Here is a 144,179-nt window from a genome sequence, read left to right on the forward strand (position 1 = left end):
ACATGAGTGTAGAATAAAAGTTCTCGAAATATGCTTAGAGCAAAGTGAGTGACATAAATTAGTTAAATTCCCGTGAACAAGTTTTCATGAGACAGTTATTTCTTATGAGCAAAGTATAAATGGTTTTAATACGTATATATACATTTAAGGCGTCTTTTGATCCCTTATTTTCATATCATATTTTTATGGGTAGTATCAGTTTTGTTCCTCTTTTGAAATATTACTTGCAAATATCTATGATAATTTTAAGGGAGTCTCCCAGACGGTATAGTGGTTAGAGATTACGGTGCCGAAAAGCCTGGGTTTGAATCCCGGTGAATACATGAATGTTTGTAAATATATAGTGTCGGTGCGGCATGGCGGCACTCTAAGCATACGTCCAACCAAAAGTCTTCTCGTGTGGACTAGTGAAAGGGGAGAAGGGTGGGAGATCCCTGATCCCCCCGGGTAACTCTTCCCCAAAATTGGGGATGGAAAATAGAAGTCCAACCTCTCTTCGAAATAGGCTCTGACAGCCATTGTTCCATGTAATATGGAAAAGGCAACAACTTTTAAGGGAAATCTAGTGATGGGAACTAGTGTTCAAGTATTAATTTAGTATTCATTTCTTAAATATGTACATAAAAATTTTACCTGAAAATTTCATACTTGATTTTACAAATAACTACTTCATACTCGATTTTATGACCTTTGTAAAAGTCATAAAAGAAGTCTTCATTGTTTAAGTAACTCAAAAGTGTAGCGAATATATTCTGTTATATTCAGAACTATAAAAATATTCGTGAACGTATTTATTCGGAGGCATGGAAATAATTTAATTCTGTGTACCCGATTTACTTGGTTGAGTGCATTAAGAGGTTAACAGTCGGTTGAAAAAGCGGCTGCGTGAAGATTTTATGATCTTCTTCAAATGCAACGTAAACATGGGCCAGTTTACCTTAAAAAAACTTCAAGGAAAAGTCTCTTTTGATTAGTAGATAAACTTAGTGTGTTTCATTTCAAGCAAATAATCTAAATAAATCCAGAACTTTCACTAGTTGTAAAGATTTATATATTAAGTTGTCTTAGTAAATAGATTTACTTATTTTGCTGTAAAATACATTTATTTGAAGGAAATTCTTAATTTGCTTGCTTTTATATATTTCAAACTTCCTAAGTAGCTATTCTTTTTAATGCTCTAAATGCTGATTTTTACTCTAAAATTTTACTTAACTGTTTAAATCAACTGAGTTCCACTTAAAAATTACATAATATAAATGTTATGAAATTTAATTTAATAATTAAAATCTGATATTTAAAAATAACGCTTTAGTGGTGCCATCTAAAAAGTAAATAACTAACTAAAAATGGTAGACCGCATACTACATCAGGACATTCATATTTTATTAAAAATTATTAAATGCTATGGAAAGTTATTACACGTTATAACAGCATGTGACTTAATATAGTAAACATTTTACATGTTTACACTCATTTCTTTCACCTGATACGTTTCACACTTCTTTTTGTTCATTGTGATGACTTATCTTTTACTCTTCCAGCGCGGTGTATTTCGTGCTCATTTCTTTTTATTAAGTTTATTTAAGATTTAATAAAGTTTTAATTCCGCTTCAGATGAACACTGCGCAAAAAAGGGGTAGTTCTATACAGTGTCTCACAAAAGTGATGGGACACTTGTGCTTTACAAAAGGAAACTGCAATAAAATAAATTTATAAAACATGTAAAATTTTTTGTGGGTGTGTTTCATACTTAAACTTAGTAACAATTATTACATAACATACATTTTCTCAAAATATTAAAATATTAATTTAATAAAAATACAATTCTTCAGAACGAAGCAAAAAATGACCCACATAAGTGATGGGACACTTACTTTTCCATCAAATATTTATCCAAAAATTTTACTTTTTAAAAGGTTTTAATATTTTGTTGGATTTCCTTTTACTTTTAAAACACGATTTAATCTTCTTGGGATGGGTTCGACAAATTTTTTTGTGATTTCTGGAGTGATTTTACACCATTCTTCTTGAAGCATCGATTTTAATTGTTGTTTTGAAGAAATGGTGTATTTGCGAATTCTTGATTCCAATTCTTGCCAAATATTCTCTATGGGATTTAAGTCTGGAGATTGTTGTGTTTTCATTATTTCAGGACAGTTATACAGCAGCCAGAGTCTAACGTTCAAAGCAGTGTGCTTGGGGTCATTGTCCTGGTAGAATTTAAAATCGTTATGAAGGTTCAATTTTCGTGCTGAAGATTTCAAATTTTGATTTAAAATTTCAATATACTTGTACTGATCCATTATACTGTCAATAAAAACAAGATTACCAACTCCAGCGGACAACATACACCACCATACCATAACTCCTCCTCCACCATGTTTTACTGTTGGCACCAAGTTCTGTTTACGAAATTCTTCCCTGGGTTTTCTCCACACCACGATTCTACCGTCAGAACCAAATATATTAAATTTACTCTCATCAGTAAATATAACTTCAATCCAGTAATCAGAATTCTTATTTTTATGTTGGATTTTGCGAAAGCCAATCTGTTTTCTATTTTCACTTACGAAGAATTTTTTCCTGGCTGCTCTACCGTGATATCCAGTAGATCGAATTACTCTTCTTATAGTCTCAGAATTAACAATTACTTCATATAATGCTTTTAAATCAGCAGCAACTTTAGGAGCACTCATTCTTGGATTTTTTTAAAATATTTCGAACGATAATTAGCTTTATTCCATTGAATAGCTTTGATGGTCGGCCACGTCTTCTTTTATCCTGAACCATATGATTCTTTTTATATCGTTTAATGATATTGAAAACTGTTGAATGACTGAAGTTAACTGTTTCAGTAGTTTCTCTAATAGATTTTCCACGTTCAATATGCAAATTAATAACTAATTTTCGAATTCCAGGCAAAGTTTCTTTTCGTTTAGCATTCATGGCTGCACAGAGCTAAAAAACACAAAAATTCCAAAACAAACTGGAGAGAAATACTGCAGACGATTTTATACATTATTGCCAATTGCTTTTGAGTAAAAATAAATACCCCAAAAGATATTTTTATTGCTTACTTCAGATGATTTTTGTTGCATAGTACGTAGTGTCCCATCACTTAAGTGAGCCATTCTCTGCTCTGTTCTAAACAATTTTATTTTTATTAAATTAATATTTTAATATTTTGAGAAAATGTATGTTATGTAATAATTGTTACTAAATTTAAGTATGAAACACACCCACAAAAAATTTTACATGTTTTTTAAATTTATTTTATTGCAGTTTCCTTTTGTAAAGCACAAGTGTCCCATCACTTTTTTGAGACACTGTATGTATTAGATTTATATATAGCATTGTTCCAATATAGGTATTTTGACACAAAATCGGACTTTTTTTTTGAAATGATATGCTTATTTTCTTCAATATTTTGATTCTACATCTCAAATTATGCCAAACTACCAAGTTTTTAAAAATTGCACGAGTAGCTTTTTGAAAACTTAGTTCTCAAAATTTCAGCTCTTTAATGTTAATTGAATTTGATAGATATTTATTAATATCTCTTTTTTATTAAACTTACTTGATTCCTTCTTCCAGAATTCGAAATTTAGTCTTAATTCAAATATAATTTGCACATTTTTTATGATTTATTTTTAAAAATTTGTATTTTTTAATATTTTTTATAAATTTCTCGAAACCTTTTTGTGTTATAAAATTTTTAACATCTTAAAGTATATCTATTTCTAGGGACACCTGCAAAAAATTAGAATTTTTTATTCAAAATTTTCTAAGATACACCTGAATTTACATAGCCGAGCGCTTTAAAATTTGGCCACTAGAATATGAAAATGAGAGGAGTTTTAAAAATAGGAGTAAACATTTAAGTTTAAGAGTGTAAGGTTTCGCAATTCCACTCAGCCATAAAGACACACTTCATATTTCTACCAGCTGCTAATTTTTTTTCGCTTTGAATATTAAATAATGACTCTTGAAATTAACCGAACCAGATGCTAGGATATAACTTAATTGCTTTAATTTAAAACAACTGAACTTTGTGTTGTCTATTATCTCCACGAAGTAGAAGTAAAAAATCTGATTTCTACACCACGTGACTTCCTTATACAGAATATTAAATTATACGCATTTTTTCCTGCATTTCATTTAAACTTATTTCCTCTAATTTCATTAGAGATATATTTCTCATTCAATTAATTAAGTTCTCATTCAAGGCAAAAATACATAAAAACTCAAAATATCTTCATTAAAAATTGAAAGATATAGAAAAGCATAAAACACCATATACAATTAAAACAATTAAAAAAACAATTTTACAATTAATTACAGTTTCTATTCAAAAACAAGCAATTCGGCCAGCAGGCAGGAAGGCAGATTTTTCGGTGCACAAAACTAAAAGTTTCATTTTGCTCCCACTTGGCAAAAAGACACTGAAAGTGCAGAAAGACTTAATTCACTATTATGCTAAGTTGTAATATGGCTGTAATGTAACAAATATGGCTGCTATGGTAAAACAAAATCTGTTGTGTACACCACATGACTTCCTTGTACGGAATGATAAAGCATTTTTCTTGTATTTCATTCAAACTTATTGGATTGAATTAAATCTGCTTCGTTGATAGCGTAAACCATAATAGAATAAATGCACTCTTTAAAATTTACTATATTTGTTTACCATAGCGACTTTCTGGCGCGCTAGGTTCACTTAACAGCGTTACATCTAATTCATAACTCAAAATGCACAAAATTTATATCATCTGAAGAGTTATCTAATCGTTGCCACATGCTCTATTCAAATACTAAAATAAATCTAAAACGATGTATAGAAGAAATTAAACAAATAAAAAATAAACAGTTTTTTACAGACGATTCAGCGCTGCTTACCTAATACTCATGCTCTACTCGTAACATTCTTCTCTGTCCGAAACAGACTGGCAACTGTATTTTCTGCTATTATGAAACACTTATTTACTCGAATTTTCTGCTATTATGAAACACACGCAAAAACAAGTAATTCGGCCAGCAGGCAAGATCGCAGATTTTTCGGTGCACAAAACTGAAAGTTTACTTTGGATCTCACTCGGCAAAAAGACACTGAAGGCGTAGAAACTGATTTAATTTTTTGTGGACGCTGACAATAAAGTAAATGCATTCTTTAAAATTCACTCTATTTGTTTACCATAGCGACACTCTGGCGCTAGGTTCACTTAACAGTACTATATTTCGTTCATATTATAACTCAGAATGCACGAAATTTATATCATTTAAAGAATTATCTAATCGTTGCCACATGCTCTATTCAAATACTATAATAAATCTAAAACAATGTATAAAAGAAACTTAAAAAAAAAAAAAAAAAAAAAAAAAAAAAGACAGTTTTTTTTCACAGGCGATTTAGTAGTTCACATTCAATTTATTCAGTTCTCACTTCGCGACAAAGCAAAAATACATAAGAACACAAAACTTAAACACTTATTCCCTCGAATAAACTCCACAGTGTATTAAGCATGATTTAATTCGCAATAATAAAAGAAGGCGTTATCTTTGTGGTTCCGAAGCTCATTTTCTCTGGATTAGCAACAAATCCATTATTAAGTTTCAAATGTAAACAAACATGGCTGCTTTGGTAAAAATAATTAGGCTTAGTCGCACTTAAACAACTTTTAAATTGATGGTAATTCTATAAATATTGCATGCAGATTTACTAAAGGCATAAAAACCTTAACCGGAAGATAAGGAAAACATAATTCAATCACTTCTAAAGCAAAAAAAAAATGCACAATTTACAAGGACATAAGAACAAAGACAAAGAAAGTGAGATCATTGAGCTGAGTAACAGAGTGGATATATATATATACTTTTGGCGCAGCCGATTGCAACAAAAATAGGAGGTGCACATCTACATGTTAAAGCGGTCCTATATACAAAATTGAAACGTTCTGAGACTACTCGTTTTTGAGTTATGCGAGCTACATACATACATACATACGTGCGCACAGACGCCACGAAAAATTCTCATCAGAATTTCTTTTTAAATCAGTTTTATAATTTTTTTTGGGGGGGGACTAAAAAGAGTTTTTTATTCTGTCCTTACTTACAAATGTCACACAAAAGCATTGTTAAATTGTATTCGATAGCGGTCAAAAAGGATATTTTTCTTGAAATATGATACCTGAAATTTTTTGCGATAACAATACTTCCTTTTTACTTCGTACAAGGAAATAAAAGTCGGATTGATCGGTCTGACCTGCACAAAGACTTAAAACTAGAGGTGAAATCTAGTTGCAATGAGGTGCCTCTGTTAATTTGGCTGCAGCCTCGAAGGTCGGACAAAGAGCAGAGTCGTAGCTAGGGTTTTCAGCGCCCAGGGACAACTGAAGATTTCGCGCCCCCTACTGGTTGCCAAGGATGGAAAACATTTAATTCTAAAATGTCGTAACATCAGTTTGGCGCCCCTTGGATTCTGCGCCCGGGGACAGATGCCCCCCTTGCCCCTCTCTAGCTACGCCCCTGACAAAGAGATAAAAGAAGTCTTTTCACATCAGAATCAGGCGATGGACACCTTTGTTATGTACGAGTGAAGGAATCTCGCCCCCACCCCGGAAGTAACGACAGGGCAAGTTGGCCCTCTAGAACTATCACTCTTCGTCTATTATGTTAGAGCCTATAGCGCATTCTTCCTGTTAACAAATATCTGAAATTACGGGACTGAATGTATCAAAGTCCCACATTTTCATGAAGTGCGAATGTTAATGTTTTTATCTTATTAAAATCCATGTTATTGTTGGAACTTGAGTTAGAAGTTCATTTGAACCTTGTATCACAACCGGGGTTTTGTGTAGCGGTTTCGACCATTATACCACAGTCAATTATTCTGTAGAAAAGAATAACTCTTTGATGCTGTAAATATGCCGTTAGAAACATCTTTCGTTTACTTTAGTAACGCTGAAAACGTCCATATGTATTCTTCTCCTTTTTCAATGGCCAGACAGCCCAGGATCGGCCCTTGCCTTCCTCAGAATCGAATTCCAAGCTCATCTATCCTTGGCCTTGGACATCCAGTTAGTTATTTTTAAAATTCTTAATTCTGTTTCCAAACAGTTGAGCCACCTAAGTTTAGGTCTGCCTCTTTTTCGGATGCCGAATGGTCTGGCCGAGAAGATCTTTTTAGTTACACGATTTTCGTCCATTCTGCACAGGTGTCCTGCCCATTTATTTCTCTGATTCCTTATGTATTTTACTATATACTGATAAAAAATTTGAATCCTGTAAAGAATATATTAAAAATAGCCGTCTTATGTAAAAAATCCCATATATGTTAAAAGTCTGCTTTGTATAGAATTTATTTGTAAATCAGCCACGCTATATGGCAATGTAAAAACTTTTGAATTATTAATAAATACTAGATAAGGGCGGACGTGGGCAGAACCGATTAACCGTAATGGTAGAGGTATGGGGCCCACGTCCTCCGTTACTACTACTACTACTACTATATCTAGTTCTTTAAAAGATTTATAGAGTTAGTTGTTCTTCTCCAGATACTGTTACATTTTATGCCACGAAAAATACTTCTCAAAATTTTTCTTTCAAAGACAGAAATGATAGTCCATATGTATTATTCAGACATATTAAAATTCAGTATATTTACATTTTATAAGTATCTAGAATATTAAGAAATGAAACAAATATTTAAATTAGTAAAAAATGCGAACATTGCGTTCAATAACTCGGTTCAATACCACTATAATTTGAATGATCAATTTCAGAACTTAGTCACATCGAATGACAGTACTCTTTCAATTATATGTTCGATAGTCGCGTGGAAACGAATTTGAAAAACTTATGTCTCGAACAATGGTAACACTTAATCAGGCTGCCTAGATCTCAGTAAAACCTAATGTACTAAACGTAACGAACGTAATACGAGTTAGCATGACATAAAGATAACTGAAAGTAACGAGAATAATACAAGTGAACAAATGAAAGACTCAACTGCAGAGATTTCAAATATCAAATATTTTGGTCATTATGCCTTTATGATGTAGCAGAATGTAACCGAAGTTTGGTATTTGTCCAAACTACATATGAAATGTTTTCGATGAAACAAACAGATATGTCATAGAGAATAGAAGTGCTCCTTATTTATTTTTTATTTTTCCCCAGCTTTGTCAGTTTTATGCACACATCCATCACAGCAGTTGATAATTTAGAAGCAAAACTAAAATCCCACCTGCTTCCATGCACCAAAATGCCAGCATTCACTTTTCCGCAAACATAGTAAATACTTTGCTTATTAACATCTCTCATTCTGCAATAAATCATCAGATATGACAATCATTAGAAATTTTCGCATGCTTTTTATCTTAGTTTTTGGGAAAATGCTCTGATGTCAGTTTTATTTATATCTATTCAAATCTGATCTCAAATGAGACAGCCTTGAGTAACAGCTCATTATATTCTACCGAAAGTGAATTGCAGCTGCAACATTAAAAAAAAGCTCAGCCGCGGTTTGAAAGCAGTGAGCACAAATATTGGCTTCAATGCAGCGTGTTAAAAGGTTAGGAAACGTTTAGCTAAACAAATCGTGTTTCGAATTTGATGCCGAATTATTACTTCATCCTTCTAATAATTAATTATATTGCAAACATCCCAAACAAATAACTGAGTTCGAATGTAATAGCTGCTCGTAGTCCCAATATACATTTTGCTCTTGCAAAATAGCTTTCATTTACTAGTTTCATTTTAACACCTATCGAACGCCTTCATAGCTTAAAAAATATTAAAACACGAAATTCATAGGAAGAAGCCTTAGGATATCAACATATGTCAAATAATGATAATGAGATCTCCAAAGGAACGTACAGTTTTTCAAAATCTACGAGCCAAAACTCTTTTATTATTTGAAGCCCCCCAAATAAGCCAAATTATCGTCTTGGTGTCATTAAACTACTCAATGAAGAATAAGACACCCATTCGATTTATAGGTATTCAAAATTAAACGAGTATTAGTTCATGCCATATCTTGAGCATTTCTACAAAGAAGCAGCTAATTTAAAGTAACCACACGTCCCGATTTTGGAGGGACAATCCCGCTTTTTGGAGGACTGTCCCGCGACCCGCCAATTTTTTAAAATGTCCCGCTTTTTAGAAAACATCCGCATTTGTTATTTTAAATGTACTGTAAAAATATATTCCCTATTATTTGCTAATTATTATAGTGAATATAAAGAAATAAAAAATACTGGTTTTCGATCATTGTCGTTACGTCTCGCCAAGGAATATGCATTGTTAACGGAGGTTTGGTTTGGTTTGGCTTATTGAGATTACCGCAAAGCACACTAGGGCTATCTGCCTAAGGAGAGGGATGCCTTCGTAGAGGACTTTCTAAGGAAAGCTAGCTCGTATACACGTTACACATTGGGAAAACCACGAAAACACCCATGCAGCCAGCCCGTTCGCGGGATTCGATTGTTAACGGAGGAACAGCTAGCATTAGCCGAAGGGCTATTTGCTTTCCACACCATAAACCACAATCAAAGTTTCAGATCAATGGATTGTATGCCGCCAATGATCAAAACATCGTACGACAAAAAATATTCATGTGCAAGGACAAAAATCGAAGCAATTATTTGTAATGTTTTTTCACCATATTCGTTTTTACAATTGAAGAAAGAATTAGATTAAATACACATTTATATCCATATATTATGATGCTTTCAACCACAAAGATTTAAAATTATTTCCCATAATTGTTAGACTTTTTGATCCAGAAACAGGAATTAAAATTGGAATATTAGATTTTGTTTCATTGCCGGGTGAAACTTCACGAATAATTTTTGATTCAATAAGTACTATTTTAAAAAATAATAATTTGGAAAAATAAAATTATTGCCTATTGTGAATATAACACGAACGTAAATTTTGGTGGTAAAGCTAAAAGAGGCATCAATAACGTTTTTGCGAAACTTAACGAACATTTGAATCAAAAAATTATCGAAGTAGGTTGTGCAGCGCACATTTTACACAATACTATTCAAACAGCATCTGACTTACTTCCAGTGGATGTTGAAAATATTATTGCAAAAATTGATTCGTATTTTTATATATACTGTGCGTGTTGAAAGTTCGAAGGATTTTTGTGAAAGCGTAGAAATCGAATATTAAAGAATTATTGGTTGCTGGAAAACACGATGGCTAGCTCTTTTACCAGCTGTAGAAAATATTTTTAAAATATACGAACCATTAAAATCATACTTTTCATCACAAGATAAATGTCCAAGAATATTGCAGCTGTTTTTTTGAAAATGACACATCACAAATTTGGCTTCAGTTCATCCACAACCAAGCTACATTATTTCATAATGCTGTGAAAATTATTGAAGGGGACAAAATTTCAATTACGGAAGTGTCAAATGAAAACAATAATTTGAAAAAAAAATTGCGAGAAAGAATTGATGATGATTAATTAAACGATTAAACGAGGTGTAATTAAACGACCTGATTTTCTGAAAGAAGTCAGAAATTTTATAACAACTGCTTGGAATATCTTGAAGAACGGACAGCTCAATTCGAGGATATTAAAAATTATCATTGAGTGACATTAGAAAAGGAGATTTTATGAGAATATGTGGAAAAATCTTTTTAATATATTAGTAACCATTTTCCGTAAAATAACATTTGAAAATGATCTTTGTGATGAGGTGTCAGTGTTAAAAAGATACGTTACTGATGAAAAAAATTAAATGTTGTCTGCAAATGTGGAAACAGACAAAAATGGACGGAGTTATTCCTTCATTTTAAACAGAATAATATTCCTTATGAAAATATTTTGAAAACTGCAGAACATGCGCTCTCCCTTCCCGAAACAAATATAGCAACAGAACGTGTTTTTTCTAGTGTCTATGACATATGGACAATTGAAAAAACGCAGTTGAACATTAAAACTTTAAAATCTGTATTAAGCGTAAAATATAATTTGACCAATTCATGTGAGAACTTACACGACATTTTAATAAATGATCTGAATCTATTACTATGATTCTATCTATTAATTATAATTTAATAAATGATCTGAATCACTCGGATATAAAATATGACCGTGAAAGAAAGAAAATCATATTTTTTAATAAAACTTTAAATTAATTAAAAAACATAATATTCAAATTATTATTTTTAAAAATACTTTTATAGTTACCAATAGTTAATAATAAATATATTTTTGTATATTTATAGACAAGTATATGAATGTATATAATAAAATATATTTTTCTGAATTATTGGCCTGCTTTCATAACTAAATTACAATTTCATTTCATTCCATTTGTCCCGCTTTGTCTCAATGAAAATGTGGTCACTTTAAACTAATTTCTTCTTTTTTTTTTCAATGCAACGATTTTATGCTCTTCCAAAACTCCACTAAGCAGACAAATCTTTCCGTCTCATTCTTTCCAACATCGGTATCCACTCATTTAAGGAAATATATTACCAACAAATGATTACTACTATTCTCATTCTGAGCACCTACATCGTGACTCCGTATAGCTCTTTGACCTAAAACTGAGTTTATTTCCAAATATAATCAGATTTTCCCGTTCTTTTCCTTTGCTTTAAACACAAAGTACATGTGATTAATGGATAATTGCTTCGAAATTATCGTATGTTTAACAAAACTCGAACTGTATGTACCAACACATTTAACACACGTTTCTAAGATGCGATTCAGAATTTCAAAACTCAAAAACAAAGCTCAGAAATTGTTGTGATATCTAGATAATGAATTACTGAAGGTGACACTATAATGCTCTTAAAAATGTGCTAGTAAAATAATTTCTGGCCCTATGTCTGCGAAATATCTGAAAACAATCGTGCCAAACATAGTTTAATATCTCAAAAAATTAATCAGAATGAATTTCTACCTAAATAACCCAAAATATATGAAATTGGATCATAACAATCACATACTATCGATAATGGTATCTTGAGACCTATTGTACTCTGTACTTAAAATACAGAATAATGTTCGAAACTTTAAAAGCGAATGATCTCTTGTAGTATTAAGTCAGTATATCTCTAGAGTCATTAGGTTTTCCTGAAGCAGCAGACGTGAACGATATGCAGTGCCCTCGCCAGGACTCGAATCCGGGATCTATCGAATACGCGTAGAGTATGCTTCCAGTTGCACCAGGAAGGCATGCGGATATACTCCCCCCTTTCAAAGGGTGGCTGGGGATGAGGAAACGTAATTGCTAAATTCTGGAAGTGACGAATTATCGTTCTCCACCTTTAGTTCGGGGGTCATTTGTGGAATCATTAGATTTTTTTGAAGCAGGAGACGTAAAAAATGTGCAGTGCCATTGCCGGGACTCAAACCCTGGATCTTTCAAATATGCTTCTAATTACACCGCAAAGACTTGCGGAAAGGAGGGAGAAAATACCTTATACAACAAAGAAATAAATATTTTCTTTTAAATGTCCCTCATCACTAAACAAAAATGGAGCGGAAATGATATTCAAGACACCAGTACATCAATAAAAACCAATTTGGGCACTGGTAAAGCTAAATAAATGTAAAACAAATTTTAAAAGCCGTAAAAATATTTACAAGCTTTTATAAGAGTTTACAAAAAAAGGTTTGTGAAATGAACACCTGAAGCTTTTCAAAAGATCTAGCGATTACCTTTTATGGTACATCGTGCAATCCCACTGAAAACCCAGCATCCAGTATTTATAAAAAATAATGATTTAGGATATAAAGAGATTACAATATAGTTCCAATACAATTTGGAAGTTATAAATTAAATTGAAGATCTGCTTTAGAGTAACAAAAATAACACATAAAGGTTACAAGTAATAGATAAACATAATGAAACAAATATAATAATAAGTAATGGGAACACCAAGTTATAATGCACTGTAGTAACAATTGTAATGACGTAAAGACCACCATGCGATACATGCCGTCATAATTGTTTATGTTCCTTTATTGCGGAGAGGACTTGCCAACAGAAGGATTATTTGGCGACTTTGGCGTTATGTATGGTAACCCGAAGATCAGCAGGGAATTCAAAAACATATATAAAGAAGTGCAGCCACACATAAGGCAGCTTGCTATGTGCAAGCTTAACACGGCAATAGCGAGAAAGAGGAAAGGAAAGGATTCTAACTTTAAACTTCCGAAACTCCTTTTAATTAATACCAGCTGAATGTGATACTTCCTTTACTTCGAGCCGTAAGTTAAATTTTATTAATAAAAATCGTCACTGCTGCTTAAAATCTGTTAAATTTTCCATTGTAGAAAAACAGATGACTTTCTTAAAGATTTTTAGTAAAAGAAGTAATTATGATTTTAAGACTTCCCCGCTACTTCCTAACAAGAGAAATTCTATTCAAATGAGCACTTTCTGTTATACTCGAATATTTTTAAAAATATAGCGGAAAGTAACTTGGAGTTTAGAGTAGTTTCACAAAATTAACAGGAAATTCATGCAATTTAAAAATATTAAATACTAATGAATAAATAAGCGATACATGCATCACGAAAATATGAAATCTATTAAGTATTATTCTTTGTAATATTTTATGACTTAACAATAAATAAAGTCTTCTGAAACAACACTATTTTTCGTAGGCGGATACCCTAGCATGTTATTAATGAGTGCTATAATCAATAAGTCCGCATAATGACAAATTTATGAAAGAAACATTTGACAGTTTATTCCGAGTTTAAACCTATCATGAATTTGTGTTAATGTTTATTATCAGCATTCCCGAAGCTCCCTCCAGAAGTACACAAATTAAACGAGTATATAAGAAGACATTCGAAATTAGAAAAACTTGCACCCACGTCTTCCTTCAACTCTTATTTCTGCAACTGTTTGACTTTCTCCGGTACTAGAACCCTGGTATCGTAGTCGGCTCCCCTAACCACTATACCGTCTGGGCGGCTTCTAATAATACTTAAGGCACTGAAAAGAAACATAAATTGTTTATAAATATATATTATGGTATTAATTTAGATTTTATAAATGTTCTCAAAGGGGCAAAGTTTGGTAATCTCATAGCATTGTCTCTGAGCTAGATTTACAGAAGCAAATTTAAAAAAAAATATTTTTAAAGCTTATCGTATAAATCTGAACTTTAGGCTTATGATCTTGGCATTTTCCCCGTAATTAAGTCAAAGTGATTACATATGTTATGATGAAACACCGAAATCTGGAAAATATCGACTTTCACCGGTGAATGTCAACATTCACATAGTCGCTTGGTGTATGTCCGAAATATTTTCCGAATACTCTTATTTCTGACTTACACCTGTAAATCTCAACATTCACCATGTACTAATAGCGAATGTTGAACATATAAGAATATTATATTTTCTTTTCCGTAATTCAGTTGCGAAAAAACGCACTTGAGACTTAAACTAAGAACTTAAGAACTTAAAACACACAGTACATTCAAAATGGGAAAGGAAAATAATAGAAGTTAAAAACTTAGTACGTTCTAAATGAGAAAATAAAATAGTAGTAATAAAAAACTTACTAAATTATGTGATTCAAATCTTATTTATTGCAATAACTTAAACTATTATGACACTTTATGACCTCTTTTTTCGACCTACACCACAGCATATCTGTGACTGTCGACATACACCGGTGAGGGTTCGAATGTACAAGAATGTAATGGAATATTCGATCTTTCACCGACTTATTTGGTGAATGTTGACATTCTCCGGTGAAAGTTGACATTCTCCAATTTCGGTCTTTTACGGTAACATATACATATACTAATTAATATTCAGTAACCCAGATGGCTAGGTCTACTCGTATTTCTGCTTTTCTGCAATGATACTAAATACTCCGCAGAGAAACTTTAATATAGTATTGCGAGTAGATAGCTTTAGCAATCTCTTTGCTTTAAGATATTATTTCAGAACAATCCTCTCCAAAATTTATTCTTCTTGGTGAAATTACTTCTTGAACTGATGGACTCTGTTTTTAAATTCCCAGTATGTTAATAGTTTTGATCAATTTTGCTATATGGAAAACACTTTTCTAATCAAAATGTTTTAATTAAGAGTCTCGTCTAAACTTAAATTTAGCAAAATTTTTATGAAAAACTACCTGGGACCAAACATATAATACTATGGCCTCATATATATCACGGCCTTTTTCATATATCTTATTTTTTAAATCGAAATCATGGCTCAAAATACAATGAAAATTGCTCTCATATATATCACGAAAAAAAAAAAAAAAAAAACTAAACGGCAAGCTAGTTCATTAGTATTTCAGCATGATGAAATAGAAACAAAGAAAATCTCCGGCATTTCGTGTGGTCATGAAGGTGATTCAACAAACGATTATCTCCTTTATCATAAACGAAATTTCCTACATATCATTCCCGGTTTGGCAGAAATGCGCATTCCACAAACAAGACAGTATTTTTAATGCGATACTTGTACTACTGATTTCTTAACCCCAAAATTCTCTCAAATTTGCTAAACAATCTATACTTTGAAAGTGACATAGGAACCTATATTTAGTGATAACACATTTGTTTTAGTATAAATATGCAATTAAGAAGCGTTATTTACATTTTTATTTTCCTGATTTTATTCTGTTCATTTATATAAAAATATTTGAGAAAGGCATCCTTCTTTCATTAGGATGCTGTTTGTGGCTGCATTTATTAATATTAGATTTCATAGTTGTTAGAAGAAATCTCTCTGTATAACTAAGATTGTACTTAATGTGTAAGATTATTTTCTCTCTTCTATCCGCATATCGAAGTTCAAATCCCTGCGAGGGCACTGCGGATTTCTTCGTTTCCTCACATTGAAAAATTCTAAAATGACTCTACACTGGCACCCGAATTAAAAAGGCCAAAGACAATAATGCGTCACCCTACTTTGTCACCTACTACGTCACCCCCAGGATTTGTCGATTGGATCCCCTAATCTCCAGTTTCCTTTAAAAGAGGGAGAATATAAGGTATTTTCTCCCTGTTTTCTACATGCCTTTGTGGTGTAATCGGAAGCATACTCGAATCGTATTCAAGAGGTCCAGGGTTCGAGTCTTGACAAGGGAAGTGAACGTTTTCTACGTCTCCTGCTTCAAAAAAGCCTAATGAACCTACAAGTGGTGCACAAACTGAAAGGTGGTGGAAGATAATTCATCACCGCCAGGATTTGGCGAATGGAGTCTCTGAACTCGAGTCGCCCTTTAGAAGGGAGAGTATATAAGTTATTTTCTTCATTTTTTCTGCGTACCTCCTTGATGTAACTCGAGGTGTAGTATTCGAGAGATCTAGGGTTCGAGTCCTGGCGAGGGTATCTCATATTTTTTTACGTCTTCTGTTTGAAAAAATCTCTAATGTCTCTACAAGAGCTTGTACCTGCTTAAAACCAATCTAATTTTTATTTAAATTAAGTTATGCTTAATGATTGAGATTAATAGCAAATAACTTATTTTTAATAGATCTCAAGCTAATTAAGAAATGACTATTCAAAACTACCAAAATTATAAGAATATAGTCTAAATTTTATTTTTATCCAAAACATATTAATTATAACTGGTCAGAAAAGGTCTAGATATTTTTGAACATTTGAAAATCTGAAGTATAATTCAAATGATTTAGTTTTGGGTTTTCATCAGAATGGAATTTGAAATTAGGAATTCATTGAATAAAAATTTGAAGAAAAATTAATTTGTCGAAGCTAGAGCAGAATTTTCAGCATATTTAAGATAAATAGTGATATCTTGTAGAATCATTACGGTATTTTTGATGCTGTAGATATAAAAAAACGTGTTATGCACTCGCCGAAACTCGAACCTGAACCTCTCGAATGCGCCCCGAGTGTGCTACCGTTACACCACGAAGGCATGCGGAAAGGAGGGAGAAAATACCTTATATATTCCCCCCTTCTAAATGGTGAATGGGGATTAGGTAGCCCTAATCCATATCCTGGTGGTGAAGAATCATCATCCCTCACCTTTTAGTTCGGGCGCCACTGTAAAGTCATCAGGTTTTTTTTTTTTTTTTTTTTTTTATGCTGAAGAAGTGAAAAATGTGCAGTGCCCTCGCTGGGACTCGAACCTGGACCTCTCGAATACACACTGAGTATCTTACCGTTACACCATGAAGGCATGCTGAAAGAAGGGAGAATATAGCTTATAATTTTAAGGGCATATTTATTTTCTGTTTAATAAGAGAGAGAGAGATGTTTTAAAAATCATTTTTCCTTTTCCCCAAAATGGTGCAAGATGAGACTGGCTTTCAAATTACTAGACTTTCCAAATTAGGATGCGATTAGCTGTTAAAAACTGAGAAATGAATTTGAAGTTATATTCTCTGGTGACATTTTAGTAGTTATCATCTATAAGTTTTAATAAATGCTTGAGCAATCTTTTGTACATGTACTTAATTGAGAGCAAATACTATCGTATGATAATTTTGCAATTTTTTTCAAGTTAAATAATAATGAAATGTTTACATACAAAATGCTTTACACAATTTGGTTTCAATCCGAAAGAGATATTCCACCAAGGCAATGTAAACCAAGGGAGTTATTCGAATCTGGTTATTGCCATCAGTTAATTCATTAGTCATGTATCTTTTCTGCAGATGACGAAGATTGAAGTGCGAAAGCCAGCTGATTTCGTTGAATTTGCACACATCAAACAAACATTTTCTCTTAGACTTGAACAAAATTATTCTTTTCTTTCAACCAGCTGATTCTGGCAACGTGTTTCATGCATGCGGGATTTTAATAGATGATTTATTATCTTAAAACAGGCGGAGACTATCTGTCTTAAAAAGTGTGTCTAGAAAGTATGTCTTAAAAAGTGTGTCTAGAAATTCGTACAAATAGAAAATTGAAAACAGCATTTTTCCTTTATTTCTTTCATTATACTATCCTTTTATATCTATAGAACTATAAACAACTAATTCCATTTAATTGCTTAATTTCTTCGCAGAATTCATCTCTTTAAGGGCTCTTTAAGTCTCTGATGACAGTCGTTTAAATCTCTCTAGTGCTCTTGAAGTGGTTGACCTTTGAACTGAGACTTTATTGTAGAGAAGAAAATGTAGTCTGAACATATCAATTTTAGTGAATAATCCTGTGTACCCACTATGTGGAAAAAAGCCATTATTATCCCTATTTTGAAAAAGGATAAACCTGCAGATAATCTTAAAAGCTATCGACCTATTGCATTGACTAGTGTTTTGTCGAAGATTATGGAAAAGATGATAGTCTGTAAACTAACTTGGTTTTTAGTCAGTAACAGTCTTTTGTCTACTAAACAAGTTGGATTCAGACAATATCATTCCACTGTTCAACAGGTATCATTTCACTGTCCAACAGGTAGTCAAGCCATTAAATATTTTTTAGATAATCGCTTGTCTTTCCTAGCAGCATTTATAGATTTTGAATCAGCTTATAATAAAGTACGGAGACCACGTACTACTCAGAAATTACAGAACTTGGGAATGGAACTTGGGCAGGATGTTTTTATGGATTCAGAATTTCTTATCACAGCGTTTTTCTGCTGTTAGATATGACTGTGACATTTCTAGATTTAATCAGACTAAACTGGCCTCCCACAGGGAACAGTCATCAGCCCATTCTTTTTAATGTTTTTATTAACGATTTACCGAACACTATGGCACCGTAGGTGGATTCTGCCCTTTTTGACGACGATTTGGTTATCTGGAGTAGTGCGTCTAAAAAGAATCAAGATAATTTAAATGTGTAATCTTAATAGTGCTCTTAAAGATCTGGAATATTGGCGTCTAAAAAATAGTATGAGAGTAAATCAGGATAAGAGCATGTGCCAGTTCTTCACCCTGAACAGATAGCCTTTTACTCCCAAAGTTGAAGTATAAGGGTTTAGACGTTCAACAAGATTATTCGACAAAGTATTTGGGTTGCATCTTCGATCCACTCTTAAACTGGAGGAAACATGCGGACACATTTGGAAAAAAAAGCCGTGAGAAGACTCTCTCTCTCTCTTAAAACGTCTGGCTGGCTCAAGGTGGGGTGTGACAGAGAGACACTGACAACTACTTACAAATTATACATTCAACTAATTATTGCTCATTGTAGCGATTTCCTCATTACGGCTTCAGAGAATGTAGTTCAGATCCTCGACGTCTTCCAGAACCAGGCGTTACGCATAATTACAGAGACAGTGATATCTACTCCTATTCTTACCATGAAGCTTTTAACCGGTCTGAAACCTGTTCATGATTGTATTATGAGAAAAGCGATCCTATTATACCAGAAGTTGATATATTTGCCCAACAACCTTTCGCAGGAACTATAATAATGAAATTTCTAGAAATCTTAAAACTCAAAATTGGCTTTATTCAGACTACTTAAAGAGAATCTGATGCTTTGGAATTGAGCCGAGATTACCTAATTTTACCTCCCTCCCATTATCCCTTGGGCTTTTTGATTTGAGTATAAATCTTAATCTTATCCAAAGAGTTCTTAAAAATGAAATGAGAGATTCACAATTAAGATCTATTGCAATGGAAACTATTGAATCCTCAAAATGAGCGGTTGCGTGTCTACACTGATGGGTCTATGTTACAAAAAACCCGCGGTGCCGGAGTAGGTATCCATAGCGAACATTTTAGCTTCTACTTACCAATTGACCCTCTTACTACTGCCTTTGATGAGTAAATCTAAGCTAGTGTTGTGGCTATTCAACAACTGTCAATTCGTAGCCAATCTTTCGTAAAGGCAGTCATATTGTTAGATTCCAAAAGTGCACTTCAAGCTCTTCTGAATAATGAAAATAGTTCCCAAAGAATTTTAGACTCTAGGCCTTTGCTTAAAGCAATTGGCAGACAGAATTTCTTTCAAATGGATTCAATTCGACTGTGGAATAATGGGAAATGAAAAAGCTGATACATTCGCTAAGAAAGGAATTTCGATAATGCAACTCATTAACCGACCGCTTTCTTTTCATACAACTAAATTGTTTGTTAACCTGACTCTTAAGAAAATTCTTAAGCAACGTCTGACTCAAGGTGCTATGGATAAAAGTTGGAGGATGCTGGGAAAGGAGACAACTTTCATTCCCAGTTTTCCAAGAAAGACAGCGTAGCTCCATTTAGACGTCCGACCGGACATGACTGTTTGCGAGATCATCTCTATAAAATTGGAGTGGTGGATTCCCCAAACTGTATTTTGTGTAACTCCAATCCGCCTATGATTTTTGAACATTTAAATAATTGTATTACACGTTCTAGGTATGAGGGCATTGTTAAAAAATACTGGAGAGCCCGTGAACTAATGGCTTAAGCGCTAATGTTTGGCATTTGTGAAATAAATAAATAAATAAAAGTGTATAATACGGGTATGAAGAGGTATTGTAAGAATTTTCTTTTCTAGAAGTAGCTGGAAAATTATGGAATTTCGTGACGGTGCGTTGTCGTGCAGTTACACGATTGAACTTTTTCTGGTCTAAAATGCTGAATTCTTTTCAAACGTTTACCCATTAAGTCTCTTATAAAGTATGCGTTTCACCATTTTGTGCCTTGGGTACACTTTCCTTAAGAAACCTCTCTGTCTGAAAGCATGGTACATATTTAGAATTTATTTTTGTTCGAACGCATGGTATAAATCTTGAGCAGTTAGTTACACTAAATCTCAAATGTATAAATGAAGTCTGACTGATGTGGGACTTAGCCTTTTACAGGGCCTCTTGTGAACACAATTGAGTAACTGTTAATGATCCCTGAGAACGAATTTTTGCTTATTAACCTTCCAGCACGCGCGCTATGCGCAAAATTTACGACAAATTTGGTTTTTAATGCACACTTTTCGCATATCGCAGCTGAGACATCTGAATGTCATTTCTATTCCTCCTTTCAGTCCTTCCCCACATCATGGAATGTTCCAAATTTATAACATATGTGCCAAATTTATGTCACATGACATTTTTGGTTTTTTTACTGAGCTTTTGCGCTACGTGGCAGCTTCTTCGTAAAAGTTAGGACACGCGCGTGGTCGTGCGGGAAAATTCGGAAAATACATTTTCTCAAATATTTTGTAATTTTGTGTTATTAATTGAAGCGTATTATTTTAATTTGTATAAATTCGAGTCTATAACTTTTAAATCGGTTTTCATGGTAAAACAATATGTGCAACCAGCTGGTTTTGCTCGCATTCTTCAAGAATTGTCTGAAGAAGAAAAAGAAGACAAGGAAACTTTTTGATGTCAGAATAATAGCACTGTTACCTGAGTGGAAATAGCACTGTTACCTGAGTGGCCTAATTTGGATTGTTATACATGATAGGAATAAAAAAAGGACACCATGTAAATGCAAAAGAATTGTTCTCAAGTGTTGGCACTGGAATTAAAATAACAAGAGATTTTTATTTCTGATAAGTTATCCTCGATTCGATGATAAATCAATAGGGTAGGACAGATGAATATTAAAACTAGCTTGGATTTTAAGATATAGTTATTAAATAATAAATTTTTATAATGAAATATATCATTGCTTTTCCACCTGACTGATTTAAACGTTTAAAAATAATTTACTATCATTTAAATGTGACATCATTTGTATTTTGCAGTAATAAAGTTAATATTTTATGTTTTAACAAATTTATTATCAATATTTACTCATTTCTGTCAGTTTTTGCGCCATAAACGGTAAAATAACAGATGTCGTAAAAAATACGACGCGCGCGTGCTCATGTAAAATTCCCAAACGCACGTGCTGGAAGGTTAATATAAAGAATTTTGTAGGAATTCCCTTTTGTACCAACATAATTGACTCCGTACAGTTCTGCAATGCCAAAAAACACTCTCTAATGTCTTTTTGTATAATTTGTTAAAGGAATTTTCAACACATTCCCTCAATTTGTCAGCTGCATATGACGAAACTTTGTATCGAAAAATGGAACTGAAAAGGCCAATATCCAAAAACGTTTAAATTGGGACTGTTCAGCGGTTGTAATTTAAATGGAATACACCAGCCGTCTTTAGAACTATTAAGTCTTTATCATTATTTCAAGCATGAAGTTTTGTATTATCCTGTTCTACATATATCGATTTTTGCTCTGCGTTAAGAAAAATTTAGTCTTCATTGCCGGTTAGGTTATCAAGAATAATGTTTCTATATTCATCAGAATTGACGGACTTCGCATATTTTGACTTCGCATAGCTTCCTTTAGGTGTATTTCTCGCGTTTCGTTTATTCGATTCTTCATAAGCATGTATAGACTATTAGGTTTGTTAAGGCACGAAACGTGAAAATTTTTCAATGCCCTCCCTGAGACTCGAATTGTCGAACTTCCAATTACACTACAGTGGCACGTGGTAACGAGGAAGGAAAACATTTCAAACAAAGTCCATATTTCAATTTTTTACATGGAATTGCTCCATGGTAGGTCATGCATTAGAACTTTACAATCACACCACGTAACTTTGTTGACGATTTTGATGCACATAAAATTAAAAACCAGCAAACTTTCGATCAGTTATTTCACTAGCATAGGTATTTACCATAAACATATTTAATTATGATTCTTTACTTATATCTAATTAATCATTAAAACTTTTTCAACTATGTGCCATATTTTCAAACTGACGGAAATATGTTTTCAGTTTAAAAAAAAGAATTACTAACGTAATCTTAACTTGAATTTCTGAAGCCAAAGTTCTCGTGGCTGCTGTTCAATTTCCTACGTTCCATACTTTCTATAATCCGAGCAGAAGACTGCCTTTTTTGTCTCATTATATGCAAAGAAAGCATCAAGCATCATCTTCAGTTGCAGATTCTTTGAGCACCGTTGCTGTTTCGCTTTAAACTTTTACTGATTTTCTTTACATTCCTTTTCCGAATCTATGGCAAGAGTTGCTAATTGTATTAAAGCAAACGATTAGCTACACAGTAAGTTCTGTTTGTGAGCAGAGTATAATTTATGAAAAGCAAATTTAGGTATCATAATAACAAATGTTATAAATTATCAGAGGGTAGGTTTCTTATAATTTGGTAAGAAAATTTGTTTTAAAAATTTTGAAGACGCCATGAAGAGTTTTACTTCCTTAGAAGTCTAAACTAGACCCAAACTTTCAACATATGTAGAGCGAATTATCGTAGTGTCTGAAAAATAACTACAAAGTCTCCGAAATGATTTAAAACACTCCTTTTATTTAAATAGGAACCTTGAAAAAAATGCACTTCTTGTGCTTATAAAACCAACTGCCACTTGAAGCTATGAAATAAGTAAACAGTCAAATTCAAATTAAAGCTTAGGCTAGTAGTCAGAGACTACACAATTAAATTTAAAACGAAATTGGCTCAAAACTTTAAACAGCATACAATTCACAAGGAGTAACGCAAAGCTGAATAATTATAAATAATTACAAACTTATCAGGGATGGTAGAATGGATAGTAGTAAGGAGAAATATAAATTCACTCTGTCTTACAGTCCAAAATCCTCAGCTTAAATACTGTTTAACTGCTTTGCATTCTGCTGAGGAACAGTGTTGGCAGAAATTTTTCAACTAAAGTAGCAAAAGGAGACTAAAACATTCGAAAAAAGTCGCAAATGACGTCAGAGATCACGTGATATTTTGTGACGTGATAGTTACTTCGATCCTTAGTCGTTTTAATTACGTATCTTAACTTTAACGAAAATTTTAAAACTATATTGCTCATTTTCAATTGTTTAAATATCCATTCCTTTTGTAATTAAGTCTCATTTAATTTAGATTTCTATTTTTAAATTAATTTGTAAGATATGCCTCACGTTTAAATTGTTAGCGCTTTTGTATACGTTATTACCATGGAACTAAAGGGGGAGCGCACTACCTAAAAAACAAAATTTGTAGAGCACTAAAACCATGAATATTAGTATTAAGGTACATAATTCTGTGTTCAAAGCATTTTACGATATATTTAAAAAAAGTCTTTGAAGTCGCAAAAAGTACCATAAGGAAATTATGGAGGTCGCAAAAATTTCGCAGAATCCCAAATACTAAAATTTTAGTAGCACACGTTTGTCAAAAATCACAGTGTAGGGTTTATATTTATTTTAACTAACATTTATTTTAAGTTTAAACTATCTTTCCTGTCAAGCCTTACTTTCCCCTGGAACTGCCAATGCCAGAATATGTAAATTTGAGTAGAACGCGCAAGCATTCAAATTATCAGCGGAAGTAGTATGGTTTAAATAGAAGGAAACGAGTTCGGTGAGAGTTATTCTTACTTAGCGAGCGCGGAGGTAGAAATCGAGAATTGAAGAACCCCGCGTTGCGGCCTATGTGCTTGGCGGGAAGTAGTTGCAATTGTTCCAGTGAGCTTCAAGTCTGCTGAATTAGCTGCGGTATTTGTAAAACGCGGTGAGTTAGTTATTTTAGAGAGCCTCGTAGTTAGAATATTGTCTTTACTTTCTTTTCAGGTTTTTATTTTTATTTGACTGCCTAGTGGGCACAGTCTGTAAGCGTCAAGAGGACGCCATTGTAATTTATTACGTTGAATAAAAAGGGACTTAAACCCTTTATAAGACTCTGTGGTTTATACAAGCTTTCACAGTCACCTCTTGGTTGCGTGCAAGTTAGAGGCGCGCAACGTTATATTGGCGCCCGAACACTTATCGAACTGAAATGGCCGAAAACTGGATGGAAGCCGCTGGACAACACAAAGAAATGACAAGTCAGTTAGAAGGATTTGGATACCTGGTCCAGACTTTGAGAGCATCAATCAAGCCAAACGTCTATTTCGACGGAAAAAATTCGGTGTCCGTATTTTTAGAAGGTATAGAAAACCACTTTCAGCTCTATCCTGTGCCTGAAAGACAAAAAGTTGCTATTGCCACATCAGCACTAAGAGGACAGGCCGCGCTATGGTGGAAAAATATAGGCAAATTTCTTCTAGGTGAATTTGGAAGCCCGACGTATACATTTGAAAATTTCAAAAAATCGTTAGTAAAGGCCTTCCCCATAGTGAAAGATCGCGCACGGCTGGAAGCCGAGCTATATAGTTTCTATCAACGGGATACAGCACAATTGACGGACTTTATTTTACGATAGCAAGCTAACGGATATGCTGTATGGCAAGAAACCCGATGCGGAGATTATTGAAGTAATATTACCAAGATTGTTACCCGCTGTTCAAGACTACTTTGAAATTAGAAACCCAACCACATTGCAGGAACTTTTCGAATTGGCGGTGAAATTTCAAAATCGCAGAATAGCGGAAAGAGCGAGAGGGGAAACATATTCTCAAAGTACCAGAAGGAAGGAGGAAACCAGAAATGGAAATCGCTCGTATGGGGGAAAGAACTATCAAGCTAACGCATCGAAACTCGAAGGTCAAGGCCCAAAAAGAAAATTTGAAAATAAGCATCCGCGTACCCAGAAGACACAGATTGAAAGGAAAGCTTTAAACGACTAGAGGGGCCTGTGAAAGGGAGGGTCGAGACCCCGGAAGTTTTAGAAAAACCCTCAAATAGACATCTAAATACAGTCATCGTAAAAAACTCACATCTACCAATTATACAAGTCCTGGTTGGCGATGTACCAGTAGAAGCCCTCATCGATACAGGGGCAGAAGGAAATTTCATGAGTGAAAAGTTCTTCAAAAAGAATTTTTTTAGGATACGACTCTTTAAAACCAGAAATACGGAAATTATAGCGGCGCAAGGAAAAACATGTCACTGCATCGGGAAAGTATCATTAAACTTACAGATAAAAGAGGAAAATTTCAAAGTATTAATTTTTGTGGTGAAAGACCTCCAACACTCTCTTATTTTAGGTATGGACTTTTTAAGGGCCGCGAGGGCCAAATTAAATTTTCAAGATAGTTCCGTGGTGCTGGAGATGGACCAGAGGGTGGTGGAACCGGTGGAGACACCTGAATTGGACCTTAGCCATTTGAATGACCAGGAAAGTAAAGCAATACAGCAAGTGGTGAGTAATTTTTCTCATTTGTTTTCAGAAAAACCGGGAAACTGTCAGATCGTGACTCACAAGATTCAATTAAATGCCGAAAAACCTTGTAGGACTAAACCGTATCGCTATGATAAACAAAAAGACTTAATCATCGAAGAACATATTCAGGAGATGTTAAAGAATAAAATAATAACGCCCATAAATAGTGAGTACGCGAGTCCAGTAGTACTATGTAGGAAAAAGAACGAGTTTCCTCCTTCGGATAAAAGGGCTTGGAGGTTTGCTATCGATTATAGAAAACTAAATAGCATAACTAAATTTCCAGTTTACCCTTTGCCGGTTATAGACGAGATCATTAGACAGATCAAATCGACGAGATATATGTCTACTTTGGACTTAACGTCTGGCTACTATCAAATAGCTATGAGACCCGAAGATATACATAAAACCGCGTTTATAACAAAATTGGGCACTTATGCATTTTTACGCATGCCTTTTGGGTTGTGTGGGGCCCCATCAACTTTCCAGAGAGCTATGGACATTGTTCTAAAGCCTGTCCTAGGAAAATCAACTTTAATTTATCTAGATGATATAATTATAACGAGTAGTACGTTGGAACAACACGTTAATGACCTCGAACAAGTTTTTAAATTATTAAAAGAGGCCGGTCTTACAATTAACGCCTCAAAATGCAAGTTCGCAACTAAAGAACTTAAATATCTCGGTTATAAAATTTCGCAAAAGGGTATAGAAACGCAAGATTCAAAAATAAAAGCTATTAAGAATTTCCCACCGCCCAACACCGCCAAGAAACTTTCGTCTTTCCTTGGACTATGTTCTTACTATCGATCTTTCATAAAAGATTTCGCTAATATTGTTGAACCACTCTTAGTAATCAAAAGAAAAAAGAGTAAATTTACGTGGACAGCTGAAGCTAACACAGCTTTTGAAAGATTAAAAGAAGCGCTTATTAATGCCCCTGTTTTAAAATTCCCTGAGGGGGACGAAAACCTGGAAATTGCGGCAGATGCATCAGACTATGCGGTGGGTGCGGTTCTTATGCAAAATAACCATCCGCTGGCATTTTTTAGTAAAACATTGAATCAAACACAAAGGAATTATACAGCTACAGAAAGAGAAACATTAGCCGTATTAATGGCTGTACACAAATTTCGAGTTTACTTCGGCAAATCGCCAGTAACAGTCTTTTCGGATCATGCGGCTGTTGGTAGACTTTACTCGGGAAAAAACCTAACGCCCAGGTTAATAAGATGGGCTTTAAAACTCCAAGAATATAATATCACAATAAAATATAAACCGGGTAAGGAAAACAATGTAGCTGACGCACTTTCTCGTATAAAACTGGACGATGAAGGTAATGAACTTAAATGCGCTGTGTTGACTTCAAAAATTTTAGATTCTAGAGATACGGTTATTACTGAACTGAAAGCTGATCCTGAATTTGGAAATATCTATGCTTATTTGAAAGACCCCGAAAGCTTTGAGCACACAGATATCGATGCGATAAGAAATAGAGCAAAAAACTATGAAATAATAGATAATTTATTATTCTATACGAAAACAACAAACGAAAATCTTGAGTATAAGCCAGTCATCCCAGCCTCGCTTCGATTAAGCATTTTGAAGGAGTTGCACGAAAAAAAAACAGCGGGCCACCTCGGGGTCAGAAAGACTATAAAAAGGGTACGCGAGGCGGTATATTTCCCGCAATTATACAAAATAGTAACGGCGTATGTCAGGTCCTGCAATCAATGTCAGTTAATAAATGATATTAATTACAGCCCGGCCGGGTACTTAAATAGCATTCGCGCTACATTTCCGAATGTAATTTTAGGCATAGGTCTCCTTGGTCCCTTCCCCCAGAGCAAGTTAAATAAAAATCGTTTTCTTTTAGTAATAGTAGATCATTTTTCAAAATGGATAGAAATTGTTCCACTTAAACGCGCGTTAGCCAAAACAGTCGCAGATGCATTCTTACACAGATACATTTTAAAATACGGTGCACCGATAAAAGTCATTAGCGATAACGGAAAACAATTCATTAGTCAAATATTTGAAAACATATGCAATGGACTTGATATACGCCATATCAAAATGGTTCCGTATAGACCACAGGCTAACATAGCAGAAAGAGTTAATAAAAACATTGTAAAAATAATTCGCAGTTACGTTAGCACACATCACAAGCGCTGGGATGGCTACATAAATGAATTAGCTTATGCTTTAAGAACGGCACATCATGATACTACGGGAAAAACTCCAGCAGAATTATTTTTAGGCAGAAAGTTAATTACGCCTTTAGATAAATTATTCTTTGTGCAACAAAGAGAGCAGGGATTTAGACAAAAGGACGTGCAAAAGCTAATTGATCAGGCACTTAAAACCTCGGATACGGCAAGAAATAGACAGAAAATTTATTATGATAGAAAACGCCGTGAAGCAGATTTTAAAGTTGGGGATAAAGTATTGAAACGGAAATTTTCTTTATCAAGTGCCCCAGACAATTTTATGGCAAAGCTAGCTCCAAAGTTTGAAGGCCCCTATGTAATTCAGGAAATCAAAGGAGTAGTCTTATATCTTAAAAACGAGAGAGGGGAAATCTGTAAAGCAAGTCCCGACCAGGTGAAAAAATACTATAATCCAAATGATTTTGAAATCCTTAAAAGTTTCTTGCAGGACTCAAGTCTAAACGAAATAGAAGGGCCAGAGACTGCAACAACTATTCCACCACCCAAGAAACGGAAAACTGAAGAGAGACCTAGCACTTCTACAACCCGGACGTCGGTATCAAAAAGAAAAAAGGATTTTCAAACTCCGGCGTTTAAGAAAAACAAAAATACAGATGAACCGGGTAAAGAAACCGTGGTAAAGACGAAAACACCACCTACAAAAGATGGCAGGAGAAATTACACATCAAGGAGAACGCGCACACGGCCACAGAGTCAGGTGCCAGCAAGGCCGCCGTTCCGGAAACTGAAACGCCAACAGGAGGCACAAAAATACGACGAACAGAAGAAATTCAAGAAGGACTCCAGACCGGAGGACGTCAACACCAGCCGTCCCAGGCAGAAACGCAAAGGCCAACAACCAGACGATTACTCCGTCAAGAGGCCAGCATGTAGAGGACGCAAAAGAAAGAGCAACGGGGACGACACTCGGCGATCAATAAGGAGAAGATTGACATCCATGACACCTCTAACTTGGGATCAATTTTGTCAAAAACGGATGACGGAGTTTCAAGCATCGAAAACTCAAAGATAAGTTAAAACCTTCTATAATTTTTTTTTCTCTTTTGTTCCGAAATGTTATGCATAAGTACGAAGTTCTATGTTTTGACGAAAGTCAATATGTCTCGGTTGAGACTTAGTTTTGTTTTACTTTATTTAGCTAAGGCAAAAGTATTATTTTCTTTAAGTGTAAAAGCTAAAAACAAGCATTTTCTGTTGGTCGAAAGACTAATTCTGTTATGTTAAAGCCAAAATTTGGCCGGAGATAAAAATAACTTCGTATTCTTGTACTAATAAGAATTTTAGTTTCAGTACCGCCAGCTTGGCGAAGAATGAGTAAAGTAAAAATTTATTTTCTCTTATTCATTTTTATGGTAAATTGTAAAAAGCATATGTATTAAACTTTTGTAAATGTATGTAAATACTTGCATGTTATGTAAAAGTAGAATTTAGTCTAGAAGCATAAAATTGTAGATGCTAAAAGTGAATGCTTAAAAGCAATGAAGTCAAAATTTAAGTATTAAACTGTAAAGTCATGCTTTAGAGAGAAAGCCTGCATGTTTAAAGACGAATGAGGGGGAAGCTAGAATGAATGTGTTTTGTAGGGTTCTCCACCTACATTTGAATTTTTAAGAATATTAAAGTAGCTCATTGAGTTGTAGAATGTCGAGTAAGGTGTGTCTATTTGGTTGTTGAATTCTAACAAATCATGGTGGTTAGGGGAAGTGTTGTAAGACTAAAACACGAATATTCCCGTTTGACACCACACACGGTGGAGAGCCAGGGTAAAGTTAAATTAATGCTTGAAAAATTGAATGAATGTGAAGTAAGCAATAACTAAGAAAAACGAATCGTTAAAAACAAAAATTTATTGTGTCAAGAAAGTGTAAATTATAATGTATGTAGAAAGATACTGATACTTATTCCTTCCAGATGCTGGAAGGAAAGACCAAGATTGATTGATGAAGTCCAGGAAGAGTGGCTGTAAGAAGAAAGCTTTGTAACGAATAACAGAATTTTAATATATAATTGTTACATAAGATTTTTTTTGTGTAAACGAGGCTTTCGCCAGTTAGTTCAGAATTAGATAAACTTACAACAGGTCGTTTGTAGGACCTGCTTCCAAGTTTTCCAAATTCTGGCAGCGGCAAATGTAGGGTTTATATTTATTTTAACTAACATTTATTTTAAGTTTAAACTATCTTTCCTGTCAAGCCTTACTTTCCCCTGGAACTGCCAATGCCAGAATATGTAAATTTGAGTAGAACGCGCAAGCATTCAAATTATCAGCGGAAGTAGTATGGTTTAAATAGAAGGAAACGAGTTCGGTGAGAGTTATTCTTACTTAGCGAGCGCGGAGGTAGTTAGCGAGAATTGAAGAACCCCGCGTTGCGGCCTATGTGCTTGGCGGGAAGTAGTTGCAATTGTTCCAGAGAGCTTCAAGTCTGCTGAATTAGCTGCGGTATTTGTAAAACGCGGTGAGTTAGTTATTTTAGAGAGCCTCGTAGTTAGAATATTGTCTTTACTTTCTTTTCAGGTTTTTATTTTTATTTGACTGCCTAGTGGCCACAGTCTGTAAGCGTCAAGAGGACGCCATTGTAATTTATTACGTTGAATAAAAAGGGACTTAAACCCTTTATAAGACTCTGTGGTTTATACAAGCTTTCACAGTCACCTCTTGGTTGCGTGCAAGTTAGAGGCGCGCAACGTTATAACAGATTTGCGAAAAATCGCACAATCTGGCAACACTGTTGAGGAAACGGAAAGGCGAAGTTATAGCAAAGGCTAAAATTATAAAAACTGGTAAATGGTAATAACACTAAAGTTATAACTTTGTGAAGGATGTATTGTTTTATTCGATTATAGTAAATTCTAATTATGCCTATTTCTGTACACGGAAGGATGTTTTTATGCATATGCTTCTAATCAAATGATACATATTAATAACAGCTCTTTCAGTTACTAAAAATAGAATCCATCAGGCTCTCAAAGTATTTCGCAGCCTTAAACACAAGGTCGCTCACCGGCGACGTGTTTAATGAGGGAAGTTATTGCATATTCGCATTACGTACAAGGTAAAATACTACAAATAATGCAGCGAAGCAAGATGAGGCATTAAAAGCCAACGTGTTCATTTTTAGACACGTTTTGAGAGATGCAGTGTAATAATGCCTCAGAAATCGTTACTTTAGTCCAATACAGCAAACAACTTTGGAATCTCAAAAATTAAATGTTTGTAATGGGCCTAATTTATTTGTATTTGCTGTATATGTTACCGTGAAAGACAGAAATTGGAGAATGTCGACTTTCACCGGAGAATGTTAACATTCACCAAATACGTTGGTGAAAGATCGAATATTGCACTACATTCTTGTATATTCGGACCCTCACCGGTGCATGTCGACAATCACAGATATGCTCTGGTGTAAGTTGAAAAGAGAGGTCATAAAGTGCCATAATAGTTTAAGTTGTTGCAATAAATAAGATTTAAATCACATAATTTAATAAGTTTTTTATTACCGTTATTTTATTTTCTCATTTAGAACGTACTGTATACTAATTAAGTAAGTTTTTAACTTCTATTATTTTCCTTTCTCATGTATTGTGTGTTTTAGGTTCTCATGTTCTTAAGTTCTTATTTCAAGTCTCAAGTACGTTTATTCGCGACTGAATTATGGAGAAGAAAATCATTAGTACATGGTGAATGTCGACATTGACCGGTGTAAGTCAGAAATAAGAGTATTTCGAAAATATTTCGGACATACACCAAGAGACTATGTGAATGTTGACATTCACCGGTGAAAGTCGACATTCTCCAGATTTCGGTGATTCACCGTAACATATATACAATTCCAATGAATACTAAAATTATTCGAGAATGTTTTTAGAAATTTTAAATTTCGGTATATTAACAAGTAAATCTTATGAAATATTCAGCTCAAAATTTTAAAGATCATAAACAGCAAACATTGTTTAAGGGGTTTCCTATTTTAATATATTTCACATATCATACTGTTTGCATACAAATTGCTTTTAACGTTAAATGAAAACAATGCAAAAGAAATTCCGCAGTTTGCTAATACTTTCATTCAATGATAAAAACGCTAACTGGCTAAGATTAAATATGTCAAGTCAATATTAAACATGAAATTCTAAACTGTGACGAATTTTCGGTAAAATTACGAAACAATGTTTGATACAATTTTGAATCATTGTAAAATTACAGCTGAATTTTGTATCCACACGCATAGTTCTACCATTTAGTATGTGATATATAAAGTTCTTAAAACATTATAACTTCCACGATGCGAGATAATTTACAGCTTGACCTTAACACTTGAGGGCTAAATACAAGATTTCTTGTCCTTGGTATTACTAAACTATTAATACAAAATGCAATCCAAAATGTAAAAGTATTAACAGAACTTTAGGTGCCACTCTTGGTAAGTGTTAACAAAATTAAAATGTTAATAAACTGTAGACAGTTTCTATACAGTTGCTTCAGGTGATTCTCACAGGTAAGGCGGCAGAATTATGGTGAAAGCTCCATAAGACAAACATTTAAGCTCTGGCATTTTGACTGACACTTCCCATACAGTAACTTCTAGTCTGAGAAAGAATCCCGAAGATCCAAGGAAAATAAGAATAGAAATTAACCTCAAACTATCTGTTTATGAAATTTAAATCATAAATCTCGTAACGCATCAGATCAAGACATGACAAATTATTAGCTTCTTTTTACATATTTTTTAGCTTTCTATTCTAGTTATTATGTTAAAATTATGAGTTATCGTTAGAATTCTCAGCATTGTTTTGTACGATCGACCAGTAACTAATAATCATTATCAGTGAAGCTTTTAAAAAACATTTATGTGAATTTTTAAACTCAGAGTACAAATTTCGAAATGAAGGAAACCTAACAGTAGATTTTTTTCCCTTTACAGTTTTGCATTCCCCAAAACCATAATGAAGCAAATGACGCTAGCTGTGATTCTCCTCGCTACTTCAGCCGTTGCACTTTCACGTACGTATTGCATTTTCACGAAAATGATTGTTTCCTCTTTTTGATTGTTTTATATACTTTTACTAATTTTTATTTATTTTTAAGTTATTTGAATGCATATAAAATAGTAAATATTTGCTCTTCCTTTTTTTTTTTTCAAATAGAAAAAAGGAAATTTTAGGAAACTATAATTATTAAATATGGTATTGATTATATATAGAAAAAAATAATTTAGTTACTGATATGAAACTCGGTAAATGTCCTGCGACGACTTTTATGACAATACATTACGTTCCACTATAATGTTGGTCGTATTATATTTATATCATGTTTCCAACTTCTGTTATCATTTACATCTTCAGTTTTTGTTCATGCTTCATTTATAAAATAAACACATTTCATCTACAAGGAAAGGTTTGCTCCTTCTTCTGTTCTGTGCTTTTTTCTTTAAAATGTATCAAGTATCGCCGAAGAACAGTCTGGTAAAAGTTTTCATTGCGATCACCTCACTTAGACGATTACTTCTGTTAGAGCACAAATAAAGATCGGTGCTTAACATCACTGCTGTAAAGTAATAGCCTGAAGTGTACTCAAAAATCACGTGAAACGTGAGAAGTCATCTTAAGGAAGTTTGCGTGCGTTTCGTTAGCGAAGTCACTGCTAAGAATTTAGAAATATATATTAGCATAGGAGTTTTTAATCATAAGATGGAAAGAAAATAATCTTAATACAGTTTTAAGTTTTAAAGATTAATTTAAGGTTTCTTTCGTAAAGCTACCCAGCAAGTGTAGTGGTTAGGGAGCCTGACTGCTGTAGCGATGGGCCCGGGTTCGAATCCCAGAGAAGGCATGGTTTTAACTGTTCGTCCTTTCATACGAGACAACGGTGGCCACCTACGGGGTATATCAGTACAACGGTGACAAACGTTCAGGAGAGACAGAGCACACCTATATATTCCTATGTGAGTAAATGAGTACATAGCGGTGCACTTACAGGAATGCATGGTCGGAGACGCTTTCCTGGCGCGGTAGTGACGACTCAAAAGTTAAGAAGCAAAGAAGACGAACAGTGTGAAAAAAGATATTTATTATTCGGAGTGCAACCCAAACAATGAAAAAAATAACACAGAGAGATAATGATCATCATCAAAGAAGGTGTTCGAAATTACGACCTCGGACCGTCATGCATCTTCCATGCGATCTTCGATTCGTGATGTAGATCTTCCATGCAACCAGAAAAGTGAGGCCTGCATCATGGTCCCGAGTCGTAATTTCAGACACCTTCTTTAATGACTATCGTTGTTTGTTTTTGTTTTCATTTGTAGATTTCTGCTGTACTAAACATAATAAAATATGTTTTGTCTCACTATTTGTGTCCCTTTTTTGCGTTTTGTGTCATCACTACAGCACCAGAAAAGCGTTTCCGACCCTGCATTGCTATGTGATTTCCCATCGTTTAGGTGTACTTTGTCTCTTCTGAAAGTTTGTCACCGCTCTACTGATACATCCTGTATAATGAAATGGCCACCGTTTCCAGCCCTTTTAGTGGCGTAAGGCTAATGGCTATTAAATAAAGCGCCCGGCCATTTAAAAAAGAAGTTTCTTCATCAAAATGTATTACTAGTAATAGCAGATGTTTTCTCAGAATCACTCTCATGCCCATTAAAATATTTTTAAAAAAAGGAGAATAAAAGATGCAAGAGCTATAAAATTCTTACAAGCATTTTGTCATTCTTGATCATACACGAAAGGAAGATAGCAAGCAATAATTAAGTAATTTAAATTAAAAGAAAATTGAATACACGTACAAGATCAGACATCAGAGGCGTAGCAAGGAATTTTTCGTGGGAGGCTTCTCCTACTTCAACTAATATTTCAAATTTTACTGTTTATTTTCAAGGTGAAAAGAATGTTTTTGTGGAGTATAGTATTTCGAATATTATTTTTTTCTGAAAACGAAGTAAAAGTGTTTTATGGATATTAATGAAAACAAATCACATTTTAATACAAAACATTTTAATGCACTTACAAACAAACTGCCAAACGTCTTTTCTTCTTAATAAGAAGAGTCAAAATATCTTCGGCATCAACAGAAATATCACGATATATATATAACATATCAGGTGAACTTACTTGATCTTGGCTTATCAGGTTCTGTGTTCCTCCTTACTTGCTTTGGAAACATTAACTGTCCTGACTCGGAACAGGGAGCTTACTAAAGCTATGTTCAATAAATTTGGGAAGTAGACAATACACACAGGAAGGGTATACGAAACCCTTTATTTTTCTCTCTTTACAATGATTTCCGGAACTTCGGAATACAGAGACCAACCACTTGTGGTCTGAACGTAAGAATATAAAAAATATTAACTAAAAATCTAACTAAACTAACTTTGGATTAATAAAGAAGTGCCTAACTCCAAGATTGGCCGTATATTAACAAAAAGCCGTATGTAGTACAGAGAACTGCTAACACTACGATACGTTTAAAATTATCACGAGGATTAAACCTCTGGCCTTGAAGGCAACCAGCAACCGAATAAAACTACTATGGCAAGCGGCCTGCTTCTAATAACTCCTTCCTCTCTCTTGCTTGGCAAAAAGCCACAACTTAAGTACTTGGCGTTCGCAAGACAAATTTGCATAAATAAGTTAAAGCTTTTAATTCTGGCCGGAAGTAGAAAATAAGAAGTGATAGTAAAGATTTAAAATAAAATAAACGTTAGTAAAACTTAGGATCCTTACAGGCTCATTCTTTTTCTCAAATAGGACTTTAGTAATCGAAGAGAATAAAACGTTCTTTCATTCGAAGCAGTAGATACTGAAAGGATTACTTTTTAGTAGTTTTGTTACTGCTGAAAATTGTTCAGTATTACACACATGAGGAGCTTCCACACCAGATTTCGGTGATTTTTCCAAACTGGCTACTTGTCTGTATCTTCCTGGTATTTTTATATTAAATACTGCATCTGTTCATGCTGCTTAACATTCTTAAGATAAGTTACCATCTGGAAGTGTATTGTGTTTCAGCAGTCGTTTATTAATTTTTTACATAAAATAGTCAAGGAATGTCAAAAACACAGCAATTCGAAAGTATTCTTCTGTATTGATGACTTTTACATTGCATCTCTGACTCTGTCTTTTGGTTATTTTAGGTAAAGTTATTTCAACATCCAGATCACCCCCAAAGCCTTAGCTGTAATATAAACACATGTCTGAATGTCTCCATATCATTACTTCTCATCTCGTTCAGAAAAGAACTGAAAACGTGTTCAGTACATTGCATTGCTGTATCTTCTTTCTGCACAACTTTATTCAAAGTCAGGCTGACTTAAAATGTCCTGACCAGAACATGTAAGGTTACAATAAACCCGGATCTTCTAATAGCACATCCCAGATGACTAACTATAATAGCGGTTTCTCTTTCTTTTCAACGAGCGAGATTATTCGACGTTTCTACCGTTCATGTAACAAGATCCATAATAACAATGAATGCATCGCGTCTCTCAACACAAAGAACTGGATTCATCTGTTTTTTAGACGTTTTCTTATTTGAACTACGGAACGTTTCATTGAGTTTTGCTGTCAAAGTAGCTTCTCTTTTGGGTGTATTAAGAAAATCATATACTTCAGTTATTATGCCAACACAAATCTGAATCACTATGCATGTAATGCAAGTGAATACTGCTTAGAAATACAGGCCTGTACCTCTTTATAGTAGAACCTCATATTTCTTGCCCCATCAGAGTTTGCTCTCTTATATAATCCAAGTTTATTCTTATACTTTTCAGGCTATCTAGGATATGAGCAGCTATATTTTCTCCCGTGCAGTCACGGATGGGGACGAAACCAGGAAATTCTTAACGAATAGGACTGGTCAGAATACCTTGCACAGATAGAAAGCTGCTCTATGCCTGCAGTATCTGCTGTTTCATCTGATAAAACCGAAAAATACTAGAGAAGCTAATCTTTATCACTACCTGGACCTTTATATGACCAGCACAGTACTCCATAATTTCATTTTGAACTTCAGGTCTAATATATCTATAATTTTGTGAATAATTTTCTCAATGTTCAGTCGAATGTTTCACACTATCTCTGCCTCTATATCTCAGGAGAGGTTTAAAGTTTCCTTCGTTAGTTTCAGATTCTGATTATACTGATATATCCAGTGGCCCACAATCTTTACGGCGCGAAGAGAAAATACTTGCTTGTCGCACAAAGCCAAAGTCTCGGTTATTGGCTTCATTTTCAATAATTTTCTTGGATTCACTTTACGTAGCAGTGTCTAATTAATAATTTATCGAGTCAATATTTTCTCTATCAACTTCCAATAAATGGCCTATAATGGAAGTTTTAGATTCAATGTAGCCTCATGTCCACAGAATATTCAAAAACATTTTTATAATTATTGAAATAATATTTCGCAAGTTGTTTCAATTTCTGATGCCCAGTACCAGCTCTATCACGTGCAAATAAAACGCAAACTTTAAACATGCTCTATCTTGTGAACGACTGTAAGCCAGCCACTTTCAACGGCGCAGCCATTTGCCCTGAAGTCTTAAATTACGTTTACTTTGAGGTGCAAATGTTTCAACTGTACTTGACACTCAGACGTTTTGTGAACCCAATATCGTTAGGTTCTGAAAGAATGGTCTTTTCTCCAAGCATTACATTCTCAAAGAACTTGATGCTGACAAAGCAAGCTAATTTTGGGAAAGGAAAAATGTCTTATAGTCTGTATTTCTCTCGGTATGCTTTCTTGAAACTTCATTCTGGAATTCTGCCTTGCTTGGAACTTTTGTAAAAAATGGTTAGTTTCTTTTATCTCTTTTTATCAATCGTTATCCTTTGAAAACACGTACGACTTTGTCTCATATGAATTCAAGGCAATTAATAAATTTAAATCAAGGATCAAATCACACAAATAATGCATACGGCTTTCTGCTAATAAATAAATACCTCCTGGCAAGAGGTATTTACAAAATATGTCTCTTCAGTTTCGACATTGAATACTATCTTATAAAAAATAAATTTGATTAAAATAAGAAACAAATCTACATTTGAATTTGATCTGAATCTATACATTCGCTAAGCAGTAACCAATCAGGATTATGAGATGAAGTACCAACAACACTCGTAATTTCGTTGCAGATATATCATTTCTGACGACTGTTTCATGAGGGGTATAGTACAGAGATATGCACCTTTTCTGTAAAACCTTTGAATCTATCAATTAAATCGTTTCTTAATGACTCAAATCTTTATTCTGCAATTATGTGATTATCAAAAAATGAAATTTACTCACATTCCAAAGCAATTTTATTTCATAACAGGAGTTTGCGAATTTAATAATCTCCTCAAACCTCTCAAATTTAGGTTTTGATCGTCAACAAATCTTTTTCTTTTAAATTATCAGTTATTCCTGAAATCCAATATCTTTTTTCAAATACCTTTTTTATGCCATAGCGTCTCTACATCTGCTTTATCTAATCTTACATAGTTTACATTGCTTTCTCTCTCCAAGAATGAGAATTATCTACATCTTGCAAAGTCTTGCAAAGACATTAAAAGTATAATAACGAAATACGTATTCTTATACTTTTCTACACATTACAGCCCGTGATCCATGCAAGCTCCCACGAGTGAAGGGTAAATGCAGAGATTCCCTCAAGAGATATTACTTCCATTACAAAAAATCCAAATGCGTAAAGTTCTTTTACAGTGGATGTGGTGGTAATGCCAACAACTTTCGAACGAAACAAGAGTGCAAGAAAACGTGTTATCTAGGAAGTAAGTATTACTAAAATATGATTTGGTATGTAGGGTTTATATTTATTTTAACTAACATTTATTTTAAGTTTAAACTATCTTTCCTGTCAAGCCTTACTTCTCCCTGGAACTGCCAATGCCAGAATATGTAAATTTGAGTAGAACGCGCAAGGATTCAAATTATCAGCGGAAGTATTCTGATTTAAATAGAAGGAAACGAGTTCGGTGTGATATTCTTACTTAGCGAGCGCGGAGGTAGTTAGCGAGAATTGAAGAACCCCGCGTTGCGGCCTATGTGCTTGGCGGGAAGTAGTGGTAATTGTTCCAGTGAGCTCCAAGTCTGCTGAATTAGCAGCGGTATTGTAAAACGCGGTGAGTTAGTTATTTTAGAGAGCCTCGTAGTTAGAATCTTGTCTTTACTTTCTTTTCAGGTTATTATTTTTATTTGACTGCCAAGTTGGCACAGTCTGTAAGCGTCAAGAGGACGCAATTGTAATTTATTACGTTGAATAAAAAGGGACTTAAACACTTCACAAGGCTCTATCTTTTATACAAGTTTTCACAGTCACCTCTTGGTTGCGTGCAAGTTGGAGGCGCGCAACGTTATAGGTAAATTATGAATTTCGTTTTATTTGTTATAAATAATTATAGAAGGAAATTTGTTGTACATGCATGATTCTTTAAAGACTGAAATATCTTTGTAATGTCTTTATATAAATACAGTTAAAAGCCCCTATAAAGAACTTCAAGGGACTGGAAGTTTGGTTCGCTATATCTGATCCCAAAACGTAAATTCGATTACCTTACAAAAAACGTATAAAAATCGAATAATGAATCACAAATATACTGATAAATTGATTGATATTCTAATACCTACCATGAGAAGTGAAACTAAATCTAATTTTAAGAAATAATATAACAGTTTAAATGCAATGATTAAACACTATTATTAAATTTGTTGGCTGTTCTTTTCCAATTACCGTATGTGTTAATACACTTACTTGATAAATTATTTAACATAAATATCATTGTTCTAATCCTTTCTCGATATACACATTTATAACTATGAATAATTATTTATCTCTGAAAATATAAAAACAATAACATGAATAAAATTTATTGATAAATTTATCTTTAATTTTATCTAACTCCAGAGCACGAAAGTAATCTAATTTTCCACTGGTTGGAAATTGCGCGAATATTTTATCCATATTTTTGCCCAAAATTTTGAAATATTACATCATTATTGATATGCGTAGGGACTTTACATTCCGTGTATTGCCTTTCAAATCAACATTTATATCAGCAGCAGAAGAAGATTCTTCGATTCATTTCTCATTTTAAGTTCTATTATAATAAATTCATCACTTCGATTCTTCCATGTGGATTATCACTTTATCACTTTGATCAGCATACCGAAAACGATTTCGGAAGTTGATTCTGTAATAAGTCGCGAAGATTTTCCTATCACTAGTAGTTCATCAAGAAGAGAAGCGTTTTAATCGACGTGTTTGTCATATTATCCAAACTACTTAAACCCAGATTCATGCTTGAGTGACACATCAGACACCTGCGCACACTTCTATCCCTCAATACCAAAAATTTGAAAATTTCTGTCATAACATTATCCTTGAATAGAGCTCTGTCTGATAACACAGTCGAAGAATTAGAATGGAATCGGAGAACTCATTTTCATTCTTGCAGAACGAGGACCATTAAAATATCGTCCTCGTTCTGCAGGTTTTTTTTTTTTTTTTTTTTTTTTTTTTTTTTTTGCTACGCAGAGTCTTTGTTCAGAGCACACAGAAAAGTGAGGATAAGATAATTAAAACATAACGTAAGACAGATGAAAAGTAACGTAAAGGCATTTTTTTATGAATGAAATGTGGATCTTAATATCTTAAATGTGGATGATATTATGGATTAGTAAGTTTTTCTTAAAACTTGAAAGCCTTTTGAAAAATTCCAGAAGATGTGTCGAGACATTAGATTTTTTTTAACCTAGAGACGTGAAAATGTGCAATGCCCTCGCTGAGGCTCGAACCTGAACTTCTCGAATACGCACCGAGCGTGCTACCATTACATGGCAAAGGGATGCTGGAAGGTGGGAGAAAATACCTTACAAATATTCCAATGGAATTTTTTCTACCGATATAGGGAGCCTCCAGTTCCGTTACACAACTGGAGGCTTCCTATATCGGTAGAAAAATATTAAGTTTAGAGGAAATTGGATAGGAACTTAAAGTTTGTTCGTCATATCCGGGGGATTCGTTATAAACCCTGTTCATTTTAGTGGGGTTAAATTGCATATACAGGGTGTCCTGTAAATGGTGCGACAAACTTCTAGGGGAGGTAGGGCACATGATAAGGATTAAGAATTGCATAGGAACCCATGCCCGGAAATGTCAGGGGTAAGTGGTAGCAGAGAAGATGGCGAAAGAAACAAGAGAGTGATTAATTTGAAACATTTAGTGGACAGGAATACAAATGGTGTACGATAGATTGAATGCCACAACAGATGCTCGAAGTTTGCATCATCAGACGCCAAACATGCCTGACACTGACGGACAATTGATTGCCGGACATGTTCGAATACACCGGGAGTTTCTTTGATTGTAACAGCTGCGCAAGCGAGTCTTGCCACGAGATCCATTTCAGACACAACGGGATCATGATACACAACACACTTCTCATAAAACGAAATCAAGGTTCGATAAATCCGGTGAGCGTGGGGGCCAGGGAATCGGTCCATTACACTCAATCCATCGATGCGGGAATGATCTGTTCAAATGGCTGCGAACATCCAGTCTAAAATGAGCAGTAGCTCCCATCATGTTGGAACCACATGTTCCGCCTCGCATTTGGTGGAACATGAATTTTTGTTGAATCGTCATGCAAGCGGGAAGAACATGCTCCAGAAAGATCAGATAATTTGCGGCATTCAACCTGGATGGTAAAAGGTATGGCCCGACTAAGCAATCGCCGATTAAACTCGTCCACACATTCATTTTGAAGCGTTATTGCGCCGCGTGGTGCCGCACACCGTGGGAGCTTTCTTGGGCCCACAAATGCTGATTGTGGTGATTGAATACGCCATCCCTATTGAATGTGGCCTCATCTATGAACAACACATAAGCTAGGAAATTAACTTCAGTGGCACTTTCTTGCAGAACCACTGTGCGAAATGCACACGTTCAGGATGGTCATCCGGAAGCACTAACTGAACCCTTTGGAGACGAAAGGCGTGGAAAGACTCGACGTTCAAAACACAATGGACACTGGTACGATGCATTCTGAATTGAGAGGCAATGGCTCGTATGTTGGTCTTTGGATTACTCTCCACCGTATCCAACAAACTCTCTTCCCTAAAAACCGAGCGAGTTGATCGTGACCTATCCTGACTTGTCCTGCCACATTTTAATGACCCGTAGTCGCACAAATTTTGATGCAAAAGTGCAATTAAGCTGTGGTGTGGTGGATGTCTGTCGGGGAAGCTTCTCGATAAATGCGTGTAGCGGCTGCTCCATTATTCGCAGCTATTCCATACACCTCAGTGCATGTCTTCAAGCTCTCCGTTCGTATAGCTTTACTTGCTCTTCATATGGTGCCTACCGCACGAATCCAATCTCGTCTGGTCATGCACATGTTGTCCTCACCTTGTTAAACTCCCTCTTTTGTAAGCTGCAGTAGGCGGGGCATCAGTGCAGAGAGCAGAATCACTGCAGAGAGCAGAATCACTGCAGAGAGCAGAATAGTCGGTCTTCTGGTATATAACACTATCTTGTGAAGTCTTCAGATAACTGTAGACTTTGAAACCCGTGTTCCTTTGGCAGTATACAGCTCACAGTTCATGTGAAAGAATAGTTCATGTAACAGGAAATGTACACATACGTCAAATCATAACTAACAATTTTTGATAACGCGAATTTCAGAAGCGATTAACATTACCCTTATAGGAAACTCGCTCTTCAATTTAAAAAAAAGAATAAGATTAAAAAATAAAAATAAAACTTATTTTTTCATTTCTCATTCTGCATTACAGGTGCTTTTTGGTGTAGACTTAAGAAACATACAGGCCCTTGCCAAGCATATGTACTACGCTGGTACTACGATGGCAAAAAATGCAAAAGATTCATCTACGGTGGATGTCAATCAAATGGCAATAATTTCAAAACAAAAAAACAGTGCAAAAGAGCGTGTTACGAAGGCGAAAGTATGTTATTATTATTTTTTAATGTAATAAGTTATAAATCATAAGTTGAATTTTATGCGTTATTTTAAGGACTTAAATCTTTTTTTTTATATATATATATTTTCATATCCGTTTTTACGAAACTTCAGCTAAGACAACTTTTGTTGTTCTGTGATTTTGCATAGCTGAAAAACAGGAAGAGATTTCACTGTTATGAGAGTAAAAAATTCGTAATATGGTTTCTTCAGCACGTGATGTTAGACATCACTGTACAATGTATAATTCAAACATCCATTATTGTAAATTCTTTGAATCGTAGACTCCATCTACTAATTTCTAGACAATTAGAAATATCACCATAATTTTGATTAATTTACTGTCTTGTTTTTAATTTATTTGTGTTGCGACAAAATGCTCATACTAAAAATTTATCTTGACATTTCTGAAGCCTCCTCTACTCACTGGCCAAATTTCAAAATTTAAGAAATTGCTTGCAAAATATAAATCTTCCAGTTTTGCAAGAACTAAGTATATCAGTTTCAGCTTAATTTCTTTACATTTAAATTGCTTAGTTAAAATTTCTAATTCATTTTATTAGTTTCTTTTAATGTTAAATTCGATCATATTTTGTGCACTTTCAACTGCTGTCTTCATTACCTTTTTTTTCTTCATAACTTTTGACATCTTATCAGCCATCTTAATTCTTGAAAATATCGCCTTATCTTATTTATACTGCTTTACACATTTTCTAATAAATTCCATTTCTGTGACATCACTAAATGTCGGAACATTGATTCATGAACCCAAGTTACCTTTGATTCTAATTAACCACGATACCAAACAGTGTCCACACCACCATTTAGCCTTCGAAAGATGTAAACGGGTCATTCACTAAAGCGTAGTTATAATAGCAAACACAGAATATTTATTAGGCAATACAAAACCACAAACTTACTCACAGAATATTTGTGTAATATTCTCCGAGTAAGCCTTGCCCTTCGAGTAAGTCCAAGTCCTTCTCCGAGTAAGTCAAAAAAAAAAAAAAAAATGTATATCCAGGTACGTATTAGCGGTCATGCTCTTGGGTACCGTGGTTATACAAGGGCAGATGATAAGTTATTCAGTACTGATTATGGAAACTCGTATATGTCAATACATTTATTTTTAATGAATTATGAGACATTTTCTCCCTTCTTACAGCATGCTATCGTAGTAAAACAGTAGCACACACTACGCGTCTTCAAGAGGTCCAGGTTGGAGTCCTGGCACTGCTCATTTTTCAAGTCTCCCGCATCAAACAAAAGCCTAAAGACTTTACATTGGAGCCCTAACTAAAAGGTGGCAGACAATAATTCCTCACCACCATGATTTGGCAATAAGGTGCCCTAATCCCCAGGTGTCCATTAAAAGGGGAAGTGTAAAAGTATTTTCTCCGTCCTTTCAGCATGCCATGGTTGTGTGACTTAACACGCTTAGATCGTATTCGAGAAGCGTCTATTTTATATTTATTAATTTCTACATGCAGATAAGTAGAATAAACAGTTTTAATGAAATACCCTTAAAACTTTTATAATGCTTACTTCTCCACCAAAAGTTCACTGATTTGGTTTTTATACATACTTAGGGTGGGATGTCAGCTTTCAAATCAAGTCAAGTCAAACGTCTAAAATTTCCATTTTGATACTCAACGAAAAATGGCAGATATGATCAAGAGCTGTGTAGAAAATTTGTACTTTTCCTCCCCTCTCTCTCTCGACGGTTTTTATTTTAAATTAAATACTGAAGAAGAAAATTTATTAATAGAAGTGTTATACAATATATTTTATCTAAAAAAGCTAAATAAATAAAGAGCACTTTTAATCAATAATAAAAGTGCAAGATTCAAGGATTAATAACACACTTCCTGTTCTACTTGTTTCAACTCCATATAAAATACACATTCGAGCGAGTTTTAGCTATTAGTCATAGCAATTTGGCAAGAAATCTCCAAAAGTCGCCAAACATGGTGAACATTTGTCGACATTTTGGTCCGATCCTTGTATAACCGTAATATGCATTGAAACTGAATAAATGTAATTGATTACTGTGTTATTTGTAACCGTAATTCTACCCTCATATTGCTTTCTAGTAATTTCGAGAAGCAGAAAGTACTATAAATATCGCTAGGTTATCCTGCATCGAAAGAAAGAACCTAACGACTCTACATTGGAGCCCTAACTACAAGGTGGTAGACAATAATTCCTTACCACCATGATTTGGCGATTAGGTGCCCTAATCCCCAGTCGCCCATTTTTAAGGGGAAGTGTAAAAGTATTCTCCCCCTCCTTCCAGTTTGCCATCGTTGTGTAAATGTAGCACACTTGGCGCTTATTCGAGAGGACCAGATTCAAGTCCCGGCGAGGTCATTGCTCATTTATCACATCTTCTGCTTCAAAGCTAACCTAATGACACTGCAAAATAACAGATATTTTGTTTAATTACGGGATGAGATACTGATGATAAAAATAGGTAACATGTTACAGATTTTTTTTTAAATCAGTAGATAATTTTTTTAAGTAAGGGTTAAAAACATTATCAACAAGAACCATTTAATTTAAATAATATATTGATATCTATTTTTAAGCAAGAAATTAGACTCATTGAGCAAAATTATAACACGAGCTATAAATAATATGCTCTGCTTTAACTTCCGTTTTGCTTCTAATGGTATGACTACTGAAATGACAGTTTATTAATTCTTGGAGAATAAACTTCTCTTTATTAATTTCTACATGCAGATAAGTAGAATAAATAGTTTTAGTCAAATATCCTTAAAACTTCCATAATACGGACATTTGCACCAAAAGTGGTTTTCAGTTCGTATCCTCATTCAGCCGGTGATAGTCATCGCAAAATCTTGTTGATCCGTCTTCCTTTCTGACGAGGACGATGGGAGATGCCCATGGACTTGCTGAAGGCTCGATGACGCCTTCTTCCATATCCTTTAAAAGTGTTCGTACCTCTTCCTGTTTAGCAATTGGTAAATGTCTTGGATGTTGCTTTATTGGTGGATGATTACCGGTATCTATTCTATGTCGCGTCAAACTGGTTCGACGCACGCCAGAAGAAGAGCGGGAGAAAACATTTTGAAGATCTTTAACGACACGATCGGCAGCATTCCTTTCTTCATCGTTTAATTGCGCATTCCGCAATAACTTCGATGCAATGCTCTCTGAAGATACGGATTCTGGATGTTACTCTTTCTTTCAACTTTGGTTACTGGAGTACATGCTGTCTGAACCGGAGAGGAATTACTGTGTCACCAGGAAAAAGTTGCTCGCCGTAGTCAAAGCCGTAGAACATTTCCATCATTATGTATACGGCAGAAAATTCCTGCTCCGCACGGATCATGCATCATTGGCCTCACATTTAAATTTCAAGAATCTTGAGAGTCCAATAGCCAGGTGAATACAGAGACCCTAGGAATATGACTTCACTATCCGTTATCGGAAGGGATCATCACACGGAAACGCCGACGCCCTGTACTGAAGACCTTGCCCAGAAATCCACCAGTGTTACGGATTTGGCATCTAAATAGCTAATGTTAGTAGAATTGTTATTAAATTGTTTCATTTCGTCGTGCAATGCTGAGCGTGACAAATTTGAAAAGAGAGCTGTAACGGCATAAAATATAAATAATTAGTTTGAAAGTAACTCACAATATTTTAATACTCATAATACTTTAATAATTATAAATGCTTACTTTGCATATTATTGTATTATCGTTTTGGCAACAGTTTTCATCTTTAGAATTCGATTTGTTTGTTAAAATATAGAAGATGAGATTTTTGACTACTGAGCTGGTGAATAAAAAGTTATATTTGATGTTGATATGGTAATCTTTTTATTTTATAGTAAGAATTTATTTGCATTGTATTATATTGTATCAACGGAAGATCCATAAAAGCGTACTGTTTATATTTGTTATATTTGGTGGCTCAGGAGAGTTCGACTTGTTTATTTAACATGACTACAGAAAAAGAAACAAAAGCAACTACTACGTTAATGGATGCCGAAGCGAATAAAGTAAGCATTTAAATTCCACCGTTTTGGCGTGAAGAACCCGACATTTGGTTTTTCCATAAAATCACGACTGAAGAGACTAAATTCAACTATTTGATATCCCAGCTTAAACCGAAGTATGTTGAAAATATATGGGACATTATTAAAGACGCTAAGCCTAATAAATATTCTATGGTGAAAGAAAGACTTTTAAATGTTTTCAAAGAAAGTGAAAATAAGAGAATTCAGCGTTTGATAACTGGATTAGATCTCGAAGATTATAAACCAAGTCAACTTTTGCTGCAAATAAAAAGTCTAGCCGCAGACGATTTTCCTGAAAAAGTTTTAAAATCTTTATGGTTGGATAAGATGCCTGATTTTATAAAGAATATTCTTCTCGTCAGTGACGAAAATTTAGAGAAATTGTCCATGATGGCTAACAAAATTCATGATATGAAGTTTATAAAAAACATTTATGCTGTTTCGCCGAACGTTAATGATGTTCTATTTTCAAGAATAGCTGCCTTAGAACAAAAATTTGACTCAATGCAAATAAGCAATCGTTCTAGACCAAGATTTAGATATTATCACCGGAATACATCTTGGAGTCGTAGCCGTTCAAAAAGGAGATTTAATCCGAAAGGTAAATATTGTTTTTTTCATTTAAAGTTTGGTGATCGTTGTCGACCTGAGAAATGTTATTCGCCATGTGCTTGGCCAGAGTCGGAAAACCCCCATACGGCAACAGGATTAGCGGTTACTACTTTTGCTGGTATCAACGACAGCCGCAAGTTTCATTTATTCACAGGACTGCGGTTCTTAGTAGATTCAGGTGCTGATATTAGTCTCATTCCTGCGACTAAATGTACTACAAAAGTAGATGATTTTAAATTATACGCAGCTAATGGAACGGAAATTCCTACTTATGGAATTAAAATTTTAACTTTAAATTTAGGACTTAGAAGAGAATTTCAATTTCCGTTTATATTAGCTAAAGTTGATAAAGCTATTATAGGAGCTGATTTTCTAAATAAATTTAAACGGTACTATTCCATTTTGAGGACCGTAAAAAATTGCAGCGAAAATGTATGCGCAAAAGCGCCAAATCTAGCGTACGCACTGATTTCAAATTGCGTAATTTTAGATAGTTCTATATTTCTTAAGACGGCATTGAAATACTAGTTTAATTTTTAAATCCTTTTTGATTTCAAATCCTTTTTTGATATCCTATAGATTTAACAATTTTGGAACTGCCCATGACGAAAAGTCTGCAATCCATGTACACATCGACCTATTTTCACTTTAAAAAAAAATCACAAAAATGGCACTGCGCACACCCTTGACTTTATCTATGTACACATCGGCCTATTTTCACTTAAAAAGTAAAAGAAAATTGATAAAAATTCAATTGTTTTTAACCTTGTAAAAATTGCCAAACAAATAAGTGGGCGATTCTGCACTTTACCAAGAATTTTTTCAAAGAAAAGGCATCATTCATTATAGAAAATTATGTTTGAACAACCAACAAGATGAAATTATGCTTTAGCGATAGCTCGGTAGCGAAATAGCGATGCAGGAATCCGTTCAGTTATGTTTAGCTTTTTTTTATATAAATTATAAAAATGATTTGAAATAGTTATTTACTCTTATGCTTCCATTCAGTCAGGTTTAGCCTTTTTCATATAAATTATAATAATAAAAAAGTATTATATGAAATTAACCTTTTATCTAAATTAAAACAATAATCTTTAAATAGTTATTTACTATTATACTTCTTTCTTGCGTTAGGGTTGCCGCAATTATTTTTGGCAGCACTGGCATCAACGATAGTTTGGCGATTTTTTACGGTCCTCAAAACGGAATAGTACCATTTAAACTTTTACTTGGCATTCACAATAAGAAATTAATTGATGGAATAACTAACCTATCTGTTCGAAGTAATGTAACAACAGTATTTTCTGATCATGCTATTAGTACTCTAGATAAAAATTCTAAATACGCTAATTTGTTACAACAATATCCAGATTTAACAAAACCGAATTTATCAGTATCAACATTTAAGCATGGTGTTGAGCATTATATTACAACTAGAGGACAACCTATTTATACCAGAGCTAGACAACTGGATCCCAAACGATTACAAATAGCAAAACAGGAATTCCAATATATGTTAGAAAATGATAATATTCGTACTTCTAAATCACAATGGGCCAGTCCTCTTCATATGGTTCCAAAAAAGATGCCTCTTTTCGACCTTGCGGGGATTTCCGAAGTTTGAATGCACAAACAATCGTTATTCTATACCCCGATTAGAAGATTTCAACCACATCTTAAAAAACAATCGAATATTTCCTAAAATTGATTTGCATAAAGCATATTTTCAAATTCCTATTCATGAAAATGATAATCCAAAAACTGCCATTATAACTCCTTTCGGACTATATGAATTTAACGTCATGAGTTTTGGGTTACGTAACGCCCCTTTTACCTTTCAGAGATTTATTAATGAAGTATTTAGAGGACTAAATTTTGTTTTTCCATATTTGGATGATGTTTTAATTGCGTCAAATAATGAACAGGAACACAAAAAGCATTTAAAATTGGTTTTTGGTAGATTACAAAAATATGGATTGAGACTTAATATTTCTAAATCTGTTTTTAAAGTCAGTGAATTGGAATTTTTAGGCTTTCTAATTACACCTGAGGGATCAAAACCTCTTCCTGACAAAGTAAAAGCTATTCTGAATGTTAAATTGCCTGACATTGTTCATCAACTATCAACCTTTCTGGGAATGATTAATTTCTACCATCGTTTCTTGAAAAACGCCGCTAGTACTCAAGCTGTTTTACACGACTACCTAAAAGGCGCAAAGAAAAGAGATAATCGGAAAATAACTTGGACGGAGGAGGCAATTGAGAAATTTGAAGAATGTAAACAAGCTATAGCAAATGTTGCTCTTCTCTGTCACCCCGATCCAGACTTACCTTTTTCGTTGTGCACAGATGCTTCGGATTCGGCAGTCGGTTCAATTTTACAACAAATTAAAAATGGTAGTTGGAAACCAATCGGATTTTTTTTTCCAAGAAACTAAACGCTACACAGCAAAATTACAGTACATATGATCGTGAACTTCTTGCAGTTTATCTTTTCATTAAATATTTCGAACATTTATTAGAAGGACGAAAATTCATAGTGTATACTGACCACAAACCCTTAATATATGCATTTTCACAAAAACCAGATAAAGCATCTCCAAGACAAATTAGGCAACTCCAATACATTTCAGAATTTACAACAGACATTAGGTACATTACAGGAGAGAATAACGTAGTAGCGGATACATTATCCAGAATAGAAGAAATCGCCTTAATAAATTATGACGAAATTGCCGAAGAACAAGAGCGAGATGACGAATTTAAAGCATTGCGGAAATCTACAAATTTGACTTTTAAACAGTTTTCCCTTCCATCTGAAAAAAGATTATACTTCAACATAGCATGTTAGACCTTATATACCCAAGAGTTATCGTATGAAAATATTTCATCAGTTTCACGGAATATACCATCCTGGAATCAAATCATCAGTAAAATTATTCTCTTCTAAATTTATTTGGTTAAATATCAAAAACGATGTTCAGCTTTGGGCGAAATCTTGTGTTCCATGTCAAAAATCTAAAATATTCCGGCATACGAAATCAATAATCGGCGAATATCAAAAGCCATCAGAAATATTTCGAGAAATACACATTGATCTTGTTTGTCCATTACCATCATCAAATGGTAACACCTACTGTCTAACATGTATAGATAGATACATAAATTGGATGGAAGCTATTCCGCTCGAAAACATCTCAGCAGAAACTGTATCGAACGCTTACCATAGCAATTGGATAGCAAGATTTGGAATACCTTTGCATCTAATAACTGATCGAGGAACTCAATTTTCATCTGAAGTATTTCAAACCCTGTCAAGAATCTGCGGCATTAAGCTTTCACACACTACAGCCTATCACCCGCAGTTCAACGGCAAGGTAGAATGACTCCATAGATCAATAAAGGCTGCTTTAAAAGCCCATAACAATAAAATTTGGAGTGAAACATTACCTACGGTTCTTTTAGGCCTACGAACAGCAATCCGCAACGATACTAACTATACTATAGCGGAAATAGTATATGGAAAGAATATTAAACTTCCTGGAAAATTCTTTGAAGAAAAAATAATTCATACACCACCTGGAACTTTTATCTATAAGTTACAAAAGCATAATGGAATTGATTCGGCCGAAGGAAATGCAACAGAAAGGTATCCCTAAATTATTTGTACAGAAAGATTTAAAATCAACATCCCATGTTTTTCTTCGCATTGACAGAGTTCGAAAGCAACTCGAACCCCCATATGAAGGTCCGTATTTGGTTATCAATCGGTCACCCAAATATTTTACTCTCAGGATAAAGCATAAAGAAGTAAATGTATAGGTAGACAGATTGAAGCCAGCATATATTCTACCACAACAAACCCCTGAACAAGAGAAACCTACAACTCCAAATTGTGTAAACAATGCACCTACGCCGATTGAAATTCAAACCAAATTAACTGTGGCTCAGTCTAAAATCAAATCAGCTTTAAGACAATCTCGAACTGGTAGAATTCTTAAGACACCATTGCGATTCAAAAACTGATATTTCATATATACATGAATTTTGTTATTATTTTGATGATGCACTATTACTACTTCCAATCTTTCTAACGTAACGGTCGTTACTGGAAGGGGAGTGAATGTAACGGCATAAAATATAAATAATTAGTTTGAAAGTAACTCACAATATTTTAATACTCATAATACTTTAATAATTATAAATGTTTACTTTGCATGTTATTGTATTATCGTTTTCGACAACAGTTTTTATCTTTAGAATTCGATTTGTTTATTAAAATATAGAAGATGAGATTTTTGAATACTGAGCTGGTGAATAAAAAATTATATTTGATGTTGATATGGTAATCTTTTTATTTTATAGTAAGAATTTATTTGCATTGTATTATATTGTACCAACTGAAGATCCATAAAGGCGTACTATTTATATTTGTTATAGAGCTAAGCCAGAAAATAGAATAGCCAGAATATAGGAGCTAAGCCAGAATATAGGAGCACGTGCATTGGTGAAAATGTGCCCACTGCTTGGCGATTTTCAGTAGCGGCGATTTTTTGAAAATCGCCAGTAAACGTTGTATAAACAAAGTTGCGAAGGCGGAGCTACGTGACGTTCATAAATGGGTGGGACTAAAATTGTGACGTCACAATGTATTCTCTACAGATGTAGAAATAAGTATATTAAATTTTTTGTATTTCAAACTATTAAATACGGTAAGTGAATTGTAACAGTTATTAAAACTGTAAACAACGTCGCAGTCTCTCATACAGTGTTATTTTTACAGGGTTTTATTTGTATAACAAATAAAAACAGCTTTTTTTAAATTTTAATTTCATATTGCGGAACATTTTAACTTTATCATCTTTACAAAATTACCTTATTGCTACGTAACGACACTATCTCTTACATACTAGTAAGTAAACAATCTTCATTATTTTCTAAAAATTTTTAAGCTTTATATTAATAAAAAAGGGGAAAATATTTATTATTGAATATCAACATCATACACAGCTTTCATTTCCATGTTTCTTAAATTCCTAAACTACGTTTTATACTTTCGTATTAGAATTCTACACATTAATACATTTAAAAAATCTAATTTCTCACAATGAAAGAAAGTAAGAAAATATTAAAAATAAGCAATTTTAAAAAGAAAAAATATTTTCACTTTTCAGGAAAATAAAAAGTCTTTTTGACAATGACGGCACGTTTCCCTTGCATTTCCAATAAAGTAATAAATTTATATGTACATTCACTCACCTCTCTCAGCATCACAGATAAATCCATAGCGTTTGTTTATTTAACGAAATATATACAGAAATATGGCAAAAACACACAGATAAAACCACTCGATTGATAACTACCACATAAGAACATTCAAAACGGCAAATGAATTAACTGCTCAAATTACGAAGTAAAAATTCCACAAGAAATCGTCTGCTTGGAAATTCTTTTTAACTGCAAGTACAGTGTCTCAAAAAAGTGATGGGACACTTGCGCTTTACAAAAGGAAACTGCAATAAAATAAATTTAAAAAACATGTAAAATTTTTTGTGGGTGTGTTTCATACTTAAATTTAGTAACAATTATTACATAACATACATTTTCTCAAAATATTAAAATATTAATTTAATAAAAATACAATTGTTTAGAACGGAGCAGAAAATGGCTCACTTAAGTGATGGGACACTACGTACTATGCAACAAAAATCGTCTGAAGTAAGCAATAAAAATATCTTTTGGGGTATTTATTTTTACTCAAAAGCAATTGCCAATAATTTATAAAATCGTCTGCAGTATTTCTGTCAAGTTTGTTTTGGAATTTTTGTGTTTTTTAGCTCTGTGCAGCCATGAATGCTAAACGAAAAGAAACTTTGCCTGGAATTCGAAAATTAGTTATTAATTTGCATATTGAACGTGGAAAATCTATTAGAGAAACTACTGAAACAGTTAACTTCAGTCATTCAACAGTTTTCAATATCATTAAACGATATAAAAAGGATCATATGATTCAGGATAAAAGAAGACCTGGCCGACCATCAAAGCTATCCAATGGAATAAAGCGAATTATCGTTCGAAATATTTAAAAAAAAATCCAAGAATGAGTGCTCCTAAAGTTGCTGCTGATTTACAAGCATTATATGGAGTAATTGTTAATTCTGAGACTATTAGAAGAGTAATTCGATCTACTGGATATCACGGTAGAGCAGCCAGGAAAAAATTCTTCGTAAGTGAAAAGAATAGAAAACTCAGACTGGCTTTCTCAAAATCCAACATAAATAAGAATTCTGATTACTGGAATGAAGTTATATTTGCTGATGAGAGTAAATTTAATATATTTGGTTCTGGCGGTAGAATCTTGGTGTGGAGAAAACCCAGGGAAGAATTTCGCAAACAGAACTTGGTGCCAACAGTAAAACATGGTGGAGGAGGAGTTATGGTATGGGGGTGTATGTCGTCCGCTGGAGTTGGTAATCTTGTTTTTATTGACAGTATAATGGATCAGTACAAGTATATTGACATTTTAAATCAAAATTTGAAATCTTCAGCACGAAAATTGAACCTCCATAACGATTTTAAATTCTACCAGGACAATGACCCCAAACACAATGCTTTGAACGTTAGACTCTGGCTGCTGTACAACTGTCCTGAAATAATAAAAACACCCCCACAATCTCCACAATTAAATCCCATAGAGAATATTTGGCAAGAATTGGAATCAAGAATTCGCAAACACACCATTTCTTCAAAACAACAATTAAAATCGGTGCTTCAAGAAGAATGGGGTAAAATCACTCCAGAAATCACAAAAAAATTAGTCGACTCCATCCCAAGAAGATTAAATCATGTTTTAAAAGTAAAAGGAAATCCAACAAAATATTAAAAACCTTTTAAAAAGTAAAATTTTTGGATAAATATTTGATGGAAAAGTAAGTGTCCCATCACTTAAGTGAGCCATTTTCTGCTCCGTTCTAAACAATTGTATTTTTATTAAATTAATATTTTAATATTTTGAGAAAATGTATGTTATGTAATAATTGTTACTAAATTTAAGTATGAAACACACCTACAAAAAATTTTACATGTTTTTTTTAATTTATTTTATTGCAGTTTCCTTTTGTAAAGCACAAGTGTCCCATCACTTTTTTGAGACACTGTATAGTTTTGAAAGCATAAATTATCGTCTGCTAATTGACAATTTGTCTTCGGACATTTGTGCTCTCTCCGAAGAAATTTATTCGTATCTATTTATTAAAAAGCGCTGTGAAAGCCATGGCTTTTCGATATCTAAAGCTACGATAGGTAATATTGTCAACGATAGGAAATTAAAAAAAAGACAACAAATATAATGTAATTAAAAAACAAAATAAAATCTGAAATTTAAGATTTTACATTACGCCCCAAATGTGCATTTTTTTTAACACTTTGCGTGTTACCTTTATTAATTAAATATCATGTTCTTCGCACTTAAACCGTAAAATTCAGTTCAACAGCGATATCACAAAATAATTTTAAAATAAGCATATCTTTAGATTTTCCGATACACAGTCTCGCGCGCTGGAGATTAAAATGTTTTTATCTGTAGAGCATTGTCATTGCTTGCTTTGAAATTCCTCAGTATGTTAATCAAAAATTCGTTAAAGTTTTACAAAATATGAAAACGATAATAAAACAAATTCCAAATTTCAAATTTGGGCTTCCAGATGCCCATATTCGCTGGAGGACGACGTTATTCTAAATTTGATGTTTCTAGGTACCGTTGTTTTATCAAAATGAGGGAACATACGTACATTTATGAAGATTTTTAATCGTTTAATTCCTTTAAATATAATACAGGGCGATAATATTTGTTGGCCACAATTTGAAACATTGGCTACATTGTCTTTTCCCATGTACACATCGATCTATTTTCACTTAAAAAAACATCCCAGAATTGCACAAACTCGGCATCTCGCACAACCTCGGCATTGCGCACCACATTGGCTTTGCCCATGTGCACATCGATTTCTTTTCACTTAAAAAAAATCTCAGAATTGCACAAACTCGGCATCGCGCACCACATTGGCTTTGCCCATGTGCACATCGATCTATTTTCACTTAAAAAAATCCCAGAATTGCACAAACTCGGCATCGCGCACAACCTCGGCATTGCGCACCACATTGGTTTTGTCCATGTGCACATCGATCTATTTTCACTTAAAAAAACATCCCAGAATTGCACAAACTCGGCATCGCGCACAACCTCGGCATTGCGCACCACTTTGGCTTTGCCCATGTGCACATCGATCTATTTTCACTTAAAAAAATCCCAGAATTGCACAAACTCAGCATTGCGCACCACATTGGCTTTGCCCATGTGCACATCGATCTATTTTCACTTAAAAAAAAACATCCCAGAATTGCACAAACTCGGCATCGCGCACAACGTGGGCATTGCGCACTGCATTGGCTTTGCCCATGTACATATCGATCTATTTTCATTAAAAAAAATATCAGAGAATTGCCCAACGTTAGCTTTTCCAATCTTCTAGGATTGAGCCAAAAAGAAATACAAAATATATTAAAATAAGCAACTTTAAAACGAACAATACAAGAAAAATTTTTTCACTTACCCTTTTCAAGAAAAATGTAAAGTCTTTTTGAGGGGTTTTATATATGAATTTATTTCAGGGGGAAACCCTTTTGGATCCCCCCTCATCTTTAAATAAATTTACAAACGTTTATACGCCGTTTCCGTAATATATGCAGAAAAAAGGCTAAAACCCACAGGGGGGAACACTCGATTAAAAAAAGAAACCACATAAGAACATTCAAACCGCAACAGAATTAACAAGTAAAAATAAATAAATAAATAAAATAAAATAAAAATAATGAAAGCTTTTAGATTTTACATTACGCCCAAAGGGCGTTTTTTTTAACGTTTTGTGTGTTACATTTCTTTATCATATAATGTTCTTTACACTTAAACCATAAAATTCAGTTCAACAGCAATATCGCAAAATAATTTTAAAATGAGCATATCTTTAGAATTTCTGATACACAGTTTTGCGCTCTGCACGTAAAAATGTTTTTTTTTTTTTTGTTTTTTAGTCCAAAGGGATTTGAATCCCGAAGTACTATTAGTTTCGTTTTGGCATTTTGCGTCGGACTCATAAATGTCGGTTCACTTTTCAAACTGTTGCCACAAAATGTTAGAGTCCTGCATTATATTTCAAGAAATTAAATAATGAAAAATCTGCATAAATGTATGTATATTTCTCGTATTGTGATAAAACAACGGTACATAGAGTCATCGAATTTTGAATAACGTAATCCTCCAACGAATATGAGCACGTGGAAGACCAAATTTGAAATTTGAAATTTGTTTTATGATCGATTTCCTATTTTTTAAAACTTTGACGAATTTTTGATTAACAAACTCAAGGATTTCAAAGCGAGAAATGGCAACGTTGTGCAGAAAAAACATTTTTATCTCCAGCGCGTGAGTCTCTGTATCGGAAATTCTAAAGATATGCTCGTTTTAAAACTATTTTGCGATATTGCTGTTGCACTGGATCTTATGGTTTAAGTGCGAGGAACATGATATTTAATAAAGAAAGGTAACACACAAAATGTTAAAAAACGCCCCTTTGGACGTAATTTAAAATCTAAAACATTTCAGATTTTATTTATTAAATGCACAAAGAGATATTTATTTATTAAATGCACGTGCTCCTGTATTTTAATTTTTTCGGCTTAGCTCTCTCTTGTCACGCGCAGCATTGCATGCGGAAATGAAACAATTTAATAACAATTCTACTAACATTAGCTATTTAGATACCAAATCCGCAACAATATTCAACCTGTTTCTCGTTTTCCGCAGGAAATTATTCACTTAAGCCTGCTTCCACTAGATGATAAGTGGGAAAAGTCAAAAATGTTGTTAGTAACAACAATTTCTTTTTAGGGGCGGGGACTATTTCTCTCGGATGACGTTTAAATTGAAAAGTTAGCATATCCACCTGTTTGGAAATAAGACCTGAACTTCCTCCTTCAATGCAATACCCTCTTCTTGCACCATAGTATCAATATCAGATACCATTCAAAAGTCATTTTATATACGCATAAAAGTTCTCGGAAGGGGATGGCGAGATGAAATTGCCCTCCCAAGAACGTCTCAGACATGCTTTGTGGCATTAAGGTCAGATATCAGGATATCTGGCTGGTCAATCTATGCGGCGAATATCCTCACTTTCCAGCTAATCGTCGACGTGGTGAGTCGTATGTAGACGAGTCTTGTAGTTTCATGAACCGGAACATAGGAGCTACTGCGGACCTGAAATGTATAACATAGGGCTCTAAAATCTCACCTTTTTATCTCATACCAGTCAGGGAAGCTTCGTCAAACACATGCAGAGCTGTGCGCAGTACAACGTAATACCTGCGCAAACCATTACACCTCCACTACCGTTATGATCCTTTTCCCTGATGGTGGAGGGATGGTATCATGTTCTAGACTCTCTTTAGATACCGATAGGTAGAGAATCAGAGTCTAGGCTGAATCTCGACTCATCTATAAAAAGCGCGATGCTCCGCTGTCGTCTGGTCCAATGCATATGTTGTCTTCACCGTGTTAAACTCACTCTTTTGTAAACTGCAGTAGGCGGAGCACACTGCAGTGAGCAGAATAGTCGGTCTTCTGGTATATAACACTACTTCATGAAGTATTCAGGTAACTGTAGACTTTAAAACCTGTGTTCCTATGGCAGTATACAGCTCACATTTCATGTGAGAGAATAACTCATGTGACAGGAAATATACACATGTCAAATCAAAACTAACAATTTCTGATAGCACGAATTTCAGAAGCGATTAACATTACCTTTATAGGAAACTAGCTCTTCAATTTAAAAAAGAATAAGATTAAAAAATAAAAATAAAACTTATTTTTTCATTTTTCATCATGCATTACAGGCGGTGATCCGTGTACACTTCCGAAAGATAAAGGCCCTTGCAAAGCACGTATACCACGCTGGTACTACAATGGCAAAAAATGCAAAAGATTCATCTACGGTGGATGTGGAGCAAATGGCAACAATTTCGAAACAAAAAAAGAATGCAAAAGAGCGTGTTCCAAAGGCAAAGTATGTTATTATTATTTTTAATGTAATAAGTTATAAACTGTAAGTTGAATTTTATGCGTTATTTTAGGGACCTAAATCGTTTTTTTTTTTATATTTTCATATCCGTTTTCACGAAACTTCAATCAGTTTCAGCTCAATTTCTTTACATTCAAATTACCTAGTTAAAACTTATAATTCATTTTATCAGTTTCTTTTCATGTTAAATTAGATCATATTTTGCGCACTTTCAACTGCTGTCATCGTTATACATCTTTTCTTCATAAATTTTGACATCTTATCAGCCATCTTAATTCTTGAATAAATCGTTTTATCTTATTTATACTGCTTAACACATTTTCTAATAAATTCCATTTCTGTGACATAACTAAATGTCGGAACATTGACTCATGAACCCAAGCTACCTTTGATTCTAATTAACCACGATACCAAACAGTGTCCACACCTCCATTTAGCCTTCGAAAGATGTGAACGGATTATTCACTAAAGCATAGTTATAATAGCAAACACAGAATATTTATTAGGCAATACAAAACCACAAACTTACTCAAAGACTATTTGTGTAATATTCTCCGAGAAGTCTTGCCTTTCTAAGTCCAAGAAAAAATGTATATCCAGGTACGTATTAGCGGTCATGCTCTTGGGTACCGTGGTTATACAAGGGCAGGTGATAATTTATTCAGTAATGATTATCGAAACCCGTGTATGTCAAGACGTTCATTTTTTAATAAATTATGAGACATTTTCTCCCTCCTTACAGCATGTTATTGTAGTATAACAGTAGCACACACTGCGCGTTTTCAAGAGGTCCAGGTTGGAGTCCTGGCACTGCTCATTTTTCAAGTATCCCTCATCAAACAAAACCCTAAAGACTCTACATTGGAGCCCTAACTAAAAGGTGGCAGACAATAATTCCTCACCGCCATGATTTGGCGATTAGGTGCCCTAATCCCCAGGCGTCCATTAAAAGGGGAAGTGTAAAAGTATTTTCTCCCTCCTTCCAGCATGCCATGGTTGTGTAACTTAACACACTTCGATCGTATTCGAAAGGTATATATTTTATATTTATTAATTTCTACATGCAGATAAGTAAAATAAACAGTTTTAGTGAAATACCCTTAAAACTTTTATAATGCTTACATGTCCACCAAAAGTGCATTTTCAGTTCACTGATTTGGTTTTTATACATACTTAGGGTGGGATGACAGCTTTCAAATCAAGTCAAGTCAAACGTCTAAAATTTCCATTTTGATACTTAACGAAAAATGACAGATATGATCAACAGCTGTCTAGAAACTTGTATTTTTCCCCCTCTCTCCCACGGTTTTTATTTTAAATTAAATACTGAAGAAGAAAATTTATTAATAGAAGTGTTATAGAATATATTTTACCCCAAAAAGCTAAATAAATAAAGAGCACTTTTCATCAGTAATAAAAGTGCAAGATTCAAGTACTAATAGCACACTTCCTGTTCTACTTCTTTCAACTCCATATAAAATACTCATTCGAGCGAGTTTTAGCTCTTAGTCATAGCAATGGCAATTTAAAAATTTAAGCGATAAAGTTTAAATAAACCACTTCAGATAATCCGATTTCCAAAAATGATAAGCTTCATAAAAAGCAACAAGTATAAAGTTGCATTCTCGCTTAAAACAGAGCAGACTTTAAAATATTGTTACGAATTTTGTACCTAGATGGGTAATTTTGCTAGAATTATAAGTAAAATTGTTATATCTCTTTCGTCACATGAAAAATCTAAACAGAGGCTATACCGTAAAATAAGAATGTAGGGGAAGTGCATTCAACATTGACTAAATAAATAACTCGGTAATTTGGCAAGATATCGCCAAGCTGACAACTTATTTTGCTGCCAAATTTGGCGAGAAATCTCCAAAAGGTTCCAAACATGGTGAATATTTGTCGAGATTTTGGTCCGATCCTTGTATAACCGTAATATGCATTGAAACTGAATAAATGTAATTGATTACTGTGTTATCTGTAACCGTAATTCTACCCTCATATTGCTTTCCAGTAATTTCAAGAAGCAGAAAGTACTATAAATATCTCGGCGCTGGTTAAAAAGTATTTAAGTCCGGAGAGACAGCATCTGCTCTCAGATGCTTAGTTATTGTTGTTCGCGTGAACTGAGCTATATCTGAGTTAGATTTCTCTTTAGACGCGTTTTGCATTGCGTTGTGTTTAAAATTCTTATTAATTTAAAGTGTGACTACTGATTATACTCTGTGATATTTCCAGAATTTTGAAATGTTTATTTTGATAAAATAAATTTTATTAGCCTATCATCGGACCTGTGTGCATTCAATATATTACGAACCCGTACGCACACAACAATATTAATAATAAGCAATATAGTATTCTCATGCATTTTGATTAAAGTCAGATTGTTACTGTAAAGAGCGTAAAAAAGTAAATTCAATAAACTAATCTATCACAAAGCAATTAATTATTACTGCTAAAAATGAGCAGATATTTCAAAACTCGGTTTTACGAAAATATAATTTCGTTTCGTTTGTATAAAAATAAAGTATTTCGCATTAACAGTTTGTAAGGTCCCTCACTTGAAATTCTAAGTTAATGTTGGAAGTGAGAAACCTAGGAACTGATAAGCGAATAATCGCTAGAGTTCGAAGACAGGAAACAACAAGAGAGAAGGGTAAATAACCCTTTATTGTTTCGATAAGATTTAACAAAACTCCGCCTGGGAGTGAACAAATAAAGTCCGCACTTTGGACTTGAACTTAAAAGACTAAGAATTAAACTAAAACTAAGATTAACTAACTAAGTATAGCCAAAGCTATCAAGGTTCAATGAGAGTTGGCTCCTTAACCTATTTTTTCTACGAAGCTTAGCAAGGGCCTGAGTACGGCCGAGCGTAAAAATAGCTTTGAGAGAGAGAGAGCGGCCAAAAAGGAAGACGCGCATAGTTCAGAAACTCTGTTTCTCTCTCTGTCTCAGTAAGTAACTTCGTGGTTTAAATACCGCTCCTTCTCATTAAATATTCAGCAAATTCCAAAACTACGTTCTGGCCGGAAATAGTAAGTTGAAGTTAAGAATTTGACAGGAAAGGAACTTAAAATTTAACTGTTAATAAAATTAACATAATTCTTACATAGCTACCGACCAAACTTTAAATACTCGAAAAATAAGGTCTCAAAACGACCTTGTTTAAGACTTTAAAGTCTGAAAACTTACATTAACTACACTCTTCCAACTTTTACATTAACTAAATGACTTCTAAGTTTCGTTTTCAGGGCCAACTTTACAACAATTCTAAAAGCTAGACTAAAGCTAGGAAAAATAAAATTTATACTGCGTCCTTTCTGGACATTATATCTTGACATACATCTTCTTCCTATATAGATTCTTTATGCTGCTAGACTTATGTCAGGTCTTGATCCTTCCATATCTGGAAGGAAATGTCATTAGTAATGCACTTTACAGAACTTTACTTTAAATCCTAGCTTTTACGCTTTTAATTCATCATTTGGCCCTTATGCACTTTCATTCATACTACAGATTTATTTCACCCATGCTCTCCAGCAAATGTACTGAAATGTACTTAGGGTCTTTTATTTTGTGTTACTGCGAACAAACTACCGCTACACAACACCTAATTTTGTTAAATTTGGCACACTAGACCTGCCAAGACTCCTTACACGAAAACTGTTTCCTACTGTAGTAAGCAAAAGCTTATATTTTACTTTTAAACGTGTTAACTGGAGAGCCTAACATTAAACACATATATATAAACATTCCATTCTTCCATAACTCCCATACACAGAAATAAAAAATTATTTTCTATGTCCTTTTAATCTTTAAGATATTTCAACACAAAGACCAAACATTTCTACATGAACATGAACATTTAAATATTTACACATTACTTTTAAATTCATTTTATTTCAACAGTCATAGTTGCTTAATTACACTTTACCAAAATTTGCACGAAATCTTAACTTTACGTAAACAGATTATAGTATTCCAATAGTCTTCCGACTAAACTTATTCACAACTTACTTCTCGCAATTTGCGAGTTCTTAACAAAAGGTATTTAACGCTAGTAGCTTCTCGCCAAATTACTAACATAAAAATCTACTAACATAAAAATCAATTATAAAAATCTATGTTTACGAACATTTACAATCAAAATATCGCTATCTGCGATTTAAGTTTTCTAAACATATTTATCAACTTACAACAATATGATATAATTTGAACTTCAAAGAAAAATTAGCAAAAAAAATTTCACTTATCTTTTTCTGTATTCCTGCATCCTGTCCTTACAGAACTGATCAAATGTAGAAAACCTGATAACCTCCAATCTTCTTCTCGATGTTTGATATTTCGTTCCATTTAGTTCCAGTGCTTTCCTTTTTTCCCCTTATGTAGGAATCTGGGACTCTTGCGCGCAGGTTGTGGATTCTGGAATGCCAATTTCCTTTTTGGCTCCGGTGGGACTCTCCGTCCTTCAGGGTCTTTGAATCTTCTCTTGGCCCTTCTAACTTGTTGCTCCGGCACGGTTGGGTCTACTGGTCTTTTCTGTCTTTTCGGTCTCCACGCTGGTCCTCCTTGGGTCTGCCTTGTAGTTGTTGATGCTGGAAACTGTGCTTTACTTCTAGTTTTAATTCGTCGTTAAATTTTCTTCTTTCCTGGAACCTTGTCAGCAGGCCTCCCTCTTGTGGTCGATGGCACTTGAGTTTTTGCAGCCTCATCGATTCTGACTCGTTGATCTGTCGGTGCTAACTTCCTCCTTTTTTGTGCGCTTGCCTTAGTGGTATGGGTTTCCCTGATCAAAGTTTGTTGGCTCTGCTTTCTTTTTTGCGTTGGGGGACCCAAGCTGTACTCCTGAGCTGGCGGGCTTCTCTCCTTACTTCCAGGATCCTGTAATAAATCCTGCAATATTTAAAAGTCAGTGCGACTGTAATAAGGTTTTAACCGATCGATATTTGCCATCAGTTGCTGTCCATTTTCGGCCTTTAAATAAAACGTGGCTTCTCTTATTCTTTCCACCATGTACGGCCCTTCAAACCTGGGCTCAAACTTCGCAACTCTGTTTTCTGGTGCCGACGATAACGAATATTTCAACTTAAGAACTTTTTGTCTCACTTTATATGCCAATTCCCTTCTATTTCTATCATAATAAAGTTTTTGTTTTTGTCTTGCTATATCAGAACTTTTAATTGCTTCGTCAATAATTTTTTGACCGTCTTTTAACTTGAATTCTTCTTATCGCTGTTGTACAAAGAATAGCTTATCCAACGGCGTTATGATTTTTCTTCCTGAAAATAACTCCGCGGGGGTTTTCTGCGTAGTATCGTGCTTTGCGGTTCTCAAGGCATAACCTAACTCATTGACACAGCTGTCCCAGCGGTCATGAAAGTTTTCACATATCCCCTGATAATTTTTACAATATTCTTATTTACACGTTCCGCTATATTCGACTGCGGTCTATATGGTACCATTTTTAGATGGCGTATGCCAAGTCCTGTGCACAAATTTTTAAATATACTACTAACAAACTGTTTTCCGTTATCTGATATTACTTTTAGTGGGGGCCCGTATTTTAAAATATATTTATTTAAGAACGAATCTGCGACTATTTTAGCTGAAGCTCGTTTAAGAGGGACTATTTCTACCCATTTTGAAAAATGGTCAACGATTGTTAAAAGATATCTGTTTTTATTTATTTTTGTCCTAGGGTAGGGTCCTAGCAAATCTATTCCAACTATTTCGTTTGGAAAAGTGGTCTTTATGTTTTTTAAATACCCGGCCGGGCTGTAATTAATATCGTTTATTAATTGGCACATATGACACGACTTACATACGCCGTAACAACTTTCTGTAACTGCGGAAAATAAACCGCTTCGCGTACCCTCTTTAGTGTTTTTCGTATCCCGTAATGTGCTGCAGAAGGTAGATCGTGCAACTCCTCTAAGATACTTAAACGTAGACTCGCTGGGATTACTGGTCGGTATTCCTGATTTTCATTAGTTACTTTTGTGTAAAATAACAATTTGTCGATTATTTCATAATGCTGTTCCCTATTGCGAATAGCCGTTAAATCTATATGTTCAAATTTTTCAGGGTCTTCCAGGTATGCGTAAATGTCTTTAAACTCTGGGTCCTTTTTTAATTCTTCGATTATCGTTTTACGGGACTCAATAACTCTTGAGGTGAGCATGGCACACTTGATTGTGTTTCCCTCTTCATCAATTTCTTTCGCGAAAGGGCATCGGCGACCAAGTTTTCCTTTCCCGGAGTGTGTTTTATAATTAAGTTGAACTCTTGTAATTTTAAAGTCCAACGTATCAAGCGAGGCCATAAATTTTTTCTTGAATACAAGCGACCCACTGCCGCATGATCTGAGTAGACCGTTATCGGTGAACTTCCGAAGTAGACACGAAACTTTTGAACTGCTAATAACACAGCGAGCGTTTCTCGCTCAGTAGCGGAATAGTTCCTTTGCGTAGCATTCAAGGTTTTCGAAAAGAAAGCTATAGGTTGCCCATTTTGGGAGAGCACCGCTCCAACTGCATAATCAGATGCATCCGCTGAAATTTCTAGACCTTGCTCGCCTTCTGGTAATTTATGGACTGGGGCATTGATTAGGGCATTCTTTAGCTGTTCAAACGCGGTGTTCGCTTCGGTTGTCCAAGAAAATCTACTTTTCTTTCTTTTTAGCACTAGAAGAGGCTCAACTATTTTCGCAAAGTCTTTTATGAACATTCTATAATAGGAACATAAGCCCAAAAATGAAGATAATTTCTTAGCCGTATCTGGGGGAGGATAACTTTAAATTGACTTAATTTTTGAATCATCAGTCTCTATGCCCTTATTAGAGATTTTGTACCCGAGGTATCGCAATTTCTTTTCCGCGAACTTGCATTTTCTTGCATTTATTTTGAAACCGGCCTCGTTAAGTAAGGCAAAAACTTCTTCCAAATGTTTCAAATGTTCCTCTAATGTTTCGCTGGTAACTATGATATCGTCAAAATAAATTATTGTACTTTTACCTAAAACTGGCTTTAAGACTATGTCCATAGCTTTTTGGAACGTAGCTGGCGCTCCGCTCAAACCAAGGGGCATTCTTTAAAAGGCGTAGACGCCTGACTTTGTTATAAAACGCGGTCTTCTGGACATCCTCCGGCTTCACGGCGATTTGAAAGTAACCCGACGTGAGGTCTAGGGTTGTCATGAATTTAGTCGAGCGAATGTTTCTGATGATTTCATCAATTATTGGTAGGGAATATGTGGGATATTTTGTTATACTGTTCAGCTTACGATAATCAACTGTAAACCTATACGCGTCCGCGTGTTCAGGTGGTAGCCCGTTCTTTTTTCTACAAAGGACCACCGGACTTGCGTAAGGGCTCGTGCTTGGTACAATTATTTTATTCTTTAACATAGTTTTTATGTGAGTTTCCAAAATTTCTTCTTTTACTTTATGGTACCGGTAAGGTTTTGACCGGACTTGAGGGGCATTCCCAGTGTCTATGGAATGACTAACTACCTGACAAAACCCAGGTTTTTCGTTAAACAGAGAATTAAATTTTCTTACCAATCCTTCAATCTTCTTTTTCTCTTCCAGATTCAAATGTTGTAGATTCAATTCGGGCATGGAAATTTCATCTTTTCTACCGGGTCCATGTGCACCTGAAACGTAGAATTCTGTAAATTAAGATTTGCGCAGGATGCGCGTAAAAAATCGATCCCCAATATCACTGATGTGAGTAAATTTTTCACGACTAAAAAATTAATTTTTAGGACCTCGTTTTTAATCTGAACATGCAGTGCGGTTTACTCCAAACATACGAACTGTTTGCCTTGGGCTACAACTACTTTTTGTCCCGTCGCTTTAAACAGTCTGTAACGAAGAAAATGTTTTTTGAAAAAATTTTCCGATAGGAATGAACATTGTGCCCCTGTGTCCAGGAGTGCAGTGGTTGGTACATTATTTACCAAAATCTGTACCTCCGGCATAGCAAGATTTTGTACTACGACTGTATTTAAACAAATTTCTGAGGGGTCTTCTGGCCCACTCGGTGACCGTTGCCCCTTCTCGAGCACCGGTTTGCGCTTAAAGTCTGGTTACCTGCCGCCTCTTTTCGCTAATTTTTATATCCACCGCCCTTAGATTTATCTGCGCTCTTGCTATTAAACTTTTCACTTTTTCCCGTCTGCCGATACGCCTTGTAATGAACTTGTGGTTTCTTTTGGGAAGTAAATCTTGAGTACTGGCCAAACGGACTTGCACGCGCTTTCTCTGAGTTTCTTCTACTTTGAAATTTCATTGCAAGCTGGAACAGAATTTCCAACGTTTGCGGATTACGCACTTCGAGAAAATCTTGCGCTGACGGTAGAAGATGCGGTAAAATTAGTTCGATAATTTCTTTATCGGGCCTTTTCCCGTATAATAGATTAAAAATATTAACTTTTCTTAAAATGAACTCTGTCAAATCCTCGAAACCGCCTTGGTATTTACTATATAATTCTGATTCAAGCTTCGCACGATCTTTAACAACTGGAAATGCTTTTATTAATGTAGATTTGAAATTTTCCCAGTTATATGATTCAGATCCTGGGTCCCCCAGCAAGAACTTTCCTATACTCTTCTGCCAGCTAATGGCTTGACCTTTTAAAACTGTAGCGATGATCACTTTTTGTAGCTGATTCACAGGGTGTAAGGTGAAATGTAGGTCTAGTTGCTCCAAAAATGTGAGGACTGAGCTCTTGCCATCGAAAGTGGCTGTTGGTTTCATGGCTGCATGCAGCGTTTCCACGAGGAATCCAAACCCTTCTACTGGATGTTGTAGGGACCTGAAAGGTCGGAGGGGTCAAAGTAAACTTCCCGGAATCTAACGACATGGTCCGTTTAGAATTCTTTTCGGGCGCCAATTGTAAGGTCCCTCACTTGAAATTCTAAGTTAATGTTGGAAGTGAGGAACCTAGGAACTGATAAGCGAATAATCGCTAGAGTTCGAAGACAGGAAACAACAAGAGAGAAGGGTAAATAACCCTTTATTGCTTCGATAAGATTTAACAAAACTCCGCCTGGGAGTGAACAAATAAAGTCCGCACTTTGGACTTGAACTTAAAAGACTAAGAATTAAACTAAAACTAAGATTAACTAACTAAGTATAGCCAAAGCTATCAAGGTTCAATGAGAGTTGGCCCCTTAACCTATTTTTTCTACGAAGCTTAGCAAGGGCCTGAGTACGGCCGAGCGTAAAAATAGCTTTGAGAGAGAGAGCGGCCAAAAAGGCAGACGCGCGTAGTTCAGAAACTCTGTTTCTCTCTCTGTCTCAGTAAGTAACTTCGTGGTTTAAATACCGCTCCTTCTCATTAAATATTCAGCAAATTCCAAAACTACATTCTGTCCGGAAGTAGTAAGTTGAAGTTAAGAATTTGACAGGAAAGGAACTTTAACTTAAAATTTAACTGTTAATAAAATTAACATAATCCTTACAAGTTTTTAAAATATGCTGTGTGAAACGCTTAATATTTTATACATGAATATAATAAACAGAAATTATAATAAGAAAACTTATTCAAGGAGTGTAACTCCAACGAAAACAAGTATATAAATGTATATTTAAGTTTAATTTCTAAGGGAATAAATTTAATACCATGTATTTCATCAGCAGGCCTAATACAGTCTAATACAATCAAAAGGAAAACGCTGCCTTTAATGGTTGCATACGTCTTGTATCTTTAAATGAGTAGCTAATTATAAAAATCTAGTGCAACCTTAATACGACGTTTATATGAGACATTTTCTCTCTATTTTGCGTAAAATCAAGACTCAAAAGAGAACGAAAATACACATGATTTTTATATTTATTATTTACAATAATTATTGCTTGTTCATCATATTTATTATTTATTTACTATGGCCTTTAAATGTTTTAAAGTGAGTTATGTCAAGAACGCATTTTGTTTTTGGCGGTTGTACTTTATAATTATATTTAAGAAAATACTTTTCTAAAATTATTAAAAAGTTCATGTTTTATAGTTGTGGAAATGAATAAGTTTCCTAAAACTGTGGTATGTCCATTTTTTTAATATGGTGAAAATGCTTATATCTACGTTTTCTATTTATGTTTAGCTCTAAATTATATCTTTTCGAAGGTGTTAACAAAATGTAAAAAAACTACTAACATGGCTGTAAAATATTCTCAGTGAAATTTTATTAGATTTACTAAGTGAATAATTTTATTTATTTCTAAAACTATTCATCTTATTCATTTTCCTTACGTATTTATTTTTATTTCTAAATTTATATTAAAGTGCCTAAAAATGTATTTGCTTAAAAACATTCTTTTTAATGGGTGCTATGAAAATGTTTATACTTTTTTCCTCTTTTAGAGTAGGAGCTAGCAACTCACTTCAGTAATTGCTAATCCACGATCATTTTATTCCTGGGCACAACCATCTGTGTATTTCAAAGGCGGCGGCTTTAGTTTCGAATATTTATTGCAATGTATCTGTCATAAAAGTTACCAACTTGTGTTGATTCAATAAAAATATTTTTGCTCTTCTCTATGATTTCTCACTAAAATAGTATGATATGAAACATGAGATAAAATTTTAATCATCTACAAACAAATGGACCAATGAGGTGTATAACGTGTTTTAAAACTAAATCGCATGTACTAAGCTAAAAATACCAGTTAAATGACTGACTGGAAAATTCTTCATTACAGAATTCAGAAGAAAATAATTTATCTTATTTGTTACCTCTTGATTACGATATTTCAAAACTAAAATTATTTGTTAGAACTGTCAAAATATTCTACTCTTGGCACCACATAAGTTCACAAAAGAGAATTGATATCGTTCCTTTGCTAGTCAAAGTCTTAGGAATCGAAGTATTAAATATAGATAGAGAACTGTGATTTACATAGATTTTGCTTTGCTATAAAAAACTCGTCTGCTAAGAAATTATTTTTTTAACTGTAACTTTACTTTTGAAGGTATAAATAATCATCTGCTCCTTGGCAGTTTTATTTACATTACAAAATGGCACTTTTAACATTCACAGGGATGTAAATATAGAACATCTTTAAGTATCAGGATAGAAATTTTTATCTTTAATTTTATTCCATGTTTTGGAATGAAGAATAGTTAAAACAATCAATTATTATTTTTAAAAAAGCACTCTTTTTGCGGGAAACATGCTGTTGAAACTTCTTTCACTTACTTTAGTAACGCCGAAAATGACCATAGTTATTATCTAGGCATAATAAAATTCAGCGCATTTAAAATTTTAAAAGTTGGTAAATTGTTAAGAAATGAAGCAAATATTTAAATTAGTAAATAGTGCGTATATTGCGTTTAATAACTCAGTTCAGTACCACTATAAATTGAAAAATAAATTTCAGAACTTAGGCACATCGAATGACAGTACTCTTTAAATTGTCTCTTCAATAGCTGCGCGGAAACGAAGAACTTATAGCTCGAACAATGGTAACACTTAACACTAGGCTGAGTAGATCTCTGTAAGACCTAATGAATAGGAGTGAAAAAATCAAAGACGCAACTGCAGAAATTTCTAATCTAAAAAATTTTGGACATAATGTTTATAATGATTTAGCAAAATTTAACCGAAATTTGGTACTTGCCCGAACTACATCTGAAGTGTTTTCAATAAAATAAACAGATATATCATAAAGAACAGAAGTACTTCTTATTTACTTTTTCTTTTTTTTTCAAGTTTTATCCACACGTCCATCACAGTAGTTTATAATTTAGAAGCAAAACTAAAATCTCATCTGCTTTCAATTACACTGCTAGCCATTAAAATGCCATTACAATTAAGGAAAGCAAATACAAAAAGGAAATTTATTGCGGTAAACAATATGGCAGGGAGACAAACTTATTAAATTTGTAAGCATTTTTACAGTGGTGCGAAATTAATAGCAACAGCTGCCAGCTCTGGCAGCTAAAACGGCCCTTACCCCATCAGGCATGAAGTCAAACTGGGCTTCGAAAACAGAAACGGGCAACACATTCTATGCTGCTTCAAGTCTGTGCCACACTTCATCAGCCGTATTGTGGAGGGCCAGTCTCTCAGCAACCTATGACCAAATGTTTTCAGTGGGGACAGATCTGGAGACCGTGAAAGCTAGGACAGCAATCGAGTATCCTATGTATCGAGCAAGGCCAGAACACGACGTGGAATATGTGGTCTTGCATTATCTTGTTGGAAAATGGTGTTTTGGAGCCTCGAAGATAAGGCACAACCACTGGACGTAAGGTTTCAGAAATGTACCCATCTGCGTTCAAATTGCCGTCGATCCGAACTAGAGATGTGCATGTCGTGTACCCCATAGTGTGTACCCCATGTCGTGTACCCCATCACACTAGGGGCAGGGCCCCTATGCCAATATCGGATATCGAATGCAAGCAGGCGACGTGCGGTCTCCAAGGACACTCTATCAGAATACTGCAAGTAGAATCGGAGCTCGTTTGAAAAGGCGACATTATGCCACTCCTGTAACCAGTTTTGTCGTTTGGTGCACCAGAGTCGCCGTCTCCCTGTAGGCTGCGACATTGTGCTACTCCTGTAACCAGCTTTATCGCTTGGTACACCAGAGTCGCCGTCTCTCTCTAGGCTACATTGTTAAGGGAAGCAGATGTGACGGTCACCCTGCTGTTAGTCCACGCCGCTGCGCACCTTACAAGCTGATGCTGCTGCAAACATGCCCGTTTCCTGACTAATGGTTCGTGATGTGCTCGTACCCTTTTGCAGGGCTCACCTCACAATGATGAGAGAGAGGACAGAATGTCCAGAAAGGACACAATGTCTGTCCTCTCTGGCGTTAGTCACGGGAGGGCGTTGAGATCCTGCATGCCGTTCAGTATGACACTCAGCAGTCCATTGATTCCATATTCCCATGACAGTGGTTAGATGTCGATCCGTGCGACTGGCGATATCACAGAACGGTAATCTGCACTTTCCATAGGCAACGATTCTGCTTCTATCGAATTTCGAAACTTGCTGTTATCTTCTTCTTATTCGAGACATAACACGATATTCTACGCAAACTCCAACCTTATAAAGGACGTTTCGAATGACTACACTACTTTTCTTATATGCATTGCTTCAGATGTCGTTTCTCGCTCCTACGTCTTCTGGATGAGCTGCAGTACTAATCATTTGCATATCCCAACTTGTTCTTCCTTTCTTGTGATTTTGATGTTCGTCAGATCATTCCATCCTGGTGTTGGAATTTTAATTGCCAGCAATGTACAAAAATGCCAACATTTAGTTTTCTGCAAACATAATACATTACTTATTAACATCACTCATTCTGCAATAAATCATCATAATAAATCATTTGCAATAATCATAACAGTCATTAGAGATTTTGCCTTCCTTTTTACTTGAGGTTTTGGAAACGTGCTGTGCTGTCAGTTTTATTTGTATCCATTCAAATCTGATGTCAAATGAGAGAACCTCGCGCAACAGCTCATTATATCGTACCCAAAGTGAACTGCAGCAGCAATATTGAAAAACTGAACCACATTCTGAAAGCAGTGAGCATAAATGTTGGCTCACTACAGCATATTAAAAGGTTACACAGCGTTGAGCTAAAAAATCATGTTTCGAATTTGATGCCGAATTATTTCTTCATCCTTTTAATACTACTATTGGAAACATTTCAAACACATGACTTTCAGTGTAAAAGTTGTTCATAATCCCAATACAAATTTTGCTCTTGAAAAATAGCTTTCATTTACTTCTATTTTAACACCTATCGAACTCCTTCATAGCTTAAAATATACTAAAACGCAAAACTCACGGAAAGAAACCTTAAAATATTGATATATGTCAAATAATGATAATGAGATCTAAATTATCCTCCAAACGAACGTTGTAAAATTTTTCAACACCTGCAAACCAACAAAACTCTTGTTGTTACTGAAGCCCGCAAAGAGGCAAAATTATCTTCTTGGTGTCAGTAAACTACTCAATGAAGACCTTTCAAGAATTTAAAAAGAGATTCATTCGATTTATATTTATTCAAAATTAAACTAGTTTTAGTTCATGCCAAATCTTGAGCATTTCCCAAAGACGCAGCTATTTTTTTTTTTTTTTTCTTTTTTCTTAATGCAACGATTTTATGCTCTTCGAAAACTTCGCAAAGAAGACACATCATTCCGTCCCATTCTTTCCAAACTCGGTATCCTCTCATTTAAGAAAATATATTACCAACAGTTGTTTACTATTATGCTCATTCTAAGCATCTAGATTGTGACTCTAGATAATCGCATAATATAGTAATTTGCCTTGAAACTGAGTTTACTTCTAAATATATTCAAATTTTTGCTGTTCGTTTCTTTGTTCTAGACACAAAGTACAAATGATTAAGAGACGTTTGTTTCCAAACTATCATATGTTTAATAAAACCTGAGAACTTTAAGCTATTAGATTTCGATGTGTGAGCTGTAAGTACCAACACATTTAATGCGTTACTGCAATTGGATTCAGAATTTCAAATCACAAAAACAAAGCTCAGAAATTGTTCATCATAGCTAGATAATGAACTACTGAAAGTGGCACTATAATGCTCTTAAAAATGTGCTAGTAATTAGATTTCCGGCGCTATGCCTGCAAAATGTCTGAAAACAGTCCTGCTAAACATTATTTCAGTACTAAAATCTGAAATAAAAATCTACCTGTGTATACTGTAAACAAACTATTTATCTATTCCTGTTAACTTTCTATTTTTATTCGAAGTTGTGCATCTTCTTTTGAAATAACGAGCTTACTAGAACTCAGTTACAGAAGAACCACAATAAATGAGAAGGTATCTCTACCTAATTAACCCAAAATACATGAAATTGGATCATAGTAATCGCATCCCATTGATAATGGTATCATGAGACTTATTGTACTCCGTACCTAAAATACAGAATAATGTTCGAAATTTAAAAACGAATGACCTTATGTACCATGTGTAGAGTCATTTATTTTTTCGAAGCAGCAATAGCGAAATTATGCAGTGCTCTCGCCGAGACTCAAACCGGGGACCTGTCGAATACGCGTCGAGTATGCTTCCAGTTATCCCACGAAGGCATGCGGATCTACTCCTCCTTTCAAAGGGCGGCTGAGGAAGATGGAACCTAATCGCCAATCCCTGGTAGTGACGAATTAGTTTGGGCGTCACTTATAGAATCATTGGGTCTTTTAAAGCAGGAGACGTGAAAAATGTGCAGTGCCCTTGCCGGGATTCGAACCCTGGATCTTTCGAATACGCTTCTAGTATGCTTCTAATTACACCACGAAGACATGCGGAAAGGAGGCAGAAAATACTTTATACTACAACAATGAAATAAGTATTTTCCTTTATATGTCCCTCATCACTAAAAAAAATGAAGTGGAGATGATATTCAAGACATTAATATATCAATAAAAAACCAATTTGGGTACTAGTAAAACTAAATAAGTGGAAAACATATTTTAAAAGCCGAATCTGACTTACAGACCAGATACAGATACAGGTAAAGGTATGGGAGAAACAAGCGATGCCTTCCCATACTAACTCACATAATTTTTGCAAGCTTTATAAGAGTTTTACAAAGAAAGGTTTATGAAATGGTCAACTGAAACTTTCCAAAATGTATACTACAGTTTACCTATTATGGTACAACGGGCAATCCCACAGGAAAACCGCGCATCCAGTATTAATTAAAAATAATGATTTAGGATATAAAGAGATTACAATATAGTTTCAATACAATTTGGAATATACAAATTAAACTGAACATCTGTTTTGGTGTATGATAAATAATAGATAAACATAATAAGTAACAGATAAACATAATGAGATAAATATAATAATTAGTGAGAACACAATGCTGTAATGAACTATAGTAATAATAGTAATGACATATAAACTAAGATGCGATACATCCGTTCATAATCGTGAATGTTCCTTTATTGCGAAGAGGACTCGCCAACGGAAAGTTTGCTTGGCGACTTTGGCGCTATGTATATACCCCGCAGATCTGCAAGGAATTCTGAAACGCATAAAATACAAGTGGATGTGCATTCTAGCTTTAAACGTTTGAAACTCCTTTTCATTATTAGCAGCTCAATCTAGGTGATACTTCCTTTGTTTCGAGCCGTAAGTTAATTTTTTTATTAATAAAAATCATCACTGACTAAATTTGCACCGTAGAAAAATAGTTGAATTTCTTAAAGATTTTAGTAAAGAAAGTAATTTTTAAGAATTCCCCGCTACTTCCTACTAGAGAGATTCCTTTCAAATAAGCTCTTTCTCTTATACTCGAATATTTTAAAAAATATATCGAAAAGTATCTTGGCGTTTAGAGCAGTTTCACAAAATTAACAGAAAAACCATCTAATCTAAAAATATTAAATATTAATGAGTAAATAAGCGATACATATATCACGAAAATATGAGATGTATTAAGTATTATTCTTTGTTATATTTTATGACTATACAGTAAATAAAGTCTTTAATAACAACATTATTCTTCATAGGCGGACACCCTAGCGTATTATTAATGAGTGCAGCAATCAGGTTGTGTGTGTGTGTGTGTGTGTGATTATGGCAAAGCCTCGAGGGCTATCTGCCTAAGGGGAGGGATGCCTTCGTGGAGAACTTTCTAAGGGATACTGGCTCGTATGCACGTTACACATGGGGAAAACCACGAAACCGCCCATGCAGCTAGCCCGTTTGCGGGATTCTAACCTCAAACCGAACTACCAGTGTTCAGCGACTTTACCGCTCGGCCGCTGGTGGGCCCCGCTGCAATCAGGAAATCCGCATAATCATAAAATTCTGAAACAAACATTTGTCAGTTTTATTGCGAGTTTAAACAGATCATGAATTTGTGTTTTTACTGTGTCTCTTTTATTATCCGCATTCTCGAAACATATTCCACAATTGCACAAATAATACGAGTATATAAGAAGACATGCAGCAGTTAAGATTCGAAATTAGAATAACTTGCACCTACGACTTGCTTCAACTTACATTTATGCGACTGTCTGAGACATGAGGTTTGTTATTTCTTTGGAATTCAATCTTTTGCGGACAGTTTTTTGGAATATGCTTCCTTCCTTTAGAAATTGGAGATTAGAAGTTTTTAAATTTAATTTAGCCCTTTACCTCACTATTTGGAACAAAACACTACTAGTTATGGCTCTTTCAGCTCTCAACGATCGAAGCTACCCATAAATGCTGCATTATGTATTACTTACCGCTGTGAATATTTTTTTACTATGCATCAATCGATTTTCCCTGATACAAATGAAAAGTAACTATAGTGTCCCTAATAAAGGGATAAAAAGGCCAAACCTAGAATTTTCTTCTTTTAGCGTTTAGTCACGTGCATTTCACTAGTTCCAGTGTTTCATCCGATGTTAAAAAGAGAAAGCTACAATACGAATTATGTCTGATGTAGATAAACTATTCATTATAACAAATAATAATTCAGTGTTTTTCAAAACGTAAACGGTGCCAACCTTCAAAAACCTCTTTACTTAGCAACAGCGTTTTTGCAGATACGTGATGTTATCAAAATGTTGTCAGTTTCATAACATGCGTTTAATATTAAGTATTTAATATATGTTCAGCGGTGTATTCTAATAATATTTAAGGCACTGAAAAAATACGTTTTATGAATTGTTTATAAATACAATTAAAGATTTTTTTAATTAAAGAATTTAGGTTTTATAAATGTAATTAAAGAGTCCAAACTTGGTAATCTCATAGCATTATCTCTGAGGAAGCTTTACAGAAGCAAATTTTAAAATATTTTTTTAAGCTTTTCATATAAATTTGAATTTTTTACTTATGAGCTTGGCTTTTTTCATGGAATTAAATCAAATTTAAATACTAATACTAGACAATACAATCTGAATTTCATGCCCCTGATCTTGGCTTTTTCTACGCAATTATGTCAAAGTAAAATACTATGAGACAATACTCAGTAACACAGACTTCTAGATCTACCTGTATATCTATCTGCTTTTTCTGCAATAATTCTAAATACTCCGCAGGGAAACTTCAAAATAGTATTGCGAGCAAATACCTTTGGCACTCTTTTTTTTTTTTTTTTTTTTTTACAGATGTTATTTCAGAACACTCCTCTCCAAAATGATGAAATTACTTCTTGAACTGATAGACTCTGTTTTTAAATTCTAAGACTGTTAACAGTTTTGATCTACTCTGCTATGTGGAAAACACTTTTCTAATCAAAATGTTTTAATTATGAGACGTAAAGACGTCTAAATTTAAATTCTGCATAATATTTTTTTAATAACTACCTGTAACCAAAATATAGCACTGCGAAGGCTTTTTTAATATGTCTCATTTTTTAAATCGAGGCCATGGTTCTACCATATAAATATACAAAAAAGCAAAGAAATCATAATTACTAGCTAGCAATGGGATCCTTCGTTCAGAGGAAGCAACTATGAAAATATTTTATAATGCTCTCAAATTCAGATATTTTTGAAGTTATATATAAATGTTAATTGTTCATGAAAAATTGCTCTGAGGCACGTATCTGATTACAGTACTCTTGAAATAATGATCTTTGAAATGAGACTTTACTGTAGGAAAGAAAATGTAGTTTGAATATGTCAGTTTTAGTTAATAATATGAAAAGGTATTGTACGATTTTTCTTTGGTAGAAATAGCTAGAAAATTATGGAATTTTGTCAAAGTGCATTGTCGGATTGATAGGGGAGCTAGACTTTTCCAGGGTCTCTTGTGAAAACACTTAAGTAACTGTTAACCATCCCTCTCAACGAAACTTTGCCTTATTAATATGAAGAATATTGTATGAATTTCATTCTTCTACCAATATCGTTTATTCCATACAGTTTTGAGATGTCAGAAGAACACCCCCAAGTGTCTTTTTGTATAATTCGTTAAAGGCATGTTCAACACATTCCCTCGGTTCGTTAGCTGCATACGACGAAGCTTTGTGCTGAAAAATGGAATTGAAAGGCTCAAGACCAAAACTGTTTAAATTGGGACTGTTCAGTGTTTGTGATTTAAATGGAATACACCAGCCATCTTTAAAACTATTAACTAAGGTCTTCATCGTTATTTCAAGCATGACGTTTTGTAATATCCTGTTGTACATATATCGATTTTTGCTCTGCGTTAAGAGAATTTTAGTCTTCATGTCCGGTTACGTCATTACGAATAATGTTTTTACATTCAGTAGAACTGACGGGCTCCACCTGTTTTGTTACGAAAGCGCCTTTAGGTGTATTTCTCAAGTTTCGCTTAGTCGATTATCGATAAACAGGTATAGACTATTAAGTTTGTCAAAGCACGAAACCTGAAAATTTTCCAATGCCCTCCCTCATACTCGAATGCATAAAGCATCATATCAAGCCATGAGAAATTATTAGCTTCTTTTTAAATATTTTTAGCTTTGTATTCTAGTTATTATGTTAGAATTATGAGTTATCTTTAAAATTCCCAGCATTGTTTTATACGATCGACCAGTAACTAATACTCATTACCAGTGAAGCTTTTAAAAAACACGTATGTGAATTTTTAAACTCAGAGTGCAAATTTCGAAATGAAGGAAACCTAACAGTAGATTTTTTCCCTTTACAGTTTTGCATCCCCTAAAAGTCATGATGAAGCAAATGATGCTAGCTGTGGTTCTCCTTGCTACTGTAAACGTTTCACTTTCATGTATGTTTCATGAAAAATTTGCTTCTTATTTTTGATTGCTTCATCTACTTTTACTAATTTTGAATATGAATGCATATACAATAGAAAATGTTTGTTTCTCTTTTTTCAGATAGAAAAAAGGAAATTTTAGAACATTTTGATTATTAAATATTGCTTACGTATACAAAAACAAATTTTATTACTGATATGAAATTAGATAAATGTTCTGCGGCTTTAATGAGAATAAATTACGCTCTTTTACAACGTTTGTCGTAATATATTTATATAATATTATCAGTTTCTGGATCACTTACATCTCCAGTTTTTTTTCTTTCTTTATTTAAACACTTCTAACTACAACAACAATTTTTTTCCATCCTATTATTCTGTGCTTTGTTCTTTAGAATGTATCAAATATTGTCGAAGTACAGGCCAATAAAACTTTTCATTGAGATCAACTCACCTGGACGACAATTTCTGTTAGAACACAATTAAAGGTTGGTACTTAACATCATTATTGTAATCACCTCAAGCGTACTTAAAAATCATGAGAAACAGGAGAAGGAGTTTAAGTCATCTTAAGGTAGTTTCCGAGCGTTTTGTTAGCGAACCCATAATTAATTTAGAAGTCACTGATAATAATTTGGATATAAATATTACTACAGGAGTTTTTAAATCATATAATAATAAACTTAATTTATGTTTAAAGTTTTGTTATCAAAATTTGTCTCTAGTTTTCTCAGAATCAATATCATGCACAGTAAAATGTTTTAAAAATAAGAATAAAATATATAAGAACTATTAAAAGCTACTAAAGTCTCCTAAGCTTTTGCCATTCTAGATCAGGTACGAAAGGAAAATAGTAAGCAACAATTACGTAATTTAAATTAAAAGAAAATGTAATATAATTATAAGATCTGATGCCTGGGGCGTTGCGAGAAACTTTTCAAGTTTCATTTTTTATTTTCAAGGTGAAAAGAACGTTAATGTGGAGTACGGAATTTCAAACATTATTTTTTTTCTGAAAGGAGGCATAAAGTTCTTTTACAAAAGTTAACTTAAAAAAAACCACATTTTATATAAATATTTTAATACACGTACAAACTAACTGACAAGCGTCTTTACTTCTTGCTAAAAACAGTCAAAATATCTTCGACATTAACAGAAATATCAAAAATGTATATATAGCATATCAAGTGCACTTATTCTATCTTGGCTGTTTCTCAAGTAGGTCTGTCGTAATCAAAGAAAAGAACTTGTGATCTGGATGTTGTTTGAAATGTTCTTTCATTCTATCTAATATATATACGAAGGGTTACTAAGATTTTTAAAAATGTTCTTACTGTTGGAAAAATGTTCATCATTATATTCAGTGCTTCCATGGGAGATTCCACAGGAAATTTTCAAACTGGCTACTTGTCTGTACCGCAGTTCAAACTCCCCCAGTGCTTCAAGTTCACTAAAATAGACATCTTCCTGGTTTTTATATTAAATGTTGCATCTGTTCGTGCTGCTTAGGATTCATTTAAGATAAGTTACCATCCGGAAGAATGCACATGAATCTTTCTAGAAGCATCTTGTGTTTTAGTAGTCGTTTACTAATTTCGTTTATAAAATAGTCAAGGAATGGCAAAAACACAGCATTTCGAAAGTAATTTTATGTTTTGGTGTCTTCACTGACTCTGTCTTTTGGTTATCCTAGGTAAAGTGGTTTTCAACATCCAGATCGCAACAAAGGTTTTGTGCTGCAATAGATACATGTTTGAATATCTCCATGTCACTACTTCTCATATCATTCAGATAAGAACTCAAAACCTGTTCTTTAAATACATTGCTGAGGCTAAATCTGTATCTTTTTTCTGCAAAAAGAAAAGAGAGGCTGACTGAAAATACCCTTACCAGAACAGGTAAAGTTACAATAAACTCGGTTCTTCTAATAGCAACGGATCCAGATGACTAGTAACAGCAGTGGTTTTTGTTTCTTTTCCATGAGCTATATTATCCAAACTATCTGCCACTGATGAAAGTAGATCCAAACGCACAATAACTACATCATGTCTTTTAATACAAAGAACCGGATTCCTCTGCTTTAGACTTTTCTTATTTCAATCAGGAGACGTTTTATTGAAAGTTGGTGTCAAAATAGCTTATATTTTCGGTATATTAAGAAAATTATATACTGCAGTTATTGTACCAACACAAATTTGGATCAATCTGCATATAATGCAAATGGATATTGCTTATAAATACAGGCATTTTACACCTTTATAGCAGACACTAATATTTCTTGCCCAGACATAGCCTTGTTCTCTTTGATAATCCAAGTTTATTCCAAGTTCAGGCTATCTAGGATAACAGCAGTTATTTTTCCCCTTTGCAGTAATGGATAAGAAGCAAAACCAAGAATATCTTCTCCAACGTGACGTTCAGTTTCGTCAAAATACCTGGTACAGATAGAAAGCTGCTTTCCCCCTTTTAATATCTGCTGTTTTATCAGCTAAAATTGAGAAATAAAATTCATCACTACTTGGCCGATTATATCATTGCTACAGCACAATTTCATTTTAAACTTCCGGATTGTGTACAAAACTATATTTCACTTATAATTTTATGCACAATTTTCTAAATGTTCAATCGGATGTATCTGACTAAATGTTCAATCGGATGTATCGTCTAAATACCTAGTACAGATAGAGAGAGGCCTTCTCCCTTTTAATAACTGTTTTATCAGCTAAAACTGAGAAAAACTGGGAGAAATAAAACTTCGTCACTACTTGGCCCATTATGTCGTTGCCACAGCACTCCACTGTAAAAATGTTCTGTATGGTTGCTAAGAAAACTCATTGAAACTGAAATGCCGTGGGTTATTTAAGTTACAGTAACAGACGCGTCCTTTGTAAACTTAAGAGGATTATGCCTGCAATCGTTACAGAGCTGTTTCTTGTAAATCACAGCATATAATTATGTAAACAGAACATATTTTTCTCATGTAAAATTCAAAAGATATATCTGTAACGGTTACCGGCTATTTGCTTGAATTATTGCAGTAAGTAATTATGTGAGTAGAACGTACTTTTCTTAAGTAAAATCCCAGAGAATGTGTAACTGTTACAGGCTATTTGCTTGTATTATTGCAGCAAGTTATTATGTGAGTAGAAGATACTTTTCTTGTGTAAAATCCCAATGGATGTATTTGTAAAGGTTTCAAATTATTTCCTTCTAATGTCCACCTTATACTCATGAAACTTACTTTTGAAATTATACTCATGAACTATGAACTTCTGAATTTTACTAATTTTATAAAACTTGTAGAGGCATTAGGTATTTTTGGAAGTGGACAAGATGAAAAATTAGCAACGCCTTCGCCGGGAATCAAATCGCGGACCTCTCACTCACGCGCTGAGCGTGCAGACAACCACACCACTAAGGCTCGCGAAGAAGGAGGGAGAAATACCTTATATACCCCCCTTTAAAAGGGTGACTGGGGTTTTTTAGGGGATCCAATCGCCAAATCCTGGGTAAGGAGAATTATCATCCAACACCCTTTTTTTAGTTCGAGCGCCACTGTAGAGACATTAGGATTTTTTGGAAGCAAGCAAGATGAAAAATATGCAACGGCTTAGCCGGGAAGCGAACCGCGGACCTCTCAATTACGCGCTGAGCGTGCAGACCATACCATCACGAAGGCTCGCTAAGAAGGGGGGAGAAATACCTTATAAACTATATTTAAAATATATTTAAAATTAGGAAAAATGTCAAAATTAATATTTAGTTACATTATGTATACATATATATCCTATATGTTTATTACTTTATTTATACTATGTTTATGTTATATTATTTATACAATATGTTTACTACTATTTATACTATATGTTTACACTATAATGTGTGCATACTTTATAGGTGTAATGAAACCAGGAAAATTACTGTCAAAATTCTCATGTAAATTTAAACATACCATACTATTATATATATGTATATGTATTTCATAGTTTTCATCTGTAAGACTGTATGTATGCCATTGTATAACTATATGTATCTCACTGTATGATCATATCAAAATTTTCAATAAATTACCACTAGGGACAACTGGCTGTATGGCCCATGCATCAGATGCTGGGTCTCTACGGTTGATGCAAGCCGCCTAAGTCTGCCCCCAGTTACCGTCTGGGGGCTCCCTAAACAATGGTAGACATGGTGCAATACCAATTAACCATAATGATAAAGGCATGATGCCCACGTCCTCCATCACCTGTCACCTGCACCTAAAGAAGAAGATCTGATTAAAACTTTCGAGACTAGTCCTGCAAATTTTGAAAAATACGCTCATACTTTTTGCTTTAGAGTCTGTCATCAATAATCATATCCCAGTTCTTATTCTGACATTTTGCCCATGCTGTTAGATACTATATTTCCCTCATCTTCCATCATGTAGAAATACGATTGCATGTGCACCTGAAAATTTTGGAAAAATACCATTAAGGAGGAAATAATTTATTGCTGCATTTCTCACAAATCTAAGGAACGCATGATAAAAATGCAATAAAATTAATACAAGTCGAACAAACAATGCTTTGATGATATTCAGTAACTGATTTAAACTGATTTAAAATGAATTCTGAGGAGATTTTTTTCGTGGCGTCTCTACGTACGTACGTATCTCGCATGACTCAAAAACGAGTAGCCTCAGAATGTTGAAATTATATATGTAGGACTGCTATAACATGTAGATGTGCACTTTGGATTTTGATTGCAGTCGGCCGCACCAAAAATATATAAATATATGTATATAAATATCCACTCTGTTACTTGGCTCACTGAGCTCAGTTTCTTTATTCTTATATGTTTGTAAATTGTGCATTTTTTGATTTAAAAAAGATAAAATGATTGAATTATGTTGTTCTTATCTTCCGGTTAAGATTTTTATGCCTTTAGTTAACCTGCATGCAATAATTGTGGAATTACCAACAATTAATAAGTGTTTTAAGTGCGGCTAAGCCTAATTTTTGATTATCATGGCAGCCATGTTTGTTTATATTTGCAAAAACAAATTAACGTCTTCTTTTATTATTGCGAATTAAATTATGTTTAATTCAGTCTGGAATTATCATTTAAGTTATTAGCTTGTTTTTGCGTAGAAACCGTAATTTTAATTGTAAAAATTGTTTTTTTAGTTGTTTTAACTGTACTTGGTGTTTTTTGTTTCTCTATATCTTTCAACTTTTAATGAAAATACTTGAATTTTCATGTATTTTTGCCTCGCCGCGAAGTGAGAACTGATATAATAAGGAGCGCATGCGCATTAGGTAACGGCGCTGAATCGGCTGTGTTTCTTTTTTATTTGTTTAAATTCTTTTATGTATCATTTTAGATTTATTATAGTATTTGAATAGAACATGTGGTAATTCTTCAGATGATATAATTTTTGTGCACTCTGAGTTATAAAATGAATCAGATGTAATGCTGTTAAGTAAACCTAGCGCCGAAGTGAGTGTCCCTATGGTAAAAAAATATATTGAACTTAAAAGAGTGCATTTATTCTATTGTGGTTTATGCGCTGTCGACGAAGTTGATTTAATTCAAAATTCTTTAACTGTTAATTCAATATGTTTAAATGAAATGCAGGAAAATTGCGTATAATTTAATATCCCGCAGAAGGAAGTCATGTGGTGTACACATCAGATTTTTTAGATGTAAGTAAACAAAATATACTCACTATACCCATCGTAGGATTTTCATTTTTAGTGCATATATATAAGTGTTTATAAGTATATATATATATAATATATATATATATATATATACTTACATACATACATATATATATACGAGGGCTATCCAGAAAGTAGATTACGTTTTGGAATAAAAAAAAATAAACAAAGTATAGGAAACAAATTTTATTATATACAGATGAAAGCCACACTCAAATACTACTTTTCTACATAGTCACCATACAAATTAAGGCATTTATCGTAGCGATGTACGAGCTTGGAAATTCCTTCGTCGAAAAATTCGGCCGCCTGCGCCTTCAACCACTTCGTTACCTCTTCTTGCCTTCCATCTTGCACAAAACTTGTGGTAACCAAGCTTTTCGCTGATGATTTCGTGCAACAAACTTCGCGAAATTTGTGGAAAACTCAAAGAAAGTTCCGTTATTGTGAAATTTCGATTTTCACGGACTTTAGCATCGACTTTTTCGAGAAGTTCGGCGGTCACTATGCTGGGTCTCCTACTTCGATCTTCGTCGTGAACATTGGTTCGGCCATTTTGAAATCTTATGACCCACTGACGCACTCCACCTTCAGTGATAATGTTGTCCCCATACACTTCACGAAGCTGCCGATAGATTTCTATCGGTTTACAGTTTTTTGCAGTCAGAAACCTTATTACTGAGCGCACCTCGCAGCTCGCGGGATTTTCAATTAACGCAGACATTTCAAACCGTCACAGTATCTGAACGGAGCACAGCACGAACCTCTCACTAGCACGGCTAGATGCAGACTGAGCTGCGCAACGCTCTGACCCCAAGATGGCCGCGCTAGCCCCGCCCCTAGCGGACACAGACGGAAACGTAATCTACTTCCTGGATGGCCCTCGTATATATATATATACTTACATACATAGTATATAATATATACATACACACATAACATAGTAAACGTTGCTCTATATGCAATATTTTTAATTACCTAAAATGTTTTTCCGTCCATTTTGACGAAACTCGAACTACAAAGAACAGAAAAATGTCTTGCGATTTCAATGTTATATTGCATAATAAAATGCTTAATACTGATTTTTATACTGATATTGATGAGAACGATACGTTATCTAAATTGAAATAACTATATAAAGAGATACATATTTAGAAACAAATAAAAGGATTTCATAACTAAAAAACTATACATTTATTGCAGTTATTACTAAATTAGTTACAGCAGTTTGTTTAACTACATACTGACACTTATTTTTAGGTAATCAATTAGTCTTCATACAGAAATACATAATAAATTCTAGAAAAAGATTTAATTTTAATTTAATTTATTAATATTATTGTTCGTACTTGTAAAGGCAAGTATGGAAAATGTCTTGGTTTTTAAGAGTAACATTATTCTCTCTTATTCACCATTATCATTTTCAATCAGTTAAACAATTACTGTACACTATCGTATTTTTACGCAAATGAAAATTTAACAACGAGTAGCTCTCGTTCTACTTTGCTTTTCGTGCATAACTTCAGTCAAAAATGAAAATAAATGTCTACAAACCTATTAAACGTTTTCACTTTTCACTTTAAAGAAATGGCAGAGGAGGCGAATAACAACTTTGTAAGGCCCGTTGCACTTTTTTGTCGGACAGCGAGATTTATTTTATAATCAAACCATTACGGCGAAAAAATATCGATCAGAAAGTAACACTAGTTTGTTTGGAAATATTCTTTTTCATGCCTGACAAAAGTGCATAGTGTGATCTGAGCAATAATATTCGGAAGCCATTCTTTTTTCCCATCGTTTAAAATCTATTACAACAAAAATGCAAAACAATTAAAAACATTTATGTAGATTTATTTCCTTACTGATACATTCGGAAAAAGAATATTTAAAAAACAAATCATGCAAATCAAAAAACTTGTGATTATGCGATATTCAGAATGATTTAACATTATTTTTCGTATTTCCTTGTTAAAGTGGACATCGCACGCTGTCAATAAATTGGCAAATATAATGATCTAAACTCTAATATGCAAATTTCAAGTGTTTTCAAAGGTTTAATTTATGCAGAAGCCTTAAAAGACGAATAAAGAAGTACCTTTATTTTTATGAAAGCAAAATAAAAAATTATATTTCTTGCAACGACATTATAGGTAGCATACGTATTCTTATGTTTTTCTAGATATTACAGCGCATGGTCCATGCCAGCTAGCACGAGTGAAGGGTAAATGCAAAGGTTTCTTCAAGAGATATTACTTCGAGTACGAAACTTTCAAATGCGAGTCGTTCTTTTACGGTGGATGTGGTGGTAATGCGAACAACTTTGAAACGAAAGAACAGTGCATGAAAACGTGTTATCCTCTATTTCTAGCAGAAAGTAAGTATTACTAAACTACTGGTTGGTAAATTATGAAGTTCATTTTCTTCGGTATAAATAATTATGCAAAGAAATTCGTTGTACGTGCATAATTCTTTAAAGGCAGAAGTATATTTTTAACGCGGTGATATAAATACAGTTAAAATTCCTTATAAAGAACATTAAGGGACCGGAAGTTTGGTTCACTATCTCCGATTCCAAAACGAAAAGTCAATTATCTTATAAAAATAGAATGATGCATCACAAAATGCTAATAAACTGTTTAAAATTATAACACCTATCATGAAAAGTGAAAATAAATCTAATTTTAAAAATTAATATTACGATTTAATTAAATTTATAATTAAGCGCCTTTATTAAATTTGATAGCCGTTCTTTTCCAGTTACACTATATGTTAACAATCTTATATGATAAATTTTTTAACATAAATATCATTCCTCTAATTCTCCCTCGAAGTACGAATTTATGAATAATTATTTGTCCCTGAAAATATAAAACCAATAAAATCAATAACAAAATACATTGAAGAATGTGCCTCCAATTTTATCTAACTCTCGAGCACAAAAGTAATCTAATTATCTCCTCGCGAATCAGAAATTGAAGAATATTTTATCCCTGTTTTTGTCCGAAATGTTGAAGATTCCATCACTTTCAATATTCATGTTAGAATTTATGTGAATAAAACTTTATTTATGATATGCGTAGCACCCTTGCATCCGCTGTGGTAGGGAGTTCACTTTCCATGTGTTGCTTTCATCAACATTTCCATCAGCATCAAAAGAACAATCTTCGATGTCAGCATTCCTCATTTTAACATTTATTACAATAACGTCATTGCTTCGGTCTCCGCATATGAAATTGTGAAATCTAGTGTGTTTTGCAATCATGAAATGGTAACTAGGTCTATTTAAAGTTCGTATCTTTTGACGTCTAGCACAGGCATGAAGATGAAAACAACAGAGGAAATGCATAAAAGCCCTTTTATTTTATCATAAATACGTTAACAGATGGCACGGTTTTACCTGCGCACAGCTAAAACACCGTCATGCGGTGAGAACTTAAAAGATAATAATAAATTTAAAAGATAAAGATGTAGTGCTAGAACACACAATTTAATATAAATTAATAGGCTGACTCAGAAACCTACACTGGTGATATATTAACTAAACGGCCAGAATGCGTAGCCGATACTGAGATTAACATCTAGAGAACCACTAGCAAACGTGCACTTTCACAAGCGAAATCACGCTCCGTCTAAACTATCGATATCAGTAACGTTATGCCGCGATATTATGAATTATGAATTTTGTAATGTGTTCGGCCCATAGAAATGTTGCCCTAGAGGCGCCAGATAAAAATACATCAACTGAGGTGCCCAGAAGAGAACATTTAACAAATGTGAAAAAGAAAACATTTTCTCCTAAGTTTGACAGATTAAACTAGAGAATATGAGATAAAAATCACTGTAGAGATAAAAATAGGTACAATAAATACAAATGAAAAATTCAAATAGAAAAATAACTATATGCCATATAAACAAATACAGGAGTGCAGGTGTAGAGCATAAGCTGGAAAATTTAAATCTCTTAGAAAATGTGCAGCATAAAGACGTAATTCTTTATCCTGTTGTAGAGTTTTGTCTTGAAACAAGTTAAAATTGAAGCGATGGTTACAAGTAGTAGCTTTGTTATAAAAATTTTATTGATCTTGTTGAGAAACTTATGAATAGTTTCAATATCGGGGTCCTAGTACTATCTTTGATTGCGTAAATAGAAGTGTGCATTAGTAATGATGCACAGATATTTATTTCTCACTTGCTGGAGTTTGAGCATGTCACTTTTTGGTAAAGGTAGTCCAAGCCGGTGAAACCGGTCTGTCTAAGCTTCTTATTCCACCGGCTTAAATACTCTTATGCCCCTACTTCATCTATATCCTGGATAGGAAATGCTAGGGGAAATAAGAGAATGCAGGAGAGGTTCAAAAATTAAAATAACTGTTAGTAAAACTGAACAGGACCCTATAGATAATCATTTCATCACGTGGATCAGCCTACCGAAAACAATTTCGAATGTTGGTTCTGTAACAAGTCGCCAAGACTTTCCTAGAACTATCCTAGTTCCTTTCCTAAACTAGCAACCCATCGAGAAGATAAACGCTATGATCTACGTGTTTTTCATACTTGTCCAAACTGTTTAAAACCAGCTGCATCCTTCAATGACGCATCAAACACCTACTCTCACTTCTATCCCTCACTATTGAAAATTTCAAAATTTCCATCATAATATTAAGCTTGAATAAAGCTCTCTCTGACAACTCAACCTAAGAATTAGAATGGAATCAGAGAAGTCATTGATAATTTTGGTTCAATGAGTACGTACCCATATGGTGTCTTAAGTTATGCTTATTGTGTCCTCATTCTCCTAAAATTAGGCTTACTCCTGTTCCGCAGAATCTTTGTTCAGAACACACGGAAAAGTGGGTATAAAATAAATGAAAAATAACGAACGATGGATAAAACGTAACGTAAATACATTTTTCTTTGATAAAGATAAATGAAAAGTAACATACAGTTTTCTTTGAGATTGAAATGTGGATCCTAACATCCTAAATGTGAGTGATATTAAGGCTTAGTAAATTTGTCTTAATACTTGCAAGACTTCTGAAAAAATTAGGAAAATTAGAAAACATTTGGGAATCGAATGTATCCATGTAGTTCATTATAACTGATTTTCACACCATTGGGAGTTCCCCAGATCAGTATACGAAAACATTAAGTGTGTAGGAAATTGGATGGGAATATAAGGCTTATTCGTTATTTCCGAGGGCTTCGTTGCAAGCCCTGTTCGTTATAGTGGGGTTCGACTGCCTATATATAACGTAAATCGAATAGCTTGAAAGGAAAACAGAATAGAGATATCAATTAACTACGCAGAAAACTCAACATTGTTCTTTAAGCATATGTTGTCTGTTTGCTGTTTCTGCAATAAGATATAGCATCTACCCTATATACACCGCGCAAAAAAAAAAAAAAAAAAAAAAAAGGGACAGTTTTATATCTTTTGTTCTACTAGGCCGATTGACGAAATTCAAATTGCGTTTTTCATGTCTCGAAAGAGCGGCTTAGGATATATATTAGATTATATATAGCATTATTCTAACATAGGTATTTTGACTAAAATTGGGTCTTTTTCTGAAATAACATACCAAGTTTTTTCCATATTTGGATTTCACGACTCATATTATGCCTAAATATTAAATTTTGTAAACTTTGGAGAGACATTTACAAAAAATTCAAAAATTTAGCTTGGCTCTTTTTTTTTTTTTTTTTTTTTTTTTTTTTTTTTCAGTTTGCGCCAAGAATAATTGACTTTTTGACTATTTTTCTCTCCCTTTCATTGTGCAGGAGCGGAAAAAATGTCACTTCGTTCCTACTTTCAAGTAATTTTAACAAAGTGCCTAAACCACATTAGATATTATTATTGCTTTTAACAAATATGCGAAATTTGAAAACGCGCCAATATATGAACTCACGTATATCTTCGGAAATTTTGAATAAATAGCTCTAATTTTTGCAGGTATACTTGGAAATACATCTACTTTAAGACGATGGTAAAAATCTTATAGTTTATAATTCAAAATTCTTTTCCCAAAAATTTATAAAAATTATTTTAAAATACAAATTTTAAAATAAATCATAAAAAATGGGTGAATTTTATTTGGAATATACCTAAATTTTGAACTGCGAAAGAAGGAATCAAGAAAGTGTAATAAAATAGAGGTATTTATGAATACATACCAATTTAAATTAACTTTGAGGAGCTAAAATTTTGAGAGCTAATTTTTTAAAAACTACTCGTGCGATTTTTAGAAAACATGGCAGTTTGGCATAACATAAGTCGTAGAATCAAAATATGGAAAAATTTTTAGAGTTAATTTTTTTAAAACTACTCGTGTGATTTTTATAAAACTTGGCAGTTTGCATAACTTGAGTCGTAGAATCGAAATATGGAAAAATATTCGCATGTCATTCCAGAAAAAGTCCGATGTTTATGTCAAAATATCTATATTAGAACAATTGCTGTATATAAATCTAATACATATCCTAAGTCGCGCTTTCGAGACATGGAAAACGCAATTTGAATTTCGTCAATCGGTCCATTAGAACGGGAGATATAGAACTGTCCCATTTATTTATTTATTTATTTTGCGCAGTGTACAACATAAGATAATATTCTCTATACCAGGTCTTTCCGTTTCTGGAAATATTCTAGAGTTCTGATTTTTTAGTATTGTGAAATTTACGATCTTCACAGCAGCTACCAGTAGTATCATAATATGTATTAATTGAACATTAACGTAGAAACTGGGAGGCATATCTAGAAAGACTACAATGGATAAGTTTTGTCTAGGAAGCAATCAGGCAAAACTGATCGTTTAGATCAGGGGTGGTCAACAAGTCGATCGCTAGGCTAATTTTGGTCGATCGCTCGGAATGACTAGAGTGGAATTCCGTATACAGTGGACATTGAAGCGATTGTAGAAGACAAATCCTTTTAGCAATACTTTAATGCATTCTGGGAATTTTCCGAGGTAATAAATTCCTAGAATTCTGACAGCCTGACGCTGTGATCTCTGCCCATCCAGCACAATACATTTTGACTTATGTTTTACACTTGTTACCGGACGCAATGCTTGAACGCAGCTGTTAGGGCTCCGACTCATCGAAGAACACAGTCAGTTAGCTTCAATATTTGGTAGTGTCATAAGGTAGCTTCTTTTCTGTTGTATTAACAGTGTTATTATTAATCAATATTATTTATCCTCAGTAACCACTTGGGTTTCAATTCTACTTCTGTTTCAAATGTAAGTACCTTTCCTTTCTTTTAAATCAAATTGCTTTTCTTTATATCTATTTGCTTGATAAGTGAGCATTCCCAGCAACAGATCTCTAAACTGCGGTTATGACACTGAGAGAAAAATAAGGAACAGTATTAAAAATATATTAGGAATAACGATAATTCTATTTAAACTAAGAATTTAGTATTTAAACCGTAATAAATATATCGTAACTTTAACATACTTCTTGTATATTTTATTAGATCTTTATTAGATTTTAATACACTTGTATTGCTGTGTCCGATCGTAATATGCAGTATTACTATCATTTCTCTCAACGTAAAGGAAGTAATAGCCGCAGTTCATGAGTTTTGAATTATCTAGAAAAATATTTAATTCAATATTTATTCTTTAAATTGTTATATTTCTTTGCATTCTAGTATACCCATGAACATGAGCAGTAAACCTAAGAAATCGAAAACTTATCACTTCAATGAAGAATGGAAACTCGATTACTTTTTTACAATGTTGAATGATAAATGTTGTTGTTAATATGCCTTACTATTGTTGTTATATGTTGTTGTTAATAGCCTCAGTAGCTATTGATAAAAAGGGTAATCTAGGGAGACATTTTTTAGCTTTACATAACAAGTATCAAACAGATTATCCATTAAATTCTGAACTGAGAAAACATAAAATTAGGGATCTTAAAACTCAATTAACAAATTAACAAAGCGTTTTTAAAAAGCCAAGGTAACTACTACACAAGCAGTAACTACTGCATCATTCAAAGTAAGCTATCTCTTAGCAAAAAAAAAAAAAAAAAATGTAAACCATTTTCCGACTGAGAATTTGTAAAAGAATTTTTTTAGAAATGTCAGATTCACTTTTTAACGATTTTAAGAATAAGAGTGAAATTATTGCTGCAGTTCAGATCTACAGTTGTCTCGAAAAACAGTCATGCGGCGAACTGAAAGGATGAGTGGGAATGTGAAAAAGCAGTTATATAATGATATTAATAGATATTCTTGCTTTTTCCTTCAGTGTGATGAATCGACAGGAAACTAACGAAGACTAAAGAACGTTGAGTCCTGACTGATTCCCATACCGAAGACTCATTATAATTATCTTTGTCAGGTTACGCACATAATTATGATTCCTTGGTTAGGAACATACAAACTCAGTTTTTTTATTTATGTTAAGACAACAAAGTAAATTTTAAATCTGTATTTATTTTTAGCTACTTTGAAATTAAAAATATTGTTAATAATTATCCATGTTCTATTTTTCCTTTGATATGAGTTTTTGGGATTTTTGAGTCATTATTGTTGTTTTTTTACGTGGGTAGATAAACCTTATATCTATATTTCAGTACGAGGTACGCTCAGATAGCTATTGATATTTTAGCAAAAGATAAACCATATTATTCTTTCATGATAAATTGTCCTGGCCCAAAAAAATGCAAAAATGAAATACTGAAATCAAATTATCACCCATACTGTGCATTTTGATAACAACGTTTTCATATTAACAAACAAATAGTACAACTAATACATGGCAGTAGATAAAAAAAATTAATTTCCGTTTTAAGTTAGTAAAATATATCTTGAAAAAAGTGTAGGAAAAACGAATTTTTTAGGTACCGTATGTACGAAATGCTGCTATTAAAAGTTGGATCTGGAAATATATTTCATTCATAAGCCTATATCTCGAAAACGTAATAAGTGATTTAAAAAATAAAAAATAGTTTTGAACATATATTTTACTTACCTACCCATACCTCGCTGGAATGCACCTTATACTGAAAAGCAGTGTATAATTCATTTGTGTATTTTACACCCTTCTCCCTCCATTACACTACACCTATGACAGCAAGTTGATCGCGACATACTTTTAAGATAAAAAGTAGATCTTATATACAAAAAAGTTGACCACACCTGGTCTAGAGTTTCTTAAACTTTGGGTCGCGATTCAAATGGGGGCGCGGGACCTGCAGCAGAGGGTCGCCGAAAATTTTAGCAGTTTTGATATTTCTTTAACTTATTATAATAATTTTACAATTACCAAATATTTTTATACAATGTATCTTAAAATAGATAAAGATAAGGCAATGCAGACAAAGAAAAATCCAAAACGTTTCGGCGCATTCTTTTTATAATATAATATAAACGTTCATTTTACCTGCATTGCACGTGACGCTGTCATTTCGTCTGTTACTTATTTAAAATGTTCACATTATTCTGTGTCTTAAAATTAGAAATTAAAGTTAATGACCTAAAAGTGCAGTAATATATTACAGTACAAGTGAAAAAAATTGGCAGTTTCACTGACGTGTGTGTCGGGTGTGAGAAATGCTTATAAGGTCTCACGAAATTTTCGTAAATATTATGGGGTCCTGGGGTCGCGACTGAAAAACGTTTAAGAAGCCCTGTCTAGAGCATGCGACGCACGTCCATAAATTTAAAATCGTTAAAAATAAGTTTTTTAACTAAATTGTATAGCAAATTCTTTATTAATTATTTTACTTTGCATGAATTTAGATTCAGAATTTTAAAGCAAAACGAATGCGCATTATCATGTCTTTCTTAAGCTACGAAAGCTATCAGCTATCGATTGATGGCTTTGGCTCACGAAATGTTTAAAAAAAAGAAAAAAAAAAAAAAAAAAAAAAAAAAAACATCGGTGAAATAAACTTTTACCTACCTTATTTTCCTCCCACAGCTTGTCAGATCGCATGAGTTTCTCGCAATGTAGCTCTCGCTCGATTTATGGCATGTAGCTAGAAGGAAATGTTAGATTTCTAAATTTACCTATGTTTGTTGTTATTTTTAGGCGAGAAATAGGTGAGTCTTCTGCTTTGAGATTTACACTGTGCTGCATGTTTAGTTAAGATAAGCCTATTTCTGAGCTTATTTCAATGTTCTATATGATAATTTGTGTATGTATGAATGTATGTATGTTTATGATAATTAATGTTTAACACATTAAACATTAAGAGGACTATCTTTTCTATAAATTTTCTAGAAAACTGAAAATGAAACAGAGGAGCTTTTAAAACACCCATTCAGCATTTATTCAATTTCTTTGTTTCTTTCTCTCTTTTAAGCACTGAAGAAAAAAATACTTCAAAATGATAAATTTAAAGAGCATGTGCACTGAATACAAAGATAAAAACTCGATACAATTTGAAACAACTTAATGCAAAAAAATTTGCTACTTATAAGCGTATGATCTTGAAGATCAATTTTCTTTTTTCTTGATCAACTTTTCGATATTGCATGAATAAATGCGTGTTCTAAATATGGACTCAGCAATTTTTGTGCTTCATTAGTACATTATTTTAACATGAAATGTCTCGTTATAATCAAGACTTAAATTCAATCGAAGCCCGTTTCCACCAACATATCAATAATTCCAGCTATAGTGTACCGAAGCTCCAAATAAGATGAGCTCCAGTTGTGCAACTGAATCGCAGTATTAACAAAAAATTCTGTTAATAATACAGCATTTTATTTAAAGTAGTATACCTGGTATTTGCGCTATTTGCTGAATTATTGCCTTAATTTTCCGGGGAACAGCAAAATGGAAAATCTTGAGCAGCTGAGGAAAGAAATCCTCTGTGTCAAAATCGATTCCATCAGGAAGAAAAATATTTATGAATTGTGCTCGTCTGATCAAAACGGCTTCAAATGGAATAGAGGTTAAAATAAAAATGCAAAATTATTTGAGTTCTGATTAAAATACTTACATTCTTTTCATACTCGGTACCATATTTTATTTGTAATAAATTAATTACTTTTCATTTGTTTTATTCTTTAAATTAATTGTTATGACTTTTTAAAAATTTATTATTATTTTTCTCGTTTTTTTATTACGTATGATATTTTACTTTTCTATTTACTTATTTACCATTAATGTAACTTAATTCATTAACAGTTTCATTTTATTTTAATTTTTCAATGTTTATTGTTTTACCTATTAGTATTTTATTCATTTATGCTTAATAATCGTTTCCGATGGCTTTCCATAGACTTTTAGAAATTTCAAATTCAGAAATCAATCCTTACAGTACGTTTAGCCTTTCCTTTTTCCTTTTACATACTGACGTTTAGAATACGCTGAACGCTTTTCGCTATTTAGCAGTTGGTAATAAGTTGAATAAGCATATGAAAATGTTTGTAAAACTTTATAAAATGCAGTTAAAAAATAGCAGTAAATTTTTAAATCGTTTCTTAAATTACATGGATTTAGGTTATAAGCTCCCCTAAAAAGGTTCTCATATGCTTTTACTTTGAACTACAGTTGCTATAAATTCTACTCTAGCACGTTACATTATAGCATGTTTAAAATTAAAATAAAGTCCTGAAAATTTGAGCTAACTGCAAATGATCAGAAAACAGTATCGTATACAATACTTGAAATTATCTCCGCATTACGTAAAATAAATTTTAAGTTCTAAAACCCCGGGATTTCAGCTTGCATTAAGAACGAAATCTGCCACCTCCTCCAGCGAATATAGAAATAGTTTCAAATACATGTTGTCCCATTTTCTCCGAAAGGAAACAAAACGTACTCATCAAAACTGCCCCTAGAGGGAAGATCTCTGATGGACTGTGATATAAATTGTACAAGTAAATGAAACAAAGAATTGCGAAAATGAAACAATGTGTAAAAAATTGTTGAAATTTTCTCATTTTCCTTGAAATTACAAAATAAATTTTGAAATGTTCTCTTAAGATTATTAGCTTTCTATTAAAGGTTAGATGCACCATAATTTGAGAAGTAATAATTGTGTTTATTCCTCTCGAATCTTTCTATTATAATGACTCATAATTTTCCAGCTATTGTTTCAAAGTTTTAACCTATTCCACTGTTCGAGTTTATTCATTTACAATTTCTTTGGAAGCCTGTGTCATTAGAAATTTAATTTCTTCTACATCTTCATGAGCAATAAGTTCAGTAGTTATTATTTACTAGGTTTTAAATTTCTCTCCTATTTTTATCTAGTTTTTTTATCACATAAGTTTATATTACTTGAAAAAACACTCTGTGCTAAATCACTTTTGGCTTGATAATTGTTTTCAGTATCATAAATGAACTGCTAATTTGCTGTTTAAAGAAAATTATTTAGAAGAGAATAACGTTAAAAAATAAAAATTGCTTCTATATCTTCCCTTCTTATCCTACATTACAGTTGAAGATCCATGCGAACTTCTTCCAGAGAAGGGTCCATGCCCATCAAAAGTCGAAAGATATTACTACAATGGAAAATCGTGCGAAAAGTTCATTTACGGTGGATGTGGTGGAAATACGAATAATTTTAAAACAAAAGAAGATTGCATGAAACTGTGCCCTCTGGATCCTAAAAACAAAAGTATGCATAATTTACTCCTTGCATGATTTTTTCTGTAATTAAGAGTGAAGAAATGTAAAATAAAATTTCATCTATATGGATTACTTTAGGGATCTAAAAACTGTTTTTCGTCTTTTCCATATGCGTTTCAATATGATTTTGCATTACTGACAAAAGGATTTCAATATTCACATAAGATGTGCTTAATACTGGATGTCTTACTGGATGTGCTTAATAAGATGTCTTCGGGCTTTGTTAAATATGAATACCTGTGCTGGTTAATTAAATAACGTGAAAAAGATAAAAATGTTTTGTTTAATTAAGAATTAAAAGAATAATTATAAAATGTAGACAATAACCTATCTGATGTACATAAGGCATAAAACACTAATAAAACTTGTTAAAAAAACAGTTCCCTATTTAGTTATGAAAAGCTAAGGTTGCTAAGTTAGAAACACCAATTTGTTTAATTACGAGCTGGCTTTTATCATTAAACAAGCAAGAGCATTCATTGTATCATTATGTATAAGGTTTAATATGAACAGAATGTATTTAAAAAATTTATGTATTTAGTAATAAATTAATGTATTTAGAAAATTAAATGCACGGACTTGTTATAATCTTAATTTTATATACCTGGATCCTAATATCTGAGAGCTCAGACGTTTTAGATAGAAAAATAAGAAAGTTTGTTGACGTGTCAAAAAACAGGAAAAATCAAAGCTTGGAAAAAGCTAATTTCTTTTTGTCAAAAGTCTATCTTAGTTGCAACTTCGTTATAAAAGTTTTTTTCGCATCGTAGACCAGTGAAATTAAAGGGTTCTGTTCATTTCTTTTTTTTTCTAAAAGGGGGGTTAAGCTTTAAATTTTTACTAGTACAAACCTGAGCACCGATGAAAACATTGTTAGTTTTTACAATTTTATGGAGTTTTGGAATTTTTCCCACGGAATTGTATTTTGAGTAAGCGAAAGTTTCTGGTAACTTATTACTCTGTTATCATTCGTTAAAAGGATCTTAAAACTAAGTACTTGGTTAAAGACAAAGTTTAATGTCTAGCTGAACCAGTGATGAAATTCAGAGAGGTGACAGGTGAAATACTGTATTTTCTTCTGAGAAGGCCAAGAAGATGAGAATGGTAGTAGATTTTACGTGTGAGAAAAAAACGTTGAAGTTGTAGGTAGAAGAGAGACTAAATAGCCCATCTTGAGCTTTTGGTACTAACCATTACATGAAGGTTCGGCTATATTCCGACAGCGCCTTAGTTCTCCATTCTTGAAATCGCTTCTGTGAAGAGGTTTTTCCCCGTATTTTAGGACATCTTTGCATTAAGAGATTTAGCTGAAACGTTATTTTCATCGAGATATTATTGGCCACTTGTTCTGCGTTGTAAAAACGACGTTAAAAGACGTGAAAATCCGAATTGGTAAAGGCAAAAATATTTCATCCAAGGACTTCCTCTTGAGACAGCGCTTTGCGGTTATTGGGATACAGAATAGCTGGCACATAAAAAAAACTACAGTTAAATTCATAAACAATATTTTTTCACAGTGCCTCTTCGAACTTTCGATACGAACGACCACGGATAATCTAGTATTCCAATACTGTTTGCATCGTTTCTAAAAGTAGCGAACGGCAACAGTTTTATTTTGTCATTCCTTGACAGTTAGTAAGGAATGCATTGTCTCGTTTATATAATAGCAATGAATTTCTTCGTGCATATATGCCAATTCTAATACTGGATTTAAGGATGAAAGGTTGAACCTCAGATACGTCGCCTTATTATAGTATTGTGAGTAGATATGTAGCTTAGAGAGAAGGAATATTTTTGGAAATTAAATATTTATTTAAGCAACTTCAATTACTTTCAATGAATTAGACAAATTATTAAAATTGTGTTTTCTGTACATTAATATATTTAAATGCCCTTTTCAAGTAAATTTAATTTAAAATCAAGTAATTATTAATTTAAATATAAAAACAAAAACAAAATTAAATATCGGAAATATTAATCTTTTATATATGTTTAAGATTCAAATGCATTTTTTGTGTAAATAATGCCAGGAGTTTGAAATGATGTGAAAACGATTGATAAAACAAGCAAGGGATATACTGGCCAGTTATCTTAACAGTTATATTTAATGTAGGTAATTAATAAATGTGTTTTTAAATGTTAAACCTTGTATTTGATTTAATTAGTGGACTGCCAAATCACCCCATAGTTAATTCGTTCGGAAATCCGTGAGATGTGTGAAATAAGATGCTGGATGGTAATAGTTTTTAGTAATGAAAACATATTAGACTAAATATGCGTTATTGTGCTTTCACATTTTCACTCTGGTGCTTGTTAAACGTATTAATATTTTAATCTTAACTGATATACAATCTTCCGTTAGGATTACTTTATTAGTTTCATTTATATTTTTATAGAACTTGGGGGGGGGGTAATTTATTTTAAGTGTTAATGATTCTTTTCTCTGTTGTATCGGAGTATTCGTGTTATTGTGTATCAATGACTGTGGTTTAAAGGTTATATAGGAGTAACCTACCTTGGAAGGTATTATGTATTGGCATATTCTGTGAATTTTGTGTTTTCAGAGACTTAAAAAGATAGCTCTATTACATTTTATACATACATGGAATAAAATATTTTTATTGAACAATATTTTTTATTTAATACCAAGTCACTAGAAAGAAATGTTATATTCTTAGTTTACATGATAAAATTATTTTAACTTTTTTTAATATCAATCATCAGATTCAAAAGTTAGAGAGATTTTTAATTTTGTCTGGCACTAACAGGTTTAAGTATTGAACATGTTTTAATTCTTAATATCAAAATTTTCTGCTTAACAGTATAAAATATAAAAGTACATAATGCGGGAAGATTTAATCCCCCCCCCTTTTTTTCTAATTTTATACTAGAAAAGTGTAATCTTGAAAATAGTGCATTTGAAAGACTTTTTTGGCGTTCACAGTTTATTATATTAAATAATTTCTGTTAACATTTTTATACTTCGAGTACCGATAATTTGTCTTTAAAAGGGAGCAGTCTGTATTTTTGATTGATCTCTGTGTGTAATCAGGGCACAGATGATGGTTATTGTTTCCAAATCAATCACACATTTTCACTCTTTATCTAAAGTTTAATGACAAATTACGAAAGAGACCAACAGCAGCTCTGTAAAATACGTTTCATATTTTCCTCATAAAGAACTTTACTTGACTAAACTACTTTACTACTAAAATTTTATGGTTTAACTACTATCAATAAACTAACTTTTAAAAGAACCTTTCATCAATTGCAGAAATGAATTTGAATATTCAAAATACATTTTATTCTTTCTTCGATTAAAGTCCATGAAAGACGAAAACACATACTCACAGCAATTTCGAAATGTACGCAGATAGGCTGATGCATTGACAGAAAAAATAATCAAACAAATCAGGCTAATTAAATTATTTCTGATATAGTTAAGCAGTCTTAAACGCAATCTTGGCTGGCACTTTGCCGAGCGTTAGTTATGTGCTGTGCCGCGAGGTAAGAGGTTACGTGAACGTTCTCTCTTCTTCGAAAAGAGAGAATTTATATGACCGAAGGAGGAAAAGCCTCTATGTTATCGGGTGATGCTATCGTCAATTGCCTTTCGAGCCTTTTTTTTTTTTTTTTTTTAATTATTATTATTTTTTACATAAATAAATACTGAACTTCGCATTGATTTGCAGTCCGGAAACCAACAATGTTGATTTTTTTTATATACTTTAGGAATTTCGTATGAACAATCCGTACTTCATCGCTGATTTTCAAAGATAAAGGTCACTAAAAATTCATGGAAATATATTCTTAAGCAGAATTATTCTTTTTGTAGTAAAAAACATAAACCGGTCAATAGGTTTCCAGCATATCAACATACTATGTTTATGCCATTTAAACACATTAGAAATAAACGGGGGAAAAAAAGACAGAAAATATCCCTACGTCATGATCCTACTCTGATTCCATCCACCCTGTTTTGAGAATAAATCGGTCCAAATGCGTGTTTGCGCTCATTGCCGCGGCAGGGACGGTCGAACTATACTCTGATTATTGAAATGATCAGCACTTGCTTTAGGAAAGTAAAATAAATATCTGCATAAAATTTTTTTAAAAAATGTTATAACGCACAGATTCTCATTTTTTACTGTACTTTACAGAACATCCATGTCTACTTGCACGAGTGCAGGGCAAATGCCGGGCTCAAATTCCAAGATATTACTTCAATCAAGAAATATTCAAATGCCTAAAATTCACATACAGCGGATGCGGTGGAAATGCTAATAGTTTTAGCACCAAAGAAGAGTGCATGAGTATTTGTTATACTTTTTTTCTCAAAAAGAGTAAGCATTATTTATCGATTTTATGATTTTCACTTTCTCAGATACAAAAGAAAAATTCGATAAAAAAATTGTTTTATATGTATTATTTGTTAAGAGATCCCAAAAACTCCTTTTTCATGCTTTCGTTTCTTTTCTTTTTCTCTTTTCTTTTAAATTTGAACAAAAATCGACTTACTCAAACAAATAAATAACAGATAATACTAACCACGCAGTAAATTATCATCATTTCGACTTCAGCATGTTTGTTTAAATTACTTTGTTTCATCGAACAGATATGTTATGTGCTATATGTGCTGTTTATAATATTCGCTTATTCCAGGTCTATGATTGGCTTGAGAAAAAATATGAGAAAGGAAATTTTTTACTTCAAAAATTGCTTTTATCGATTCTAATGAAAAGTATTTTTAATACTTAAAAATTTTATTCAAACTTTATTGAACATAAAACATGTTGCTATATTAATTATTCGACTGCTTTTATCTGTTACACAGTTATAGGAATTCCAGTTTTATGTCATTGCATTGAGTACCATATTTTTTCACGTTCGTTTGGATAGTGGTCGATTTTAAGCATGCTCCAAATTTTTGCTGAAAAGTAGAAACAAGTACCATTCTGGAATTCTCTGCTTTCGGTTAATAAACTCATGATTAAGCTTTGAGTAATTTGATAGAGCTTTATTTAGTTTGAGTTTTACGAATTGGTGTCAAAAACTGTATAAATATTTTGGTCAACGAAAAGTTATTTGCCATCGAGATGAATATTTCTGGTTATTTCTGAATACGGAGATCCAACCAGCGGCCAAGTGGTGTAGTCGCTGAACGCTTAGTAGTGCGATCCCAGGCTCGAATCCCAGCGAACGGGATACCTGCATGAATGTTTCCGTGTTTTTCCCCATGTGTAACGCGTATACGAATCAGTTTCCCTTAGAACGTCCCCCATGAAGGCATCCTAGAATGGTAGTCCTTGAAAGCTTTACCGTAATCAAATAAACCATCTAAATGCAAAGTGAAAATATATTTAAAAAAAAGCTTCAATGTGTTGTGTAGAGAATTTGTCTGATAGCGTTATAAAAACTAGGTGAATGATTTTCTGATTTATGGAAATCTTAATTTTATTTGATTCTGAATTATTTATTTTAAGGCTTTAATTTTGGGGAAAAACAGATGCTTCTGGGAATATTATTTAGTTTAAAAGAATATTATTTATTTTCCTTTATTTGCAAATTTTGTACAAGCTTTGATTCATTGTGAAAAGAAGCAGGGAAAGGGAGGCAATTTTTTGCTAAGTCATGATTTCGCGCGCTTTGTCCTTTAGAATGTTCTAGAAGGAATTTTCATTGTGTAGTTGACCTTAAGAGAGGAAGTACGTGACAGAAAGGTCAAAGGTTGCTACTGACTTTCGATGTAAGTCATTCAGGTTTTTGGCGATTGAGGGTCCGGTTGTTGGCTAAGTGAAGAAGGGCGCGCATGCGCAATCACCCTTATTTCCGCATTCAGGGGTTGAAAACGCAAATTTTGTCTAAATTAAGGGGGCGATAAGTAAAGCCATAGTGGGAGCCCGCGTTTGTGAAGGAGACGAAGGAAATTCGAGTTGGAATCACTTACTGACTGGCGGGCTGGATTTACTTTAGGACGTTATTCTTGAAAACTGGTTTGAAAGCGAGAGACAAGATGTAATTTACGAAGAGAGATGTTTCCCGGCGGGGAGCGGCAAATGTGCTCCCCGGCCGCGTTTTGGTTAAGAGGCGAGGTTGAAGAGGTATGAATATTGGCTGAAAGATTTAAGACTTTACTCACTTACTCTTGGAAAGACTTTTTGGTGTCTTTTTTTTTCGTGCGAGACTTGGAGAGTCTTTCTGACTGGCTTGCTGAACTTACTTTTGGAGGTTACTCTTGAAACTTGCTTGAAAAAAATGTAATTTACGAAGAGAGATGCTTCCCTGCCGCGTTCTGGTTAAAAGGCGAAATTGAACCGGGCGAGTGTCTTAAGACTTTCAAGACCAGGCGGATAGCCGTGCGGGGCAGCAGTGCACCTGTTTTCTGTTTTACAGAGGTAAAATAACTTCGTCATTATGAAAACCAGTTACCTGCGTGTTGACTTAAGACTTTCAAGACCAAGCGGATAGCCGTGCTGGGCAGCAGTGCACCTGTTTTCTGTTTTCCAGAATTAAAGTAGCTTCGTCGTTATGGAAACCAGTTACCTGCGTGTGTGTTTCGCCAATAGTGCCAGGACAGGACGATGTCTTCTGAAACTTCCATTTGTGACCGTAAAAATGAGCCCCGCCGACGTCAACGCTTATTAGGATACGAGTCCTCCACTTCAAGACCAGATAAGTAATTTTTTTTTTGTGTTTGAACTTCAAGTAAGGTTCCAACGATTTTCCTTGGAATGTAAATAACAACGTTGAATCTTAATTTAATTCACAGGTTTTCAGTTGTTTCCCTTCCCCTTCTAAATTACCAAGACAAACCTTAAGGTTGTTATATGAATTTAAATGTAAAAAAAAAGTAAATGACAAATTGAAGAATTCCCCTTACTCTCTGATGAGGATAAGATTTTCTTTTTTTGTGATGAAATTGAATAAACTGATATTTAATCTGGAAACCTATTACAGTATGTTTTCTTTATATATTTAATATGTTTTTCCTATATATCTTGTATATGTTTTCTTATGTTACGATCCTCTCACGGCGCGGTCCCGGGATGCATTTTTCACAACGCAAATGCTTTACCGTTTTAACTATACGATCACTAAAAAGTTTGGTAATTAGCAAATTCTTAAGAGTTTAGTTTCCTCCCTAAGAGGAAGTAGAAACCTCTCACGGCAAGTAGTTTCTTATTTAACAAATGGTGCGTGAGTAAGCTATTTAACACTGGTACCGTGAGGTAAAGTACATAACAAATGTGAACTTTTTCTGAGACATTTTTATCTATTGAATTTTTTTGTTTTAGTTTATTTATACATTTGTTTATTCGTTATAATATTTAGTACTTAATTATTTATAATAATTGTTTATTTATTTACTATATCGATTTAGCGTTTTCATGTACGGTTTAAGACAAAATCACTTTTTGCGTGTGTCGGGTGGTCGTAGCTTATACCTAAAAAACTTCAAGCAGTCCTAATTACTAACAGAACGCAGATTGTAATTGTGGATGTTAATCAGTTTCCTAAACCTTTTACACAGATATTTTCTTGATCCAGGGGAAACGCTTATGTCTTTATTTTGTCCTTGTATTTCTTTGTTATTTGTTTTTTTAATTTTTTAAAGATATTAACGAATTTCAGAAGAATGTATAAATATGTCTGTAAATTATTCTGCATTAAATGTCCAAAGAATTTTTTGGGGGTAATTGTTTAATTATTTCTTTCTGAATTCGGTATCAGTCACCGGGGGTTATCAGGAAGTATATCATAAAAAATATATTTTGTAATAAACGCTTTGATAATTCTTACATCTTTACTTCTTTTAGGTTTCTCCTTTGCAGAATGAGGAGCAAAAGCATAAATACACAAGTCGATGAGCACTCTATTTCAGGATACAAGCATTTGTATTATGCAGAAGTTTCAGTTTTACTTTCGAATATTTACCGCAATATTTCTGTCACTACTACTTTGAAATCTTATGTTTTTTTCAATAAAAATTTTTTTTTCGTTTATACTGTATGATCTTTTCCAAAAACAGCGTAGTGTGAAATACAATATAAAATACCAACTATCTATAAACCAAAGAATGTATGAGGATTGAAATGTAAATCATGTCTGCTAAGTGAAAGCTACTTAAATGAATTATTGAAAAAAATTTTATTACAACATCGAAAAAGGATTAATGATTTTTTTATGATTTTTTTCAATTTCTTAGAACTTGATTATGATACTTTAAAACTACGATTACTAATTAGAGTTGTTAGATGGTTTTACACTTACCACCATAAGTACCATAAGTTACAGAAGGTAAATAATGCCATTTCTTTGTTAGTCAGTCATTGTTAACCGCAAGTAAATTAGCCCAGATCATTTAAATAACTATTTTACTATTACTAGATCTAAGTATGTAAGTCTAAATATGATTTAGATTCGTAATTCAAACACATTAATGCTTTATACGAAATAAGAATTTGAAACTTTCTTATGTATTTGTATTTAGAAAATAACAAAATACACGTCTATTAAAATATATTTTACGTTATCGAGGTCGGACATTTAAATAGTGAATTTATTACTTCTATTCGCATAAATTCATCTCGAGTAAATATAGATAAACATAGTCGATGACATTATTCTATGGCGTATGTCAAAAATTTCCACCAACTTATCTGGCAGAAGATATAAATTGCTTGATAGAGTTTCTACCTCTCCTGGGCTTTTCCATCTTCTGGCTTTTGCCATCGACCTTATAAAAAATAGACCAACCCAAGTGGGTTTTCCCCTGGTCTGATGCGTTCCCGGCTGTCACCTTGATCACATCCGGAGGAGTAGGGACGACTTGCAGAAATTTAACAGTGGTTGTTTATTGCAGCATGTATAATTGTCAAGAAAAAGCGTGTTGTAACGCCTCATTTCACAAATTAGAAGTTCTACATATTTTTATTTTTGAAACTGAAGATTGATTTTTAAAAATTTAGGATATGTATCAAGCATAATTAGCGTTCCAAATAATTATAGAGCTATTGCATGCTTTCAGGGCTGGATATGTTTTTCGCTTTCCTATGCTGTAAGGAAATATGTAACTACTTCTTTTAGAAAATAATATTTTAAATCTGAAGTAATAGAAAATTTGAAACAAGCAATTTTCTCTTGCAATTTTTCTGCTTTTTATTGGTGTAAATAAGTAAAAAAAAAAAAACTAAAATACTTAAAAACGAATTTTTGAAAGTTTTGGTTAAAATTCTAAATTATGCTGCTTTTTAAAAATTATAGATGAGTATTATAGCACAATTTCTATAAAGGTATATAAATTTCTATAAATTCAATTATATTTCATAATACATCATAGAGATTAACAACATTTTTGACTCCTTAAAAATTTTTATACAATTCTAAGATTAAAATTGCATTTAACCGTAATAATTAATTTTGCTTGTATTTTATAGTGATTATTTTTTTAATTTATTTTTAGTTCTGCATATGATTTTTTTTTATTTATTTACTGTTAATTTAATTTATTCGCGCGAAGGGGCGGTAGCCTAGAAAGGCTGTTAGTTTCGAAATGGCATTTTGCGCTGTTTTACTATAAATGTCCGTGTCTCCTTGCAAATTGTTGCTACAAAATATTATCGCCCTGTATTATATATAAAGAAATTAAATAATGAAGAATCTGCATGAATACATGTATGTTTCTATCACTGTGACAAAAACAACAGTATCCAGAACCATCAAATTTTGAATAATGTAATCCTCCACCCGAACATGGGCATCTGGACGGCCGAATTTCGAATTTGTTTTAATCTATTTCATATTTTGTGAAACTTGATAACAAACTATTTTTGATCAACAAACTCAACGAGTTCAAAGCGACCACTGTATGGAAAATAACAGTTTCATCTCCAGTGCGGAAATTCTAAAGATATGTCGGCAAGAACATCATTTGAACATCTAAACATCCACATACATTTGAACATCTAAAGATATGTTCAAATGTATGTGGTTTACGGGCGAAGAACATGATATTCAATAAATATAGGTAACACACAGAACTTTAAAAAAAGTTCCTTTTCGGTGTAATACGAGAATTACTCGTACAAGAATTACGCATGAAAAATTGCGTGAAATGCAGTAAAAAGTGCTTTAATGAGATATATTAAATCCTATTTGGGAAAAACTGTGACTTTCATAATCTCCTCACTATACAACGTATCACATTTAATAATTAAAAAGAGTTATGTGATGCAAATGCCATAGGTTTCAGTGTTAAAGTAAAAAGATCGTCCCTACTCTTTCTTGCCGACATGTCGGTGACACGCGCTCTGTCTACTGGGTTAGTCTATCTCTTATAAGGTCCATGGCTTTTGCCTTGTGACGTTGGTCACTCCCCTTCTTCCCATTTCCGACCTCCTGTTACCCAGTCCAGATTTCTCCATGTCAAGCGCCCATGTGGCATGCTCGTCAATGAGCCAGCAACATCGTCATTGAGCAGGCAACAGCGGCAGCCCGGCATAAAAGGATATTGATTGATTATCCAGTCTGACTAATTCTACATGCCCGCTCGGTTTCACCATCAAATTCATGTTGCTGCCTAAGGACGCATTAATTCACAAAAAAAGTAACTGTGTTGCATTAAGATCTCCGACAGCCAAGCTGACATAACTCACGCATATTAAAGTGCAATTTTTGTCATCTGTATAGGCTCTTAAGGCGTAACCACGCTTCCTTGCCACGTTGAATTTTGTGGACTTGCTCTGATGTCAGACAAATGAAATTAGTCACAACAGCAATAAAATAAAAATTTTTTAAAAAATTAAATTTTTCTATCACCAATAGAATTTGTATGTCAAAATATTTATCCATTTACTAATTCCGTAGTACATTATGTGTAGACATTTCAGGTTAAAGCATTTGCTAAATGTGTGCTGTAGTAATGCTGGAGGCTTTTGAATAATTATTTTAACGACAAATTAATACATCCGCTTTGTAAAATAAAAGGCATAAAATCGTCATAAGAAAAATATGTTTCCACCAATAATAGATGAAACAATCACAACCATGGGACTTGTTTAATATACAATCTATTTCAAAGTATAATAGCTTATACTGTTTGTAAACGTAAGCCTGAAGTAATATGTTTCTTATGATACAAATATTTTAATTAGTCAGTCAATATTAAAAACGACAATAGCAAAATGTCTGTCTGTTGAACAGCTGTTTCATTATTATTTATCTATACCAATAGTGTAGTTATTTCTTTTCTTCTAATTCCTTAATAAGAAATGAAGCAGAGGAAAAAAATCATGCTTTTGTAGGGTATCCTTTAGTTGACTAATATTTTATTCAAATTTTTTTACTGTTCCTGAACTCCTCAACTTCCCCTTGCATTTCCTCGCTAGGATGTAAATTTAAAGTTAAGTGAAGTGAGTATTTAAATGAGTTAATCTCTGAGTTTAGTCATAGCGTGTTTTCGCTAGCTAGCGCACGTTTTCTTGCTTATCTCGCTTTACACTGGTACGTCCCTTGGCCATTTCGGATAATTGTCACGCCTGTTAGGTTTTGTTGAGTCAACCTAAGTTAGCCGTAACTAAGTGCTAATCCAGCACTATTCTTATTTATACTTGAACTGATTTATGTTATAACGTTTAATTTCCGCCGGAAGTAGTCGATGTTATTGTAAAGCACGAAGTACGTGCCGTTCTGCTCTTCACCCTTCTTCCCTGGTTGTAGTTACTTCACGCCTGTGCGGGAATTCACCAGGTTCATTTTATAGGATCTAGCTTAGTTTATGTGGAAAAGAAGAGACAGATCTTACACTTTAGATGATGACAAAGTTTCTGTTGACAGCCAAAGACCGAATCTTTCTTGCATTATTTTTAAATTATCGTAATATTCAAATTAACGGTGTTAATACACTAATAAAAATTTAGACGAACTTCCTTCGCTTTCTGCATTTGATCGCTTATATCAGAAACAGTCACATCTTTAATAATCTTATTTATAAATTAATTTCAGAGCCAATTACGAAACAAAAGTAAGCGTTTTATAAATATGTTGTTTTAACGCAAATCATTATTTATTTGGTTACGTACTTCGAATAATCGCGCAAGAAGAAATGATTTCACCCATTCTCAAAGAAACCTCACTTTCATCATCAAAAGCTTTTTTTTATAATTATGATATAAATTAACTATTTTACTGTAAATAACTTACAAAATTATCATTCAAGAAATATTTACACACATTTATAAAGTAAATGTTATAGCATTTCCACATTAGAATTACGATTAATTCATTCAGGGTTTAATTTTACAGTAGACGACACTTAATGAAATCGTGTTTATCCACATCTTTCTAGATAACATTAAACGAAAGATTATATTAAAAGATGAGAAAAAATAATCTTGAAAATAGGAATGAAATTTAATTAATTCAACATAAATACAAGTAAAAATATGTATATAAGTACTTCCCCAGAATTTTAACTATAGAAATGCAAAACAATTTTCGGAAATCTTCGTAATATTTTTAACGCAATACTTCATTTATGAACTGTCCATAACATCCGGTAGTTTGTTGGCGACGTGTCCTTTGAGAAGTCAAATGGATCCATTCGTGTAAATCATTACTTTTGCCAGTTCCACTATCTTTTCGCTATACAGCTGTCTCTGGAAAAGGAAATTTGACGAAGCTTTACAGAGCTGCAAGTATTGCCGGACAGGTGAAGATGTATTTAGGAGAAAGCTTCGTTTCGAGGCAGTTTCTACAAGTCTCAGTCCATAACATTTCTGGAAATTATTTGACCAATGTTTTACGCCTAATCTTAACACTTCGAGGGTATCACTCATTCAACTAGAAAAGAACACTCAAATATAAAATAGACAAAAAAGAAATCTTAATTTGGCAGAGATGTTTTGGGGGATACTTTTTAAGGATTAGGGAAAACAAATTCTTCAAAATGTTTCTACTTCTAAGAAGAGGAACAACTTCAAAATCTATAGAGTTTTTCAAAGTCTTTGCCGAATGAAGACTTTTTTTGCATAGTTTTAAATAGTTGCCGAATATGGAACCTAAGCGGTTGGAGATGTAATCTTTTGCTTGGTGACATTTTTCTGACACGCAGCAGTTTTTATAACCTAGTTTGACCTTTTTTGGTGACTTCAGTGAAAACGTTTTCTCTAATACTTTGATATAATATTGATCTAATTGTTGATCACAATACATGATATATTTTCCATGTTTTCATATAAAAATGAGAGGCACTTCAGCAATTTAATAACAATATCAAAATAGTAACATTAGCCACGACGCCTTCCATCATTTCTTAGCCCGCTATTATCTCTTCTTGGACTGACTTGACGGCTCTTTTCACCTTTCCTTGTCCCGCTTTCATCTCTTCCTTAAGTACTGCAAAGACTCGGTTGCTCATCCATCACTCTTGTCACTGGCATTCAATTCCACTTCTGACACGAAAAATTGTTGCGTGTGTATGGGTTCGTAATAGATTGGATGCCCATAGAACCGATGATAGCCTTATAAAATTTATTTTCGCAAAAGAAACATTTTAAAGTTCTGGAATTTTCCGGAAAAGTACACGCACAGCTCTTCTCAGTATGTAAGAGCACAATCAGGAGGTACCACTGCAAACTACTAGAAACATTAAACACAACACTATACAAAGCGTATCTAAAGAGTGCAACTCGCTTTGAAATCTTTGAATACTTCTGAAGTCAATTCTAAACTAAAAACTGAGAAATTATACTCTCTCCGATCTTACACAGGTTTACCCCTGCAGCCCAGGAATTTCCAGTACCTTCCATTTCTCGAAATTACTAGAAGTAATATACGTTTAAAGTAACATATAAGGTCCAGATACGACTACAATTACCCATAGGGATCAATTACAGTTATACAGGGACTTGACCCAAATGTCGCCAAATGGTCACCAAATTTTGTGACTTTATTGGCGACAAAAATTAGTCGCTAAAACCATCGCCTCGCCAATTTGGTGAGATAGCCTTTTACCTCAACGCTCAATAAACTTGCCACTGTAATCGTATTTCTCCGGCAAAGCTTCAGTCTTGAGGAATTTCATGTTACATTACACAAGAGATACTACAATTTTACATGTAATTTCACTAAAATTGTTTACATATGCACAAGTTCGAACAATATTATTAATTATTAAAATTGGTTTCTGTATTACTGTTTGATTTCAGCCATTTCCCTTTTGCTTGCCTCTCCATGCGAAATAACGTCATTCTGCTAAATCGAAAACATTTGATATGGCCAGCACATGACCTCTCGACAATTCATGTTAAGACATGAAATCCGCTGACTAACAATGGCTTTAAGTAAACTACCTTTACGAGATGGTCATTTGTAAATTAAATGTGGTTTGTTTCTATATTTTATGATTCAATATTAATTACAAAAACTACTAAATTTTTATATTCTGTCCTCCCATGCAGTAGACCATGATAACTACACATACCCGCATCGATCGTAGTATATCCTATGGTCATTCAATAATTCGGATTAACAAATCAGTGACTTTTCCAGCCATAAAATTTTTAAAATGCAGCATATATTGGAAATTTCCGATAGAGGCTTAAGTGTGCCATACATTTCTTTTTTAGTCTTTTCTCAGTTTATGATATCAATATTCAGTTTTCTTAACAAGATAACCAACACGTTTATTTGTCGTTTTTGCTTTATTTATTAAACATCAGTTTCTTCGCGCTTACACGACTAAATTTAGCAACTAAATCACAAAATCTTTAAAATCTATCTTTTGAATTTCCAAGGAAGTGTTAATTGTTGCCATAACATTCTTTTTTTTTAATTCGCTGTATTATTCACATTTATTGTGTAGAATCATTAGGTTATTATTATTTTTTTTAGAAGCTGTAGATGTGAAAAATCTGCAGTGCCAAACACCGAGACTTCTTGAACCTGAACCTCTCGAATACGCCCCAAGTGTGCTAACCGTTACACCCCGAAGGCATTCTGGAATGAGGGAGAAAATACCTTATATATTCCCCTTTTTAAAAGGGCGACTGGGGATTAGACGACCCAGTAACCAAATCCTGATGATGAAGAATTATCATCCATCACCTTTTAGTTCAGGCGCCACTGTATATTTATTAGGTATTTTGAAACAGGAAGACTTGAAAATTGTGCAATGCCTTCGCCTGGACTCGAACTTGGACCTCCGAATACGCGTCGAGTATACTTACCGTTACACCACGAAGGCATGCAAAAAGGACAAATAAAATACCTTATAATTATATTATTTCTTTAAAACTCTTTAGTGCTCCTTTATTTCTTTAAATACATAGCGAAAACATTTGGTGGCAACATCCTTTTACTTGAAAAGTGATTCGAACAGATCGAGAGTTGAGACTAACACATTTAATTGCTTCATAACGAGAATCTTCCTAATTGGCTTGTTCTCGTTGCATTTAGCAAATTTCCAAGAATACACTTAATGCCTATAAATGTAATATGTAATATGTTCTCAATCACAAACATATTTTTAAACAACACGTTTGAGAAGTTTTGGACTATCTCAATATATTTTTTACCAAAGCCTTTTCAAAGTTTGAAATAAAGTATTACTTCTGCTTAATCAATCTTAGCCAGTATCTAATATGTTGTTCCCTAAAATATAAAAGTCTTAAATACTAAAGCTGAAGAGTTTTGGATTATGTTTTAGTACAGCTTTTTATTAAAAACTATTATATGCTGCAAGTAATGTACCACTTCCGGTTGTCTATTAAGAACTTTATAGACTTCCTGTAAAAAAACGCTTCCGATTTAGGCGAAACAAAAATCTTGTGTTTGGGGTGTAGAATTTAATTGAAACGACACCGATTTTGCGAGCAAGCAGGTGCAGATCCATCTTCTCCAGAAGATGAGAAATTCTCCATAATTTCTTCACTCCTGACGAAGAAAGACCTGTACCTGTTCTGCCTCAAAATCCCAACTAATAACACCAAAAGCAGAATTTATCAATAATATATTTCTCTCATACTGTACTAATTTAACTAATTCATTTCAGGATGTACTAATTTATTTCAGGATTTCCTGAAAAACGAAAGTTATCTTTTTTTTCCAGTCTCATGTAAAACAGAAAAATTTTTAATTTACATTTTTTAAGATTGGGCCTGATGCCCGGATGAATGCATTTCGAAAACAACGTAATTCGGAAAATTTATAACTATGTTTTTCAGAAGACGAAACTCGAAAATTGTAAAATATGTTCAACATTAAGTCAGAATCTCGAAAATAAAATGTTTTATGGTCTCAGAGCTGCTTATTATCACAAATGAGAATAAAAATAAGCTTTACAAGGGAAGACATTTGTCATGTTAATTTAACCACAGGTGCACAAACTCCGTTTTTCATTGAGACCCTTAAAAATGAGAGCTCGCAATGAATGATTACGTGCTTCCATATCACAGTAGAATTTCATTTATGCTCATTAGTTGAAGTGAAAGACATACGTGTGCCCCTTGTATGAAAATTAATGGAAATAGCAAAAATTGTGAAACACATGAAATACTTAGATGATTTACACACATGAAATACATTGATGACCGACTTAATTGGCTTGTAAGAATTATGTTAATTTTATTAACAGTTAAATTTTGAGTTAAACTTCGTTTCGTATCGCTTCTTAATTTCAGCTTACCACTTCCGGCCAGAACGTAGTTTTGCGGATAGTTTCACTTTCAGCTTGCTTGTAAGTCTTAGCATAGAATTGTCGCTCATTATCGCTTAGTATGCTATACGTTTTCCCTTGCTCTTCATTATTCAATTCAGCTGGTAGCTAGACCCAGCACAAAAACACGCTGCTTGAGAATTTTGTGGTTTTTCTAATGTGTAATGTGCGTACGAAACTTTTCCTGAGAAAGTCCTCCCCAAACGCTTCCCTCCCCTTAGGAAAAGAGCCCTAACGTGCTCTTCCAATAATCCAATAAATATAAATACGGTACTGAAATATTACGTAGTTCATCCTGACTTGTGTCATCACAACTAACGAATCGCAACATGCAAAGGATACTTATATAAAAGGATTACTTTGAAGAAGCTGAAGGAAAAAGAACAAAAGAAGTCTTAATTTTATTCAAAGAACATAATATTAGAAATTTCAGACATGCATAAAACTTTTAAATACATTTAATCTAAAATAAATGCTCCTTTTCCCTTTTTTAATTTTTTAAAAATATATTGTTCATGAAGAACTGCCAATACAACTTTATGAAATGACTTAATTAAATAATAACGTTTAATAGTTAAGTAAATAAATTTAAAATTCTCTTAAAATAAAAATTAAATACTGCGTAGTACTCCCATACGTATCATTAATTTTCTACTTTTCAATGCAAGAGTTCCTTCTTGGATTTTTAGCAAAAAATTATTAATGAAAGGAAATATATGAAATATAGAGGTAAAAATATTCCTCATTCTTACTCGCACCTATAATTCATTACTCGAATACGCACCAGCACCTTTTAAATGTAGAAAAGATATATCTGCAGAATAATCGTCATGCGATTATTTTATTTACTCTCTTTTATAGGAATATATTTTGCACGACGATATTTTTAAACTGCGAAGTTTTGGAACCTCTTTCTGTTCTTCGTCGATGTTTTGTACCACGATTGTTTTCTTCGATGATGTTTTAGACTTACGATATGTTTTCCTGCCTTCTTTTCTCCCACATGTTTTCTACAACGAAGTTTCCCTCTTACGTTGTTTTCTCCGCTACGTTTTCGTCCGCGATGTCTTCGTCGGACCTCCTAGAATTCACTCGCAAGCAAGCGAAATAATCGTTCCATTTAGACTCTTGTCCTTCGACAAAATAATACCTGGCCCATTATGGATTAATGCAAATGTACAGAGACGTATAAGATTATGGGGTTCATTTAAAAATGACTTTTCAGTCCACTTTCATATTAGTTTGATTACCATTAAAAACGAACATGAGAAAGGTGTCTAAAAATTTGCGTCTTATACTTAGGAATTTTTGAATAAGATTACAATCAATTTTTTTTTTTTCTTATGGTTGGCACTTGCCTATGTCGGCATCGTCCTGCCCTAAGGCCAGATCGGTAGTCTCTTTATCATGGAGGCGCCTAGTAGGCGGGACATCATTGCCTCCTATGAAGGGACAGATAATTTTACATCCATGCCTTCTCCGGGATTCGAACCTGAGCCCTACGGTATCGCACTCAGTTTTCCCTAACCACCATAACGCTAAAAAAGGCTTGCAGCTACAGATTTGATTTTATTCATGACTTATCATTATAGTCGTTAGAATATTTTATTCTCACAATTAAATATTGTTTTTTTTTTTTTTTTTTTTTTTTTTTTTTTTTTTTTTTTTAGCTTGTACAACGATGATTCAAATTTTAGTGTTTTTCCAGCATCAAAGCGGTTGCGCACATTGATTACAGACATGTTGTTTAAAAAAATAAAATTTACGAAAAAAAATGCAGATCAATTTTTTAACAGTGGGAATCAATTTTTCGTAACTATTTCAGTAATGTCAGTTAATTGAGACTTGTAGAGATTAATATTCAAATATTAAAACTGTGACTCGGTCTTTCAGAAAGCCTCACAAGTACTTTCTCTCTTTCCATAACAATGTATGTTATTGTCGTTATGATTGATCAATACCAGTATTGATCACCGATAATTTTTAAGAAAATCTGTGATAACTCTTTACCGACTTTTAAACAAAGGAATGAAGCTTATACAGGGTGAGCTGTCAAGTACTTCAGAAACTGTGTTCTTAAACGTTTAAAAATATTTCATATCTTTTAATGAAATACATCTGACACTGAAGCATGTCTCCATTCGATGATGCCACCGATGCTTGAAATTATATTCACAGTTTCAGCATGTTTATAATAAAAATTGTAACCAATGTGCTACTCACTAGTTTTCTCATATACTCCTGCGCTTTATGTACTTTAAAATTACAAACGGCTACAACTGTGTCTCTGTTCACCTTGTTTATTTAATCAAACTACTTTGTCTTTAACTGACAGAGTGTTGGCTTTATAGTAATATATACTTATCACACTTCTCCTGCTTTGTTTTGTGTTTAAAATGTTTCTTCAGTTTTATTTGGACCGTAAACGCTTCAAGAAAGTAATTCAGAAATCTGATTTAGAATGTGCGTGTTGATGATTGACTGATTCAGATTCTTGATTATTTTCTGATTAGATCTCATTTGCGTCTGCAAGAAGTGCCAATAATTAGGTAATAAATCTATGCAGACTTTTCGTCAGAACTCGTTGGTATGCAAGTAAATAAAATGCTTACACAAATGAATAAAATACTCCTCATATTACCATTTCGACGTTTCATATACAGATAATTTGACTAAAACCTGATAATAATTTATATTTTCTCTCTCATTGTAATGTTTCTTTATACTTTTATAAACGTTCTTCCAAATAAATGTTTCCACAAAATTATTACAATAGGTTTACAGCACTCAAGCATTACCCTCTTAACCTTCTAAAACCGGGCCGAAATTCTCATATTATAGCTTTCAGACCAGCGCAATCCGAAACAGTTTTGCCCCCTCTTTGACATTTTCCTAATGAGAAAAGTCGTCAGTTCCCCTCCATGGATGAAGTAAAATTTACATGTTTGTCGGACGCCTACGTCCCATAGTAGAGGAGTTGCTAGATTTGCAATTTTTTCGATGATTATTTTGCTTTCATATTTAAGTGAAAGCAAAATTCTAAATAAATAGTGCATAAATAAATGTGCAGTACTGGATGCATATCCAGTGCACACTTTATTTAGAACAAAATGTATGCAATGTTTATATTTCATTCACTATTTCTAATCAATCTCGTAAATAATTTGTGAATTTTTTAACTTTGTTTTCACTCTTCATTTATATTCGCGTATTTTCGTATTAGAAATTAGCAAGCGAGAACAAAATTTAACAAAATATAGTAAATACAGACTAGATCTGTAAGTCTGCAGGCCGGAATGCGATTTTTAATAACATATTTTCATTAATAAAATAATGGTAATGACTAATTTAATGAAATAATAATAATAATATTTATTACCATTAGATGATTAGAATGAGATTCAATACAAATAGATTTTGAGATGAACTTACAGCAATAATAAAGCTTTACATAACAATAACAGAGATTTAAATCTGCTTTTTTCGATAATTTTGTTATTATAATATAAAAATCAAAATCCGAGATACATTGGTTGCGTTTAATAATTAATTTTAACAAATATTACATTGGACTATCAGGCAAAGAAGGTATATCTTTAACGAGAATTTTTCTTTGTAAAATTGGCTTTTGTTTATGTTAGCCGAGAAAAAAATTCGTGACTTATACATGCAATCATCAAAAGAATTTTGAGAACAGTTTTAAATGTTCATGAAAAATTAATTATACGTCAATTTCTTTCCATAGGTAGAAATTTCGTCTAAAACTATCGTTATATCCAAAAGTTGAAGTCTATTTCATTTTCAACGAATATTCTATTTGCACATAATATATTTTCTAATTTATTTTAGAAAGAGTAATCTTTCACGTTTTCAAAAGAATAAGGAAATATTGGGTGTTGATACCATGTAGTAAATTTGTTTTTTATATTTCTTCCAGTAATGAAAACGATTACCCTGCAATATTTTCAAAGCAAAATTAAGAAAACCGTTTACGCCAAATTTTGCATAAAGTATCTTCTCGTGTATATTTTTATTTAAAGTGTGGAATTTTCTCTTTGAAAATATCAAAAATCATGAAGAGCAAAATTAATTCATGAGAAATAACTTTGAAATGCAATAATTCCATTGTAATATGACATAGTGGATAAAAGTGCAATACAGTTTATTTATTCACAAATAATCCCCCTCATATGCGTAATTTATGTACTGTCGATTGAGAAATATAGGTTAGTAAATTAAACCGGTTAATTCAATACTTTTCCTTTATCAATATTTTTACCTGCTCTTCAGTAAAGCGGTAAAGGTGGCTGAACACTTATAGCTCGCTTGGATTTGAATCCCGGATAAATAGTTGGAGTCATGGTTTTTGTGTAACGTAAATGCAAGCCAGCTTCTCTTAGAAAGTCCTCCGCGAAGACATAACTCCCCTTATACAGGTAATCGTTGGGTGCTTTGATGTAATTCAGTAAGCGAACAAATTAATCCAATCAATACCGAAGAACGGGTTGATTACATGTGGAGTTTTCCACCAGGAATGTAAATGCGAGCAATTTTCTCTTAAAAAGGTTTACACGAAAGCATCCATTCCCTTAAGCAGATAGCGTTCGCGTGCTTTTCCGTAATCCAATCCTAATTTTCATACATTTAGTAGTAAGTTGACATACACCTTATTACAGACAAAATAACAACTTTTTTAAGATATTTTTTTATCAACTTGTCTGAATTCTCTCTATCTCTTGGAGAGTATAAGAATTTCAGCAAATAAAACTGGCCAAAATTTTATAACATTTAACTGATGTTTTGATTCAGTTTAGAAGTAACGTGAGCTTTACTGATATTTAAATATTTTTTGGCAGATCTCATCCTAAAAGAGGGTGTAAAGATAAATTGATTTTATTTAATTTACAATCAATGAAAATCATTGAAAGCAATCACTGAATGAATGAAAATCAGAAAAACTATTATGCATACAATTGTCTCATTTATCTCCTGATAAATCAGACAAAATTGCCTGCATAATAGAAGCACTTTGAAAGAGTTGACAGTTCTTAAGGGTTTTATGCACTCCACAAAACAATGTCAAAATAAAATCTTATTATTCATAAGTATGAAAAGGAAGTAAACGAGTAAACGATAAAAACGGTTTTACCTATTTTCTAGAAGAGCATTAAATCTAAAATATTAATCTATTCTTATTTGTTATGATTAAAGAACATTAAATATGGTAAGCTTAAAGAGCGTGCAAAATCGCTGACGTTTTAATCATAGCAAAAGTCAGTACTAAAAAAAATAGCATTAAAATTATGAGACAGATTGAGAAAGAGATGGCCTCTATTTAATTTTCAAGTATATTGGCGCGAGACGAAACCTGCGGTTTTTGCCAAAATGTAGCTAAACTGATAAGAAGAGGGAAATAATGCGTAGCCAGCGGCTACTCTGAGCAGCGACAATGGACCACCCAAAGATCTACAGATAGGCGATTCTCTAAAATGGGGAGGGCATGGATGGTACGACAGTTGTACCGATGCCGGCGTCTGAGAAAGTCATTCTCCTTGTACAACTGCTGTACCAGCCGGCTTCGAGAGGTTAATCGCATTTACGTTTACTCGGCTGGAGAACTCAGTAAAGGACTTCTTACCACAATGCCCACAGTTGGATAATCTTCGGTTTCTGGCAAGTACTATCTTAGCTATTAAATAGCAGCAGACCAACAATAAAGTGCTATTCACATTCAACGTTCGCATGTTTAGCTATTGTCTATTTTGCCTTTCTGCTCACTTTTCGAATATTTGATTTTGAGTGAAACGATCGTTAAGATAGTAGGTGCTTTGAAATTTATAATCATTCATCATTTGGTATTTAATTAGGAAAATTCTCGTCGGAAGACTCAGTGTGAAAGTAATTCAGCTAACAGGGAAGTTCTGCTATATGCAGTAGAATTACATTTGCATAAAGGTATAAAATCGGCCCTTTAAAAGAGCTTCAACGTTTTCATATGAACGTGTATTTCTGTTGAAATTCAACTAGTTGCATAAGCACAAATCTTCATAATTCATTTTGAGATGGTGGAAAAACAGTGCTGATGTGTTATCAAGCTAAAAAAAAAAAAAAAAAAAAAAAAAAAAAAAAAAAAAAAAAAAGGAGGACTGTGCTATATCTCCCGTTCTACTGGGCCGATTGACAAAATTCAAACTGCGTTTTTCATGTCTCGAAAGCGCGACTTAGGAATATATTAGATTTATACATAGCACTATTCTAACGTAGGAATCTAACATAGGCATGTGTTGAAATCTTACTCCAGCTTTGGATTAGCGTGAAACGTGATTGTTTACAAGCTCTTTTGCGATTTCTAAATTTCTTTTGACTTTTTTGAAGGTGTTTTTATTATAACATTGCAGTTTTTGTTTAGTATTTTTATCACCTGATAATTATGGAAAATTGTGAGGAAGATGTAAAAAATAAAAGATCTTATATTCATCGACCAAAGAAAAGAAAGTTCCAGGGAAATCAGCATAATGATACAATGAATAAGAAGTGTGGTGTCAGTTCTTCGTTTAAAAAATTAAATAGTGACACTGTTTTGCCACCAAGAGATAAAGATAACTTTAGAGCCTAATTTTAGTGGTTATAGACTATTTGATTTGGATATCCTATTTCAATGTATTGAAAATAATTTATGTTGTAAAATTTGTAATGTTCATTTAAGTGAACTATTTCATCATGGTTTAAGCTCAAAATTTGAGTTACTATGCTCAAAGTGTTCATGTAAAAGAACTTTCAGAAACTCTAATATGATGGGTGTCCGAAAAAATATACCAGAGCTAAACAGAAGATTTACGTATGCAATGCGAACTCTTGGTCAAGGGAAAGCTGCTATGCAGAAATTCTGCTGCGTTATGGATCTCCCTCCTGTGATTGCACATCGTTCTTTCAAATTCGTCGTTAAATGTGACTGTAAGTGGAGACGGTACATGGAAGACTCGAGGACATACGTCTTTGGTTGGAGTCTGTTCCGTAATAGGGTCAGAAAGCAACACAGTAATCGATACAGAAATACTGTCTTTATATTACAAAGGTTGCGAGTCATTTCTAGGAAATGGCGTAAGTGAACACAAGGCCTGTTTGGAGAATCATGCTGGTTCTTCAGGAAAAATGGAAATGAATGGAAAGATAAACAATTTTTCATGTTCCATGGAAAAAAGAAGTGTAAAGTATACTTCTTATATTGGTGACGGTATCAGGTTCAATGTTCTGTCTTACTTTCTTCGGGAACATGCAAGGACCTGACTCGGAACAGAGAGCTTACTAAAGCTATGTTCAATAACTGTGGGAAGTAGACAGGATACACAAGAAGGGTATACAAAACCCTTTGTTTTTCTCTCTTTACAATAATTTCCGTACTTCGGAATACAAAGACCCACTACTTGTGGTCTAAACGTAAGAATATAAAAATATTTAACTAAACTCTAACTTAACTTTGGAATAATAAACGTGGAAGATTGGCCTTATATTAACAGGAAGCCGTATGTAGTACAGAGAACTGTTAACACTACAATACGTTTAAAAATTATCACGAGGATTAAACCTCTGGCCTGGAAGGCAACCAGCAACTGAGTAAAACTTCTAAGGTAAGCGGCCTGCTTCGACTAACTCCATCCTCTCTCTCGCTTGGCAAAAAGCCAAAACTTAAGTACTTGGCGTTCGACAGACAAATTTTGCATAAATAAGTTAACGCTTTTAATTCTGGCCGGAAGTAGAAAATAAGAAGTGATAGTAAAGATTTAAAATAAAATAAACGTTAGTAAAACTTAAGATCCTTACATAGGTGATGCAAAACCATTTGCAGGTATCACTGACGCCAAACCATATGGTTCATTAAATATAGAAAAAATTGAGCGTGTTGGACATATTCAAAAACGAATGGGAATATGGCTACGCAAATTAAAACTTGAAAGAAAAAAAGTAAAATTAAATGACGGTAAAATCTGCCTGGGAAAGGGAGACCAACAGATAAGTTAATAAATGAAATAACTTCGTATTATGGTAATGCGATTAGAGAATATAATGAGTCTGTTAGTGATATGAGAAAAGCCATTTGGGCAATTTACTACCACAAAATATGGAGTGATGAAAAGCCGATTCATGACGTTTGTCCTACAAATGAAACCACATGGTGCAAATACAATAAATCTAAGCAAAATAAAGCTGATTATAAGCATATAAATTCTGAACCAGTCGCTGTAATGGAGGCAATAAAGCCAGTTTTTATAGATTTGTCACAACCTTCGTAATTGAGACGTTGCCTTGGCGGCAAAACACAAAATAATAATGAATCATTTAATTCCTTAATTTGGAAATTTTGTCCAAAGACATGTCGTGCTGGTAACAGGATAGTTCAAATTGCTGGAAATGAAGCAGTAATTGCTTTTAACGAAAGGTCTGTTGGTAGACATTCTGTAATGAATGAGCTACAGCTTTTTAGAATTAAGTTTTCTATTGAAGGATTTTTACAACTTGATAACAAGAGAATAGATAACGCAGAAAAGAAAGGCTTGTCAGAAACAAAACAACAGCGTAACCTTGAACGGCAGCAAAAAATGTAAGAAGTGCAGGCCTCCATAAAAATGATGGGGATGTTTATTGTGCTGGTGCGTTTTAATTTGTAAATAAAATTTTAGCAGTTTAGCATACAATTTGAAGTAAGTCGTAAAAGATTTTTTCACCCATGTTAAATAATATGTATATTATACAATATAATACATATCATATGCTTAAATGCTTGAGTTTATTTAACTAAAGTGGTTATGTAAAAATAAATTTTTGTGCAAATATGCCACATGTATTTTAATATACGGCTATCATTCTGTCATGGTAATGTATATAGCAAGGTAAATTTAACGTGTTTCATACTAACAAAAGCTTCTGCAATTTATTAGGATTTATACTTTCTAAATATATTTTGAAAATAAATATACTATGCACTTTATTATTAGAAAGTTATATACTTAAGTATTGGCATTAAAACTCAAATTTCTTAAAATATGGTTTTTTACAGTTGTATACATAGCATTTAAAGTATGTTAAAGTTACATTGTGGAAGAACTATTAAATGTTTTATATGTTTGATATACAGTAATATATTACAGAGAACTTTAAGACATTTGGCTATAAGTAAATTCTTATTTGTAAGGAAGTTTTAGTTTTATCATTCTTAGTCGATATGTTATACTTCAATGAATGTAGCAGTTTAGCATACAATTTCAAATAAGTCGTAAAGGTTTTTTCCCACCTATGTTTAAATAATATTGCATAATATGATACATATCATATGCTTAAATGCTTGAAAGTACTTAAGTGATGTGGTTATGTAAAAATAAATTATTTGTTCAAATAAGCTACACGTATTTTAATACACGGCTATCATTCTGTCATGGTATTTTATATAGAATGGTAATTTTAATGTGTTTCATATTGACAAAAGCTTATGCAATTTATTAGGATTTATACTTTTTAAATATATCATTTTGAAAATAAATATACTATGCACTTTATTATTAGAAAGTTGTATACTGAAATATTTGCTTCAAAACTCGATTTTCTTAAAACGCATTTTTTCCCAGTTGTATACATAGCATTTAGAGTATGCTAACGTTACCCTGTGGAAGAACTATTAAATGATTTATATGTTTGATATACAATAATACATTACAGAGAACTTTACCTGAAACATTTGCCTATAAGTAAGTTCCAATTTGTAAGAAAAATTTTAGTTGTATCATTGATAGCGTAGAAGTTTCAAATCATTTTTAGTTGATATGTTATACTTTGATGATGGCAGCTTATTTTACATTAATTATGCTTATACCAACTATTGGAAATTGTATAATATTAAAATATCTCTCAGAAAATAAGCATTTTATATATTTTATAACAAGAGAAGTATTTAAAAAAATATTTACATTAAAACTTGATTATCTCAAAACATAAATTTTCACTGTTGCGAGCATGATATTATAAAAACGGTTCTTGTTACACACTTTAAATTTAATGGACTTCTTTATATGAGTATTATCATCTAACTGAACCAAAATTATATTGAATATTTTAATAGTCAAAAATTTTACGTATGGAAATATTAAAAAATTTTATTAAAATGCATTGTATAAATTTAGTTCTAAATAAAATGAGAATTTAACATGAAATTCTTAAGGTTTTTGGTTCACAGTAGTCTTTAGATGCTATACAAGCTGTATATTAACTATGAAGTTAAAATATATAACAGAATGTTTTAAATTGTGCACGCAAAGTGGGAGTATTACGTGAACATATAAAAAATTACCTCACAAAGAAGATTAAATTATAAAAACATTTGTGGCAACACAAACTATTTGCTTACTAATTCAGCTGTGCTATGTAGTCAGCTGTAAAAAACTGGAAGTAATAGCTTTAAAAATAAATATGCTATCCCAATTCTTACAACAGGATCATATTCAGAGATTTTGAGGGTTTTAAGGTGTACGAGACCCCTTAACGTAGTTCAATGGAGAACGTGATGCAACCACTTCGCATTCCCCAATGACTTTAGCTTTGGCACTTACGTTTCAACCTTCACCGGAATGACGGCCTAGATAATTAACGAAAGAACATATTATTAGTACTCATTTCGTGCTCTTAACGTTCTTAGCATATTTCATAATGCCTTACCGGAAATTTCTGTTTTCAGCTATAATCCTGGAAGGAAAAGTTCTGTTCATGCTGGTTCTATCATCTCGACTTGAGGTTTTGGATGATGGTAAATTACTCATGTATCGATTGTTATACTAAGGGAACTCTATTTGTATGCCTCATGATTGAAAATTCCATTATTGCCACCAACCATAACCGAAATCTGAAAGGATTTTATGTGGGACTTCTCAATATCTGGCAATCTCTGGCAAATTCCGCTCAACACCCACGATTTGTTTTCGTGACTTCTTGCTGATTAGCAGCATTATCTTCTGTGTCCTAATGTGTTCTGCAGTTCTTTCGTAAGTGTTCATCACCACTGCAGTTCTAGCATACTAAGGTTGCTTCCGTCTGACGTCTGTTCCGCCTCAAGGCACTTACTTAAGTGGGTAGACTGCCTGGACGAGCTGTCACTTGTCCACTAGCTTCTGGGTTGGAGTAGTTCCGATTGGGCAATGGTGTGTGCAAGTTTCTGAAAGGACTGCCACTTTTTTCATGGCGTACACTCTAGGCATTTTTTAAATCCTTGAGATCCACTATTCGCAGTTGTTTCTATACCTCAGGTTCCCGTATGCCACCGAGGAAGTATTTCATGGATTGTACTTCACGTATTTCTGTTGAGCAGTCAAAAAGGAGAGATGGGAGAGAATTTCGATATCAGTGGCGAGCTTCTGGATTATTTTGGTGAGCTTCTGCTATCGAGATATTAACTGCAGCCTTCTGTAGCCTTTTAAACACTTCTTAGTAGAGCTTTCGCGTACCGGGTACAGCATCAAAATCTAGCCTCTGGGTTTCTAGAAGAGTGGGACCGATATCGTCTTCTTCTATTCTCAGAGAAGCTGCGAAATTACAGGTTTGTCTTCGGAATCCTACCCATTTCCATTTGGAGCTATACAGAACTGAGCCTTGTACATATGTCAAATGTTTTTTCCATCACACGTGGAAAGCATGAGAAATGGGTCGGAAAACATAGGTACCAATTTAAAGGTATCAGAATCGTCTCCAGTTGTCATTATGAATGTGTTAAAGCTGTCAGATTCTTTGGCGACAACAGCAGAAACTCTGTCATCGATTTGTTGTTCGTCATCAGAAACTCTTCCTTTGATTTGTAGTTTGACAGCATTAACTCTTTCTTTGATTTGCTGTTTGACAGCAGAAACACGTTCTCCAGTTTCTCTAACTCTCCTTTCGACCATGTTATTTCTGCTTTCAAAATCCTCGAAAATCTTCTACTGTTGTCTTTTATTTCTTCTTGACAGGCTTAAGTATCAATTTTGGATAGATTCCATCGTTCCTTGAACTGGTATTATTTCCCCTTTCCCTCTTTTGTTGGAAGCATTTATCTCTTCTGTAAAGGAATCAACCTCTCCTTTTATATCTTCCTGGAACGCAGCAAAGACTGTCACAAGCTGCCTCAGATGCTCCTCAATTGTTCTTGTCACTAGCATTCTGTCCTACTTCTAACACCCAAAATTGTTCCTGGCATAAAGGTTCGTAAAGCATGCGGAAGAGCTGGTAGCTTGTTAGAATTTATTTGTCCCGAAAAAACACTAAACAATTCTGGAGTTTTTCGAAAAGTACGAGTAAAAAAATATAATTCCAAAAATATACGAAATATAAAGGAACACTGCTAGTAGTTATCACTTTAAAGTGCTGAGAATGATGAAGAAAATACGATGAAAAGCGAACGTAAAGAGCGAACATAAATCTGTCAATACTCCTTACTCTATGCTGAACTGCAAAGTTCAGAACTGAAGTTGATTCTAGTCTTATCTCATTTTCTCACTCTCCATACCAAAAGCGCGAAACTGACAAAACTGTTGGACGTTCGAAATTTTGGAAGAGAAAACAAATGAAGCCACAAGGAAAAATCTACATGGCTTATAATGATTGTCACATTAAAAAAACTATAAGCTGTATTTACAGTGGTACATCGATATACGAGTGCCCCAACGTACGAGTGTTTTGAGACAGGAGCTACCGAGCGAGCGATGTTTTTGCTTTGAGACGAGAGCAAGATTTGAGATACAAGGAATCGCACACTACACCGCTATACACGACCGCAACATGCGCGCGCATGTAGGTGTCGTGTGCAGCGTCTAACAGTTTCTCCCACCTCAGACTAGTCCTCACTCTGAGTGCTTGTTTCCCTCGTTTTGGAAGCATTTTAGATAAGTTGGGTTCGCGTTTTTTGCTTTTTGTACATTTAGAAAACATTATCATATTTATTTTTATAACCCTGGGTCCAAAGAAGATGATGATGTCTATTGAATTAAAGCGTTAAATAATAGAAAACCATGAGCAAGGTGTGCGAGTAATTGACTTGGGGAGGATGTACGGGCGTAACACATCAATGATATTTACTGTGCTTGAACAAAAGGAGTTGATGAAGTATAACGCCAACTAAGGCCGTTACAATAATTTTTAAGCTCCGACCTCTCTCCGTCAAGACATGGAGAAACTACTGATGATGTGAGTGAGAGAGAAGCAGCTTCAAGGAGGAACCTTAACACAAAGCATCATATGTGAGAAGGCACTATTACGAGTTATTTACGAGCGATTTACGGTTATTTTCTAAAGAAGATCCCACACTCTTCTACAAACGTGGAATCGGAAGACCCGTTTAAAGCCAGTCGAGGCTGGTTTGACAACCTTAGGTAAAGGACCGACCTTCACTCCGTCGTCAGGCATGGTGAGACAGCAAATCCGGATGTAAAGGCAGCTGATGTTTACATCAAAATGTTTTCCGAACAGATAGTAGCCAAAGGATACATCCCCCCCAGCAAGTCCTCAACTGTGACGAGACAGGGCTTTTCTGGAAAAGGATGCCGAATAGAACTTACATAACGGCAGAGGAGAAGATGCCAGGTCACAAACCCATTAAGGATAGATTAAATCTAGCAATTTGCGTCAATGCGAGTGGCGACTGTAAAATCAAGTCTCCGCTAGTATACCATTCGGAAAACCCCAGAGGCTTTAAGTCATATAATATTTTAAAAGAAAACCTGCCAGTTATAATTTTAAGAAGATATGTGGAGGGCAAATCCGAAGGCGTGGGACAGAATGAACTTCTTTGTGGAGTGGATAATTCTGGTGTTCTGTTCTGGTGTTGGCCTCGACAATGCCCCTACTCACCCATCAAATCTCGAAGATTATTTACTCGAAGAGTTCAAGTATATAAAATTTCCCTACCTACCACCCAACACCACTCCTATCCTGCAGCCCATGGATCAGCAGGAGATTTCTAATTTTAAGAATTTGTACACCAAGCACATTTTTCGCCGCTGCTTTGAGGTGACAGAGAACACAAACCTTACCATTCGAGAGTTCTGGAAAAACCACTTTAACATCGTGATGTGCCTAAGAATTATTGTTCAGGCCTGGCTGGGTGTTACAACGTCTGCATGGAAGAAGCTGTGGCCTGAGGCTGTAGCTGAAGGAGAATTCGAAGGATTGGAACCCAAAGTGTCAGTGGTAGAGGAGCTTGTTTCTCTGGGAAAATCCATGAGTCTGGAGGTGGAGGAGAGAGATGCGAACGAACTCGTAGAGGAACAGTCTCAGGAGCTGACAACCGAGGAGTTACACGATCTGCATTTGCAGCAGCATACGGTGGTTCAACGAAAAATTAGTTTTGAAGAGGAGCCAGAGATGGAGGAGGTTATCCCTGCAAGAGATATAAAACAGATCTTGAGAATGTGGGATAAAGTTGTAGAGTTCGTGGATAAAAATCACCGCGAAAAAGTTGCAACTAGTCCTAAATCGGAGTTGTTCAACGAAACTTGCCTAACTCGATTACGCAATACCTTGACAGGTAGGAAGAAACAAACCTCCTTGGACAGTTTTTTTAAACGATCTGCGGGTGAAAATAAGCAGATCATGACAAAAAGAGCGAAGACCAGTGACAAAAATTAAGCGCTTCCGTAGGCACTTTTTCTTTTAATTATGTTTTTATAGAATATGTATTTGTTATTTATAAATAAAGGTTTCTTCTTGTTTTTGAATAAGAAACTACATTTTTCTTATTCAAAATCACTTAAAAAAACAGCTGAGGTCGTGTTTTGGGAGCTGGAACGGATTAATGGCATTTCGATTACTTTCAATGCGGAAAATTGCTTTGAGATACGAGCAAGGTTACGAAACATATTAAACTCGTTTGTCGAGGTACCACTGTACTTAATTATATAATCGTTAGCAAGCAGATAGTAATAAATAATTTTAAAACTGTGCTGCTATCAATATACAAATTATGTTGACTAGTATAATTAATTTAGAATTATGCGAATACATATAATATAAGATGATGTATGTTACTACAGATACGTGTTAATATAATACATATATAAGTCTGTGCATATATATGAAATCATAATTCTTTTTATACCAGTTAACAGTTAGAATTACTGAACAACCATGAAAGGTTCCACAAGAATGAAATATGGTGTAACAATGAACACTTAGTTTAGAAATTCGATTCTATTATATATTGTTGTAAAAGTCATTGTAAGAGTGAAAATTCTTCATTCTGCCTTAATGCGATTTTTTGCGTTTAATGCGTTGTTTGGTGATTTTATGATCCCGAATTATATTGATGTGATATATTAATACTGCATCTGTAGATATACGTTTTTTGAGAAACGAGTCAAAGCGATTGATTTTTTGTAAAAATTTGGATTTATCCTTATTTTATTGACGTGCACCAGCACAGAATTGAGAATGGCTTGTGCTATGCTTCGATGGATGAAGAAGCGTTTGTAAGTAATGAATATTATGAACGTTTGAACATATTTAAATGAATGGTATTAAAAGTATATATTTACTTATATCATATACTAATAGTTTATGGTAAATTTTTCATTATAAATCTCATCACAGTTTCATTTCTCATTCTATTGCATTTCTATAGCGGTACATAAATTTTGTGGTTTACATATTGTAGATTGCATCAGTTTTGCAGCGCAATTTATTCCTCGGTATGTTACTTGTAGTGTTATTAGAAATTCCATTATTTTTGTATTTTTTCTGCAATTGGTAGTATCTGATTAGGAAATTTATGTTTTATTTCAAGATATATATGAAGTTGGTTATATCAAGTGTTAAATAAACGTTGTTATTCGGGCAATAGCGTTAGCTCTTTCGAGATAGATAAATGCAATTCTTATTTCTTAAATACTCAAGATATAAAGACACACTCGAATAGTAGATTCACTCACTTTACGTTTTTTAAGGGTTATATATATACATTAAAGCGTGTTCAAAACAACCATTGACGAGTAGTCTTGGCGTCATTCGTATTCATACCAAGATTATCCATTTCTCAAGGCAATAATTTTTGTTATTTTTGCTAAACCGTTTACGAAAATATAATTTTCCGAATCCTGAACTCTTATGCATGGAAAGGCAGCTTTTAAGATATTTTTTTTGCAATTTGATGCAAAATTCGTATTTTTAAAACACTGATGTATATGTTCTTTTTTTAAAATTCTGCCAGTATATAACATTATATAACATTCTTGTGTTATCACCATTTATAGTTGTCGCTTGCTGTACAGCCTGCTGAATACATTTTACTTTCTAGGTATCTACAATTACATCGTGTTGTTTCGGTACGAACAGGGGCGAAGTATTCATCACTTAGATACATTTAAAGATAATTAATTAATTTTTTCTGATTTTGATATCTATAATATATAGACAGGATTACTGATAAGAAATTTAAGAAAATAGTAAATGAAGAAGTAAATAGAAGAATTTCTTTCAGGTATTGTGAGATGTCAATAGTCTACGAGCTCTACGTATACAGTGTGTTGCTCAAAGTAAACTTCCTGCATTGTGAAGAGTACTACGTGTATGTCGTGATGCGTTCATGCGAAGCTTGTTTCCTCGTATGAGCTCTGCCTCTTCGAACCGAAATTGTCCGTAATCTGCAGCGTCTTGAGTTGTTTATGCAGCTTCTTGAGCTGTTCTGGTATTTCCTGTCGAATCTGACGATGACGCGGACAGTCTTGCATCCTTCGTTTACTTGCGACTTCTTCCCGTCATCGCGCATATTCTTTTGACGTTCCGCTTGCCTAATGGGCCTCCGTTTCGCTTCTGCTTACCTTTCCGGAGCACACAGTGATTCTTGGTTTTCTGAATGTCTTTTGCGTCTGCTACTAGTTTCTGATACAGTTTGAGCAAGCGAAGTTTCTTGAGTTGTTGCTTGTCTGCTGGAACTCCTATTCGTTTCTTCTTCAGTTTCTTGAATGCGTAACCTTTCTTGTCACTATGCTTGCCTGCTGAGTTTCTAGTTGTATCTTCATTCATTTTTGAAGCATGCAAGTTTTATTCTACTTGCCTGCTGAGTCTCCTAGTGCTTTTTACTTCATATTTTATGTAGCTCGCTGTAACATTTGTGCTGTCTTCTTGCGTTCAGACATTTTAGTAAATTGAAAAAAAAATTATGTAACTGTAGTAAAGTAACATTGCATCTAAAATATGTTAAATACCTACAGAAGTTTAAACTTCTACTCAGAAAGGTTCTATACAATAAAAGAAACTAAATTTTTATAAATAAAATTAGAATAGCATAAAATGCATAGAAACATTTCATTATGAAGAAAATGTATTCAATCTTTCCAAGCAACCAGCTATTGGTAAATAAATTTTTCTTGCCAAGTCAGGAAACAAAGAACTTTGACACTTGGGGTAATACATTTGAAGTTATGATTTAAATTTATTTTAATATAACAAATTTGCAAAATCTCAATAAAAGAATTAACGTAGCGATAGCATATCGTGTCACGTATCTAAAGGTGAAACATAAAAGTTGCCAAAAGCAGCTATTCATTTAAAATACTGAAATTAACGAAATATTTTTCGACATACAGTGACGTTATATGGAATCACGTGCTTTCTTCAACTCAGAATATAACCGTAAATAATAACAATAAGTTTCGAGTTTGGCAATACTATTTATTTCATATTTTTTTAACTTAAAAATTTCTCTTAAACAATACGATTTGAGAGTGAGAAGAGCCATCATTTTTCTAAATAAAGCAATTTGATCTCCAGCGCTTTCCGAAATTTTATATAACATCTCAAGTGATAGTCGTAGGAAGATAACAATAGTCGAAAAGTTTTACCAAGAATTTTTGAAATCCGAGGGTACCTCCTTCTAAACTCAAATCTCCCCCCCTCATTCCGGAGGATATGATGTTACGAAGAAAAAAAAAAACAAAGACGCAAAATCCCACATATATTTAAACTGCTGATTCCTGTTTACAATATTCAATTTCCTTTAAAAACATTAAGCTTCATTTAAATAAAAGGAAAATAAATTCACACATTTTCCCTAGCTTTCAAGCTTTTATTGTATTTTTAAATATTCTTTTTGTCACTGTTGCGCACGTTTTCCGCGGCGTCATTAGGAGCCGTAGGTCGAAAACATATAAGAATCATTGCTGTAAATAATGATCATATGATAAATTGCATACATATGCGATTCTTTTGATTAGAATTTGAGTACAATTCTTTATACATCAGCTACTATGCCCCTTTATGTAACGACAAGGATTATTTTCAATGATTATCCGATGAGAATGATTCTTTAGAATGATTATTTGATGACAATGATCATTTGCAAAGAATATTAAAGCCGATGACTACGATTACTTAAATAGAATATGCATGTCATTCGATGACAACGATTATTTCCAAAGAATCTTCGATCACGTCACTATTGTATATCGCTATACTTCTGGGTTTGGGGGGGGTTGTGTATTATACTACGGCCCTGTAATTAAGCGTTTTAAATGACATCAAAAACGTTAGTAAAACTTAGGATCCTTACATACTATCCGCCAGAGTTAATTAGTTTGAAACTGAGGTCTAAAACGACCTTGTTGAAAACTTTTAGCTCTAGAATCTAACGCGAGGTTAATCTTTTTCAAACATTTCTCTCTAGAAACTAGATATTAAAAAGTCGTTTTTACATTATCATCTCTATGGACAAGTATTTTCATCTGTACTGCATCTATAAACAGGAGTTTCTTAGTTGAAATCTGGTTCCTTATGGAAGGAAAACTAGTTTAATGAAATGTTACACAATCAAATGGCAAGTAACATGAATATTTATATTTCTCCTTTAAAATTCTTATTTCATTCATGACGTTATTTAATTATCTCCCCGTGCTCTCTGACTTGTGTTGTAAAGAAAAACACCAAACACGAGCGTGTCTATGTACAAGTGTTCAACACTACCGCCTGCAATCAAAACACTAACGTCTTAAAATTCAACATAACAAAACCTCAGAACACACCTTATATTCATCTCTAAACCCTGAGGTACTATTCTGAAAAGTGGCTAACTCTGAAGTGTAGCGTCAGAGAGCCTAACTACATTCATTCAACCTCTATCACATATTCACAATAATTTGCTCTTTTTACAGTCACACGAATAAGTTAAAATTTTTGGCATTACTCTAATATTTTTACTTTTAACATATCACAATATTTCTTAACTTTTAAGATAACAGTTCACATTGTATATAAGGACATATTAACATGCCGTTAATTTTACGCATTTTAAAACATACATTAGTAGTACATTGTTAACTTCTATTCTTTTCCAAGCAAGTGCCAATTCTTCTGCATTGAAATTCTACATTTCAAAAGTCTTTCAGATTAAAACTTCTTTCTTGCCAGAATCTTTTAAATAAAATTTTATACAATAATTTTTACAATTTTCTTAAGGTACCTTTCTCAAAGATTATCAATGCTTTTTCAATATTCAAGTATTTACACATTCCTATTATACATTAATTTTAGTTTTACTCGCGAGTAATTGAAAAACAATACCAAAATAGGTAACAACTCCTTTCTCGCCTTTTTGGCGATAAAGGTAGGACTCACATAAGGTAAAAATTCTTGAATTCTGCCACTTGCAGTAAGATTGAAAAATTAACTTATAGTTTCAAATTAACATAAAGTTTTACTTATCTTTGTGATATTCAGACATCCTTTTTTCTGCCCAGTCCTGGAAGGTGGCGAAGACTACGGTCTGGTTGATCTTCCTTCTTGTGCGGGTCCGCCCTTCGGTTCCTTCCTCCATGAGCTTTCTTTTTCTTCCAGTTCGGTCACCCTTGAAGACCTTTTTTTTAGCATCTGCCTGTGGTCTCGGCCGTTTGATAGCAGCTGGTCTTGGCGGAACCGGGACAACTGTCTCTCGTTGTTGCCTGGATCTCGTTGCTGGCTGTTCAAATTTTTCTTGCGTCTTTGCATCTGCAGCTGGTCTTCCTTCATCAATTCGTCGACATTTGCTGCGTAGACTCCTATCCGATGGGTAGATCTTCTGTTTTGGAGCCGTGTTATAGTTGCTGTCATTTCTCCTGGCTTTCTTCGCATTAGTCGTACTTCTCCCTTCTTCATTCTGGGGGTGGTCGTGCCCTCTCTTCTCTGGTCGGTGGAACGACTTCTTTTTCTTGTTACCTTCAGTTTTCCAACGGGGGAACTTTCTTTTCAATTGCTCCTGTCTACTAATGGCTTGCCCTTGGGATTTTCGTTGTTCCACCTCTGGAGCTTGTGCCTGCCGTGTCGTATCCTGCAAAAGATCTTGAAATATTGGCATTTTATTACGATTATAAAATGGTTTTATCTGGTCTACGTTTGCGGTGCAGGTTTCACCATTCCTGGCTTTTAACACCACTAAGCCTGAGTTACTTTTTCTATGACATATGGTCCTTCAAATCGTGGATAAAATTTGGCAGTTTTATCTTCTGGTGCTGAAGAAAGTTAATGCTTAATTTTTAACACTTCATCTCCTACTTTATAAGTTACTCCCCGTCGTTTCATATCATAATAAAGCTTCTGTTTTCTCTGTGCTACTTCAGTGTTCTTTTTTGCTTCTTTAATTTATTTTTCTACATTGCCCATTTTAAATTCTGGGGCTCTTTGTTGAACATAAAATAATTTATCTAACGCGTTATAATCTTTCTACCTAAAAATAACTCAGCAGGAGTTTTGCCCGTCGTATCATGTTTTGCGGTCCTAAGGGCGAAACCTAATTCATTGACATAGTTAACCCAGCTTTTATGAAAATTTTTAACATAGCTACGGACAATTTTCATTATATTTCTTTTGACCCGTTCCGCTATATTTGATTGCGGCCGATACGGGACCATTTTTAAATGACGTATGCCCAGTTTTTGGCACATGTCTTCAAATACATTACTTACAAATTGAGGACCATTATCCGATATAACTTTTAGGGGCGCTCCGTATTTTAAAATATATTTATTGAAAATAGAATCAGTAACTAATTTCGCGGAGGCTCGTTTTAAGGGAACAATTTCGGTCCACTTACTAAAATGATCAACCATAACAAGGAAATAGCGACTTTTATTTAACTGACTTTTTGGGAAAGGGCCCAATAAATGGATGCCAATTATTTCATTTGGAAATTCCGATTTAATACTATTTAGAAACCGGCCGGGCGGAAATTAATATAATTAACTGCTTGACATGTTGGGCAGGACTGGACATACGCCCTGGTTAACTTTTGCAGCTCAGGAAAATAAACTGCTTCGCGTACGCGTTGGATGGTTTTTCGAATACCAGCATGAGAAGCTAAAGGGGAGTCGTGTAACTCCTGCAGTATATTTAATCTAAGACTAGCTGGGATAACAGGTCGAAATTCGTTGTTGGAATTCGTAGTTTTTGTATAAAATAATAGACCATCTATTAGTTCGTAATGGGCCGCCCTATTTCTTATCGCCACAATATATTGGTGGCTAAAATTTTCAGGATCCTTTAAATAATCATAAATATTTTTAAATTCAGGATCCTTACTGAGTTCGGTTATCACAGTTTCTCGGGAATGTAACTTACATGCTGTGAGCATTGCCACCTTTACAGTATTACCTTCTTCATCTATTTTTATTCTGGATAGGGCATCTGCTACGATATTTTCCTTTCCGGGGCGTGTGCTTAATTACCAGATTATACTCTTGTAACATTATTGCCCATTTTATTAACCTTGGGGATAAGTTTTTCCCTGAGTACAATCTAGTTCCCGCCGCATGATCAGAATACACTGTTATTGGACCTTTCCAAAATAGACTCGGAACTTTTGCACTGCTAACAGAGCTGCAAGTGCCTCTCTCTCAGTCGCGGAATAATTTCTTTGTGTTTGATTTAAAGTTCTACTAAAAAATGCCACGGGCTGCTGATTTTGCAAAAGTACCGCTCCTAGCGCATAATCCGAAGCATCCACTGAAATTTCTAAATTCTCATCGTTTTCAGGAAATTTCAAAACAGGGGCTTGCGTTAATGCTTGCTTTAATTTTTCGAAAGCACTATTGGCTTCGGCCGTCCACGAGAATCTTGCATTTTTCCTTTTTAATTTTAACAATGGTTCAACAATAGCTGCAAAATCTTTTATAAAACTCTAACTTCAATCTTTGGAAGAGCCAAATTTTTCACAATAACTGTATTTAACTTGAAGAAAGAGGGCTTTTCTTGGCCTTCGGATTTCCGCACCCTCCCGTCAGCAGAAATCCGTTTTAGTTTAATTTTCTTTCTTCCTTTCCATGCCTTCCTTGTTTTTCCGCTGGCCTTGAGACTTTTTTTCTGGCTTACTATTGAACTGTCGACGTTCGCCGGTTGTTTTTGGATACTCAGGTTTCCTTGCCCTCTGATTCGTTTTGCTTCCGTAGCCGTGTTCTTGCCTTTGCTGTGGTCTTGGCGCACCAAATTGGCTTCGTTGCTCATACTGGCGTCTTCATTCGATGTCCGCCGTTCTTCTACTTTCAAACTGGATTGTTAGCTCAAATAACGTTTCCAGTGTAGTCGGATTCCTTAATTAAATAAAGTCTTGTACTTGGGGAACTAAACTCGGCAAAATCACTTGGATTATCTCAGGATGCGGACGGTTTCCATACAAGAGTTTAAAGACGTGAATGGTTCTTAAAATAAAGGTGGAAAGATTTTCGATTCGTTGCTGGTATATGCTGAAGAGTTCCGTTTCTAAACTTGCACGATCTCTTACGACAGGGAAGGCTTTTACTAAGGCAGTCTTAAAATTTTCGTAAGTATAGGTGGGACTTCCCGCTTGACCCAAGAGGCTTCTGCCTATACATTTGAACCAATTAAGCGCTTGGCCCCTCAAAGCGCTGGTAGCTAAGGTGACTTTACGGAACTCATGGACTGGACACAGCATGAAGTGGTCATCCAATTTTTCCAAAACCTGGTTACCGGTGAGTTTCCATTAAATGTTGGTTCTGGTTTCATCGATGCGCGCATGGTCCGTACGATGTACCCAAATCCTTCCAGGGCGGCAGCTGGCATTTCTGGATTCTGAGCCGCTTTTGCAGGCACCACAGGTTCTTCTTGAAACTCGGCCATGGTTATTCTTCTTCGTCGGGCGCCACTATCAGGACTTGTATTCCACTTTACTTGCTTTGGAAACATGAACTATCCTGACTCGGAACAGGGAGCTTACTCAAGCTATGTTTACTAAATTACGTGATTCAAATCTTATTTATTGCAACAACTTAAACTGTTATGACACTTTCAATTGCACAAGAGGCCCTTGCTTTTACAACTGCATTTATTTGCGGAACACTTCCTTTTGCAATAACAGTGTGTACATATACTCCTCTCTTTTCAATCTACACCAGAGCATATCTGTGATTGTCGACATACACCGGTGAGAGTCCGAATGTAGAAGAATGTAATGCAATATTCGATCTTTCAGCGACGTATTTGGTGAATGTTAACATTCTCCGGTGAAAGTCGACATTCTTTAATTTCGGTCTTTCAAGGTAACATATTTTTATACGATTATATACATATATATATATATATATATAACACTTTCAATTGCGCAATAGGCCCTTGCATTTACAATTGCATTTATTTGTGGAACACTTCCTTTTGCAATAACAGTGTGTACATATACTCTTCTGTTTTCAATCTACCGAAAGTCGACATTCTCCAATTTCGGTCTTTCACAGTAACATATGTTTATACGATTATATATATATATATATAAAATATATAACACTTTCAATTGCACAAGAGGCCCTTGCTTTTACAACTGCATTTATTTGTGGAACATTTCCTTTTGCAATAACAGTGTGTACATATACTCCGCTCTTTTCAAGCATATCTGTGATTATCGACATACACCGGTGAGGGTCCGAATGTAGAAGAATGTAATGCAATATTTGATCTTTCACCGACGTATTTGGTGAATGTTGATATTCTCCGGTGAATGTCGATATTCTCCAATTTCGGTCTTTCACGGTAACATATGTTTACAAGATTATATATATATATATATTGTTTATATATATATATATATATATATACATCGTTTATTGCAATGCATTGTCGGAAACGCTTTCCTGGCCCATAGTGACGAGAGACAACACAAGAAAAATAGGGTACGAACATTGTAAAGATATTTGTTTATTTTCCTTAGCGCAGCGGAAACCAAGAAATAAGAACAAAAGCAGGGGATCGCCATCAAAGAAAGTATTCGAAAGTTCCTTCGGAACGTATCTTAAACATGGGTATGGTAGGGATAGTCCAGTGCATTGTTCAGCAAGATCACGAGACCTAACTTGCATTATCAGTTCGTCTCGGGGTACTTCAACACATAAGTGCACGAAACCCCAGTTAGAAGTCCAACAGGAACTCGTGGCACATATTGTGGCAGGTGCTGGGAAAGTCCTGGGGATGCACGGTATTTTCCAGAACATCTCATGTTCGATGTGCGAGAGATGGAATACCTTTAACAGGGTGCAGGTCGTAATTTCGAACACCTGTTTTGAGGTCCATAAGTGTCTAATTTTGTTCCTACTTTTTAATTTATCTTGTGCTAAGCGTAACTGGTGTCCGATCTTTCTTGTGTTTTGTGTTGTTTGCACTGGCCAGGAAAGTGTTTTCGGCCATGTTTTGCCATTTAATTTTTCGTCATCGTCGTCTCTCTCATATATCTGTATAATTACTTATGACTCAAGTGTTGCTACTATATGATGACATTTACAAACACGGTGTTTAAAATGCTACACATTCCCATCCGAAAATATCTTTTTCTTTTCCTCTTGCCCTTCAAATAAGATATATGTGTCCTTCATTGCAAAATTACCTGGAACTTTAATTTTTCTTTTTTCGAGGACAATGGAGAACATATTTCAGTATAGGCAGCTGTCAATATTCAAACATCAAATTGTAAAAGCTATTAAAGTGTGGCCGAAATGATCAGAAGGGCTAAATTCGCATAAGGATTTAGGAAATACATTTTGAAAGATTTTGTAAATTTTCCTTCAATAAATTTAATGCAACAGGCAAAAGAAATTACAGGGAACAATAAATATAGGAGAAAACAGGTATATCTCTTCCTAATTTACTTTGATTTGATTGATTTCTTTCTTTCTTCCTGTATAAATAAATAAACTTTAAGAATGCAACTGAAGAATGAGAATAAAAGTTTCAATTGAAAACAAATGGTGGCAAAAATCCTAGTGCGGCTCTGCTGGACTACGAAAAAGACCAGTAATATGATCCGAATTTGGAATAACGAGAGAAAATTTGAAATCTGTGCAGCCAGCGATGCAAAGAGACTCGTTAAAATACAGGTTTTGCTGATTCAGAAAGAACGTTACGTGTATATCTTCTAAAATGCTTTTTCCATCCTTTGTTTGTAGTTGTTTCCCTTTTCATTTCAGTTTCCTTTTTTCCTCCTATTTTGCAATTTTCGTCATTGTTTCCCTCTGTTTTTAAGCCACCTGTTTATTATTTCTGTTATTTTTATTGCAACTTATGTAAAAATTAAGTAAGGAAAAGTAAGGCACTGAAACTTTGCAAATTATTACGCTCTACGTGAGATTCATGGAGACCGCTTATTGCATACAAATAACGCAAAGTACTTTAACTTATCTGCTTGGCTTTAGGTCAGAACAACGAAAACAACAAATTCACCGTTTGTAGAAAACAATTCTGCCAGGCAATAATTTACGGGGAGTTTTTTCCCTATGAAACTGAGCCAAAAGTGTTATATAATATCTAAATATGGAAGTGTTGTACATGTTAAACGTGATCGTCATTGCATTACTTTCACTATTTTACTAGTGAAATAAAGATATACCGATTTTTTTGTAGATTGGAAAATCCTCCTTGTGATCATGAAAAGGAGCAAAAACTGGAAAACGAGAAAGAACTGGAAAAGAAGCGAGAACCGGAAAAGATGCAAAAACTGGAAAAGAATGAAAAACTGAATAAAAAGGAAGAACAGGAAAAGAAGGAGAAACTGGAAAAGAAGCAAGAACTCAAAAACAAGAGAAAACTGGAACTGACACAAAAACTAGAAAAGAAGCAAGAACTGAAAAAGAAACAAAAGCTGGAAAAGATACAAAAACTAGAAAAGAAGCAAGAGCAGGAAAAGATACAAGAATTAGAACAGAAGCAAGAACTGAAAAAGAAGCAAAAATTGGAAAAGAAGCAAGAACTGAAAATGAAACAAGAGCAGAAAAAGAAGCAAAAACTGGAAAAGAAGGAAGAACTGAAAAACAAACAAAAACTGGAAAAGCAACAGAAACTAGAAAAGAAGAAAGAACTGGAAAAGAAGCAATTACTGGAATGGATTCAAAAACTAGAAAAGAAAGAAGAACTGAAAAAGAAGAAAATACGGGAAGGAATACAAAAACTAGAAAAGAAAGAAGAACTGAAAATGGAGAAACATATTGAAGAGATGCTAAAACAAGCACACAAAAATGAACTGGAAAGGCAAAAGTTGAGGGAAAAATTGCAAAAACCAAAAAAGAGAGACCTGAAAATGAAGAAGGAACTGGAAAAAATGCAAAAACTGGAAAAGAAGCAAGAGCCGGAAAAGATGCCAGAAATGGAAAATATAGAGGAGTCTGAAAAGACGCAATACCTGGAAAAGAAGCAAAAAACGGAAAAGATTCCAAATCTGAAAGACAAGCTGGAACCGGAAAAGAACTGTCAAACCCGAAAAGGAAACCGGTTGAACTGCGAAAAGAGCCAGAACTGGATACCGACTGTAGAACGATTGATTTAATGACCAAACGAAGCAAGACCCGGAAAAGAAAAATAGAACAAATAAATCATATACCTGCTTCATTTTACCAAAATTTATTATCAACAACATTTTTATTATCAAGAACTTTATGGTATTCTTAGTATATGGACGGCATTTGATAATATTTTGCTCGGTAAGTGTAACTACTGATATATTATTAGCTAGTAATTAGTCATGCTAACTTTAAGATACCAGTATTATTTTAGCAGCAACTAAGTACACTCTTTCGTAGTTCAGATCTATGTTTTCAGTGCCTTTCATGGCTGCGAGGTCTTCCGGTTTTACCTGGAAAGTCACAGTTTATTGACTTTTTTAACACATAGCTTTACACATGACAATATTTTTCAACAATAAATTTATGTTGTGCTACTGGCTTTAAATTGTGCAAATAAATATTGCACGGCATATCTTTCATAATTGAACTCATGAAATTAATTTATACAAATTTCATTTTAAAATTTGTTTGACCCTGAGCTGTCTTATCCAACTGCAGATATTCATAGAACTTTATATCAAGGTTCAAAGAAACGTTCAAAAAGGAATGTTTATCCACTTTTAATTATGTGTTAATCAGCATGATTTGCATTACTAAGATTGTAATTCTAAACAAATTAAAAGCTATTGTAGTATGTACATTAGCTTTTCATTTGCTTTCACCTTGTTTAAATTCAGTTTGACATACCACAGTTTCCGTCTCTACTCAGGATTTTTTCAGTGTAAAAATTCAAGATTACAAATTGAAATGAGCGAAAGAAATAACTTTTAAAATGTGTGTATACATTACATCAGAATCATAATATAATTAGATAAATAAACTGAATAATATGTTATAAAGCGAATTTATATCAATTTCGATTTCTTTCAAAATAGAAATTCCTTCGCACCTCATAAATCTCACAGAAACTCTCGGTTTGTGATTCGTGAGCTTTAGTTTTTTATATTTGGAATTTGGCAGCAATATGATTCACTGTTACGATGCAAATTCTTGCTCACAAATTGGTTATCTAACTAGAAAATGGTATAATTAAAATAAAATGAGTATTATTAGATGGAAATGTTGGTTTCCTTTGCGTTTATCTGAATGGTATCGTATATATAAACCTGTTGGAGACGTTTTTTTCCCACACATCGAATAGAGACACATAGTCACATATTACAAATAATATGAATACAAGAATATAGTGTAAGATGAAGCTCTACCACATTTCTCTATTACTTAAGACTGCGAAAGATTTGTTAAAGCATTACAGGATCATACTCTGATGGATCTCGCCGTTCTGTTTCATTTTCTGCCCTCGAAAACACATTATCTTAGTACAATAGATTACTTTTGAAGGAATGGATTATTTGAAAACATTGTAACTGTAAGAATTATTCTCTGACGTTATTACTGAAAAAGCGGTTCAGAGCATAATCTTTGGCTATGCGCTTTAAGCTGTATTAAAACCATTTTGAAATGTAAGGCCTACAAACTGAAACGTAGCTTTATCTTATTTCTGTACTATTCATTAGAGTTATATACATTCCCTTCAATAGATACTGAATGGCTAAATATTCTGCTTACCCAAATCAGTTATTTATTTTCCTCTCTTCTTTTTCTTAATTTTAATTAGTCCGGAAAGTAAAGTTATAGAGAATTTCACTTCTTCATTAGAAATCTGATTTAGAATTTTGTTTTCGGAGATAAAAGTTTGAATTCTTTATCCCTTTTCTAAACACAAAGATTGAAAAACGTAACATCGAAATTTTTAAAACATTTATACACTAATAGAAGGAAAAAAAAACAGAATATAATGCTTCAGCAAGCATGTAAATATCTCTATCACTTAAGTTTCAGCTATGTTTGTTATAGTATATTCAGGCGTATAAGGCGCACTTTTAAAAGAAAATGCAAGATGGAAATTTATGGGTACGCGCTGTACGCCAGCTATAAAAATGTTATGTTTAGAAATATGGAAAAAGTGATTAGAATTAGATAAAATTAGATTTATGCGTGTAATTAAATGCTTTTTATTTAAGAGAAATAACATAGTTTATGTACTTAAAAATTTTCGTTATCGGATTCTGTTTCATTTTCACCTTCACCTCTGATCCATACTTGCATAGACAGATCCAAGTTCCTCATATACGTCTCAAGCTATAACTTCAAGCACATCATCGAATTCTGTTTCAGTTTTGCCGTTACTTTTACTCTGATCCACACATAAATAATCATCTTTCGTTGCATCTAGATCGTCAGATATACCACATAAATTAAACGGGTTTAATTTTATTCCGTGATTTTATTATCTACTGACAGATTATTTATGCACTGGCATGACGTATTTGGTCTCCATTTGTAATTGTTTTTTTCACCTTCACTTTTGTTCGAGTATTCCACTAACGTTTAAAATATTCTATCGATGATTTATTGACATATATGTCTAATATCTGAACTAATGGCAATAATCCGCCTGGATAAACTGTCATATCTGTATAACACTCTTTCAACAACATATTTGTTGCAACACGTGATAGTAAATAAATTTTTACAAATTTTTAAAAACTCATCAAAGTTTTATCTCTATATTTTCGAAGCCTTTGAAAAAATTTTATCTCTTTTTCTCGGAGAACTGAATTATTCCGTGAAGTAAATCGAATACACAACCTCAGTTTGCTTTAGACTTTTCACTTCCATTTGCACTCCATTTTTCTATTTTTAAGGCAAAGAAACGTACGCTGTTTCTTGTTACAATTAATCCATTCTAGTGATGATGGGGATTTTCTACAATGCAGTTTCCAACACTTTCGCCGACGGTAAGCTATTTCATTACTTCTTTATGCAATACACATTTATTCTTTGGCGCAATAATCATTGTAAAATTTTATGCCTCTTCCACTCGTGTACGAAGCATTCACGAAAACCAAACTGCATGATTTCCATTTTCTTTCGCAAACTGAATGACGTAACATTTGAAACTTGCATTGTGTTTGTTTCGTTCGGCGAAAGCCATAACTACTGCTGAAGAAAGCACTGGATGAACTACACTTCACTAAAATCAAATGTGATATCTTTAAGTCTTTGATGTTGACATCAGAACCATGGCTTCAAATGACTTCAGAAAGAAGAAACATGACTCCTAATTCCGCAAACTCACTTTGGTCGAAAGTGCACTCTTATCCAAATTATGTTCCTTATTTCTCGAAGTCCTAGAATAACATTCTCTTCCACATCCAGAATGAATACAAATCACCTCCTACCTTGCAGAAATATTTTCCCCGATAATCAATTCTCCTGCGCACCACCTTATCGCTTGCCAAACTGCAATGTTTCCGCAATTGACATATTTGCTCGTGTTTCCTAAGGTATGAAATAATCAAGAAGAGCTGTTGCGGGATATGATGTTTTTGGTATTGCCAAACCACCATGTGTATTTTATTGCTTTCTTTATTTACTAAAGATCTGACGCATCGTAATTAAGCGATATAAGAACTTGATTTATATGCGATTACGTTTTCTTATACAAAATGTTCCAACAATGTGCTTATGCGTTGTGATTTCATTTATTCAACACTCAGTCTAGTTATATTTATAAAATTTTCAATAGCAAACGAATGTTTTAAGAAAACAGTTTAAACGTTTTGGGTCAAGATACTTTTCAAAAAATGTCTAATCCAAGAATTATTTATATGAGAAATTTTATGTGAAAAC

The 144,179-nt window shown here is 33.8% G+C and overlaps 1 protein-coding gene across 1 annotated transcript; it reads left to right on the forward strand.

Moving 5' to 3' along the window:
* Positions 1 to 13,101: 13,101 nt before the first annotated feature.
* LOC118194974 (papilin-like) lies at positions 13,102 to 105,305 on the forward strand. Its single transcript, XM_085823035.1, has 12 exons — positions 13,102 to 13,240; positions 33,125 to 33,204; positions 38,802 to 38,975; positions 42,997 to 43,167; positions 47,225 to 47,830; positions 58,795 to 58,964; positions 65,067 to 65,076; positions 78,599 to 78,679; positions 86,552 to 86,746; positions 96,778 to 96,957; positions 101,129 to 101,311; positions 105,175 to 105,305. Exons 2-12 carry the CDS (start codon positions 33,147 to 33,149, stop codon positions 105,303 to 105,305), a joined length of 1,959 nt encoding a protein of 652 aa, XP_085679161.1. The 5' UTR covers positions 13,102 to 13,240; positions 33,125 to 33,146.
* The last annotated feature ends 38,874 nt before the right edge of the window (positions 105,306 to 144,179 follow it).

Source organism: Stegodyphus dumicola, chromosome 8 (genome assembly GCF_044657685.1).
Source record: "Stegodyphus dumicola isolate Sdum_Otavi_A_Nest chromosome 8, ASM4465768v1".
Classification (NCBI taxonomy): Eukaryota; Metazoa; Arthropoda; class Arachnida; order Araneae; family Eresidae; genus Stegodyphus; species Stegodyphus dumicola.

Bases quoted from the DNA above. Each gene is read 5' to 3' on its own strand.
- LOC118194974 (XM_085823035.1), top strand. From the start codon at position 33,147: ATGAAGCAAATGACGCTAGCTGTGATTCTCCTCGCTACTTCAGCCGTT. The intron at 33,205-38,801 runs GTACGTATTGCA...TACACATTACAG, and splicing joins TTCAGCCGTTGCACTTTCAC to CCCGTGATCCATGCAAGCTC. The intron at 101,312-105,174 runs GTAAGCATTATT...TCAATTTCTTAG, and splicing joins TACTTTTTTTCTCAAAAAGA to AACTTGATTATGATACTTTA.